At 39.7% G+C, this 144,179-nt stretch overlaps 1 protein-coding gene across 2 annotated transcripts; it reads left to right on the top strand.

The window, feature by feature from the left end:
• The first annotated feature begins 46,916 nt into the window (after positions 1-46,916).
• On the top strand, positions 46,917-116,783 carry Plod2 (procollagen-lysine,2-oxoglutarate 5-dioxygenase 2). 2 transcript variants are annotated; one of them, XM_027410944.2, is made up of 20 exons: positions 46,918-47,269; positions 80,260-80,351; positions 80,666-80,802; positions 86,164-86,327; positions 89,660-89,772; positions 92,216-92,279; positions 93,939-94,036; positions 95,708-95,809; positions 98,423-98,548; positions 100,012-100,133; positions 101,946-102,050; positions 105,155-105,280; positions 107,417-107,558; positions 108,660-108,722; positions 109,638-109,751; positions 111,539-111,604; positions 113,682-113,786; positions 114,879-115,025; positions 115,130-115,255; positions 115,421-116,783. In XM_027410944.2, exons 1-20 carry the CDS (start codon positions 47,146-47,148, stop codon positions 115,574-115,576), a joined length of 2,292 nt encoding a protein of 763 aa, XP_027266745.1. In that variant the 5' UTR covers positions 46,918-47,145; the 3' UTR covers positions 115,577-116,783. The 2 variants fall into 2 exon arrangements, with proteins under 2 accessions (XP_027266746.1, XP_027266745.1); XM_027410945.2 differs by lacking the exon at positions 108,660-108,722 and having other exon boundaries at positions 46,917-47,269.
• Positions 116,784-144,179: the final 27,396 nt, after the last annotated feature.

A 144,179-nucleotide genomic window follows, 5' to 3' on the forward strand; every position in this document is an offset into this window, starting at 1 on the left:
CTGCAACTGGATTTCAGTTTAGTTCAGTGTTTAGCTGTGGGTGTCTGCTTCTACTTCCACCAGCTGCTGGGTGAAGGCTATACAATGGCATATGAATTAGTCATCAATCTCATTATCAGGAGAGGGCATTTAAGGTAGCCTCTACTCTGTTGCTTAGATTGTTAGTTGGTGTCATCTTTGTAGCTCTCCAGACATTTCCCTAGTGCCTGATTTCTCTTTAAACCTATAATGTCTTCTATTATATTATCGCTCATCTTGCTCTCTTCTGTTCTTCCCCCAAGTCAACCTCCCTGCCCCATCATGTCTTCCTCACCCCTCCTCTTCTCCCCTTCTCATTCTCCTAATTTCCTCTTCCCTGCCCCCATGCTCCAGATTTGCTCAGGAGATCTTGAACAGAACTTAAAAAAAAAAAAAGTTGAGTATTTTCTTGTGCCCTTAGGTTTCTTCGACCTATAAATAAATATGTAATGAAACTAATGGTAATTTATTTCCTGAGTTGTGATTGAGTTTGAATGCTTTCCAGAGAGATTTTAAAGTAATTTCTTATTAATTACTAAGCTCTTTTCAGTCTTGTATAGATTTACTAATTAATTCCTCAGGCACTGAACAGTAATAGCTAACATTCTTTTTAAATATCTTTGCCAATTGTTTGCTAATTTAATAAATGTACTTTGTGATACCCACCTCTCCCACTTTCTTCTCTTCCATCCACTCCCACCTCTCTATACCCACTTCAGATCCTTTATTTTTATTATTTTGAGATTTCGTATAGTACTGCGTTATATCTTTTCCACCCCATTTCCATTCCTCTTTAAATTCCTTGTTCCTCCCTCTCCCTCTCAAATTTATTACCTCTTCTTTAGAAAAGACACAGACAAGCTCACACCTACACTTGCAGACAAACAAGCATGCATACCGTCTGATCCGTCCATTTACTATTGCTCATATGTGTATGCATTTATAATTGAATGCTTGGGATTGAAAAACCTGTGAGGGGCTAATACCTGGAGAAGATGGATTATCCCTATTTTAGCTGCCATTAATTGCCTATAACTCTTCATGTATGGATGAAGCCCTTTGAGATTTCCCTCATCCATGTAGGAATGTCAATTAGTATCGTTTATTGGCCAGGTCTTGGCCAATAACCACCATTAGACCACCATGTAGTTATGATGTCTTGAGTGCAGCTTCCCTGTCATATAGAGAAAGCATTATTTCACTTCTAACCTTGCTGTTCTGTGGTTCTTACAATCTCTCTGCCCTTCTTCAGAGATGTTCCCTGACCCACAGGGTTGTGTTGTAGATCTATCAGTTGGGGATTGGTATCCTGTGGTCAGATGTTCTTTTATGTGCATTCTGTTCTCTGAAGAGTTGTAAATCTCTATGATGGTCTCCATTTGCTGCCAAAAGAAGTTTCTTTGGCTAGTGTTTATACTAGTTTATGTTTTTTTTTTTTAAATTCCACCACCATCCCTCATCAAAGAAACTCCTTTTTGCAGCACACAGAGACTGTTACAGAAATCCACAAGTGGTCAAAATACAGAGAACAACTGAGTGTCCTATGATCAGCCCCAACCACTATTTGACTATTATTTTGTCAAAAAGTCCATGTATGAGTACTATATTTGCAACATTTCTACCCTATACTCTCCCCCCTTTAATATCCTTGTCCCTTGCACTCCACGTATACAACACATCTCCAATGCCTATAACTCCAGGAACATCTCAGAAGAGAAGGCAAAAGATACTAAGAGTCAAAGGTCCAAGACATCTTCTGTGATATATTCTATTCCAAAAGAAAAAAAATGGCAAGAACATGTAATGTAGTGGTTAGGGACAAGAGGTAGGATGACTTGATGTAAGAGTGGAAAGTGAATATGATCAGAATATGAACATTATAAAAAAATCTCAAACAATTAATTAAAGCACTATTTTGGAAACACTTCTTTGAGAGCATATATATATATATATATATATATATATATATATATGATGAAAATGGGAATTATACTCATTTAAGAAAGTGTCAGTCAAAAATCCAACACCCTTTCATGATAAAGGTCTTGGAGAAATCAGGGATAACAGGAACATATCTAAAGATAATAAAAACAATATACAGCAAACCAACAGTCAACATCAAACTAAATGGAGAGAAACTCAAAGCTATTCCTCTAAAATCAGGGACAAGACAAGGCTGTCCACTCTCTCCATACCTTTTCAATATTGTCCTTGAAGTTCTAGCTAGAGCAATAAGACAACAAAAGGAGATCGGGGGATACAAATTGGAAAGGAAGAAGTCAAACATTTACTATTTGCAGATGATATGATAGTTTACATAAGAAACCCAAAAAACTCTACCAGAGAGCTCCTACAGCTGATAAACACCTTCAGCAAAGTGGTAGGGTACAAGATTAACTAAAAATCAGTAGCCCTACTATATACAGACAACAAATGGGCTGAGAAAGAAATCAGAGAAACATCACCCTTTACAATAGCCACAAACAACATAAAATACCTTGGGGTAATGCTAACCAAACAAGTGAAATATCTGTATAACAAGAACTTTGAGTCTTTAAAGAAAGAGATTAAAGAAGATACCAGAAAATGGAACGATCTCCCATGTTCTTGGATAGGTAGGATCAACATAGTAAAAATGGCAATCTTGCCAAAAGCAATCTACAGATTCAATGCAATCCCCATCAAAATCCCAACACAATTCTTCACAATAATTGAAAGAACAATGCTCAACTTTATATGAAAAAAAGACCCAGGATAGCCAAAACAACCTTGTACAATAAAGGAATGTCTGGAGGCATCACCATTCTGGACTTCAAGATCTCTTATAGAGCTATAGTTTTGAAAACATCTTGGTATTGGCACAAAAATAGACAGGTAGACCAATGGAATTGAATTGAAACCACTGATATGGACCCATAGACCTACGAACACCTGATTTTTGACAAAGAAGCTAAAGTTATATAATGGAAAAATGAAAGCATCTTCAACAAATGGTTCTTGCATAAATGGATGCTGGCGTGTAGAAGACTGCAGATACTTCCATGTCTAATGTCATGCACAAGATTTAAATCCAAGCAGATAAAAGACCTCAACATAAATTCAGCCACACTGAGCCTCTTAGAAGAGAAGTTAGGTGGTACCCTCAAATGAATTGGTACAGGAGACCACTTCCGGAACAAAACACCAGTAGCACAGACACTGAGATCCACAATTAATAAATGGGACCTCCTGAAACTGAGAAATTTCTGTAAGGCAAAGGACACAGTCAACAAGACAAAATGGCAGCCCACAGAATGGAAAAAGATCTTCACCAACCCCACATCTTACAGAGGGCTGATTTCCAAAATATGAAAAGGACTCAAGAAGCTAGTCACCAAAACACCAAATAATCCAATCAAAAAGTGGGGTACAGAACTAAATAGAGAATTCCAATAGAGGAGTCTACAATAACTGACATGCACTAAGAAAGTACTCAATATCCTTAGCCATCAGTGAAATGCCAATTAAACAACTCTGAGATACCATCTTGCTCCTGTCAGAGTGCTAAAATCAAAAACACCAATGACAGTTTATGCCGGAGAGTATGAGGAGAAAGAGGAACACTTTTCCACTGCTGGTGGGAGTGCCAACTCATACAACCACTTTGAAAATCAGTGTGACAGTTCCTCAGGAAAATGGGGATCAGTCTACCACAAGTTCCAACAATTCCACTCCTAGGCATATACCCAAATGATGCACATTCATGCAACAAGGACATCTGTTCAACTATGTTCATAGCAGCATTATTTGTAATAGCCATAACCTGGAAGCAACCTAGATGCCCCTCAACTGAAGAATGGATAAAAAAAAAATGTGGCGTCCTACTCAGCAGAAAAAAAACAATGGAATTTTGAAATTCCCGGGAAAATGGATGGAACTAGAAGAAACCATCGTGAGTGGGGTAACCCAGTTCACAAAAAGACAAACTTGGTATGTACTCACTCATATATGGATTTGAGACATAGAGCAAAGGATTACCAATCTACAATCCACACCTCCAGAGAATCTAGGATACAAAAAGGACCCTAAGAGAGACATACATGGACCCCCCCCCCCAGAGAAGGGGAAAGGGACAAGAGCTCCTGAGCAAATTGGGAACATGGGGTGGGGGGAGGGAGGGGAGAGTAAATTAGTAGAAAGAGTAGGGGAGAACAGGAAGGGAGAGAAGGACATGAGGGAGCAGGAAGATTGAGTCAGGAGAAATATAGAGGAGAGCAAGAAAAGAGATACCATAATAGAGGGAGCCATTATAGGTTCAAAAGAAATCTGGCACTAGGGAAATGTCCAGAGATCTACAAGGATGACCCCAACTAGCAATCTAAGAAATAATAGTGAGACTCCCTTAAATACCCTTGATGGGGAATGTACTACTGTGTATGTTTATCTTACTGATTATTGAATAAAATACTGTTTGACCAATGAGACAGCAAGTTAGATGGAACTAGGAGTCAAAGAGGATTCTGGGAAATGTAGTAGAGAAGTGCTGATCCAGGCAGGAAGTGATGTAGCAAGGAGACTCATATTTAAGCGAAAGAGAAACAGGAAGGGCCCTCTTTTCCCCTCGGGTCCTGCTCCAGCCGCACGATGTGATCCACAAGCTAGGAGGGACGCCAATAAGGCGTCCGATAAGATAAGTCTTATAAAATATATAGATGTATGATAATTGAGACTGAGCTAACAGATGAGAATCCTAGTCATTGTCCAAGCAGCATTGTAACTAATACAAGTCTCTCTGTGTATTCATTTGGGCCTAACTCGGGCAGGCGGCTGTCGTAAAGCTCACATGTGGCAGTGGGGCTCAGGCGGCTTTTGGCAAAAAGATTTATCGTAACATACCCTACCTGGATAATGAGATTGATGACTATCTTTTATGCCATCCTAGAGCCTTCATCCAGTAGCTAATGGAAGCAGAAGCAGACATCCACAGCTGAACACTGAGTCAAACTCCTGGAATTCAGTTGCAGAGAGGGAGGAGTGATGAGTAAAGGGGTCAAGACCAGGCTGGAGAAACCCACAGAAGCAGCCAACTTGAAAAAGGGGGAGCTCATAGACCCCAGACTAGTAGCTGGGAAACCAGCATGGAACTGACCCAGACTGCCTGAATGTGGGTGTCAGTTAGGAGACCTGAGCAATCTATGGGGCCTCTGGATTGGTGTCTGCCCCTGGTGTACTAATGGACTCTGGGAGCCCATTTCACATAGAGGGATACGCTCTCAACCTAGACACATGGTAGGGCCTAGGCCCTGCTCCAAATGATATGACAGACTTTGAAGATCCCCCATGGAAGGCTTCACCCTCCCTGGGGAGCAGAAAGGGGATGGGATTTGGGGGGTGGTGGGGGGCAGGGTAGAAAGGGAGGGAGAGGGAGCTGGGATTGACATGTGGAACAAGCTTCTTTCTGGTTTAAATTTTTAAAAAGTCAAAAGGAAGGAAAAGGAAAGTGTCAGTCACGGTCCTCCTTTAGAGCCCACAAAATTACCATTCTTGGGTAGTTGACTGTGTTTACAGTACTGGAGCTGAATTTCCTCCTATTAAGCAGGCCTTAAGTTCAATTAGACGGCTATTGGTTACTCCAGGATCATAAATGCCACTTTAGTACCCTTAGGTATATTTTGGTATTCTGATCCTTGTTATGGTTTCTAAATAAGCATTATAGCAGTGTCTTAGGGTTTCTATTGCTGCGAGAAAGCACCACAACTAAAAGCCACTTGGTGAGGAAAGGGTTTATTTCACTTCAACTTCACAGTCCAGGGAAGTCAGGGTAGGAAATAAGAAACTAGAGGCAGGGACTGAAGCAGAGGCCATGAAGGACTGCTGCTTACTGACTTGCTCCTTCTGACTCTCCCAGTCTGCTCTCTTATAGTACCCAGGACCACCAGCCCAGAGGTGGCACTGTTCCAGTGAGACACACCCTCTCACAAAAATCATTAATTAAGAAAATGCCCACAAACATGCTGGCAGGTCTATCTTATGGAGACATTTTCTCATTGAAATTCTACCTAAATGACTCTACCTTTTGTCAAATATCTATCTATCCAGCACATGGTGGGTAGAAACATTGATTACTTTTCTTCCTTGGCAGCTCGCACAGCAGCTTTCAATACTTTGAAAGCTAGTCCTCAGGGTTAGACATCCAGATCAGTTCCAGCTAAATTCCTCCAAGTCTTTTGTCCTAAATGTATGGTATCTTCAGCAATAGGGTTTTACCTGTTTTTTCTCGAAGTTACCCATGGACAACAGTGCCCTTGTTGGTTTTTACTGTCAAGTTGATACAAGCTACATTATCTGAGAAGGAAGCACAACTGTGAAAATGCATCCATAAGATTGCCCTGATGGCAAGCTTCATAATTAATTATTGATGTAGAAGGACCCAGAGCATTTGAGCAGTAGCACCACTGAGCAGGTGGTCACCATCCATTTATCAGCTTAAGGACATTCAGATTTGTCTCCATTTCCTAGCTATTGTAAATAGAAGATCAGCAAATGTGGCTGGGCAAGTATCTGTGAGGTAGGACACTGAGGCCTTTGGGAATATGACAAGGAGTAGTTATGGCATGGTCATATGGTAGATTCACTTCTAGCTTTTTGAGAGGTTTCTGCTTAGATTTCCAGAGGGGCTCTCATGCACCAACAGTGGATGAGAGTTCCCCTTTCCCCACATCTTTACCAGTATTTTCTTGCTAGAATTCATTTCAGGCTGCTCAGAGGTCACAGCCATTCCATGGCCTAGGAGCTTATCTTAATAAGCTCAACAACATGGAGCTCCCTCCATCCAGCAAAGCTTCCTGATCTCTATCTGCTCTTATCTGGAGAATGTCCCTGGGCCTGTCGGACTGACCTTATCCAAAAGCTGTCTCTAAAGCAGATGCCTGATTCATCTTTAGCTTATCCCTGATATAATGACTTGTGCTAGGAGCTCTGCTGTAGGACTGCCATGTACTAAACCTCATGATAGGAGTGTAGCACTTAGTGCAAATTAGGGTTTGTCCCCAGGTCCCCCAATCATATATGTGCCTTATACTCTGGCATAAAATTGAGCTGATTCACCAAAATCTATCTCCCAGAGGTCTCTCTGTTCATTATCATCAGCTGCCAAGGCTTTCTGTCATCCAGTCTGCCTCTTTCCCCTCTTGACCTGACGGCCAACAGGCTGAGGGATAAAGATGATCCCCACATTTACTCTTAGTTGTTTTCTTAATATTAGCCACCCTGAGTGGGTAAGATGAGATTTCAAAGTAGCTTTAATTTCCATTTCATTAATTGCTAAGGAAATATGTTTGTATTCTCTGGAATCCTATAAAAACTCTAAACTGGAAGCCTTATATGCAGAGGACCAGTGCAGACCCTTGTAGGCCTGTGCATCCTACCTCAATCTATGCGAGACCATATGAGCTGTATGATTTTGTTGATTTAGAGGCCATTTTTTTCTTGATGTCCTCCATCCTCCCCAGTTCTTACACTCTTTCTGCCTCCTTTTCCATGGGTTTCCTGAACTCTGAGGGGAAGGATTTGATGTAGATATCCACTTTAGGGCTGAGTGTACCAAGTCTGTCATCCACCACACAGTACCTGGCTGTGGATGTCTGTATATATTTCCATTTGCTGCAGGGTGAAATTTCCCTAATGGTGACTGAACAAGCTACTGACTCATGAGGATAGACAATGTCATTACGAGTAATTTTATTGCTACTTTTAAAAAATAACAGTAGTATTTTGTTTTCCCCTAGGTATCTGTACTATCTAGTCCCAGGCTCTTATCACCCAGGCAGTATCAGGTGTGGGTTCCAACTTGTGCAGTGAGCCTGAAGTCAAATCAGATACTGACTGTTTACTCCCTCAGGTATTGTGCCACCATTGTACTAACTTATCTTGTAGGCAACACACCATTGTGGATCAAAGAATTCATCCTTAGCCAATTTTTAAAAATTTTATTTAAATTAGAAACAATCTCATTTTACATATCAGTCCCAGTTCCCTTTCCCACCCATTCTTCCATGCTCCCGAGTCCCATCTCCCATCCACTCCCCAGGGAAGGTGAGGCCTTCCATGAGGGACCATCAAAAAATCTGTGACGTCATTTGGGCCCTCCCCTGTGTATCTATACTAAGAGAGTATCCCTCCATGGGAAATGGGATCCTGAAGTCTGTTCGTGCACTAGGGATACATCCTGGTTTCAGGTCCAGAGGCCCCATAGACTGCCCGGTGCTCCTAGCTGAAACCCATGTTCAGGGGGCCTGGTTTGGTCCTATGTTGGCTCCCCAGCTGTCAGTCTGGGGTCCATGAGTTCCCACTTGCTCAGGTCAGCTGTTTCTGCGGGTTTTCCCAGTGTGGTCTTGACCTCTTTGTTGGTCACTCCTCCCTTTCTGAAACTGGATTCCCAGAGTTTGGCTCAGTGCTTGGCTCTGGATCTCATCTTTTGCTTCCATCTGGATGAAGGCTCTAGGATGGCATATAAGGTAGTCATCATTCTCATTATAGGGGAAGGGCATTTAAGGTAGTTTCACCACTATTGCTTAGGTTCCTAGTTGGGGTCATCCTTGTGGATCTCTGTACAAGTCCCTAGTGCCAGATTTCTCTTTAAACCTATAGTGGCTCCCTCTATTGATGTGTCTCTTTTCTTGATCTCCCAACTCAAACTTCCTGCTCCCTTATGTTCTCTTCCCCTCTCCTCGTCTCCCCTACTCTTTCTCCTACCTCCCTCCACCTTCCCCCCATGTTCTCAATTTGTTCAGGGGCTCTTGTCCCTTTCTGCTTCACTGAGGGACTGTGTATGTCTCTCTTATGGTCCTTCTTGATTCCTAGCTTCTCTGAAGGTGTGGATTGTAGGCTGGTAATTCTTTTCTCTATGTCTAATATTCATTTATGAGTGAGTACCTACCATGTTTGTCTTTCTGTGACTGGGTTACCTCACTCAGGATGGTTTCTTCTAGTTTCATCCATTTGCCTGTGAATTTCAAGATTCCATTGCCCCCACCACCACTGAGTAGTACTCCATTGTGTAAATGTACCACATTTTCTGTATCCATTCTTTTGTTGAGGGGCATCTAGGTTGCTTCCAGGTTCTGGCTATAACAAATAATGCTGCCTTAGTCAATTTTTTAATTAAGTCATCTGTTTCCTTGACTTTTAAAAAATTCTCTATTACATGCATTATCAGAAAATATTCTCTCCCATTCTGTGGGCTTCTTATTTATTCAACTGATTGTTTTAATTTGGCTTCTCTTCTCAGAGATTTCTGCCTCCCTACCCAATCTCAACTTCATACCCACCTTTCTATTTATTTTTGAAATGACTTACTGTCTATAATTTGTGCTGTCCATGTACTCCTTGGTGTGTGGCCATTCACTAGAGTATAATTGTCCTACTAGAGGCCATACCATTAAAGAAAACTAACTCTCTCTTTCCTGATGATTGATAATTGCCAATAGCAACTCAGGTATTCTTTTGGGGATTTGGAGACACATGAAGTTCTTTCAACTCTAGGTTTGAATGTTAACTGGGCTGATCTTCTGTGGGCCTTGTACAGTCAATCACTAGGGTTGTGAGTTCATCAGTGAGTGTAGTAATCCTGTCATATCCAAAAGACATGGTTTGATTCCATCATCCCTGACCTCCTACTCTTACAGTCTTTCTGATCCTCTTTTATGTGTTCCCTAAACCACAGAGATAGGGGTGTCCCATTTGGTGCTGAGCTCTCCACTGATGCTAATTTTACCTCGAATCTTTACACTTCACTACAATGCATTTCCTGGTGCGTCTAGGTATGCCATTAATGTACATCTCAGAAAAGACAGAAGCAAAATGATACATTCATGAAGACAAAGTGGGAGTGGGTAATATGTTACTTGGCAGTACATTGCATGGCTAAGAAGAACATGTGGTAGACATTCCCTCAGCATTCAAAAAAAGAAGAAAACTACAGTGTGCTTGTGAAATATTATTATAGTAGCCAGTAAGCTTGGGTTAATCTTTTCCCCTTTAATTTTTTTTAAAATTTAAATTAGAAACAAGCTTGTTTTACATGTCAATCCCAGTTTCCTCTCCCTCCCCTCCCCCCCCCCCCTCACTAACCCCCTATCCCCTCCCTATTCTGCACCCTAGGGAGGGTGAGGCCTTCCATGGGTATCTTCAAAGTCTGTCATATCATTTGGAGCAGGGCCTAGGCCCTCCCCCTTGTATCTAGGTGGAGAGAGTATCCCTCTATGTCAAATAGGATCCCAAAGTTCATTCGTACCCCAGGGGCAAACACTGGTCCACTGCCAGAGACCCCATAGATTTCCTAGGCCCCCTAACTGACACCCACATTCAGGGGATCTGGGTTGGCCCTTTGCTTGTTTTCTGAGGTCCATGAGCTCCCCCTTGTTCAGGTCAGCTGTTTCTGTGCTTTCTTCAGCCTGGTCTTGACCCTTTTGCTCGTCATTCCTCCCTCTCTGCAACTGGATTCCAGGAGTTCAGCTCAGTGTTTAGCTGTGGGTGTCTGCCTCTGCTTCCATCAGCTACTGGATGAAGGCTCTAGGATGCCATATAAGGTAGTCATCAATCTCATTATTGAGGAAGGTCATTTAAGGTAGCCTCTCCACTATTGCTTAGATTGTTAGTTGGGGTCAACCTTGTAGATCTCTGGACACTGGGTTAATCTTTCTATTATTTTATTCCTTCAATAATTATTTCATTGAATATCTACTAAAGTTAGGAACTGAACTGGAAAACAAATGAAAACACAGTAATAATAATAATAATAATAATAATAATAATAATAATAATAATGAAACTAGTCCTCATAAAGGCTTGTGATCACACACCTACAATGACTGCTGTGGACATCAACTCTTTGGCGTATTGACTGGTACACTCACAAGCAATGCTAGCACTGTACCATATGAGTTATTGCTCTGCTATCACAATCAAACTATCAAGGCTGACTTGTATAGTTTGGCAGAGAAGCTTCCCAGAAGTTTTGGAGATAAGGTAAATTTTACTGCCATGCCTGCAAAAGTATTCCATTGTGAATACAATTTTAAAAGTCAATCTGGAAATTTTCATGAAGGAAATTAATGGCTAGCTGTTTATTACAGTGGTGCATGAGCCCCAGACATTGTGCAGTCCATTTAATATGGTTCCTTAGGAGGATACTGCTCTTCAACTGAGAGCTCTGCCATCCCTACAGCAGGCTCCTATGATAGGCACTACGAGGTCTTCACTGAAGTGTGGAGGAAACCAAGTTGGGAACTCTGCGCATGCTTACACATGTTAACTGTCCACACATGTTCACACATTACTGTTACTGTCCACAAAAGGATCAAAAGTTACACCTTAACCGTATGCTGTGTTCTCCTAGGTAGTGTTTGGTTATTTTTCATTTTGATGCCATATATATGAAACAGACCAGAATGGCAGCATGTTTTCCTGTAGCCTCTCTTCATAGTCAAGGATTCAGATTGCTTCTCATTTTTAACCTCTACCAAGTTCTTACTCTCCTCAAAGCAAGCTGTACTTTGTCATCAATATCTTTGATTTATACTTCAGTCACACTTACTAGGCTTCCCACAACAAGAGAATTTTTGTGATCGTTTACTTTGTGATCATAACATCAATAGACGGGAAGTATTAAAAATAAACAAACCAGCATGAAGTTTGGTACTAGATAAGTATGGGAAATTCTACAATATACACATAACACAGTTCCATTGTGCTTCTGGATCATTGCAGTATGTTAGGCCTCTGTTTTCTATTTGAAATGACATTGTCTTTCAATAGTCACATTATTAAATTCCAGATTGTCTTTAATTGCTCAATATTCCTAATACTGCCATTAGATAAAAGATTGCTGATGCTAAAACAAAACTCTCACCTCAAATGGAACAAGGAAGAATTTGTTCTGGAGCCAAATATGTGTGACTGCGAACACAGATTTAGTAACCCCAAATCCCATGTTCCATTCAAAAGCAACTTCATGAAGCATTCATGGTAACAGAAAAAGGAAAGTCGTAAACCATGACTCCTTCCAGATACTCTGGTGGGGACAGCAAAGAGGGAGACTACAGCAAAGCAGAGAAACTCAGGCATGGCGTCAGGTGATCTCTGTTGACTCTTAGCTTTGAATTTAGTGGAAACTAGTGTTCTGCTAAGTTGGTGTGTTCCAAAGGCTTTTATTGGTCCCAGAAACATTAGGTCCGACACTGAGGTGGGTTAAAGCTAGCCCCCGATAAATTGTAATTGAGCTATTGAACTGCAACCTGTCAACCTCTCCACAATTATAGACATTCTAATAGACTTGAAGGAAGTTCAGTTTGAAGGCACAGTTTCTCGAAACTTTTGTCCCCACCATATTCATTGTCCCAGACTCAAACAAAGTTCACTTGTCAAATTATATGACTTCACTGAACAACTTTTTAAACAGTTTATCCAAATTGTCTTCACTAACGGTCATTAAGAATAATTAGAGTTTCAATTCTTGCATTATAATGTAGAACAACAGAATTACGATTGTACTATTTCACACTGTTGTTTTTGTAGAAATACATAAATGGGGGGTACCAGAGTGAAGCAATTTGTCTGTTTTTTCAGCCTTCCTGCCAGTAGAGTCAGAAAACTGTAAACGATGGTGTGCGATAGGGGGCAGCATAGGCTTAAGGATTTCATTTGTAAACCACAATTATTTTCACAGCCAGGCAACGTCTGTTTTAGTCTATGAAGTTCATGGATTTGAACCTGGGAGGGACATTTAGGACCACTTGCTCTACCTTCTAGCCTACCAATGAAGGAATTGAAAGAGATAGAGGTCAGACATCAATGTACCCTGGAAACTAACAGCAGAAATGAGTAAAAGCACAGGTGTGTTTTGTGTTTTTTCTTTAAGTTTCCAGTTCCTTGCCACAGAAACAAAGACTTTCACAGAGTTTTGAAAACATTTAATGCAGCATGTTTTGCGACACTGGTATTTTGAATCATTCTTAGTTTTTACGGTTGTTTTCCAGCACTCATGTGGTCAGTCTACATAAATAACCCAGCACCTATAGAGATCATTCTCACTGCTGGGGTGGTCCTGTACAGGGCACACATCATAGACACAGGGAACGTTGTGTTCTTCCTTCATGCCACTTTGGAGGTCAGTGTATCATGGGTGGTGAAAACCCCAGACATCAGAGTTGTCCATCTCAGTCATTTGGTGGCAAACCACACAGTTTTTCCAGTGATTCAGTAGACTGATCCTTTAATGTGGACCCTAAGAGGTTCTAAGGAACACCTTGTTCCTCCTGAGAAAGAAGTCATTGGGTTTGCCTTCTTTTGGCTTCATCCCACTCCTGCTGTAATGAGCCTTGTAATAACGAGCTCTGTGGGTGACACTGAGGACTCAATGCATTGCAGGCAGACCTGCTGCATGACGAAAAAATAAGCATGGTTTTATAAGGAAGTGAACACTTTTACAACTTTGTAATGATTTTTTTTATTATTTTACTTATTTTTGTGTCTATGTGCATGTCAACATCTATGTATAAGGTCCAAGAGAGCATCAGATCTCTTGAAACTGGAATTACAGGTGGCTGTGTGGGTACTGGGTCATCTCTCCAACCCTTGTAAAGATTTTGATAATAAAAATGATCCATCCGTCCCAGGTAAATTTGTTGGGCAAATGATGACTCTCTTGTATAAAAACACAATTTTTTAAAGGTATGTTTCATTTGTGTGTGTGTGTGTGTGTGTGTGTGTGTGTGTGTGTGTGTGTGTGTGTGTGTGTATAGGTAATTTCAAAGCAGGAAAATCTGTGAATGTATTTCATGTAAATAAATATTGATAACTCCTCCATCCCTAGGCATGTCCTCCAGCTGTCTAAAAAAGAAGTATCAGACAAGTGAAAATAAGATTTTGTTTATTTTATATTTTAATGTTTTCATAATAAATTAAAGGGTTGCCCTGAATTTAGTAGATAAAAGAAATAGGACAATGACACCACTAATTCTGCCTCGATATGGTCTGGCCTGTCTGCTGGTCCAGCAAATACCTTGGAACAAGGCAGCATGGCTGGGTTATGAGACTGTTTTATACAAAAGTTTAGCAAGTCAGATTTTAAGACTCATCAGGTATAAAAATGGGTGGCTCTTTGATCTACTTGGTTTCCTTATTATTTTTTTTTCTGTTTCCTCTGCTTCTACTATCTTTTTCATTCCATTTGGCTTTCCTGTGGTTTTCTGTTTAGAAAGTGTTCCTGCTACTTCTCTGAAATATGGACAGAAGAAATCATGTTCAGATGGTGCTGTTTCTTCACTCTATAACATCCAGAGCAAAAATATTTTCATTGTCAGTGTTTTGTGAGCTTCCTGTGTGAATAAAATCATTTGAGACGGGTGCAGGAAGGAATCAAACATCACTTTTATTCTGGTTAGGCTATTTCAAAGAACATGCCATATTCTCTTGTAACAATCAGCCTAATGATGGTACAACAGCATGAGTTCCTTCCCTGTCTCAGGCAACCAGTCTTTTCTATAAAATATATTCCATGGGTGTGCTAAGAATATGTGCTGTCTTAGTAATGCTACCTCCCCAAAAACACTTAAAAAAGGATATATCTGCACATGGCCACTCTCATCTTTTACATTGACAGTCATCTCAGTTAGAAGCAAGTACCTGATGGCTGAGAAGTTGTTAGGTGTCTTCTTCAACACCCTCTCTGTGCATAGGAATGCTGTTGGTTTCCAGTAACTAAGGTGGAAGCTGTGTTCACCCATTATAGCTTGGTCCCCATTTTCTACCCAACACTGCAGTTTCTAACTTGCTATGAAACCTGGGATGCAAAGTGTTTCTGCACAGCTAGATGGAGACCCAGTGACCCAGTCATTCCTGTGCAATGGTAACTGGCTCAGGTCTTCATGCCACTGTTCTTTTCTGTCTTATTTTTTCCCCTGTGGACTCCAGTGCCAATTTCATGGTTAACACAGAGAGTGTCTTATACTATGCACAGATCTCAAGGACAAAAATTTAATGATAGAGCAAGGTAACAGAAATAGGGACTACTACCCAGGGCTTTTTAAACAAAGTAATGCTACCACATAGCTAAAATCCATTGGCAAATTTGCATGTAAAAAAAGTGAAGAATGGAGTTTATGTGTACTGGAGGACTCCTACATTTAAGCACAACAGCAACAAAGATTTACCCCTGAACACACACACACACACACACACACACACACACACACACACACACACACACAAGAAAGAAATATTTGTATGTCTGTGCTGTGTGTGCATGTAGCTACTGCTAAAGGCTAGAAGAGAATGTGGGATTCCCTGGAGCCAGAAGTACAGTCATACTTCAGTTTACTAGAAGCTTCCTTGGAACATGAATAAGCATCCATCCTTAGATATTGACTTTATTGTCTGAAGGTAGATTCTGGACAGTGTTTTAAAGACCACTGTGGGTTTTGTGTTGCTCAGATCAAGAGCCCTTGATCTTCAGTCTCCAGATCCTTGTGATTACACCTAGAAGTTACCTGGAAGTCATGGGAAATCCTACATCCTAACCAAATTCCAGAACAATAGCAGTGGCACCATCATCCCTCAGGAGACGCTATCCTGCCTTCAAATGTGAGAATGTCAGTTTCAAGGAAATTTGCATCCAATTTGCAAATAAGTCAACAATACACTCTCTGGCTTTCATGAATTTTAATGAAATTGCAATATGGAATACAAGATGTCTAGTTCAATGCAAATTTCAAACCAAGTATGGAAGCTCAAGCCTGTAACCTCAGCCCTGTGGAAGGAAGCCAGGAGGATCCAGAGTTCAAGGTCTCCCTGGGTTACATAATGAGACCCTGTATCTAAACAAATACACAGATAAATGTCAATTTCAGCTATCAATATTTTTAAGTATTTATTATTTTCAATCATGTTGGAGGGGGGAGCTGTACAGGGGAGCAGGTATCCTAGGAACCTGGAAGCACATGATCCTGGAGTTGGAACTGCAGATAGTTGTGAACCACCTAAATGGGTGATGGGGAGCTAATTGGGTCCTGTGAAGGAGTAGTACATGCTTTTAACTTCATCCAGCACTCCAGGCCCCAAACACCAGGATTTTTTGTTTTGTTTTGTTTTATAATTTTCATTTTGCATTCCAACCACAGTTCTCCCTCCTACCCCTCCTCCTGCCCCACTCCATTGCCTCCCCCCACCAGCCCACCCTCCTTCAACTCCTCCCACAGGGTAAGAGTTCCCATGGAGGGATTGACAAGCACTGATTTTTTGTTTGTTTGTTTTTGTGGGTTTTTTGTTTGTTGGTTGGTTTGTTTTTTAGGGACCTGGTTTCTCTGTGGCTTTGGATCCTGTCCTGGAACTAGCTCTTGTAGACCAAGCTGGTCTGGAACTCACAGAGATCTACCTGCCTCTGCCTCCTGAATGCAGGGATTAAAGGTGTGTGCCACCACCGCCCAGCTGACAAAGTACCAGTTTTTTAATGCAGACATGTTCTAGGAAATACTTGAGACTTAGTTATACTCACAATAAAATAGTCTGTTTTTTTGAATAACTTTGATGAAAATCTAATCAAATTGGAGAGCATCCTGTAGTATTTCCTTAGGATTTTATCTGTGAAATCTTGCAACCCTACAAACACAACATTACTCTATGTCAGTGAAGAACAATTCTTCTGAAAAGAAGGAGATAGGGGGTGGATTTGGGGGGACAAAGCAAGGGAGAATCTCTTAGCTAGCATTCACTGAAAATGTCCATTCTGTACCCTTCTCAGCAAGCCCTGAACATTGAAACAAGCTTCCTTCACTCAACACAATAGGCAGATGACTCTCAAACCCTGCTCCTTTCCCTTCTACTGGACTTCAGTACTTCCTCCCCTTAACCAACTGATCATGCAAATGTTTCTAAATCAAGACACTACAGGTGGGCTAGCTAGTGTGTTGGTGTGTGTGTGTGTGTGTGTGTGTGTGTGTGTGTGTGTGTGTGTGTAAAACTCAGGTCTCTTTTTCTTGCTATTTATTATTCATGTAAAAAATGAACTTCAGGGGCCGGTATGTTTGCTCAACTAGGAATTCAGGGAAATATATTTCCTGACTGATGATTTCAGTGTCAGTTCTGCTTCTTTGTGTCTAGGCTCAGGGAATAACCCTCCATGTGGGATGGGCTCCAGGCCCAAGGTCAACTCTGCCACCATTGTCTTTGAGCTAACAGAATCACCGCCCCATCTTTGATAATTTTCCAATTTCTTTATGGACACAAGAGTTGTATATCAGTTATCACACAAGGCAGCACATGGAGACACGGTTGCATAAAAGGAACCATTAACTCGGTCCACTGTTGAAAATAAATATCACCAGAAGTAATTCTTACTGTAGTATCTCATATTAAAGTTCTTTAAAGTCTCCTTTGCATTGACAATTTAGGCAATGGTGGAGAGGATAACCTAAATGCCCTTCCCCTATAATGAGAATGATGACTACTTTTTATGCCATGCTAGAGCCCTCATCCAGTGGCTGATGGAAGCAGAGGCAGACACCCACAGACATACACTGAACTAAACTCTGGAAGCAGAGAGGGAGGAATGGAGATCAAAGGGGTCAGTACTAGGCTGGTGAAACCCACAGAAACAGCTGGACTGAACAAGGGGGAGCACATGGACACCAGACTGCTGTCTGGGAGGCCAGCACAGGACTGATCCAGACCCTTGAACATGGATGTCAATGAGGAGGCCTCGGCACTCTAGGGGGCCACTGGTAGTGGATCAGTATTTTTCCCTGGTGTAAGAAGGGACTTTGAGAGCCCATCCCACGTGAAGGGATGCACTCTCCACCTGGACACATGGGGGAGGGCCTAGGCCTGGCCCAGGATGATGTGGTGGACTTTGGGGAGCCATTGATGGCCCTCCCCTGCCTGGGGAGTGGAGGGGGGATGGAGTGGGAGGCAAGTAGGAGGTTGGGAGGGAGGGTTTGGGGGAGGGTTGAGGGGAGGGGAGGGAGAGGGAGAAGGGATGGACATGTGAAGCAAGCTTGTTCCTAATTTGAACTAATAAAAAAATAATTACAAAAATAAGTCTCTTTTGCAATGTTGAAAAGGGACAAAATGGAAACCTCAATATGATTATTTATTGGGGAACAAGAAACCTCTAATGGAGAATTAAAATGAGAATGTGAAGCTTAGAAAGAAAGAAAGAAAGAAAGAAAGAAAGAAAGAAAGAAAGAAAGAGAGAGAGAGAGAAAGAAAGAAAGAAAGAAACTCTGCTTCCCAGAACTTTCCATTAATCACACAACAGGTACATGATGAAAAATAGTAAGTGCTTACACTGCAACTGAATGATATTCAACTGTGAGTGTCATGCATATGCCTCTCAGGTTCTGTGTGTTTTCTAGAGTCACCAGGAGTCATTGCAGGTGTTCACTAAATGCTATGACCTGAATCCTGCAGCTACCCTTGCTAAAATGCCTACATCCTAGGAAAGAAGTTCTGTACTCTCCATGGTTGTGTATAGAGAATTAACTCCACAATGACCTAATTGCTGCCTGATGATGTTATTATTAGAATTTGCAGATAATTGGATTTTTAAACTTTGATGTAGCAATGATGTAAAAATGTAGAAAAAGATTTTTCTTTGCTCTGTGCAAGGTAGGTAAGCCAGGCTTTTATAGAGTCTCAAAGCAAATGGATCCAGAAATATCTGAAGACATAAAAAAAAGTCTGGTAAGCAGGCTAACTGTAAGTACTGATTTTCTAAAGGAAAAGAAAAAAAAAAAGATGAAAGCCAAACCACAAGATTGGCTCCCCCGAGGCTGCAGTTCTCCTAACTGGGGATCATGGGTTGAGTAAATAGTCATGTTCCCCTTCTGGGTAAGTGGAAGCATTAAGTCACTGGAACCTACTGCTGAGTCACAGACAAACTTACGGGAATGTAAGGGAAAACTGAAAATCGTCCTTCCCTTTAAGTCTTGGTTAGCTCCTTTAAACTTTCATTAAGCTTCATATTCCATTCTGTTTTCAGAGCTCAGGGAAACCACATTACTTTGGGGTCCTCTTAAGTGATGTTTAATCATTCCAACCTCAGTAATTGCTTTACAGTATTCAAGAAATAAACAGACTACGACACACCCAACCATTCAAAAAGAAATACGAATATCCATATTGTCTGTCCAGGTATAATTCAGGCGTTCACTTTAGAATCCTAAAATTTTTACAAATATGACCATCTGTGTGTGCACATCTATTTTAAACTAGTTGTTTATTCCCAGTGAGGAATTACGTATTACTCGGTGAGGAAGACTGGTTAGAGGAATATGTAACAGGATATTCAATCACGTGGTGAACCCCAAGTTTGCATTTTGGTTAATTCAATAAAAATCAACCTTGGGTCAGGAGGCCAAGTTAGCAACCAGTTGGCGAAAATAATCCTAGAGAGTCAGAAAGTAATGGCCAATACGCTGATTTGCACAGACAGTTTGGATTTGATGATCACACCTTGACGCTATGTTGTTGAGCAGCTTTGAATGCTTGGGACAAGGTTAAAGAATCAAGAAAGAGGTCTGAGTCCTTTAGTAAAATTATACAAGACTGACTTTATTTGCAAAGATTGACTTCAGATGTAAATAGAATAGTATCAGATCCAGAAGTTAGACAAATATTAATTGAATTGTTGGCTTTTGAAAATGCTAATTCAGAATGCAAAAGAGTGTTTAGGCCTTTAAATGTAAGTTCAGCCCCTATCGATGAATGTATTAGAAATACATATGACAGTGGATCTCACACTTACAATGCTACTTTGATAGAAGTGATTTCTAAACATTTTGAAAAAACAATATGTCAGATGTTTTGTTTGTGGAAGGCAAGGCCATCTGAAAAAATGATTGTAGGCAAGGCACTCCTATAAACAAGGTTTTTCTTTTTTTCTTGAGATAATACAAATAGAAGGCCCCAGCATTCTGGAGTACACAGAAGGTATGACAAAGGCCAGCATTGCACTAATGAATGCAGATCAACAAAGGACAGGCAAGTAACTCTTTACCATTGGAAACACCTTAATCCCAATATCAATATTTTTTAATCATTCTCTGTCAACATTGGAGAAACTGATCCACAGAACAATTAAAATACTTAATGTCTGTTGTTAAAAACCATACTACTCTGAATTTTCTTCAGTAAATAAAACAAAACATTAGGAGACACCATTAAACAAGTGTTTTGGCAAACTTCCATAAATAATCAAAGATCAAAGCAAAGGATAACTAGACTGAAGTCCACAGCTCCAGAGAAGTTAGGTAATAAGGAGGACCCTAAGAGGGACACATGGATCACCCTCGGAAGAGAAATTAGATGATATTTAGAGGGCAAACTGGGGGTAGAGGTTGTAAGGGGGGAGAGGAGGCAGGATGAGAACAGAAGGGAATGAGATAGTCTAGGTGGGGAAGGATGTAGGGCAAGAGCAATGAAAAAGATATCTTAATAGAGACAGCCACGACGGGCTTAGGAAGAAAACTGGTGCTAAGGTAACTCCCAAGAATCCACAAGGAGGACCCCAACTAAGACTCCTAGCAATAGTAGAGAGGAGGCCTGAACTGGCCTATCCCTGTAATCAGACTGATGAAAACCCCAACTATCATCATAGAGTCTTCATCCAGTAACTGATGGAACCAGACAGAGATTCACAACCAAGAACCAGACTGAGCTTCAGGAATCCAGGTAAAGAGAGGGCGCAAGGAACATATGAGCAAGGGAGGTCAAGATCGTAATGGAGAAATCTACAGAGAGAGCTGAACCAAGCTCATGGAAACTCATGGACTCTAGAGCTACAACTGTGGAGACTCCAGGGCACTGAACTAGACCCTCCATAATGGGAGACAGTTGTGACGCTCAGCTGCTGCTCTAGCAGAGGATCAGGTTAGATTCCAAGTGCACACATCAGACAGCTCATAACTACCAATAACTCCAGTCCCAGGATTTCCAGTGTTTTATTTGGCCTCTGAGGGACATTCACACATATTGTGCACATACACACACATTCAGATGCAGGCACACACAGAGATATAAAGTAAATAAATATTTTTTTTAAAAGAAAGACTCCAAGCTCTGAAAACATAAAGGCGTTCCCTGCAATGTTTGCACTGTATCTTCATTGCTCATGTAGTGACTGGTAATAATCAGAAACTAAGGTCAACCTTCTCAGGCTCAGGCAACATGAGGAGAAGGGGATGGAAAGAAAGTATGTGAAAGCCAGAGGATGGAGAAGAGAGCTGTGAAAGGCTGTCTTCTGGATATGAGATGGCCATTGCACCATGACCTCACTGCTGATATGGTTACCCACAGAGAATCAAACCAGCAAGACCAGGCAACATTCCTGCAGCAGTGCTGATTGCCCCAGTGGGTTCCAAAAACATGAAAGAAGGAAAAGGCATGAAGGTGAGAAGGGCATGCGACAGGAAGTGTTGGGAGAGTTGGGAGTGGACACAATCAAGATATATTACACACAAGTATGAAACCATTGAAAATAAATAATTTTAGCTTGTAAAGTAGAAAAAAAGAATCAGAGACTAAACAAGAGTTATTAATGTTGAATAAATGTCCCATTGACAAAAAATGGTATGAGGGTCATTATGAAGACTATTAAAAGGTATAGGCAAGTATGGCATCATTAGAATTATTGTGTTTCTAGACAAGACCAGTGTCTGGGATCATAGCTAGTTATCCAGAAATATTCATTGACCATAAGAAAATGTCTCTAGTTTGTAAAGTGAGGAACATTTATTCTCACTCACATCTCTGCTCTTAAACTCTTGTCAGCTTTTCAACTAGAAGTGGGTCCTGGCCAGAGCTTTGTTCTGGGATTCAAATCTACTAAAAAATTCTTTTTCATTACCTTCCTCTCCAAAACTGCCTTGCTTTGGGAGCTTGCAGTCAAGAATCCTGTAAATGTCTTTGAGGTAGGCACAGAAGCATAGGGAGACACTGGTTGGCATTTTCTTCCCTCTTTCAGAACAATGAGTTCCTGGTAGAAAATGTTGCTGCTTGAGGAAGTAGAAGTCTGTTGTGGTGATTTAGACATTTCTTTCCAGAAGAAAAACCAAAGGAAACCTTAGGTTGCCAAATGGGCAACCTGTCGCCATCACAGTCATTTCTGGAATGACTTAATACTGGTGATCAATAGAGGTTTTCCCTTGTTTTATTTACTCTTGCAGCTGCACGGGGAGCAGTGATTGCTGGAGGACAGTGGGCAGAGTTTGTAGGGAGGAGGCTTGTTTGATAGACAGCAGTAACCAGTGACTTTGTAACTTTCTGAGCTGGGAAGTTTTGAAATTGGTAAAATCTAAAACAAACAAACAAACAAACAAACAGTGACAAATTGCCTGCACTGGACAGACAAACAAACTTAAGCCCAGGGAAGCTCTATCACAAATAAGTTAGTTGGCTTAGCAGAAGGAAAGAAAGCTGAAACTCAAATCTCTTCAGAGTGGAAAGCCAATCACATGTTAAGTCCTTAGAAGAGTCAGCATAAATGTGTTAAGTAATATATGATTCCCAATGCTAATTCAAGTACATGTTCACATAGGCAACACATATAAATTCCTTACAAACCTCAATCATGTGTCCAGACTCAACACTCCAGAAGCAAGTCACCTGTAAACTCTGCTTATATGTGCTCCTTTTCTCTTTTCTTGTTCCACACACTTTCTCATTTTTCTTGCCAGTCTTTCTCACTCAATGTCTTCATACCCCATTTTTTTGTGACCGAAGGACCAATAATCCTTCAATACTCTGATTTTCTGGGCTTTAAAGCCTTTGGTTTCTTACATTGGTTGCTTTGTATCCTTGGCACCCAGCTGATAGGATTAGTCTGTTCTTTAACTTCTAAAGAATCATTTTTGTGCCTGGAGCATAGTCGCAACACTCTGTTTCTGTTATTGAGAGGCAGGGTCTGTGTCCCCCCTCCCTCTTGAATGTATGAGCAGTCTTTCTATTATGTCTGTTTCAGTCAATTTAGGAAAGAAAGAGTGACACTGTGTAGTGTGTGACTCTGAGACATACCAAGCACGGCTGTCTATAGCTGATTTTCTGGAACACACATGCTCAGGGCCCTAAACTGTTGTGTAAAAGCAGACTTACCCCAATACTATAGGAAAACACCTACAATTATTAACAGGGCTTAAAGATGATTTCTTTATCAGCTACATAGTTTCATGGGGCAGCATTTTCTTCATGTAATTCAATCAAAACTCAAAAATGTCACAACAGCATGAATAAAAATGTTAAATACAACTGTTCTTATTAAGCTGATTAGAAACTTGCTAATCATACAATGTTATTGATATTTAAATAACATTGCTATTTTAAGTTCATACACACTATTAAAACGTGTGCATTTTATAGTGTATCTTATTGTGGTGCCAAAATGTGAACCCAAGACCTTAGGCATGGTCGGTATTAAATGTTTTATTTCTGAGCTACATGCCCAGGCCCATATCATGTCTATTTTAACCTTAAAATGATAACTATTGATGAAAATAGCCTACACATATGCAATGTTTTTGGAGTTTTAAATAATTTCAGGTATAGAAGTTATTTCTACCACAAAAACTTGAGAATCTCTGGCCTAGATAGGCAGATCTGCAGCAGCGTTAAGGAAGTGAACATGTACTTTTATAACAATTTACAGTGTCTACAGCATATTCCAGTGTCTGTGAGAAGTACAAGGAGGCAAGGGAATTGAGAAAACAGGAGAGAGGTTACTGCACAAGGAGGAGGCCAACCTGGCAATTCATGATTAGGACATGCACAGAGACCCCCACAGCTGGAACAGTGGGACACACAGGGATGGTGGCTAAGAACTTTCACACAGATGGCATCTAACTTTTTATTATGTATACAACAAGGGCTTTCTTTCTTCCTCCTCCCCCCTCCCTCTGTTCATCCCTCCTTCTCTCTCTACTTCCCTCCCTCCATCACTTTATTTCTTTCTGATAGTTGAATCTCTGGAAGCATATAGTCATGGAACTAAGTGAATTTTTGAACTATCTCATACACAGAACCTCTGTTTTGCTATGGTTGCTAATAAATACATATCATTCATCCATATTTTCTCCATGCAGAGAGGGGAAGAAATGAAGGGAAAGTTTGTCTTAGAAAATGTGACAAATTAGGGCTCAGAGCTTGGTGATAGTATACAATGCCCTGATTTTTAGTCCAAGTATCAATAAACAACAAATAAGTAAATAACTTGAAGTTAGACAGTATGGGTAAATCTTACTCTGAACCGAAAATTAAACCAAAGAGAACTTTTCTTTTTATTCTATGAGAGTCCACATCTTTATTCTTTATATGTACAGTGGGAATGACAGTCTGTCCATTTCTAATCTAGTATGTGACTGAAAGGTACAGAGCTGGAGTTGGACCATTTACAAGCTGGAATCCTACAATTGATCAAAATTCTCTCTTTGTGGAAAACTTCATGTGGCCTCAGCCCTATAGAAAGAACTAATACAAGTAACCAGTGAAGCTGTATGAGAGAGAGGTAGCCCTCCCTAAGGAAGAGCACACCAACTGGTTGTCCAGTCAGCCCTGAAAACATATATGCAAGTAACAGTATGGACTCAACAGGTTATATTGATTGTTAAATAAAATACTGTTTGGCCAATGAGACAGCAAGTTAGACGAACTAGGAGTCAAAGAGGATTCTGGGAAATGTAGTAGAAAAGTACTGATCCAGGCAAGAAGTGACATAGCAAGGAGACTCATATTTAAGCGAAGGAGAAACAGGAAGGGTCCCTTTTTCCCCTTCCTCCTCCAGATCCACCAACAAGGAGGGGCGCCAATAAGGCATCTGATAAGATAAGTCTTATAACATATATAGATTTATGATAGTTAAGACTGAGCTAACAGATGAGGAATCCTAGTCATTGGCCAAGCAGCTGTAAACCTAATACAAGTTTCTGTGTATTTATTTGGGCCTAACTCGGGCAGGTGGCTGGCGTAGAGCGCACATGTGGCGGTGGGCGCGTGGCAGCTTTTGGCAGAAAGATTTATTATTTAGTGTGTGTGTGTGTGTGTGTGTGTGTGTGTGTGTGTGTGTGTGTGTGTATGTAATTACAGTTGATGAAATGAGAGACCATGAGTTTGAAGGAGTATGGCAAGGGGGGGTATGAGAAGATTTGGAGGGAGGAAAGAGAAGGGAGAAATGTTGTAATTAAAATATAATCTCAAAATATAAAGCTGGGCAGTGGTGGCACACACCTTTAATCCCAGAACTCGGGAGGCAGAGGCAAGTGTTTCTCTGTGAGTTCGAGACCAGCCTGGTCTACAAAAGCTAGTTCCAGGACAGCCTTCAAAGCCACAGAGAAACCCTGTCTCAAAAAGCCTATATATATATATATATATATATATATATATATATATATGCACAAATGGGAGACATACATCATCATCATCAAAATAATAATAATAATAATACAGTTTCCCCTTGCAGCTGGCATTCAAAGCAGCTTGGATTACCATAACTGAACTAATGGAACTAGAAAGGCATGTGCTGAGTCCCACTGTGCTTCCATATCTTCCAAAACTATCATGTCCCTTTCAGGCTCTTCTGTGAAAATATTGAACAGTGTTAAACTCATGACTCAAGTCCACTTCAAATATTTGCTCAGGGACAGTTAGGTGGAGAGGCTTTGGTGTGGCTCTGAAAATTCCATGCGTCTGGGGAATGGGAAGTAATAGAAGCCACTGAATGATGAGAATGGGATCCCATCCCTGAGGCAGAGCTCCTTGAAGCACCGCATCTCTGCAGGAGGTGCTGTTGTTGATAAACGTTGCAGTGATTAACGGAAACATCGATGATGGCAAATTGTGTTAGCAGAGCCTGTGAGGAAGACCATACCTCACTCCCCATGGCAGACTCTTCATGCTGTCATTAGCCAAAATGCAACTTTCCCCACACTATACAACAAAAAGTCACTTCGGATTTCTTTTATAAAGTTGTGCTCTTGAAAGCCTCAACAACACTTGGCCTGGAGGAGATCACATGGCCTTCGGTCACTTGCTGGGTGACTCTTCGAGGAGAGGACCTGCATCTCATTATTGTGTTACTCCATCATTTCAAATCAGCCACACAGTAATTTCACACCCGAAACTGATACTTGGATTTATTAGTTAAATTTGGAATTTAGAATGTATTTTTTTCATAATACATTCTAAATATTATAAATGGTACAGTTTCTCAGACCAAGACTAAACAAAGAGGTGCCCAGTGGATGCCCTCTCCCCTCTGAAGTGGGTCAGCACTTCATATATCTGAAGCAATAACATTGATTTCTGTTGATTTTAGCAATACGTTCTGGGAAACTGTCTTTGTTTAAGACAGAAAAAACAAAGTATTGAATTTGAGCCACTTCTGTGGCTATACCTCGTTAAGCATCTTGATAAATACTAAGTAAAATTTATATGTAAAAATTCCAAAGTTTTCTGGTATATGGATGCAGTTATAAGTCATATTCTGTCTAGAAATCTGTTAGTTGTATTGTTTTGTATGACTGGACTCCAGCCTTGGTGGTGTCATACAGCAGGCCACATGTGTGAGTTACTATGCTGCACTGTCACCGCCACAGGATAAACACATGCACAACCAGTTCTGTAGGCAATAGACTGGTAATGCAATCTTATGTTTTCATAGTAGTCATAGTGACTGGAAGAGCCCTTAACAATCAACTGTGAGTGTTGTAGAATATTAGTTTGTTTTTTTATATATTTGAATTACAAACAAGATTGAATTACATGACAATCCCAGTTCCCTCTCCCTCCCTTCCTCCCCACCACCCCCCAACTAAAATCCTACCTTTCTTCTAATCTACACCTGACTCAACCTTTCTGCTCCCTCATGACCTCTGCATCCTTCCTTTCCTTCCCTTCTCATTCTCGTAGCTCCCTCCCCCCTCTTCCCATGCTCTCAATTTGCTCAGGGGGTGGTGACCTTTCCCCTTCTCCAGGGGACAAAGATTGTCTCTTTTAGATTATTATTTTTTATCTTATCATGTTTTACTCTAGTTATATGTTTATGAGGAGTTGAAAATTCAGTTTACATCCCAGCCAATGAGCTCTGATTATAAGGTAGCGCCAATGATCAAACGGTCCCTCTCATTGGTGAACATTGACAGGTTATGGACAGGTTACCAAAATTACTTTATTTTTTTCCTCATTCCAAATACTTTATTTAAACAAATTTTATTTATTATTTTATAGAGTTTTTATTTTTATAATGGTAATTAGACCAATTTTAAATTAGAAACAAGCTTCTTTTACATGTCAATCCCAGTTCCCTCTCCCTCCCCTCGTCCCCTGCCCCCCTACCCTCTATCCCAATCCCTATATGCTCCCCAAAGAGGGTGAGGCCTTCCATGAGATCTTCAGAGTCTGTCATACCATTTGGAGCAGGGCCTAGACCCTTTCCCATGTGTCTAGGCTGAGAGAGTATCCCTCTGTGTGGAGTGGGCTCCAAGAGTCCACTTGTGTACTAGAGATAAATACTGATCCACTACCAGAGGCCCCATAGATTGCCCAGGCCTCCAAACTGACATCCTCGTTCAGGGGATCTGGAACAGTCCTATGCTGGTTTCTCAGCTATCAGTTTGGGGTCTATGAGCAATCCCTTGTTCAGATAAGCTGTTTCTGTGGGTTTCTCTAGCCTGGTCTTGACCCCTTTGTTCATCATTCCTCCCTCTCTGCAACTGGATTCCACAGTTCAGTTCAGTGTTTAGCTCTGGGTATCTGCTTCTGCTTCCATCAGATACTGGATGAAGGCTATAGGATGGCATATAAGGTAGTCATCAATCTCATTATTGAGGATAGTCATTTAAGGTAGCCTCTCCACTATTGCTTAGATTGTTAGTAGGGGACAAACTTGTAGATCTCTGGACATTTCCCTAGTGTCAGAATTGTCTTTACACCTATAATGGCTCCCTCTATTATGGAATCTCTTTTCTTGCTCTCCTCTATTATTTCCCTGACTAAATCTTCCTGTTCTCTCATGTCCTCCTCTCCCCTTTTCTCCCCTTCTCTTTCTTCTAGCTCCCACTGTCCTCCCCATGCTCCCAATTAGCTCAGGAGATCTTGTCCCTTTCCCCTTCTCTGGGGGACCATGTGTGTCTCTCTTAGGGTTCTCCTTGTGCAGAATATTATTTTAAGTGTCTTACATTTCTTTATGCTGTGGAACATTTGTTAAATGATGCAAACATGTGTTATAGTCTTTTATGTTGCACTTGTTTAATTCTGTGAAGCTGTGTTAACTTTGCCTGCCTAAAACACCTGATGGTGTAATAAAAAGCTGAACAGCCAACAGCAAGACAGGAGAAAGGATAGGCAGGTCTGGTAGGCAGAGAGAATAAATAGAAGGAGAAATCTGGGCAGAGAAGATCAAGGAGCAAGAACAAGGGAGGAGGATGCTAGGGACCAGCCACACAGCCACACAGTAAGAGTGAAAGTAAGATATTCAGAAATAAGAAAAGGAAAAAGCCCAGCGGCATATCATAGATGGGATAATTTAAGAAAATCTGGCAAAAACAAGCCAAGCTATCGCCTGGCATTCATAAATAAGAATAAGACTCCATGTGTGTATTTATTTGGTAGCTTGTTGGCAGAATCCCCAGAAGAGTAAAGAGTGAAAAACCATCAACTGCATCAGAGGGTTTGAATAACCTAGGAGTTAAGTTGGAGCTATGGCTCAATGATTTAGAGTACTTACTGCTCTTACAGCAGTAAGTACTGCTGTGCTTACTGGGTTCAGTTCCCAGCACCCACATGGTGACAGAACCACCCTTAACTCCAGTTCCAGAGCTTCTGCTGTCCTTATTTACTCCATAGATATGAAGCATGCATGTGGTGTATATAATAAGGTCCATACACATAAAAATAAATGCAAATAAATTATGTTTAAACAAACCAGAAGCTCCAGGTTACCCTTTAAGGGGAAATTCTTTGAAGAAAGATTTAAACAACCTAATGCTCTAAAAGTATTTAAATTTTGGTACATAAATCATTCATTTAAATCTTATTTAAAACCTTCTGCTCCCTAGTCTAAGATGTTTTTTTTTTCTCACAATGTATGTCCTGTTCTACTTTGTTATCTGCAAATAATCTTGTGTGATGAATGAAAACTATTGTGAATATAAACAGGATTCCATTTCTATGACACACTGTAAGATGTTTTCTTCTTTAGAACCTCAGCTGCCAGGCACTGACCTGGGTCTCCTCCACTGCTGGCAGCATAGCAAATTTTGCTCTCCAGTCTTGGAGACATGTCCATTTAGGACACACTGCCTTAGAAGTACCAGACAGATCATTAACATAAAAGTTCTTTCTTCTGATATTTTTCTGCCAAATTTCATTCAGTATTCTAGACTCATTTAAAGTGTTTCTAGTTTCATGAAAATAACTACAAAAACAATTTCATTTGCGAGTAGGTCTGTTTGTCTGTACAAGGCAAAAACAAGCCAAGTTTAAATATGTTACAGATAACCCAAATCCATTTTTATTAATCACTAGAACCCCACAACTTGTCATTTAAAACGCTCACAACTCAATAGCCTGGATAAATGTCAACTGGTGTCCAATGAGCAGTTTACAGGAGCAAACTCACACAGCATGCTGCTGCTCATCACTCTCATGGGAACTGACTGGCTTTCACAGTTCTGCTATGGCTTCTTACAAGGCCAGGAAGCACACAGCTTTATATAAACTTGACATCATTTCATAGTTTCAAGAGAGCAATTTGTGAGCATCAATCCCTCCCCTTTTCCTACTGATTTCATTATTAGCTTAGGAAGGTGCTCCAATAGGAAACAATTTGGTTCTAATTATATCTTATTTTTAAACTTTACTTTTTCATTTTTTAATTTTAGATAAAAACACAAACCCTGATGTAAAACTACAAAATGACATCATTTTCTCCTTATATTAAGACTTCCAATGTTCCAGGAAACAAAAGTATGGCCCAGCTGAACTCCAGGAGTATAAAAATGCACACTGTACAAAGTACAAAGTTCTCTCTAAAAGTCTATTATCAGTTTATAATACTCGGTTGCTAGATTTGTAATCAAAAAGAAGTGGAGATATAGATCCACACAAAAAGATGTAAAAGAGAATAAAAGAGAAGAACACATGGAAATAATGAGGTACCACTATGACAACATTAAGATATGGATTAGGGTTCAATATCACATGAGATGAATCTTGCTTCATTAGCTACCACATAGAATGTAAACCAGATATGCCTTAATTACTGAAAGCCTGCTCATAAAAGAGAACCAATGAATTGGGTCATTACACATGGCAAAAAAGAGAGAAAAAGTAAATGTATTCCTTCATTCATCAGGTGGTTATTACATGTGTACAGTTTCAAGGCACTGTGCCAGGGCTCAGGGGAATATAAACACAAGTCAAGCATGTCCCTGACTCCAAAGAAAATACAACCCTTGTATGTGGACCTTGGCACACTCCAGAAACATTGCCATACCTCTTTCCTGTTAGAAAATTAAATAAAGTTGGGAATTGCTTAAACATTTGCCTGTTCCCTTACTGTGCAGATAAGTAGATCTTGTGAGCTTCTGGCAATAATCATACATGTGTTAATATAAGCTATTGTGCTCATAGAGATCAAAGAATTTAAAAATGAGAACTGGGTGCAGAGGGATGCCAGACCAGGCAGAGAAGGGATCTTTCTTAGCTGCAGAGATCTGGGAAACTCGTTAATTGATAAAAGTGTTTTCTGCAGTCCTCGTTCTCCTGGAATTTTGATACATCAAATTAATTCTTCAGTGGTTAACCTAATGTTGATAATAAAGTTTTAAAAGAATACATGCTTAGTATGCTGGTCACTTAGAGTTTATTCACAGGTTTCCAAAAACTAATGCTTGGTTAACTCTAAGTTCAAATTCTACCGTTAAACAAGGCAATTTTTGAAAACACGTTTTTTTTTTTTTTTTTTTTTAAAAAAAGAGCTCATAATTAAGGTTGAATTTAGGGGATCAGATTATGCATTTTTCTCACAAGTGAGAAGGTTGCTTTGTCTTCTGTACAGAACATGTGGGTCCAGCTTTGGATCTACACCAGTAAAACAGAAATGTACACAAAAGACAACACATCAATGCCACAGTGTACTGAAAAAGCATTACAACTTTTCTTTCTTATCCTCTTTAGGAGCCACAATATAGCAGCCAGACTTAAAAGCTGTCTGTAATCTAATGCTAGGTTTAACAGCTATGCCACTCCTATTTTCAGACTGGAGGTTCTGTCTGCAGATAAGATACATCAGAAGTAAAGGCGGGCATTGACGCTTGGAGCTATCCCCAACAAAATGATTGACTTCTCATCCCATTATAACTGTCTACCTGCTCTGGACCCGTCTTTGGGACACTCATCTCTCTCTGGTCTGTTGAACATCTTCTTATTGCATAGTGTGGAGATTTGGGGCATTTGAGGTAAATTTCCATATAAATATAGTGTCTACAACAAGCAAAAGAGCCAGAAGATAAAGAAGTGTAGGCATGAAATGGAATATAATGACAGAACAAAAAATTATCCATGTGACACACAAGCAATATATTTGAATAATTAAAAGAAAAAAAACAGTTGTTATTTAATGATGAGCATTCACAAAAAATAGATTCTTAAATTTCAAATTATGACACTAAGATGTTGAGAGTGGTAGATAAATTTACAGTATTTTCTAAGAAGAAAGAGCAAGAAGGCAAAGAAATTCAACAAGGCAGTAGAAGATAAGAAAATCAGAGGAGCAATATAGGACAGAATAGAGCAAGCAGCATGGAACAACTTTAAGACGGTAACTCAGTGAAAACAGGTCAGTGGGTGGCAAACACTTACCTGTGGGACACTGCTCTGTCACTGCTAGTGAACTTTAGAGTGTAGGAGTCACACAAGATTTTAAAGAGGAGAGCAAAGGAAAGATAGAGAAAATGTTCTAAACACAGGCCTGCTCCATGTTACTGTTGACTGGACACGCTATCCAAGATGCCACAGGAAGGAGCAACAAATCTAGAGCTCCGTATTCAAGGAAACATCAATCAGAGCATGAGGGTGGACAGAACATTTTAGAGTGTTGAGTTTCAAAACACTTTCATTCATCTTTTCTTGGGAAGTAACTAGAGAATGAGCATTCCCTAAATACTAGTGTAAACCAGGGATCAGAAATAAGGGGCTATGGGGACTCCAGGGAGAAGGGATTGCATGGGAACGTAGCCCCACTTGTCCAGTGAGGTCTAGAATAAAGGTTCAATCTAGAGCAAGCATTATGTTTAAGAAGAAAGCAAAAACAAATGGATATGATCTGACCATCTTGGTGGACGTTTTACAGTTTATCCTAAAGACTAAAAAATGTTATGATGGCACAGAGAAAATGAAGCAACAGAATAAAATAAAATAAAATAAACTACTGAGAGTTCAACAAACTTTAAGCAAACAAACAAAAAACTATTTATTGATTCCTGGAAAACAAGAAAATGTATAAAGAAGAACATTTAATCATGTAGCAAAACAGTGAATATTTGCATACCTATAACCTTGTTTATATAATTAAAATATTGACACACTTTGAGCCAGTTGGGGGGTATTTACTGAGCCTTTGATTTCTTCTTAGTAGTTGATAGGTATATACTGCATATGTGATCATTTACACACTTTTCCTAATACAATCTACATTTTGCTTAAATTTCCAAAACAAGTGTTCTCCTATGTGATAGAAAGATGAGCTAACCTGAGTGGAAATTGCTTTAGCTTGGTGTGAATGCTTTAGGAATGTTTGGTACTAAATTCTGAACAACAGCAAGTCTTTTGGCAGCTTCTGAAAAGACAGGAATGAAGGCAGTTTTTCTTAATTTTCTGTTGTGGACATAAAAAAAATAGAGACCGAACTCACTATACTTGGGAAAACATTTTCACACCACTGGATATCTTGTATATTCAACATTTCATTTAATATCAACGCAATCAAGAAACTTCAGAAAATAGACTATAGATCACAGATATTAAGTGGCTGAGTCAGGTTTGTATTTCTGGTTGTCTGAAACACACACACACACACACACACACACACACACACACACACACACAAACAATACACTCATATACATGAAATAAGTAAGTCAACAACAGCAACACAGGCTATAAAGTCCATTCCTGAGGGAAGACAGGGCAAGCTCAAGAAGGAGACTGGAAGCAGACACTGAAGCAAAGACCATGGGGATGTAAGACTTACTGGCTTGCTGTGCTCTTTTTCTTACACAGCCAAGACAACCTGCCTACAGAAGGCACTGCTTATAATGGGCTTCACAGACATGCCTATAGGTCAATCTGATTGGGGCAACTCCTCAATTGAAGTTCTCTCTCCCTAGATGTGTCAAGTCAACACATTATTAGCCATCACAAACCTCAAGTAGGCACAGAATCCTATTGTTTTTAATGAATTATTTAGAGAGAAGGAATAAACATAGAAGTGTAAATAGTATATAATAGGAAATAGCATTCTTTGGTTGAAAAGTCTCCCTCAAAATTTATTAATAGCATAGATAGACAAAGAACAGCATGGCAGGGACTGTGAGGAGTGTTCAGGCCCCAGAACCGTAGACAGACATCATGGTGGTGAGTTCTGAAGAAAGAAATCGGGCCCTTGTAGCAGAAGTGGGTCTCTTATAGTTTTGTGAGGATAGGAGTGATTTCACAGCAGGATCCTGCAGCCAGGCTCTGGTTCTCCAACAGGAGGCCAGGAAGGGTATGGGGAGTAGAATCTATGGCCACCTGAGTAAGAAATCTAGGCAATTGAAAGTTTTCTAGCAAAAGATTAAAGACAATGCCCTCAGTAGGGCGGCTGTCAGTGTCTGTGAGAGGGAGGGCTGCTGTAGGTGCTGTGGACCGAGCAGCAATTTGACCTGAACTCTAACTTCATTTTCCCAATTGGATATATGTCCAGGAATGGGATAGGTGGATCATACAAACAGTAATTCTATTTTTAGCTTTTATAAGTCCTTCATATTGATTTCCCTCTTTAACCTGCACTGCTTACACTTCAGTGAACAGGAGTCCCTTTCCCCACATATTGATCAGCATTTGATTGACAGCCATTTTGGGTGCGATGGGATCTCAAAGCAGTTTTCATCTTCCTTTTCTTGATGTCTAAAGGTGACTAGAAATTTGGGGGAAATCTCAACAGAATTGTTACATGTTACCTTGGAAATTGGGGTCTCTTCTCGGGGTTCTTAGTCTCATTAATAAAATAATTTAATAATAGATTGAAAAGAAAGCTTAAGGATAATTTTATTAGCCTTTGAAAGAAAACCCCCAGTGCAGGCAAGCTGTCAATCCTGGCAGCTGCCTGAAGGGGGGAGATGGAACAGAGAAAGACAACCTCACAATTGAGTTAAGCTGATAAGGATGCCGGCCCCAAGGCAGACCAGCAGCATGTGGTGATCATGCAGGTGAGCCTTAGAGAAAGTGGAGCTCCAAGTTTTAAGGACACCATGCTGAGAAAAGAGATAAAAAGAAGAAAATGACCAGTTATGCTTTTCGGACCAATTCAGAAAAGCAGATGGACTTGCAAAGCTGAGTGACTGTCTCTGTGACTACTGTGCTATGGACAGAAAACTATGGGAAGGAAAAGTACATTATCTGTAATCAATCCACCAATTTCTTTAGAATTACTAGTCCTTCATGCAGGGTGGTTCCTTGGCGCTGAAAGACCCCAACTCAAACCCAGCCTGATACCCACCAGCATGTATTTGAAAATCACTCTGGCCACACATACAGCTCTGGAAAAAAGAACACATGAAATGGTTGGTCATGATGACCAGTCTCTAGAAATTGTTATTATTACTAGTTTCCAAGGAATGTTATTATCCTCAACAACTGTCTGGTTTCTAAAAATTGTTACGGGTTACCATGCTCCAGAGAGTCATTCCCACCCATGTTCTGAAAATAATTATAAGTCACTCTGTTCCCAGAAAAGCCACTAGCCGTCCCATGGCCTTGTAGGTGTAAAAATCAAAATAACATTCCAAACCCTTCATGGGCAAAATTGTAAATTCAGTTCCCAACCAATCAGTAAGTGACTCATGTATGTTATAACTAATCAATATGTTGTCACACTCCTGCCTAGTGACCAAAAAGCTTTTGAAGCTTAGCTGGCAATGATTTTTCCCACCCTCTAGGCTGTCTCTTCACTCTGCTGGCTATTTCTATGGCTATGTAGATGCTTTATAATTTCATGTAAGCCCATTTGTCACTTTTTAGTAGGGCTGTCATTTGCACAATACTATTTCTGTGTATCCATGAGCATGGGAGAGCTTTCCATTTCCTAGTGTCTTCATCAATCCCTTTCTTCTGAGATTTAATATTTTCACTGTGAAGTTATTTCATCTCCTTGGTTAAGCTTATTCATATATATATATATATATATATATATATATATATGTATATATATATATGTATATATATGAGAGAGAGAGAGAGAGAGAGAGAGAGAGAGAGAGAGAGAGAGAGAGAGAGAGAGACTGCTTCTACGATTTCTTTCTCAATGTATTGTTAGGGACATATAAGAAAGTTGTGGAACTTTGTAAGCAGATTTTGTATCTTGCCACTTTCCTAAAAGTATTGACCATTTCTAAAGTTTTCTGGTGAAATTTATGGGCTGACTTATACATATTATAGTATGTGCAAATAGACAAAAATGACTCTTTTCCTATTTGTATCTCTTTAGTTTTCTTCTCTTATTGGTCTACCTAGTGCTGCAAGCACTGTGTTGAAAAAGTGGGAATACCATCTTTTTTCCTGATTTTAATAGGATTACTTTGAGTTTTCCTCCATTTAGATGATGTTGGTTCTGGGTTTGCTTATTATATTGAGCTATGTTCCCTGACATCCTATTGCCTCTAGGACTTTTATTGTGAAGGCATATTAGGTTCTGTCAAATCCCTTTTCTGTATTTATTGACACGATCATGTAATTTTTATCTAAATGTCCATGTCATGATTTCAAAGAAAACAGCCCCCAAGGTGGTGTGGTTTCTTGGAGTAGCTGTGACCTTGTAGGAGAAGTGTGTTACTGTACAGGTGTGCCTGGAGGTCTCCTTTGGTCAAGCTATGCTTAGTGTGACACACAGTTCACTTCCTGTTGCCTGAGTATCAAGATACAGAACTCTCAGCTCCTTCTCCAGCACTATGTTTGCCTGCATGCTTCCATGTCGATCATGCTGATAATGGACTAAGCCTCTGAAACTATAAGCCACCCCAATTTAATGGTTGTCCTTATAAGAGTTGCCATGGTCAAGGTGTCTCTTCACAGCAACAGAAACCCTAAGACCGTCTATTATATGATTCGCTAATTTATTGATTTTCATATGTTGAAACATGCCTGTTTTCCAAGATAAAGCCAATTTGATGTGGTAGACGACCTTGTTTATATATGTCTGTATTTGGGTTGCAAGTACTTTATACAGGATTTTTGAATGTATATTCATAAGGGAATTTGGTTTTCTTTTGTTGGTGTTGTTTTGTTTTTACTTGGGTTTTGGTACTAGAGCAATACTGGATTTATAGGAGTTTGAGACCCTTCCTTCTGTTCCCTCCCTCCTCCCTCCTCCCTCCCTCCCCCTCCCTCCCTTCCTCCCTCCCTCCCTTCCTCTTCTTTCTTTCTTTCTTTCTTTCTTTCTTATTTAAGAATTGTATTGTAGATCTTTAAAAGTCTGTTGGAATTCTGCTATGAATCCATGTGGACCTGAGGTTTTTTTTATTTTCAGACTTTTTAATTACCGTTTGATCTCCTTATTTATTAAGAGTTTGTTTAAATTATCAAACTATTGTTAGTATAATGATAGTTGTTTGGATAAATATAGAAACTAGTCCATTTGTTTTAGATTCCCTATCTTAAGAAAATACAGGGTTTTAAAATCTGCCCTTATAATATTCTGAATTTCATTGGCACCTGTTGTAATGTTTTCCTATTCATGTCTGGTTCTGTTGATTTGCTTATCTTTTTTTTTTCTTTTGGTTAATTGTACCATGGGTCAGTCAACCTGGTTTGTTTTCTGAAAAAAACAAACCAACAGTTCTTAGAACTCTTGATTTTTTTTTTTTTGCTTTGTTTTGATCTCAGTAATTTCTGCTTTGATTTTTTATTGTTTCTCCTCTTGGATTTTTTTGTTAGTTTTTACAAAATTATTGACTTGCATCTTTAAGTAAGGTTTTTTGTTGTTCTTTGTGAATCATTTTTTTAAATTTTTTTTTTTAAAAACAGAGGCACTTAGACCTCCAAATTTATCAAGCAGGACTGCTTTAATGTGTTTCTGAGGTTTTTATATGTTGCATTTCTGTTACTTAGTTCCAGAGTTTTAGAAGTTTATTTCTTGGTTTCATCTTTGAACCACTCATCATTCAGTAATGGGTTGGTTAATCTCCACAAGTTTGTGTAATTACTAGAGATAGTTATTTCTAATATCGGAACTTCTTAAGATTTGTTTTGTGTTCCAGCATGTGATTCATTTCAGAGGTGCTTCCATGAGTTGAAAGTAGAATGCACATTTTTGTTGTTTGTGTGGGAGTCTGGTTTTTGTTATAACACTATGGGGAGTTTTTTCTAGATCTGTCTGTTTAGTGTTGTGTATGCTTCATGTATTTAAATTAGAAGATAAGCTCTTTTGGTCAACAGTAAAAACTACAAATAATAAAGACAATAAAGAAATGAATAAAGGAAGGAAAGAAAGAAGAATGAAAAAATTGTATCCTATTGTTTAAGCTTGGCATAAATATTTGGTCATTGTTATTTTTTAAGGTAGTTGAAGTTTGAACATTATGTCTTACCTTGGCTTTTATTACAGTTTTAAAAAAGAGATACACAAACTAATAAACAATATTTTGGCACAAGGGCGACAAGAAGACTCAACAAATGAAGATTTGTTGCTGACCAGCCTGCTGCTGACCAGAGTTCAATCCCTAGGACCCAACTGATGGGAGATGAGAACTAAATTCTACAAGTTGTTCTCTGATCTTCACACATGTGATGTGGCATGGACACATTAAGACACATACACGCACACACCAAATAAAAATGTAAAAATTTCTTTAAATGAAACAATACAAAAGATCATAAATCTCAAAGTGTTTTGTTACATAATGATATAACAATATCAAACACATCTTAAAACTACAAATAAGTTATCTAGATAGTTATTCATTTTTTAAAAATCTTGGATATTGAAATGTCTTTAAAGTATCTACTACCGAATACTCAAATAGAATTATTTTTCTAACTAACTTTTATTGAGACAGATATACTATAGATTTGAAAAAACAGTAGTGTGTAGGTATTTGAAGGGAGAAAGTCTGGTACATCTTGGAATCCAGCAGGGTCTGGAATATAACAGCAATGTGGCCATTGTTAGCTCTAGCCATGCCTCTGGTAAAGATGCTTGCATTTTAGTTAAGCAGTGACAACAGCAACAGCTCTTGCCTTTCCTGCCATGCTGATTCCTGTGACCTTCCAATGATGACTATGTCAACAACTTTTAATAGAATAAAGGAAAAAGGAGGTTTTCCTACTTCTGATTCCTTTTTTGGTATTTTTGCTGCATGGGCATTATAAATTTTATTTGTTTTGAGTTAGGCAAGAAACATTCAGTGCTGAAAAGATGAACAATTCAATTGATCCATTAAAGCAATTAATTTCATAGTGTTTTCCATTTTATGGGTCCAAGGCTTTCATGGAAAAAGCATACTTTAAGTGAGTACATGGCTCTATAGCCTATATCTGTAATTTTTGTATAGATGTTGATTATCCTTTGAACTTAGTAATTTTACCTTGGGATAAAATTCATGTTAATTATCTCAAAATTGTGATTTTTCACAACCATATAAACAGCCAGAAGAAAAAAACTAAGAGTGCCCACATGCTTTAACAAGGCAACATTACAGTTGTTTGGAAAAACACTGTGATTAAGTGAAAGATAAATTAGAGGGCAGCTTCCAAATGGGAGCTTTTTGATACTGGAGTGGTATGATGATAAAGTCAGAGAACCTTATATAACAGGTGTTTGCAAGGAGCTTGAGAGCATTTCTTGTACTGCAGGCAAGAAAGCTGCTTGCTCATTACATGGAGGTTCACAAAGTCTCAAATGGCTCTCAGCTTTGCCATATGTGCCTGTAATATAGAAAATTATACCTGATGTAAAGTACAGCTTTAGAAACCTGTAATGTAATGAAGACTACTCTAAAGGAGACAGCATGGGCTTTCTGAGGTGGTGTGTTCAGACTCAGCATGGAATGGCCACACTACAGTGTTTTCTCATTTGTACCCTTTCGAGTACATGCTCTTCGTCAGTTCCATGGGAAAGACTTTCTTGTTGTGTATGCCCTAGAACCCATTCTCCCAACTAAGCGTGGTGTTAGCGTTTTCATGACATATATCTGAATAATGGTCATTTGTCTAAGACCAAAGCTTTATAACTTCTATTATTTCATATTCTGTTCATAGCATCATGTAGTAACATTATCATATAGTATCATCATCATATAGTATCATTATTTCATATTCTGTTCATAGTATCATGTAGTATCATTATCTACAAATATTTTCATTACTGATGGATCTCTTTTTCTTTTCATCTTAGGTTGTACCTCATTTCAGGGTGACATTCTTGAAGAGCTCACCACAAGGCATCATTATGTAATTATGTAATTCAAACTGCTCTTGTTGGATCACACAATATAATCAATATTGTTAAGCACAGGTCTGCCAGAATCAGCTTTGCAAGAAAAAAAGTTAGTACACCAGCAGCAGTGGCAGGGCATGAAATAAATCACTCAGGAGCTGTAGGTACTATGGTTTGTGCTACCAAGAGGACTGCATGAGGTCCCGAGGCTTAGGGAAGCAGTAAAATTCCATTGTTTGGGACGGCATGTACTGGCAACTTCAGCTTGAGATAGCTCAATGTAAAAACACAGTGCTTATCTCAAATAGGACAAGGTCGCTCTGGAGCCAAACATGAATGACCAGGTGAGCACAGGTTCATGTTTCACAAAATACCATCTCCAACATGGTAGTAGTTTCGATAGTAACAAAACAAAGACCTATGTGAAGGTATTATAAAAATGTATTTGTGGGAACATCAGGCAGGTTATAGAAATCTTCTGTAAGCCTTGGATGCTGTCTGGTGACATTTTTAGATCTCATGCTGGTGGAAGCTAGTGGTCTCCTTTACACTTCCAATAGATTTACTTAATAGTCACAAAGATGACTATTAACGGAAACATTGATAGGCAATGAATGACCATAATTGGGGCTAAAAGTAACTCAAATAACTTGGCTCTTGACCTGCAACGTTCCAGTTCTCCACAATCACAGAGGTTCTATTTGCTCTTTTCACCTTTATGCTTTATGTGGGTTCTGGGAGTCAAACTCATGTGTTCAGTCTTGTGAGGCAAGCACCTTTACCTGCTGAGACATCATATAGGTGCTATAACAGAGGTTGTTTATTTTAATTCTCTCTCTCTCTCTCTTTTTCTTTTTTGTTTTCCGAGACAGGGTTTCTCTGTGTCCTTGACTGTCCTGGAACTCACTCTGTAGACCAGGCTAGCCTGGATCTCAGAGATCCTTCTATCTCTGGCTCCCAAGCACTGGGATTAAAAGCATGTGCCACCACCACAACTCAGTTGCAATCTTATAAAGGAAAACATTTAATTGGGTTCATTTACAGATTTGGAGGTTTAATCCATTATTGTCATAGCAGGATATGGAGGAATGCCGGCAGACATGGTGCTGGAGACAAGGAGCTGAGAATTCTACATATTGATCCACAGGCAGCAGGAGAGACTGTGTACAGGGAATGGCTTGAACATATATGAGACCTCTAAGTCCACCCCCACAATGACACACTTTCTCCTAGATAGGGTAGACCTCCTAATAGTGTCACTCCCAATGGGCAAAGTATTCAAATACAGGAGTCCTTGTGTTTGGTATATAAGTGTTTAGAGTTGCAATATCCTCTCAGTGGATGTTTCCTTTAATGACTATGAAATGTCTTTCCCTATCTCTTTTGATTAGTTTTGGCTTGAAGTTATTTTGGCAGATACCAGAATAGCTACTCAGATGTTTCTCTGTTACATTTGCTTGACATTTTTTCCCCACCCTGTTATCCTAAGGTGTGTCTATCCTACATGGTAAGGTGTGTTTCTTGGAGACAGCAAAAGATGAATTCTGTTTTCTACCCTAATCTTTTAATCTACACACGTCTTCACAAACGACTGCAGCTCATGTCAAGTTGATATCAAAGCAGCCAGGCCAATTTGCTGTCAGGAAAATGGGCCTACTTGCCACACCCTGTAATTCATTTTTGTTCAATAAATCCTGACACAGGTGAAGGACCCAAAGATGTTTGTCTATGTTTCTAACACAGTGTGTTCATGCACGGGTTTTTATTCAAGGGCTTCTCTTCATAGACCTGTGTACTTATTTGGTATAATGAAAAGAATCCTAATACTTCACTGGATAAGTGAAACTGAGGCTCTGGGCCACTGAATTGGCTCAGTGACTTAAACTTAAAGCCTTTTGACTAGTGCCATCCCTGAAACTCACAGGATAAAGAAATGACTCACTTCTACAAAGGTGTTCTTTGACACCCCCACACCTGCTGTAAGCATACATGCATCCCCTGCTAAAAATAAAATGTAAATTTAACCCCAGGCCCCTTTTCCTAAGAGTTCTATGGCAGTGGCTAAGAGATGTTTTCTTAATGATCCTTCTTGATTACAACTGTCACAAATGGTGAAAAACAAGAGAATCTGAAAGAAATCATTAGCAACTACATTTGAACAAGAAAAGCAGACAGTATCCTATGGCCAGTCACAGTTAATAGAGTTTTAGTGTTGTCTGTGCCAATAGCTATGTTGTAGCACTGGTCTTTAGTGAAAGATACTTGGATGGTAAATGCAGACACCACAAATGTCTGCTGCTGGGCTTGTGGGATGACTCATTGCACAGACAGAGCTGTCCCAATCCTTTTGACTAGTCAGAAAACATCTGCTGGAATCATCTTCTCAGGGTACCATGCACGATTTGGCTCTCCTTTTGGTCCTGGCCCACTTCTGTTATTTTAACTTGGATGAGTTAGTTTTATGTCTGACATCATTTTCCAATGTACATGGATTTCACAATTCAGATCTACCTAGGGAAGATTCCATATAAGATGACTAAAGCATGTAACTAAGATTTAAACAATATTTCATGTGAAAGTGTTGGATGGGAGCCAAGATTTCTTATAGGAAACTATATGTTTATTTGCCTCTAATGACACATGAGAAACGATAGTAAGTTTTTTGAAAATCACAATACAAATCAATCAATGCTCCCTGTTATAAGGAACTAGCTTTGTTGGCTGAGAATTTGATATGCTAAGCAGCTCACTGAATTTTCTTCTACTGACTGAAAAGACAGTAAATCATACACACACACACACACACACACACACACACACAATATATATATATATATATATATATATATATTATATATATATATAGTGGAAAACTGGCAAATGGTGACTGGGGCCCCTGGAGCATGTTACAAACCTTTCATACTTTAAGGACAGTGTCAGCTTTGTGGTAACTTAACCATCCCTAAGTGGGGAAGGCTGTACTCTGCTGTGCTCACAGAATGCCTGTTTTAGATGCAGTCACAAAGGAATGCTCTGCTGTTTTCTCCCTTCGTCCACCATGTGGCTTCTCCCACCTTCTGAGGTTAAGATCTTAAACTTGAATCCAGACCACTCTAACCACTCCCCTTTCCCTAAACTTCTCTTTTGTGGGTCCATTTTGTTTGTCTGACTTTATCAGTATCCTCCCTCTCCAGAAGGCCTCTCTCTCTCTCTCTCTCTCTCTCTCTCTCTCTCTCTCTCTCTCTCTCTTCCATTTCTTGGGTCCCTGGTTATTTTCCTTCCAGTTTGCTTCTTATAATGTTCCTCTTTCTGTCCAACCCACTTATAAAGTATATTCCCAGAGCACTACTTCTCATTCACCCAACAAATATTCGCTGAGTAAATATTTCTTGACATTTTTTTCTCTTACACCCACACACAGACCATCAAATTTGTTGGCTGTACTATAAAACTTAGTGAGAAATTGACTTTGATTAACTAGTGCCAATGTGGTTAAAACTATCATGGTCTCTCTGCTAGACATCAGTCTTTATATTGGTCTCTAGTGTTGCTTTTCTCCATCACCTGCCCCTTGGTTCATCTAACATCTGGAATCTCATTCTTTCTTAACCCACCCCAAAGCTCTGCTTAAAACATTCACAGGCCCTTTCTGCTCACCCAGATAAAAGGAGAAATCAGGCAGGCTCCCTATATGCTCAGCTGTTTGCCTCTTCTTTATCAGTTCTTAGGCTTTATCTTACTATCCTTACACAATGTGGTGATCCAGTTTAGCCACTCTTTCTCCCCAACTTCATGGTCTCTGAACTTCTGTTTATTGTGCCCACACTACACAGCCCACATATGTTCATTGTAATGCTGTACCAGGACCCTTTACTTAAAGTTATAGCAAATCTCCACTTTTGTGTTTTTACTTTTCCTGATTTCACTGTATCAGTTATTATATATAAAATTATACACTTAATATTTTTTCTTCACTAGAGAGTGAAATCTTCATAAAGTTTTCACTGTTATTTAAAAAAATCCAATAAAAAAGACTACAAAGGAAACAGGCTTGGACAAGGACGTAGCAAGAACATGAACTCTTTGAATATCCTACCCTATCCAAGTTGTAGTAGGATAAGATATAGAGTCTCTTAGAAGGTGGTCTGTGAGATGGTTAGTTCAATGAAGGAGGAGTGGTTTGTATTTTTGGTAACTTTGTACAGAAAGGTAACATGAATCAAGGAACTTAGGTTTATCCAGCTTTTTCCTCTGACCTTAACATTTCTGAGCATGCCAATCTGAGTTACACAATCTTTGGTGGGTTGCTATATCTCTGAGCATAGCAGGCTGGGATTGTGTGGAAAGCAAGAAGTATTTCACCGCCCTTCAGTCAATGAATGATGCAGCTGAGAATAAAGACAGCCCAGCTATCTTGCACCCTGGCTAGCATATCTATGGGGGGTAAATTACACATCAGGTCTATGGACAAAGGGCCACACCCACTGGGTTAGACTACAAAATGAATCAACTCCTGATTGTCTTTTCTGGGATTTCTTCAACCTCACCTACTCTGTTTCTTCTGACCAACTCATAAAACTCTTCCTGTAATCTTTGGTCAAGGTTGGCCTATGGAGGAACCCAAATGATGTCAGTGATTACTATACAAACTTTGTAGTGTAAAAACAAAACATCTGTCCTGCTTTGGGGGACAAAGTAAGCCAAAACAATCAAGTGTAGGATATAGAATGAGGTGGCTTAATATTTTAATGGAATAATCTGAATCCTAGGCTAACGGTCTAGGATGGCTTCCAGATCTTCTGTGAAACCTTCTGAATTTAGGGATGAAAAAAAATCATGATGATGATGATGATGAATTTAGCCATAACACAGAGTGACACAGTCTGGGACAATAAGTAGCCACAAAATTTGAGCTGTGGCATTAGGAGTATGTTACTTAAGCAGGAAAGAGAGAATGGAAGGAGACAGAAAAACGATAAGGAAAATGGTTAAGAGTTCTCTGGGTTGGTGGTATTGAGAACAGAGATTTCCTTCTTTTCTTCCTTCCTCTTCCTCCTCCTCTTCTATTCTGAAGCGATGTGGGTTAGATCATCATTAGGAAAGTTGAAGAAACTGGGTGTGAGATCTGAATTTGATGAACTAAAGATGCTACATGTTTGTCATAGGAACATCTGAGTAGAGTAACATATCCAGCAGAAGGCAGGGCTGGCAACCTGAGATGGCTAGAAGGATTTGGTTTCACAATGGGGCACTTTCAGTCTGTGACTGAAGCGTCTGGCTATTTTGAAAATCTCTCAAAGACATTTGCTTTATGGAAGCGTTTAAGTTCTGACGTTGGGACATAACAGAAGAGGAGAACGGCATAGTAACCAATAATGATTGGTGGACTCTACAGTTAAACATACATGGAAATTCCAGTTCTAGCCAGGCAAGTCCAGGACTCCAGAGCTCTGTTCAGGAAGCAGGAAGTCAAGTTCAAGGAACTTGGCAGTGAGATGTCTGGAATTCTGGAAACAGTTTTCCAAGAGACTGGCCATTCTTCTGAGGGCTGAATCTGCTTGCTCCTGTCTGGATTCATGATGCCGCACCTGCCACCCACACTGTGAAAGAATCCATCCCTTAGTTGTTCCTTCTTCAGAGCAGCTAAGACTCACTTCAGTTTTTACTTCATTCTTCTCCAGTCACACTTTCCATTTTTTGATTATTACTACACATCTGTGAACTTTCTCCAGTTTTCCTTTATTAAAAAATAGAGGGCATGGTGGGGGGAGGGGGGAAGACAGACACACCAAAGCCTTCAAAATACAGTGATAACTGGCATTGTTCGAGTCTCAGGCTTTATTCTTCTTTCTTTAAATGTCATACTCCAAATATTTACAAATGTTCCTACGTGTTTTTAATATGCTAGCACGATTCCTCTTGATTTTATGCTAATTTTACAAAACCCAAGATTATGAACTTGAGTAATTTTAATTTCAAAAGTTCTGAGTTAGAATGAGTATTTTCTTCCTCCTCGTATTTGAGGGAGATTTAAGTAGAAGATTCTTGAATGTGGTCAATTTGACACTTTCTTCTTTAAGGAAGCATACTATGGAGTGTGTGAGAAGTTGTCAAAATTTTGCCACCGCACAATTCAGTTTAAATCTTAGGCTAATGTGTGAAAAAACAGGAAAAATGACTTTGCAAAGCTGGGGAACCAACCCCTCTGAATGTGGGTGTCAGCTAGGAGGCCAAGACAGACAGACTATGGGACCTCTAACAGTGGAGCCAGTCTTTACCCCTAGAGCACAAATGGACTTTGGGAGCCCATTCCCTATGGAGGGATTCTACTGCAGTCCACACACAGCAAGGAGGTCCTAGGCCCTCCCCTAAATGATGTGACAGACTTTGAAGGTCCCTGGTGGAGGGCCTCACTATCCCTGGGGAGGAGTTGGAGGATGGGTTGGGAGGGTTGGTGGGGAACATGGGAGGATGGGAGGGCGAGGGAATGGGGGTGGGTGGGTATGTAAATATGAGTAGTAATTAAAGAATTTAAATTAAAAAAAAAAAAAAACAACCGAAGTAGTGGAGGCGGCTCCCGGGAGCCCAGGAATGGCTCCCTTACATCCTCAGAAGTAATTTTCCATGTGCCTGGTGGGAAGATCTTGTAAGACACAGCTTCAGGTTGCACAAGCTGGGCTTGGATTCCGCCAGACTTAACAAGCTTCATTACTGGAAAGAGTCTACGGCTCTCCTGGCATCAGCAGCCCGGAGAAATGTTCATCAGACAACGAAAAGTTTCTGTCTTCAGAATAAAATCAAAGCATAGCCTTCACTGGCACGGTGATCAGGCTAAAATCAGAAGCAACAGTGTGCTGGGATGGATCCCCATCACTGTTGCTGGCAGTGTGACAAGAGGCTACTCAGTCCAGCCGACTGAAGCACCCCAGCAGTCACCGCTCACCTCCTAGAGAGCCGGGTTAAGCAGAGGAAGTCTGGGCAGGGCGCGCCGTGGAAGCTTCTGGAACGCGGGGAGAAGGAGAGGGGTGCGCAGCCTGCAAGGGAGCTCCCGGGAGCCCGGGCGTGAGGCGGTGCACGTAGGCGTAGGCGACTCGAGGGGTGGGGGCTCAACTTCGACGGCCCGGGGACACGGGGTCCTGGAGCAGCGCCCCGCCCCAGGCCCCGCCCGCCGCCCGCCGCGGCTGCTCTTAAGCCCGCGCGGCGAGCGCCGCTGGTTCCTGGTCCGCTCGCTGCGCTCGGGCTCCTCCGCCTTAGTCCGTGCGGTCCTCTCCGTCGGCTTCGGTATCCGCGCCGTCCGCGCAGTCCGCTCGCCCGCTGTCGCCCCGGGCCCGGGTCCGGCCCAGCGCTTTCCCGGGTCTCCGCGTCTCGCGAGAAGTCGCCGCCGCAGGCCTCCCTCCGGCTCCCGGGTTCAGGGGCGAATGGGGGGCCGCCGAGTGAGGCCGGGGCGCCTGGGGCTGTTGCTGCTGCTGCGGGGCCTCGCCCTGCTCTCCTGGGCGCCAGGCTTGGGCGCGGCGGAGGAGACGCCCTCGCGCATCCCTGCAGGTGAGCTCCCCAAGTTGGCTTCCACGGGCGGGTGTGGAGGGCACCCTGCATCTTTCCGCCTCGGGGACATACCCGGAGGGCCTCCATGCTTATCTGATGGACCGGGACAGTCTTCCCAGCGCCCCGGGAAGCTCCCGCCATCCCGCGCCCCTGTCCATAAACCGCACGGGGGGACCCCCCTGGGGCGAGGGACCCACTGAGCGTCCACCCACTCCTCTTGGTCCACTTGGGGACGCGGAGTCAGGCTTCGCTGAGCCCCGGCCGTGCCCGGTGTTCGGAAGCTGAGCTAAAACTAGTAGTTGGAGGCGAGTTCGTGTGAACAAAACTTTCTGGGTTCAGTCGGAGGAGAGCCCCGCCGCCCATTTGTCAAAGCAGGATTTACAGCACTTTGACGCGCAGGAGAGTTCTTGGGCCGTTTCCACTTCGGGGCCCTGGACTCAATAACTCGCTGGAACTGAGCCCTGGGTTTAAATGGCCTGATGTACTGTTAGTGGGTGGGTGCGATAAGTTTGCCTTCTCCTATAACTTGGTAGATCCTTTTCTGCAGGAACCTAAGCCCACGAGCAAACATCGGGATTTCAATTCACAGGGTGACATTTGGCACAAGTCCCGCTGGTCTGTGTAGCCATCGTTTTGTCTTCCTCTTTGGGCAATCCATGAAACTTAAGCGCTAACAGCCCCTGGTTCCGTGGAACAGTGCTTGCTTTGTTGGCTGCAGAAATGTATGCCTTTATTCTATGAGTCACAGGGAAATCAGAACTTGTATGACTATTCTGAATTTGAACTAAATTTAATCACGCATCGAAGGTATTTCTTTTAGCATAACACTTGAAAACCACACAAATAAATGCAAATAGAGACAAAAAATGTAAAAACTTACCTGGAAATTTTTTGTTGTTGTTGAAACACCCAAAGAAGCTTTTATTGATAAATAAAAATAACCTCACGGACTTGCTAATTTCAGAGTTCGGGTTCAGAATTTTTTGTGTGTTTTATGCCATTTGGATGGCACCTCTCACTTTTTGTTGGTTTTTCGAGACAGGGTTTTTCTGTGTAGCTTTGGAGCCTATCCTGGCACTCGCTCTGGAGACCAGGCTGGCCTTGAACTCACAGAGATCCGCCTGGCTCTGCCTCCCAAATGCTGGGATTAAAGGCGTGTGCCACCAATGCCCGGCTCACCTCTCTCTTTTTTACAGAGGATATCCATGCCAGTCTGCTCCCTCACTTTAAATTTGTAGTTAAAAATCAACTCCTTCCCTGTGCAAAGTTTTAAGTTTCATGGAATTAGGTTTTAAATTTTTTAATGGATTGTAACATCAAAGGGAGGGAATTTCAGATATGAATGTTTTCCATATAAAATTGAGGGTTGGCATCTGAGACTTGGTTTCTGTGGTGGGTGGGCACAGAGTTGGGTTATGAGCTAAAGCTTGGCAATGTTAGTGTATACTGATGGAGCCAGGAGAGGAGTAGCCAATCTGGTCACATATATAAGTACATACATGGCCTTACATGTTCTGTGATAAGCTAGTAAATGCAGAAGATACATCATCTGGTAATTTAGTCACACTTATTAGCTGTGGTTAATTTTATCCCTGAAATAGTACAATTGTACACAAATATGGAAATACTCTATAAGTGCTGATCACTTCTGACCCCCATTATTTGTCAGTGTTCCCTAGCTAGTCAGTGGAAAGTGTATTCAGAGCTGGGATGATGGGTTGGTGGGTGAAGTACTTGCCCTGAAAGTGTGAGGGTCTGAGTTTGGGTCCCCAGAATCCAAATCTGGGCATAGTGGCTGATGCCTGCAGTCCCATTGATGGTGAGATACTAGGCAGATCCCTGGAACTTAATGGCCAGCTAGTGTTGCCTGCTTGGAGAAGATGCAGGCTGTGTCAAACAGAAGATGGCTGGTACCTGAGGAATGACTCCAGAGCTTGTCTTCATACCTTCACAAGTAACACCCATGAGTGTGTGCTCACCCCCACACAGAAGGAATGGATTCACTCAACATTCCTGGACTCCATTGGTAATTTGAGCCATACCCCTTTGCTCTTGGTGACTGTCTGATGCATTTTAAGTTTAGCAGTGTCCTTGACCTTTACCCATTAGATGCCAGTAACACTCAGCTGTGAATGTGAGAACAAAGTAAGTCTTCAAAATAGCAAAAGGTCAGTCTCTTGATAGGCAAATGTCCAGAATCCCGGTGAAAGATAAGTAGGTGCCCTAGAGGCAACATGACATAATGTTATCGGGAGGATAGTAGCTCCTCCTCTGCCCTTCCATTCAGTTTTGAGAGTTTTTCTGCAACTCCTGGGCTCCTGTGGTCCTCTCACACCAGCTCCTGCATAGCTTCACTCCTTGCCTGGCAGTATTTGTTTTTGGAAAGCAAATTTATCTAGCAATTTCCCACTGTTATAGTGAATGTGCTTTTGGACTATGGTTCCTGTGTGTTCAGCAGTTGGCAATGTCCTACTTGTTACAGCACCTGAAAGGTCTGTTGTGTGCAGCCCTGAGTGACTTTTGGCCACCGCTGTGGTCTGGAGAGAATGTAGAGAACATTTTAATTAAAACCATCATTTGTGAACTCACTTGTCCTCGCAGCATTTGTCAGAGTTATCTTCCTTGGTGCTTTCCCAGGCAGAGATTGTCAGTAAAGTTCATACGCTGATGCTTCTTTCTGATCTCCATGCCTTCTAGACGAGAGGAGGAGAATGTATTCCTGCCAAGTCTTTGCCTTCTGGATGCTAGACCTGGATTCAAACTAGTGTATGCTCTTAAGGGCACCTTGACTATTTTGTGAACTAAATCGGGCAAAGACCAAGTTTGGAGCAAAATTGAAGGAAATGGTTTCAGACATTTCTGCTAAAACTAGTATTTTTCAACGATGTTCATTTATAAGCTCTTTAATTTGCTATGGTGCATTCGAGGAAGACAGAAAAGGCTTGTCCGTATCTGCTGATGTAAACCAGCAATTTATAGGGTGGAGAGGGGGAAAGCGAGTCCCCGGAGAGGCTGTGGGGAGGGAAGGAGGGAAATTCCTCTGTATTTTCTCTGTCTTCCTGTAGTTCTCCCAGTCAGTCTAGCACAGAGGAAATTCCTCCCTTAACTGTCTTTTGTTTTTGCTTTTCTTGTATAACTTTTTAGTATGGTTGGTTTATGCAACTCATACTTTTTTTTGCTTAGTGTTTATGATTTAATGATGTATAGATAATTTGAACTACATTTTTACAGTCTTCAGAATGCATGCCTGGCCCTTATACCACACAGAGATTCTCTATTTTGTTAAGCTTAATGTCTCCTTTAAGAGTTAGGAAAAGTAGTATACAACCATTGAGTTAGTAGCTGCTGCTTTTCCAGGCTTTTAGCTAACTTGGCCCAGTGTTTTTTTTTTTTCTCCCTGGGGTACCCTTGCTACCAAGACTAAACACTGTAATCACCTTATATCAGCCAAGACCTTGTTTCCAAGTCACCATTGGTGGGTTTTTACCACAGTTAGTGTCCCCCCCCCTCCCCCCCCCGATTTCTCTAATAAGGATGGTGTATTCATTGTTCCTTTCAGGTGCTTGTGTGGCATAGTCCATTATAGGGCCAGAGTTGAGATTTGGGATATTTCACACCTCCCCCAAGGCCATTGGGGAGCAATAAGAGCTTGTACCCTTTCTTCAGGCTGTTTCTGATTTCCCTTGCCCTTTCTGCTCTCATTATTGCTCTGTTGGACTTTTGGGGTATGGGAAAGAAATAGCAGCTGGACTTCAGTGACTTAGGGAGAGGGATGTTTAATAGGAAAAACAGGCTGTTCGCATGTTATATACCTAGTGGTCTATGTACAAGACTGAAAGCCAATTTGCCCCTCAGCCAGGGACAGACTACAAACCATAGGCAGAATCCATAAAGGTGAAACCTGGCTGTGTGCTTTTGTATGGCCTTCCAGCAAATAGACTTCATATTTTAGGATGGATGGAAAACATTAGGAGTCAAGTAATGAATGTATCATGGCATGTGAAAACTTTATGAACTAGAAAGTGTATTGGCTGCAGTGACATTCATGTGCCAGCATACTGTCTGTGGTGGCATTCATACCCCCAGGCAGAGTTGAGTAGTTCTGCACAGATGGAATTGACTACACAGTCTAAAATGTTTACTGTCTTGCCCTGTGCTGGTCCTTCCTTGCCGTAGGAGATGACATTCTCACTGAAGCTGTAACACATGTAGATTGTTCTTCTCTTGGAAAGGGCCAGTTTGGGACAGTAGCAGCTGGCTCTGAGCATGCCAGAGGCCTGGTTTTCATTTTAGATGTTGTCAGTGATTTCTGCAATTTTTTGAAACACAACCCTTGAATCTAACTAGATATATGCTTTGGTATACATACTGTTTATGCAGTCAAAAACAAAGTGTCTTTGCTTTGGCTGTATAGGAGGGAGATACATTTTTCTTTAGGTTTATTTATATTCTAGATATTTATTCACAGACCTTGGCGATTAACTTTGGCCTTGTTCTTTGAATGAAGTAATTAGGACATTTGTCATTCAGAACTTTTATCTCCTGTAAACAGTAAATGAAGCTGAACAGTTCAAGTGACTAGAACTCTTTTCTGTGTTTATTTTACTTTTTTTCTTCTGTGAATATGCTGTACAGGAGTGATTTCCAAAGCTATTGAGATTGTAGTTAGCTCCAAATAGTTACTCGGAGGAGTTGAATGTGGGCAGTGTTACTGCCCTAACGCTGCCTGAAAGCTTGGTTTGTTAAGCAATTGCTGACATTCATTGGAGGTCTGTTAAATTATTACCCCACCAACTGGGTCACAGGGATACTTTTTATATTTGGAACACTTCATAATTTCAAAACGCAGCTTCATATAAGTTACCATTTATGTAAAAATGCAGTTTATAATTAAAAATACAGTAACTTCATGTAACTTTATTTTTCATTCAGAACAGCTTCAGTTAGATTAGAGATCTTATTTTCCTGAAGAAGAGTAGATTTCCTTCCTATAACATTATGAATATCCTTATTTTAAATATTAATGCAAGCCAGAGCATTTACACACTTATCTGACTCACTACTTGCATCAGTTCCCTCAAAGTAGAAAAAGTGTTGCATTCCTAGTAACATATGAACTTTCTTTTTTTATTTCTTTATTTTTTATTTAAATTCTTTAATTACTACTCATATTTACATACCCATAACCCCATTCCCTTGCCCTCCCATCCTCCCATGTTCCCCACCCTCCAAACCCATCCCCCAACTCCTCCCTAGGGATAGTGAGGCCCTCCACCAGGGACCTTCAAAGTCTGTCATATTGTTGCTGTATGTGGGCTGCAATAGTATCCCTCCATAGGGAATGGGCTCCCAAAGTCCATTTGTGCTCTAGGGTTAAACACTGACTCCACTGTTAGAGGTCCCATAGACTGTCTTGGCCTGGTAGCTGGCACCCACATTCAGAGGGTTTGGTTCGGTCCAATGCTGTTTCCACAGCTTTATGAGTAGGGTCTCCATGCTCTCACTAGGTCAGGTCAAATGTTTCTGCGGGTTTATGCAGCACCGTCTTGGCTTCTTTGCTCATCCCTCCTCCCTCTCCACAATTGGATTCCAGGTGTATGGTTCAGTGCTTAGCTGTGGGTGCCTGTTTCTGCTTCGAATAGCTACTGGTTGAAGGCTATAGGAATTGTAACCAACCAAGGTAGACACCAATCTCATTATAGGGGAAGGGCATATGAACTTTCTTAGCCTTCTTAAAGGAGGTGTGATCATGTGCAGAGTGACCTATGGTGAGTGTTTGTTAGTCCTGTATAGTATTGCCATACTCCTACCAGAACTTTCACTTACTGTCTAGTCTGTTGCCCAGCCAGTGAGACCTCTACATAAGGAGGCCATGGGCAGTCTTTACTCAATGATTCAAGGGCGGCCAACACTGAAGTCTTTCCTTTCTTTGCTCTTTTTGATTGCCACTTTTCACAGAATATACCAGTGTCTGTGCAAGTTTCCTCGACAGGGACACTCCCTGTATTGCCAGGACAGGGAGATCTCTTGCCTGCCAGTTACCTTCCCTTCTGCCTGTGGATTTCTGTTTCTGACGGACAGCCTACTTAAGAGTCTTCACTCTAGATGAAAACAAACCAACCAACCACCATATTTCAAATTTTTATGCAACTTACACAACACGATTATCATTACAAATAGTACCTACAATGATTTTTAGTTAACATACTAAATGTGGCCTTGTCAGAACGTATTTCCTGAGTAGGCCAGTGTTAAAATTATATCACATTTGTTGTATTGATTATTTATTGATTCTAGTATTATTTAGATTATTGTTGGATGTGTAGGCCATTATGTTAACTTACTTTTTGGCTTACTTGCTTTAGGGTTCCATGTCAAATGTTGCTGAAGATTCCTCCATTTTCAGTTTTCAGGTTTTTTCAAAAAGCAGTGTGAAAGAGGCTTTTCATTTGATTTCACTTTTCTTTTTTCTTCTTTTGTGGAACAAAGGAGTGTTCAAATATATGATTTTGTGTTTTGAAGAGGAGGAGGGCCTGACTATGTAGCTCAGCCTGGCCTCCAATGTGTATTCCTCCTGCCTCAGCCTCTAGGGTTATAGTATGAATCGTCATATCCACCTCAGCACACAGTTCCTACAGTTCCCATTGCTCTCACCATCACTGTCCCAGACACTCAGATACATACAAGAGATATTAGATATCTGCTAGGTCGCAAACCCTCTCACACTAGACCATTGCCACCCCATTTTCTCACCCCTACTCTGGAAGTGCCAGGGAGAGGTGACAGGCAAGTGCTGCTTCTTAGATCACCACAGATGAAGCCCCCACTCCCACTGGTCTCTCTTTCATAATCCCTCTCCTTACCACCTGACATTTACAGGTAACTTGGACTGAAGAGGTTTTGCAGATAACAAAAATGATTCGTGATAGATGACCCTTATCCGGGAATGCCCCTGGATCTTATAAACACTTCCCTCAGCCAGAAATACAAGAAAGGATTTCCCTGAGTTGAATTGGGTGATGTCAGCTGACATTGGGCCCATTTTCTCCGGTAGATCACCCCACCCCCACCCCCACCCCCAGTCTCACCAGGGACCTTAAAATAACTAACTCTGCCCTTTCTGGGCTCAGTGAAACTTCCCCTTCACCCCAGTGTCTATTCCTCTTCTCCAATAAATTTTTCGACTGAAAATTGGTCCTACTTGTTGCCCTGTTGGGTGCCGTTTCTTGCCCACAACCTAACAGTATGAGGCATGGTTGACTCTCCTGTAGGCTTAGCAATAAGTGAAAAAAGTGCATGGATGCAAGTACTTACTAAGCTCCTGATGCTGGAACATCATTTGTTGGTAGCAAACATACCCACAAGCCAGTCTTCTTCCCTCTAGAGCCCAGGGCACATCTTCTGCCCCTGACTTTGATTTAGTTAGCTTGGAGCTATAGTTTATATAGGTTTTAGGGTGCTAATTACTTAATACATATCTCACAGAAGGGAGCCACCAGTTATTAGGCTCTTTTCCTTTTTTTATGGTCCCATCTCATTTATACAGTCTAGGATGGTTGTAAACTGCTGGTCCTCCTCCCTTTGTTTCCTTAATGCTGGGTTGACAGTCCCGTGTCACCATGCATGCCTCCTATTTTTGGTGATCTAGATTGACTCTCTAACAGTTCCTCAAGCATTTAAAACCTCTCCTTCTTGGTTCTCTAATATGATAAACACTAGCAGCAGCTATTTTGTTTTGAAACATTCTGCAAACAGAGAATTTAAATCACATCTTTGAAAACCCAAACAACCTGGCTAACCCACTGTCCCAGGAAGTCTTGCAAGCCCTTGTGCCCAGGGCTGACTGGTTGTTGTTTGGGTTTTTCCAGTCCTTCCCAAGCCAGCTCTGAGGCCACTTGTCTTCAGAGGTCCCAGCTCCCATTCCAGCCATGCTGGTATTTCCTGGCTGCCAGCTGGCACTGTGGCTGTGACCAGAATGGCCTGCTCATTCAGGCCCTACTAATTCCTGCCGGCCACTTCTAGAGGACAGTTCTCTATTTCTTCTTAGTTTAGTTTAGACAAGGTTGGAATTTTTTAAACTGACTTTACTAGGTAACCAAGGGCAAAACAAAACCAAACCCGAATCTGGAAAATCACCAAAGCAAAGAAATGAACAGACCTACACAGCAGACAGAGTTCTCAGTGTTTTCTGACCTCGGCACCATTAGAGCCTCGTGCTCCTGGCACAATCCTGGTTCTGGAAATCCTTGCTTGACTTTTGTTTGGCTAATGCTTTATCTCCTAGTTTCCCCCAGCACAGTGTTTTACAGACAGCTGTTTTCCAAGGTAGAAGAGAGCTGGTGGATGGTCCTATTTGTGACCTCTTGGAGGCATGTTAGCATGACCCTACCCATTTAGCATTCCGTTTTCTTCAGCAGGAGGAAGATTCTGTGTTTGTATTGATTTGCTTACTTGTTTTATGTACATAATTCCTGTTTTCCTTTATTAGTTCTCTGAGAGTTTTCAGGTCTGTACGTGTTTCAAATCTGTACTTTTTGACCTCCTCCACCAATTCTTCCAAGATCAAACCCCTTCCCTACCGACTCTGCTGTGTCCTTTTAAAAACACCTTTCCAGGACAATTTGTGCTGCCCAAATATTCTTCCAGTGGCGCTGGTAAGCTAATTCTTTCGTATTGCTATAATTCTTGGTTTTGAGTGTGATTTGCAATGGCTTTTGTGATTCTATAGTTTACTAAATACTAACTGAATTATGTAAACTAATTTTCCCCTAATAATATTTTCTGTCGGTAGCTAACAGTATCACAGTTCCCACAGTTTAATACTCTAGATATGACAGTATTTCAGGACTCTAATATTTATTGAATGACTTATCTAGATATTTTGTTGCTTTGTGTAGAGGGAAGAAAAAAGTAGTAACACAAGCAAAGGTACCATAGATCCAGTTCTTTTGTACACTGAAACTGTAGGAATCGTGAGAGGGAAGTTATTCATTTGTAAAGCCAAAGAAATCAAAGAACCTCTAGGTTGAATTATGGGAAAGAGTGTAGACAGCTGGTGCCACGAGGCAGGATCCGAGATACCTTCATTCTACAGCCTGCGCCCTCGTGGCCCCCAGCAAACTTAAATTTGCAGTGTATGATCTTACCCTCCCTGATACTTGATACTTCTTGAATTCTAAATGTAGGGTTAGTGGCAGAAAGCAAGTACTGCCAGGATCAGAAGAGAGGCCTTGGGGAACCTACCATTATTTTATTAGGCCCAAGAGTAGAGAGATACCCAGTGGTCTTGTATTTTGAAATTTGTGTTTGCTCTTAGTCATTGTATCTCAAATGGGATTTGACTGAAACTTGATACGGCTTTTTTTCTTAATAAGCTTTTGATTTAGAGGTGAGATAACAACACCAACAATAACTAGAATTAAATTTACATTTTAAAGTATTCCAAATGTTTCAGGGGAGAGGGAAATAATCTAGTGTTTATTTGAAGCTATTTTCTGTTTTCTCAGAGCTTTCAGACAATCCTGTACATTTAAATGTTATAAGGTATTTTTTAAAAGAACTCTTTATTCTGTTGATTGCTTCCTTCCTATTTAAAATGTATAAATTAACAGAGATGATGCTGGTAACTGTGGAATGGTTAAAACTCAACCTATGTAGTGTATGCTATTTAAAAATTGGCCCTCTTCAGTTTGTTACTGAAATAGATTTGTCCTGTAGTTTTAAAATATGACATTTAGTGAGCTAGAACCTTAAGTTCAAAAGAAATCACTTTATAGGAGGAAAATGAATGAATGTTTGTGTGTGTGTGTGTGTGTGTGTGTGTGTGTGTGTGTGTGTGTGTGTGTGTGCTTGTGCACATGTGTGTTTGTGCTCATCCATGTGCCTGCACCCAGGAGTGTATGTGCATGCTTGCGTGTGCTGTTAGCTACAAAGATCAGCCTTAAGCTTTTAGAATGGAGTGACATGTGAGCATGCCTTCTCTGATTCGTTGCTGGACTGCTCTCTCAGCAGTAGTATCTGTTCTTTGTGTTTGCACCTCCAGAATGGAATGTTATCTAGTGAGTGGTAAGGTCTTACTGATAATCCTAGGAGGATTGTTTTTTCTTCTCTATCTGTTTTTGGAACTTTTGTCTACTGTTTCCCAAAGGACTACACCCATCTCCCACAGTTATGGAGCAAACTTAGGGTCTTGCTCTTGCTAGGCAAGCGCTCTACAACTGAGCTAAACTCCTAACTGCAAAATGGCTTTAAGTAACTTAAAGGAAGAAGTTCAGACAGGATGACTAGGAGGAAAGAGTGTAAATTTTGAAAAGGCAAGATTACTTTTTTATGATACTCTCAAATTGCAATAGCATTCATCTTGTGTACTGGGCAATTAACCATGATTTGTTGAGTAAGCAGGTAAACATGAACAATTATTTGTTCCCATATATCAAATATTAAAGAATATCTGGTTTATTAAAGCAATAAACTTTTGTGTATAGGTATGCATGCACATTTGTGTGTGTGTGTGTTTTGTGTGTGTGTGTGTGTGTGTTTTGTGTGTGTGTGTGTGTTTTGTGTGTGTGTGTGTGTGTGTGTGTGTGTGTGTGTGTGTGTGTGTAGGGCAGAGATTGAGACTGTGTATCATGATAGATTCCTCTGCACTTTATTTATTGCGATTTCACCCTGAAGCCACTGCTCCAGCCAGCTTGCTTCTAGGATTTCCCTGTCTTCTTTCAAATCCTGGGATTATTACTGTGCCATACCCACTCAATTTTTAGTATGGATGCTGAGTATCCAAGTTCTGGTCCTCAAGTTTGGGGGCAAGCCCTTTATCTAATGAGCCATGCCACCCCCAAGCCAGTGCTTAACTAATCTTTATATTTCTAAGTATTTCGTATTTGATATGTTTATGTTCTTAAGTGCAAGCATTTTCCCCTATAGGGTGTCAGGTCCTAAATTGCTAAGCCCATCATGTAGATCAGTTAATGGCTCAGTTACCTGACTAAGGTGTTTGTGTGGTTTATGATGATACTGGTGGGATTAGATGCTCCTGGTAGAAGTATGAATGTTTAAAACATGCACATGCTAAGAAAACACCACCACGGATAATGCATTTCATTTCTTATAACTAGGCTTGAATTCTTAGATGCCTGTGTGAGAAGCTCAGAGTGGAGAGTGCTTGACTGTCGTGCTCAAGTACCTGTGTTCAATCCCTAACACTGAAAATGAAAGTAAATAAATTCCTCATAGATGTAAGACATTCTTTTTTTTCTCAATAGTCATAATCACACATATGTGAATTAACTGAAAAGTACATTGGGTTTTAGAAAAATCTTTTGAAAAATACCCATGAAGAGGTCATAGAGGAGCGGCAGAGAAATCAATTTCAAGTGTGGAAGAAAACTGCAAAATAATGTGATCCAAAGCGTACAGACCATTAGAAAAATGCTAATGAGAAGTCATTGATAGGCACTGGCATTGAAGGTGCTGTGATTACATAAGAATAACCTTGAATTCTGTCCAAAATAGAAATACATTTTGGACAGTTTCACTGTAGGAATTTATATAGGTCATGCTAATTGATACCATGGGATTTTATATTGACCATATCGGATATACTGTTCCAGCTGTTCTTGTTAGACCATGTATTCAGCTTTTGGTTTCTTGTACACACACACACACACACACACACACACACACACACACACACACACACTTATTTGCAGGAAATCACTGGCTGCTTCCAGGAGTAGCAGAGATGGAGAAGTGTAGATGTTACCAACTGTACTTGGATGTTCCACGGTGAACAGGGTGCTGATTCACATGTCTCTTGGTACTTGTGATGAATTGAGTCATGAGTCTGCTCTTCTGTGAATGACGGAATATCTGTATTGATTCCACTTTCATTCTGTTTAACGTTACAATGAGTGTAAGGATAGTGTTACTTTATTTTGAAATGCTAAGAGAAATGTAGAGGGAATACGGAAGAGTGTGCTTGCTTTCAGAGTAGCCAGAGTAGGTTAACCATAAAGCACTGATAGACCCCAAACTTAGAATTAAAAGTTCCTATGATGTTATCTCCGATACTGGGATACATGATGTATTTGAAAGCCAGAGGCTTGCACACTGCTCACATAGTAACTGTGAACATAGATGATGTGGAAACCGTGCAGGGCAGTAGTTAAGAGGATAGAGCTTTTGAATGAAAACAGAGACTTAAGGTGTCACACATTAGCAGATTATCCTCTGCACAAACTTCTTAACGTCTCTGAATTGTCATAGTTCTCTAACAGTAATGTTGCTACCTAGGCAACTGTTTGAACATTCAATATGATAATATCTGAGCTGTAAGGACAATATTTTCCTAGGGACTCGAAGGAAATAAATGATAAATTTAACAGTATAGATGCTATCTTTTTGATGATTTTGATTGCTTACTCAGTTTCAAAACTTAAATTTCTCTTCATTCTTCTGATACATTATTTTTTCCTCCTCATTTTTTTTCTTTCTAAGTCCAGAGGTTCTTGGACCCTGTGATCATGAATCTGTGATTCACCTGCCCCCTCCTGAGTCCTACAGGCTCCTCTGATTACTCCAGGCACTCGGATGTGTTGTTTGTGTCAGCCATTAATCCCTGGTCATCCCCACTTTTCTAGTCTTCAGTAGACATATATGCACAAATTATTAAAGGTCTCAGACAGGTAAGGGCTTCAAGTACATAATCTGAAGCTGTGACTGTCTGGACTCACCTTTGCTGCTGTTTCTCAGAAATCCCTTCTCCAGGAGGTCTGCTTGATCAGATAGATCCATTTTCTCTGCTCCTGAACAACCCTCCCAGCCGTCTCCACTGTACTCTAGGAGCCCAGTCAAATCTCTCCTACTTAACGGCATTTCAGAAAATTCAAGTAGTGTTAGGTTTTCAGAATCAGGGAATTTTACCTGAAATCCATTTTTCTCCTGGTGGGGAGAGAGAGGGAAAGAAGGGAGAAGAGAGGAGAAAGGAGAGAAGGGGAGAGGGAGAGAGGGACAGGCAGGCAGACAGACAGACTGACAGAGACACCCCAGAGCTTCCTTCCCATATGACACAGGGCTGCAAGGGGATTTGGGGGAAAGGGTGTGCTGCTCTTCCCTTCCTTCACTCTGTCTTCCTGTATATTCCTCCACACTGGGAGAAGATGTGTCACTGTGATTGGTTTACATTGAGGAAGCAACATAGGCAGTACAGAGTAAACATGACCGAGCCATGTAAAAGAATGTAGAATAAAAGATACGGGTTAACTTAAATTAAAAGAGCTAGTTAGAAACAACCCTAAGCTGTAGGCTGAACCTTCATGATTGTGTGTGTGTGTGTGTGTGTGTGTGTGTGTGTGTGTGTGTGTGTGTATGTGTGTGTGTGTGTGTGTATGAGAGAGAGAGAGAGAGAGAGAGAGAGAGAGAGAGAGAGAGAGAGAGAGAGAGAGAGATGGCAGTGACCCTGCTCTTGCCCCCTGTCAAGCCCAGTGACTCTGGAGTAGGAGACATTCTCCCAGTGGATGTTTGATAATGTATGTAGATGCTCTTTTACAAGTAATAAGTGCTGCTGGAGTCCTGTGGATAGACATTGGTGGGTAGGTGAGTGGATGGGGCTATCCTACAAGCTACAGCATTGTTCTCAAGGAAGGACTACCTGCCCTGAGTGGCAGATCTGCTGAGTTTAAGGAAAGACTAGGTCATCCCTGATTATCCTGCCTGTATCCTGTGCTTCTCCTGATTCCAAGTATATCTGAATTCCCTCAGTATCCACGGTGCACTCTGTAGTCTGCCATACCTACTTTTACCTGTGCCCACTTTGGGTCCCATTTCCAGGGCCTTGACTTTTAACATCCTATTTAGCAATTTTAAGTCCTCTGTTAGTGCATACATGAAACAATTTTTTCATAACATTTTATCACACTATTCTATAAAAAAATCTTACTATAAGTGGAAGCCTTCTTAGAAAAAGAGTATATTACAATATTTTTTTGAGGCCTCCATTGGAGGAGTATGCCATCCAATGTAGGAAACTGAATGTGGATGAGTCTCGTGCCATAGTCTGGGTGTCCTCCAGCTCTCCCTGCTACCCTAACCCCCTGCAGGGTCCTGGGTCTATAGATGATCAGTTATTAGGTATGTAGCAAGTTTTTTTTTTTAATCACTCTTTTTGGTTAAATCAGTGTTTTAGTGTGAGCTAGGCTTAATGGACATGAGGACAGAAACGACCTCCTGGTGTTGGTTCTGATATCTCTGCAGCTCTAGCCTCAGGAAGCCTTTTAACTGCCAGTTCCCCTGGTGGCAGGCATGACATCATGTCATAAATAAGAAAATGGGAGTATGGCTGCCACTGGTCACAGCTCCATTAGGGAGAATTCATTTTATAATTTCTAATTTTATATTTTAATATCTGTTTTCTGTATCTCAAACATAGGGGCTGTAAGAACTCACTAAGGGCGGTGCCCTGGTTAGTTTTGTCAACTTGACAGACCTGGGAAGAGGAGAACTCAAGTTGCAGGATTGCCTACATCAGATTGACCTGGGGGTGATTTGTAGTAGGAAATGGCACCACTATCTGAGGGTAGTGCCATCCCTCAGCAGATGGATCAGGGCTATAGGGAAAAGGGAGCTGAGCAAGCCAGAGGAAGGGAGCCTAGGAACAAGGTTTCTCTTTGGTCTCTACTTCAGTTCTTGCGTCCAGATTTCTGCCCTGGCTTCTTCAATGATGGACTAAAGAAGACACTTCCCCAAGTTGCTATTTGTCAGCGTTTTATCACAGCAACAGAAAGCAAACTAGAACAAGCTTATTGGCAAGACTAGATGAGCAAGCTCTACATCGAGTCTCTAGCAGTTACTCCCAGAGACTAGCTTCTATTCCATTGGGACTTCAGGAGGCTTCCTATCTGTGCCCTTCATGAATCTGGATTCTGCTGCCCGAAATACAACCGAGGCATTAGGAAGCCATTCCCAACTGTACCGGTGAGATTGGTGCTGGTGTCTGGATTCTAGAATACAGGATTAGTTCTTGCCCCTGCCTATGTCTGTTCCATCTTTCTTGCTGACTTCCCCTGCCTCCCTCAGTACTCACTGTGAGAGGCTGGCCTGGGAATTCTGATGGCTGATCCTCTGTGTATGTTTGGCTGCATTAACAAAAAGGAATTGCTGAAGGTAGTGGGAAGGAATCTGTGAGTTTGAGGCCAGCAGCAGCATTGCTGACCTGACAGGCAGCAGCTGCTTTCAGAATGCAAGGGTTTGGTTTTGGATATTTGAATTTTCTGTGAATTTCTTCAGTAATTACACTTTCTTGTAGCATGAAAAGTCATTCTGTGACTTCAGAATCACATAGATGTGTATTTAACGACAGAGATCCAAGTACAGGCAACAGAACGCACCCATCATGGAACTCTGCACAGAACTTTGACAATCAAGTTTATGGTTAAGTTTTTGAGGTGAACAGTTAATGGAGAAAGTCAAGGGAAAAACTAAGTAATGGAGATTTCATGTCCCCTCACTCTTCCCCCTCCCTTTTTTTAATGATCATGGATCATAATTTAGGGCAGGGAGTGTGTAGCAGAGCTTATCTCTAACTGCAGTTATACAATGTTTGATTTTCAGCTTTTTATTTAGTTTTCTCCTGTGTGTCCATTTTACAGAGTAGCTTTTGTTGGATTTTAGTAAATACTTAGCAACTGCAGTTATTTTCCTGAAGAGAAGCCAGGGATTACTCAAGAATTTGAGAAGGGTCAGGAGATAACAGAAAAATTCTGCCTCAGTGAGGAAGGAGGGACTTGACTCAGCCTCCCAAGTGCTCAGGAAACTGAAAATTCTAAAGCAAACAGCCTTTTGAATGCATGTGCCACCATGGCTGGCTCTTTAACTCTTTTATGGATGAGTAGTATTCCATTTGTTCTCTTTAGCCACTCAGAATGAATTAAAGACTTAACTTTAAGGTTTATGTATGTTTAATATGCTGCCGTGGCAGTTGTGACTTGTGTGTGTGTGTGTGTGTGTGTGTGTGTGTGTGTGTGTGTGTATTCGAGTACCTATATGTGTGTGTTTGAAAAGAGAAGAGAGAAGAGAAGAATTGGGTATCCCGTGTAAGAATGATGGGATTGAAAAACAATCATTTTTAGTCTTCTCCAGGCCTGTTCCATACTTCTAGGCAGACTGGGGAATGCATTGTTTTGGGGAGAGGTGACTTGTAACAGCAGAACTTACTTAACAACTTGCTGAATTCTAGGGTGTGTTTGCAGAGTAGCCAGACTAGTGGGTTTGCAGACCAGTGAGTGGGTGGTGCCAAGAATTCAGTCTCCAGGGCTCAGTGATTAAGAGCATTCCAGAGGTCCTGAGTTCAATTTCCCAACAACCATCTATATTGGCCATCTATATTGGGATCTGATGTCTTCTTCTGGCGTGTGGTGTATGTGCAGATAGAGCATCATACATATAAAATAAATAAACCTTAAAAAGAAAAAGAGTTCAGGGATACAGACAGGGAAGGGACACGGTGACAAAGGGTCTGGACTTTCCTGAAAACAAGAGAAAAACTGTTGGACTTTTCTGAGGTGAAAGAGAAGATTTGTGGGACTCGGCAAGCCAGCTCTTCTGATGACAGTGTAAGGAACAGATTGCTGAGTTCTGAGGTGATTGCCATATGGACCTTTAGAATATGGGTGTTCATGATCAAAGGGAGGAGATGATGGCATCAGAGCAGGAGAGGGGGCTACATTACACTGATAAAATTTGCAGGCAGATTGCACATGAACAAGAGAGAAGATAGGATATAAGGCATCTGTGAAGTTTGCACAAAAATGACAGGTTAAATGTTTAAATTTGCTTCAGTTGTCACAGTCAAATTGCACTATGCCTGCTCTAACTTACATTCCAATGTAGAGATAGACCAGAATTTTCTGAGAAGCTTTGGTGACCGTTTTACTTTTAGTAATCACTAAAGTGTATATACACTAAAGCGTGATGTTTTTTTGTCCCTGAGATGTTACCTGAGGGCTTAATTTATTGGTGTGCTAAAAGGTTAAAAACCTGACTGCTGAAACAGAGATTCTGTAGAGGGACTTGGAGTGTAAAACTCCAGGAAGATCTGGAACAGCTGCTGTGGGTCACTGACCCCATGAGGTTGGGACACAGCAGTCTGCAGAACTTTAGTTTTAGTACTGAGAAATTAGATTCCCTGGAAGTTCTTACAGTCACAGCAAGGGAACTGGAAATAAGGGGGAGGCTGGCTTCAAGGCTCTAAGATCACTGCTGAGGTTCCCTTGAGTCAGCTGAGGTCTGCTCCAATGTCATAAGCATATTTGATTTGATGCAGATTAGCACACTTGATGGCTGACGCTCCTCCTGAATACTCTGTTGCAGTACAGTAATTAGAAGCTTTATTTTCAAGTTGTCTTTTTCTTTGTTTTTTTATCTATTACAAATTAAATTTGTTTAAAAGCAGGCATTGCTTTGTATGTTTCAGTTTGTTTTAGGGAGGCTCTGGGCATTTCTGCTCCCTGAAAGTGCTTTCCTCCTATCCCACTGTCCCTTCAGCTCTTGGGGGTGGCTTTTCAGTGCCTGACAATCTTTTCTACTAAGCCTAAAGCTCATGCAAAGTTTAAAGGATGCTTAGAGGCAATGCTGGTAAGTGTTAGTCTTAGTTTTCAGTAAGGGATGAAAGGGGGGAAACATCGAGAAGAAGAGAACGATAGTTTAAGAGGCATCAGTGGAGAACGGATGAGTGCAGCTGGACAATGAACTTGGCACGAGAGAGCTTTGCTAATAAGCAAGGGGATTTATTGCATTACATAATTTTCTACTTAGTGAAGGAGGGAAAGCTCTTTTTCTTCATACCCCTCCCCCTCCATGGCTGGGATTAAATCATCTGGTAAAAGCAGTTTAGGGAGAAAAGGTTTATCCAGTTATAGTTCCTTTGATGGGGATGTCACAGCGTCAATAGCTTGAGGGACTTGGTCACATTGTGTTCACAGCCAGGAAGCAAAGTATGATAAATTCTTGTGCTCAGCCCACTTCCTCCTTTTTGCATACTCCAGGCTCCCAGGCCAGGGAATGGTGCTGCCCATCCACACTGGGTGTGTCTTTCTACCTCAGTTAGCCTGGTCATCTCTGAGGTGATTCTGGAGCACATCTTGACACTTGATAGTGGCCATCAGACTATTCCTAATGATTCAGAAAGTATTTTTCTTGGTGACAGAAATCGGTAGAAAGAGTCAGTTCATGGGTCGAGAGATGGCTCAGCAGTTAGGAGTATATATTGCTCTTGCAGAGGTCCTGAATTCAGTTCCCGAATCAAACCACTCACGTCTGCCTGTAACTCCAACTCTAGGGACAGCTGATGCTCTGACTCTGTGGGCACCTGCACCCACATGCACATACCCCACCCCCAGTTAAAAATAAAAACACATCTTAAAAAGAATTTTTTTAACTAATTAACTAATACCTAGTAATTCTGTTACAGCATGTTTAAAAGTATTTTCAAAGGTATAATATTTTCTTGATAATTCTTGATTAAAAATTCTGAGGGACTGGAGAGATAGCTCAGCAGTTATGAGAACAGTGATTACTCTTACAGAGTCCCCTGGTTTGATTTCCAGCACCCCCACAGTGGATCACAACCATCTGTACCTTCCAGTCCCAGAGGATTAGACTTCCTCCTTGAGTACCAAACAAGCATGGGTTGTGCAATTACATGTATGCAGGCAAAACACATACGTGTAGAATAGAAAACATTTAATTAAAAATTTTAAAAGTAGAAAAATAAAAATTTGTGGGCTGGGGAGATAGCTAAGCAGGTAAAGTGCTTGGTCCTTAAGCAAGTGCTTGGTACTTAAGCAAGAAGACCTGAGTTCAGATCTCCAGCATCTACATAAAAGCCAGGTGTGTGGCACATCTGTAACACTGACTCTGGCAAGCAAAGATAGGTGGATCCCATGCTGCCCGGTAGGCAGCCTAGCTGAAACAGCCAGCCCCAGGTTCAGCAAGAAACACTGTCGCAAAAGATAGGGAGGGAGACAACAGAGGAAGATACTTGAACTGTTGACATCTGGCTTCCACACACATGTTCAACAAACCATTGCACACTTGAGTGCGCACACGCACACACACACACACATGCACACACACGCGCACGCACACACACTTGAGTTGTTAAAACTTAGCTACTACTTTCCTGACAGCAACATTTGATCATTGATATGACAAGGGAAGTTGTTATCAGCCCTCCAAACTCTATAAGAGCAGGAATGACAAAGGAAGTCTGGTCCTGGAACATCGTTTATTGCTGGTTTACATTTAACACCATTTTCCTGCAAATACATTTCTTCACCTGGTAAATTCCTTTCTTTTCTTCAGATCTCACTGTTAGTATAAATTCCTTTAGAACTATTTTCTAACCTTCTAGTTTAATTCTATATTAAAAAGTCTTATATTTAAAAAAATTCCTTTGCTTATTTATCAAGGCAACATGAAACCTTAAGTTTTCTGTAGGCAGTTACTTACTATGTATTGTCTTCACTGTATCTAAGTTTATGGAGTCAGGAACCATGCTTTCAAAGTAAATCTGTGGAGGACATTTCTTTAAACTCAAGAGTTTTTCGGTCGTTAGTTCGTGTTCTTCTAAATTTTAGTAATTCTTGGCTTCCTATTGCATTTCTGGATGAACTGGCAGCTGTTTCAAAGTGGACAATGAAAACTGCTACAAAAAAGGAAATGAAACAAATAATCATAAGTTGTAGGACTCCAAGGTAGCGGGGAGCCTGGGGTTAAGTCTGATGCCTAGGAGCCAGACTTGCTCTAAGTATGAGAGCTCCTTTACCTTAAACATTTCAAGAGTCCTTTGCTATGCGTGAGTTTTTCCTCTGACCATAAAGGAAAAAGAAAAGAAAAGTAACCTTACGATTCTAAGTTACTCATTCATTTAGGACGTATTTTAAGTTTAAAACATTCCTCAGGTGTTCATGTAGGTTTCAAAGTTATACCCCAAAGGAAGATGAACCTGCTGTAGAGTGTTATTTGGAGTGTTCTCTTTTCTTCATTTATTCCTTATTTTCCATTGGCAAGGCAATCTCTAGATAGCCTGTTTGTTTGTGTGTGCTTCTCCAGAAGAAGTTTGGAATTTTTTCCATGCCTTTCACTAGATACCATGGGAGCTTGAGATCGTTTTCACTGTTGCATTCTGGAAGCTTCTTGGGTCAGTCTGGCTTTCTTTTCACGGTGATGGTGATGATGATGAAGCTCCCTATGCTTAAATTCCGTTTTACAGACTCCATAGGAGGTGTATATGCAGTTTGAACAAGTTACAAGGTAAATCTCTAAAGACTTTTCACGTGGGTGATAAGTTTAGTATGGGTGAAAACATGGAACACAAATTTTTTAACAGAGTTTTTAACTCTATTTCCTGGTCATGCCTTAAAATCCAGCTAATATTTATACTGCTTGCAATTAAAAGCTATTTACAGCATGAGCTTTCCATGTCTCAGTATAAAATAAATTTTTAAAATCATGCGAGGATAGCTAGTGGAGAGGCAGGCTGCAAAGCTGGAGGCATCAGGTACCCTGACCATTCAGATATTACGATGGGAACCAAGAAGTTAAAGGCCCAGGGCCAAGAACTGTAACTGAGTGGTAGAGCCGTTGCCTACTATATGCACAGCCCTGAGTTCAGTCCTCATCATCACACACACACAAGAAAATAAAACAAGAAAAAAATAAATTAAAGCCAAAAGTGTGTGAAAAATAGCCTGGCCATCTTCTCATGTGGTAGTCTTCATATGCCTTTTCTAGTTATAGTATGATGGACAGGGAGTTCTGCTAAATAGTGGGAATGTGTTGTAACAAGAAAATGCAGAGTAATTTATGAATTTGTGAAACTTTCTTTTCCTATTTTAAGCCATATTGTATATCCATTGAAAGAAACACACACACACACACACACACACACACACACACACACACACACACACACACACACACACACACACCGTAGTTTAATCTGGATTGTTGTCCCATTTAGTTCTAAATGAAATTATTGCCAGTTTCCTCTGTGAGAAATCTTGGAATCAAGGCATTCCAGGCACACTGGGAGAGAGAGGTCACCAATTCTGAGGTCATAACCAGCGCTAACACTGCTTCTAGGCTGTAGAAGTCAGACATAGATGAAGCTTTACAGCACTGGGCAGGGTGACCCTGTACTGTAAGAGATGTTTGGAGTACTTGCAGTTCTGAGGATGCCTGTTAGAAATTGGTCACGTAGGATATTGGCTGAACTCTCCAACAAGAGTTTGGGATGTTGTCATTTCCTGCCCACAAGAGCCCTACTTGAATTGCTGGCCACTCGGATACTGTGCTATTTAGTTCTAATGTATTGTAGCAAGAAACTAATTGAATATGACTGTAGGGATAGCAGGCAAAGAGTGGAGGGACCAGGGGAAGGTGGCGGGCTAGGCAGATGAATGTTTTACTGGGAAACATTCCTCATCAGTGTTTTTTGCCAACAGGATATTCTTTCCCAGGCAAGTTTCAATGTATGTATTCCAAACCTTGTAAAACTTGTCTTAGTAATGATTTAAAGGGGTGCATTTTTATAGGCATGTGCACAAATGACTTGTTTAGTTCACAGACTAGTTTAAAATGAGAAGTCTCTGCATACTCTCTGCTCAGGTCTGGTGAAATTCGAATTATTGTGAAGTGCAGAAAGCTTTTGGTGTTGGGATGAGCTCAGTCACCACTGTTCATGCAGGGTAGTAAAACCCACAGTAGCACATTTAGATTTCTTGCTAGTTTCTGTTCATCATTCTCCTAGGAACAAACAAATACCAACACAAGAGAAGCTATTCGGTCAACGTTTCATTCCAGAGGGAGAATGTGACATTTAGATTTTTTTGATCTACACTGTCACTGTAAATACTTTTAATTTAAACATTTTCTTCCCATTTTACCCGTGCAGGACACTTGTATTCTGGTCAAGTCATCTTAAATAATTTTGGATTTCTTCTTCCCTCCCTTCCTCACAACCTCAATTTAATACACGAGGTAGCCTGTTGAATTATTCAAAACATACCCAAATTGATTGCTTTTCACATCCTTCACTGCTGCTCATTGGTTCCAGTCATGATCTCTAGCCTAGAGCGTTCTTCCAGACCTGCTCCTAGCCAACAGTGCCTGAATTTATCCTTGCTTCTTTCAGTGAAGCCAAGTTATCCTGTTAAATTTCAGTCAGAGGATGAGAAAACCCCCTAGTATAGCAAACACTAAGAGCATGGTCTCCAGAGCCATATTGTCTGGGCCCAAATGTGGGATTCTGTCACTTCTGATACAGTTTATTTAGGGCAATGTAATTGATGTAAAATAGAGAGAGAATTAGTAGTTGGACTTAATGAGTAGGAAGTAAACATTGTTAATATTGCTATTAGCAGATGCTAATCTTGGCAACTCTTATGATATCCCTTCCCACCAAATTCTGATAGCTTCCCGTGTCAAGGTTAGAATCTGCATTGAGCTGTGAGGCCCTCTGCTCTTCAGGAGCAGTTCGGAATTTTGCATATGTCACATCTTCTCTTGCTTGATGTCTTCTGTGCATGTGCATGCCTGTCTTGTCTTTCCCCAAACTAGACACCACGGCATACCTCATCTTTATCATTTCTTCATACTAGAAAACTTCCCCATATTATCTGCATGGCTCTCCGCCTTAGCATCAGACCTCCCTCTCAATGTGCCATGTGTGTGACTCAGAATTGCAGCAGCCATGACTCCTCGTGTTTCCTCTCCATGTCCCGTAGAGCAGAAAGTTAGCGGAAACACTGTGCTTTGTGTTTGCCCTGTGGCAACAGAGGTTGTTTTCTCTCTTCCTCAGTCTGGAATACTGAGCCTTCAGGACACTGTCTGCCACGTGATGGAACACAACACACGGTAAAGAGGCTGGTGAAATTCTGGCATCTTCAGTATGCATATTCCTCACTTGGAAATCTTTCACAACAGCATTCCCCCACTCCACCACCCCCCATGGGGCCTGGTACTTCTCAGAAGAGCTCTGCATGGTCTTTTTTATCTTGTCTTCCAGGTGCCTTTTCTCTGAGTAAAGCGCTTAACCATTTCTTTTCCTTCTGAATGCAGAAAATGAGATTCTCTTGCCTCTATTTCTTATTATCTAAATCATCCCACCTACAGTTTATTTCTTCTGTGGAAGAGTCCTGAATAGTCTTCAATTCCTCCCCTGTCTTGTTTCATCTCATTGTAGATATTTGCTGGCATTCCTAGGTCAGTAGTTGCATAATGTAATTCCCATTCAGCTTCATCAGTATCTCCTGGCACACAGAACTTTATTCCCTAGCAGTTCCCTGTATACATTAATTGAGGAGCATTGTGACCCAGCCTCTATGTAGGCCTTGGGTAGTTCTGCCTCATGCTGCTGTCTGAGAACCAGTTGTCAAGGACATTATCAACTGATGGAACAGACTGCCCATACCTGACATTGAATTATCAGGGTTCAGTTGTCTCTAGAAATAGAAAAACAAACAAAGTGGAAATGGGGGTCCAGAACTACAATGTTCCAAGAAAGAATAACATGGTCATTTCTCTGAATGTATTAGAAACTGGAAGGTGTCCTGCAGGACAAAGGACAGTCAAGGAGATGAAAATCTGTCAATGTTGTGACATCTGTGGTTTAGACTGTCTTTTGAGCACATTTCAGATAATAGATGGTTAGCTGCCTTACTTCCTGTGGGCTTCCGCAGTGGGCAGATTTTGAGATTGGCAAACCATGCTAAGGCTAAATGTGGCACACATGGCCTCTTGTGGTGGTGGGGTTACCTTAGGTTCTAGCTTCAAGACTGGAATATGACAAAAGGACTGGTGATTAATGGAGAATAGTAAAAGACCAACTTATAGAACTTAAAACCGAAAAGCACATACACTAAGGGTGGTGTACTCTTCAGGATAAAGCTAAACCGGCTCAAGTGTGGTGATTGCTTTTTAGGGATAAGTTACCGGTGTATCACTAAAGTCAACAAAGTGTCTTCTGAGAGCTGCACATCAAATTAGTATTTTACTTGGAGACAGACTATGTATGCTATGTATCCTTGTATCTCTTTGGTACCTGAATAATGGATTGAAATAAAATATTTTGACCTATTGTTTATGACTCATTATTTACTATATATATATATATATATGTATGTATATATATATATATTTACTGAACGATACTAAACACTTTGATTTCCGTGTCAGTTTACAAGAGGGTAAACTATACTTCTTGAACACTGCTGTTGCTTTCTAGCCTGTTGTAAATTGAGACAGGAACTTCTTAAACCATACCATTCCTTCCTTATAGAATGGAGGAAGTATGGCATCCTTTCATTGTCAAGCTGCATATTTTTTGTATATTGTTTTCTCCTTTTGCTTTGCTTTCTCACTATAAACCTGACAAAATGCAACCAGTAGCAATCATGCCACAGACTGAGTGGTATGTTGTCGTGAAATTTACCCTGCCAAATGAATGAGCTCATTGCTTTAGAGTTCAGCCTCATTCAGATTTCCAGGCAGAACATAGTCAGAATATAACCAGAGTGGCCTCCAGCCTAATTTCCTGGAGTCTCTGTCACTGCCTGAAACAGTGACATGAGCGTGGTCTTTACCATGCATGTTTCTGTCAGTGTTCCACAGCACTCTGGGTTTTCTGTGTCTGCACTGGAACATCTCCCACAAAGCTGTTCCAAAGGGCCGTGAACTATGTGTTCAGGTTCATCACACCCTGAAAACCCTGATTCTCTATACCAGTTTTCTGCACTCATTAATTCTCTTGTTTCTGTGGCAACATACCAGTTACATGCAGCTTAAGGGAGGACTGAGTTATTCCAGGTGTGCTTTCAGAGGATTTCTGTCCCTTTTGGTAGGGAAGGGATGGCAGAAGGAGTGACTCCATCTGTGTTTGATCAGGAAGCAGAGCCAAGCTATTACTCTCAAAATGTCACTTCCAGGCTAACCAAATCTCTTAAAAGTTCCCAAATCCATGCCAACAGATAGAGGCCAGCTGCTGTGTATTTTTGTGGAATATTGAAGTTTCAAATCATAATAGGATTGAACTTGGACTTTATTGTACAGATATAATCTATATGCAAAATTATATATAACAAGATCAGTTGAATCCTTTTAAATGTTCTTAAAGGATAGCAGTGTTTTAGAAACAGCTTAACTAAGTCACCAGCGTACTGGCTAAATAAGTTATAGTTTAAGTAAACAATATAATACTGTTGTGTTCCATTTGAAAACAGTGGAAATGCATGCAAAGCCTATAAAAAAGAAAATATGAATTAGCATGTACAGTGTGCTCATGTGTAAGAATACCCACTTGTGTGGCATTGGGATCTAGAAGCAGGCAGCAGAACCATTTTCTTTGCTGAAAAGGTATTTTAATCTCATCATTATTAAAGCTAAATTATAAAGAAGGAAATAGCAGTCATATACACACATATAATATTTATTTTAAATATTTTCAAAACTTATGTGCGTGAATGTTTTGCCTAAACGTGTATCTGTTCACCAATTTGAGCCTGGTACTCACAGACTCTAGAAGAAGGTGTCAGATCTGTTGGAACTGGAGTTATAAGCCTCACCATGTATGTGCTTGGAATCAAATCTGTGCTCTTAAGAGCTGTCCTCTTAACCACTGAACCATTGCTCCAGGTCTATGTATATATATTAAAAATCTTTGACTTGGCATGGTTTATTACCCTTTCTGAAACACTCCAAAGATTGTTAACTTTCTGAGTAAGGTAAGAGTGTGATGCTTGGTACTATAGCATACAGATGATTTTTGTGGCAACTCTAGTAATTCCCTAGAGCCTCAATCTGTAATGGGGGCATTAAGAGTCATATGGGAGCCACCTTTTTAGCCCCAAATTATCATCTAATACACTAGTCCATAGTGTTAGTAATTTCTTTCATGAATCTTTATTCGGCTTCTTCTGAATAATGTGAATTTAAGTAACGGAGATTCTGACTTCCTGGAATTGATGCTGAAAACCTTACAGACAGACTGAGGCTGAGGTGCTGCTTAATTGAATGGACTTGTTTTTACATAAAGGTAGACAGGGTGAGCCTCATCAACTGTTTCTATTTCTTAGGCTTGTTGTGGTAGGAATTGAAGTCAGGCCTTGAGCATGCTAAATAAGCTCTCTAAGAGCCAAGAAACAACATTCCCAGTCTGACAGGTCAGCCCTTTAAAAATGATTCCGTAGTGTTCTCATAGAAACGCAGGACAGAAGAAACAGCTATCCCATTGTAACTGAAGATGGTCAGTGAAGTTTAGGACTTCATTTGTATCAGATTCAGCAGCACATGTTTTTGGATCTTTTTAAATTAGAACATTCTGGTAGAGCATGGTCTCTTAGGTTCAGCACAGCTGAATGCCACCTCTGCTGCAGGGCCGTTCTTACAAGTGTGTAAGCTGGTGGGGATGTGTGTTATCTATATCTGTGGCTCTTTTGTCCTGGTCCCTAAATTGTGTCCCTTGTGCATGAGCATAGGGAATATTTTTGGTGCTTGCATAAAATACAGAATAAACAGAACAGGTCAAATGTGTTTCAGTTTTAGGAAGTCTCTGATGAGGCATTTGGCCTGCAGATGGGTCACTCCGCTCTGCTAGAAGGAAGTTCTCTTCTCTAGTACATCTTTCTTTCTTGGAGACCGTTTATGCCTCTGAAGCTTTGGAATTGAATAATGTCTCGTGTTTCTTTTGGACTGGTGGTTGGCAGCTCCTTGTTTCATGGACATTAGAATTACATCTAGTGTTCACATTTTATGATGTTTGGAGGTATCAAATATGCTGTCATAAATTCTGAAAAATTGCATTGTGTTTCTTGTATCTAAGGGATAGAACACACAGTTTTCTTATGTAGCTCATTTATCTTGGGATATCTCTTATTGTTCTTGGTATTGACAGATCTTCCTCAATTAATTACTCCCCTTCCACTGCAGCCAGATCTCTAAAATTATACTGAAAAAAGGTCCCTTTCCCCCCCTTTTAAGTGAAATGAGTTGCCACAAACAGTGCTTGTTTCTTTTTTTCTCTTCTACAAGTAGAAAGAATTCAGTCCCTCAACTGTTATTGTTTGGCATGACTTACAGATCTCTTGGCACCCTGGTCAAACTTCACACAGTCAACGCTTAACTTCTGTAGCTTACTAGTGTCTTGTAATTTTCACACCCCGGAAGCAGCTGACAAATGCCACCTGCCTTGTGAACATGGCTGTTTTCTTTGCCTCCTTTGGCATGTATTGGCTATTTTTGAGCCTGTGTTCAAGTTCCTGAGGTTTTGTGTTTTGCTTGTTTCTTTGTTTGTTTTCATTTAAAATATTAACTCGGGTTTTGCTTGCTTGAATTACAGCCTCCTTTAGCATGATCATTCCTTGGTGTCTGAGTTTGGTTTCACATTGTAAACTCCAGAAGGAATTTATTTGGATCTCTGTAACTAGTTTTTGGCTGCTTTCTAATTCTTGTGTGATGTTTATTTTCATGTTTCTGGGAAGGGATTACTATGGATGTGGGGGTGTAGATTGCCTTCCCTGTTCTTGATCACATTGAGTGAGTTTGGGCCCTTTTAACATTCAAGTCTGAGTAATTGAAGAAAAGCAGAAGTGTGGGCCTAGAGGAATGGCGAGGGAGTATCAGATGCTGGCAAGGGGTGCTTAAAAGTAATTCTTAATGAAGTGCATTTTGTACAGATTAAATAAGCTATGTGCCTCAAGTTTTATGAATCTTTTTCTTAGGCATGTGAATATTGTTGGAACAAGGGCATGGATTAACCTAAACTTGTCCCTGTATTATGATCAGTTTTTCTCATTTTAATTTCTGTGATCAGTGGGTTTTTTTTATCATTGATATAAAGTATGTGGCCAACAATATTTTATGTAAAAATTACATGTCATAGTAGGATAGTTTTATAGTTTCAATCTTTACCTATAATCATTTTTACTATAAAATATACTAATTTTGATTTTATTTGCAGTGTAACAAATCTACCAGGATACTTGAAAATCTCTTTAAGCTTTCATAGGTTTCTGAAAGTTAGTCTTCCAGTAATTGTATGGCTACCTACAATGGGTATATGTATGTATATATATATTCAGAAAAATGGTATATCAGGGGAAACAGTACATATATAATACATGTTTTTAAGTTTTTAGTTCTAGGATGTGTTCAGTTTTATGTGAAATAAGTCTATAGAAGTGTGTTATGGTTTGAAGTGTTTGTGAAGAACCCTCATAATGACCTCAGGGATGTCTGTCACTTCTTGAAACTTTCGTCAGGTAGCCTCTTCTGGTACCTGAAGAGTTTATCTGGCAGAAAGAACTTACTGCCTTCTGCCTAAAATAAATTATCATATAGTGTGCACATTGCTGTGTCAATCAGCTTCTCCTGGTTAGTCTGTGAATTTCCCATGCTTGTAATAAGCAGGGTGCTGAGAAAGATAAGTGGGTGACAGCTGACTCATACCCGACTACTAGCACATCCCTCTACACACTACTTGTCTTTGCATCATGCCGCTGAGTGTGAAAGTACAGATGAAAATGTCCCCTTGTCTCCTATTGTCCTTTTGAACTTATTCAAAGAATTGCTCTTGAAGCCCTTTTGTCCTGAGTTTCACAATTTCACAAAATAAAAGTTACTCCCTAGCCGCCTACACTGCAAAGCCTTTAGTTTGTTAGATTGCTTATGTGGCTCAGTACTTAGCAACAAAGTGGTACTGTAAGACCTAGGAAAAGATGTTTCTAAGGTTTTTTTTTTTTTTTTTTTTATTTCTACGTATTGTTTCTGTGAATGTACACCATGTGTGCAAGTGCTCTCTGGGACCAGAGAGGGCTTCACATCACTCGGAGCTGGAGCTGGAGGTGTCAACAGTTGTGCTCTTCTTAACCATTGGGTCATGTCTCCAGCCCCCTACCCCCCAAAAAAAACCAAAACCTTATGTTTCTGTAATTTGTATCCTAAATTTACTCTTGAATTGGTTACTGTCTAGCTGCAGGATTCTTGGAAAGTCTTTTTTTTCTCTTTACAATACCTTGTTTTTTCCTTTGGAAGAAGTGGAGTGTAAGAAGTGGACAGTGTTATTCTGTCCCTGAGATAATAATGATTATACTGAGAGTAATAATTATACTGAGAGTAAGTGGCTGTCAATGGGTGACTAGGGAATGCTTGCCTTTGCATTAATTCTGATTCTGGCATCTATTAGCAGTCTTCCCTGGATTCTGAGTCTTGAAATGATGGACAGTCATATCACATAACTAGCCAGTTGGCTTTGTTGAGTGTATCAGGACTTCCTACACCTAGCTCTCAGGGATGCACCAGGAAGACTGGGGATTCAGCTCTAGTTATCCTCACATCTCTGAATGGATCAGGGTGGCACAAAGCAGATGCAGCACTCGTGGAGGACCATGGGGGTCATCCAGCCTTTCCTGGTGAAGTCAGACAATCTGGGGTTCAGTTTCCCAGCAGCCTGCATGCATGAGATGTTGATAACCTGGTTAGCCTGGCAGTGACTCAGTGCCCCGCTGTCACTGAGGCACATGACATACCCAGGCTTCTTACCACAATTACAAAATCCAGCAGAAAATCAGCTAGTCAGCAAAGAACACATTGGACAGATTAGGTTGATCAATTCTTCAGAATAGGGTGGTCCCCTTGGAAATGTTGTAGACAATATCTGGGATCCAAATTTCCAAACACCACTGAGATCAGCCCTCCAAGCAGGCCTTTCTGAAGAAGGAAGTCTCAGGGTTGCCCTTCCTTTTCTGCTCACATGACATTCCAGAGTTTGCTTTCTGCTCTTTGAGCCTTTGCCAAGTGAGACCACCCAAAACACTGGAAGCAAATGAACTTTACAGATTAACTTTAACATTGTCCTCCTTGCTCCTCGAATAACTTATTTGGTGGTATTAGCTAAGTCACTTATCCTATTTAAATTTATTCTCTTTATCAGTGATTGCCAGATAATGCTATGTATTTTGTTGAAAATGATTATGTACATGTATACATGTAATATATTATAATTTGTCCCTGAATCCACTTAGTCAAAAATGTTTATACATGATATATATATATATATATATATATACATATATATATATATGAAAAATTTTCTTGTACTCCATTATATGTACAATTTTATAATTTTATGCTTTAATGTGTCAATTGAAAATAAAGTTAATGTTTATTAATCCATGGGCTACTCAATACCACTAAAAACTTGGTGACCTACTTAATGGTTGAAGGCATCATGACTTTTTGGAATACAGTCTAGTTGGAGAGAATTTGATCGTAAATTTTAACTGTTCTAATGAGTTTGTAATTGCAGTTTCTGGAGAGTGTTGGGAGAGAACTGGAGAGTGTAAAAACAATATGTACTCTCAACAGCTGAGTCATCTCTCCTGCACTTAAATTGAGGTCTTGATTTGGTTTTTGAAAGTTTTTGAGTGGTTCACATCAGCACTTTAATTAATAAGGTCCATTTCTCTTAATAGCGATGTTGAGCTCCAGGTGAGAAGGCATCTGTCTGTGGGTAATAATAAGACACACCTGCCTTTTAGAAAGTTGTGTACATTGTGTGTTCGTTATTAGCAACAGTACAGAAGCAATAAGGGTCTCCGTTTGTCATATTGTTGATAGACGATGTCACTTGTAATTTTTTTATGGAGTTCACTAACATCTTTATTTTCCTAATGATCTCACGGAATTATGAGTCCTATCAAGGATGATAAAATTCTTGTTATTAATGTATACTAGTGATGGTAGATGTAACAATCAGTCCAGTCAAATCTCTGAACTTGTATCAGTTTTTGATGTATGTAGGAAAAATAGTTTAAAATCATTATAGAAAAGGGTCCCTTATAAAGTATTTTCTTTGACTCCATAATACCTGGTCCTCTGTTTTAACATGAACTATGAATAGTGGCTTGCCAAATGGTTAATCAGTGAAGCCATGTTTGAAATATTAAAAGTGAAGCTGATTTGTTTCTATTTAGCTTTTGTGTTTATATGTATGAGTATATTGTTTATGTTTGTGTTCATGTGTGTATGCATGTGAGGGCATAGTCATGCCACAGCATTCTTGTATAGAGGCCAGAGGACAAACTTGGGGTGTTGGTCCTCCTCCTCCCACTTTGATTCAGTTTGTGTCTTGGGCTAGAGAGATGATGGTTCAGAAGTTAAGAGCATTGGCTGCTCTTACAGAGAACTTAGGTTCCATTTCCAGCATCCACACATAAGCTCACAACTCTCTGTAACTCCAGTTCCTGGGGATCTGACACCTTCTTCAGGCCTTCACAGGTACCAGGCACACATGTGGTAGATATACACATATGCAGACAAAAGCACCCATGCACAGAAAATAAAAAATAAATAAATCTTGAACATAAACAAAGTCTGGGTGCTGTCACTACTGCATATGGCCTGCTGGCCAAGAGCTTCTGCAGTTTCTCCTGCCTGGGTCTTGTGTCTCCCCTGTGGGCATGCTGGGATTACAGACCCATGTGTTGCTGCTGTACCCATCCTTCCTTGGGTTTTAGACATCCAGCTCAGGTACTCAGGCTTGGCCATCTCTCCAGCCCTGGAAAACTTTGTTCTCTAAAAATAGTAATTAAAAAAAAATAAATATCTTTAAGATATCTTTATTCAGTATCTTAGTACTGTTCTATTGCAGTGAAGAAACATGATCAAGGCAAATCTTACAAAAGAAAGTGTTTAATTAGGGATTTGCCTACAGTTTTAGGTAGTCTGTAAGAGTCATGGTGGGATGCAGAAAGGTATGGATGGAGCTGGAGCAGTAGTGGAGAGCTTTACAACTTGGTAGTTGTAAAGTGGAGCAGCAGGGGTGAGACAGGAGACAGACACTCCCTCTGTCAAGGCCACAACTCTTAGTCCTTCCTCAGCTGTTCCATGTCCTGGTGACTAAGCCTTCAAATATACATGAGCCAATGATGGCCATTGTCATTCAAACTACCACACTCAGATGGTCACACCCTTAATAAATGGTTTTATTTTATTTGCAACATTTATTTATTAAACCAAAAATTTTGTAAGATACACTTCTTTTTAATCAGAATCTAAAATTGCATTATTTATTTTGAGGGAAATGGTTTTCCTTTTGGTTTGAATTGATGAAATGTTTATTTTATCTCTATTACACTGATTTTCTTTAGTAAGTCATTTTTAGAACTTGAGATGCAGCATTACCTTAGTTTATTAACTGATTCCTATGTTCCATAAATTCTGTGACTAAAGATGTGTATGATTTAGGGTTCATGCAGGACGTTTTCGGGTTTCTTGTAGCTCTATGCCTTGCAGAATTAAGTGGGATAGCTTTGTGCTTACAATGTTGAGATGTTAGTTTGTCTGTTTTAGCCTGTGACTAAATTAATTAAATGCTATCACTCCATAATTCACTATAGTGATTACAAACTTCATTATCTCCCAGGAATGCCTTTGATTAGTTAATTTAGATAACACTAAATAAAGAATTACTGAAAAATAGACATTTCAGGTGGGTTATTCAATGATGAAGCCATGTAGCAAGAAATTATTTTAATGGTAAATAAAGTTCATTAGTGGCTCATGGAGAATGGATTCTGAAGAGATACTTCAAACACAGAAGAAAAGTTTTCACAAATGTCTATTTCGCCTGTAAGGGTTAAACTTCTGTAGCTCCAACTTTATCCCCCAGGTACACTATTACCTACAAACCATCTCAGCCTTGAGGCATAATTTCATGTCACTTCCTAGCAAGCCCTCGGCAGTGACACTGGTTGACCTAACTGCAAATCTAATCCTTTTCCTCTAAAATAAACTTAACAAATTGAAAGCAGATTGTAGAAAAAGTCTTACTTCTACTCCTCCTCATAAAATCTTATACTAGAGTCGTAAAAGTCATCACATTTGTATCACTTATTTATTGCTTAGTTTCTTAAGCCTTCTTGTTTATGTTTTTACAGATAAATTATTAGTCATAACAGTAGCAACAAAAGAAAATGATGGATTCCACCGATTTATGAACTCAGCCAAGTATTTCAATTATACTGTGAAGGTATGATTTATCTTTCAATCTTGAGACTTGTTAGGTTAGAAGTTTTCTTCATTTAAATCTGAAAAGCAAGAATAAGATAATATGAGCCCACTTCTATGGGTTAGAGTCCGCTTTTGAAATGTTTGGAATGGCATGTTAGTGGTGGGTGGCACTGAAAAATTATGACCTGCCCATGAATTGGTTTTCTTTTTTTCTCTAGCATTGTGTTTTAATTATGAATATATAGTGGGTTACTGTACACATTTCTTTTGATGTTTTTATGCTGTTACTACCATTAACATTTTCTCAGGATGAATTCTTGATTTCATTTATAGGTTCTTGGTCAAGGGCAAGAGTGGAGAGGTGGTGATGGAATTAACAGTATTGGAGGGGGCCAGAAGGTGAGGTTAATGAAAGAAGCCATGGCACAATACGCCAGTCAGGAGGATCTGGTTATCTTGTTTACTGAATGGTAAGAGAAATAGTCTGTGGGTTTTCCCATCTACATTATATTATTTTTAAAGATTGAAATTTGTGACTAAGGTTTAATTGTTGAGTTATTTTACTGCAAAGTGTCATTATTGTAATAATTGCATTTTCCTCAGTTAATAACTGGTTTCTCCAATAAGCAACCTCTGTTTCTAAGCCCCAACTTAAAAGCTAGATTGTTTTGTATTCAATTTTTCATTAACAGAAACTTTTCTTCTATGTAAAATAAATTTATTATGCATGAAAAATCACAATCTGGGCCAATCTTGTAACATATTAGAGATGATGAATTATAATAAAAACTAATGAGAAAAAAAGGGCCTAGTTTAACATTTTTGTGAAATAGTTATAGGTGCAGCAGAGATCACACTTGAGTACAAAATTGAGGGAGACAACCAAATGGGTTCTGTTTAACTATGAACAAAAATATCTAGTTATAAATACAAGGTAGACACGAGACTCTGTGCTGTGAAGAACAAAGAACCTTTCAGGCATACATTTATTTGAGTATATTTATTTTTGAGCTAGAGCTGAAATCCAAAGGGTTACACACCCAGAGCATTCAATCTGCCATTGAGCCATCCCCCTAATCTACAAATGCCATTTTGTATACTGCCATATTCTCCTAATTTGTTTGAAATATCTAAAATCTTTCCTTAACTTTAAGAACACCAAGTCGAGCCAGGTGTTGGTGGCGCACGCCTTTAATCCCAGTACTCTGGAGGCAGAGGCAGGCAGATCTCTGTGAGTTCAAGGCCAGCCTGGTCTCCAGAGCGAGTGCCAGGATAGGCTCCAAAGCTACACAGAGAAACCCTGTCTCAAAAAACAAAAAAAGAACACCAAGTAGCACCGTATACAGTTCCTTGTGTCTTCCTTTTTCATTTTTATAGTGTGGCTACTGATGATTCATTTTAAATTCTATTGAATTCACCTCATTGGTGTAGGAAAGTCATCTTAAATCTTTTTTTTTTTTTTTCTCATTTCAAATGCAGAGACACATTATTTGTAGATGACAATAAATGTGGTAGTGCTTTGGAAACACAATGTGTGAGGATGGCCTAAGCTTTGCCATAGAATTATAAATAGTGATGTCTCAGTGCTGTCAACACTTAACATTTTCATGCCAGGACTTTGATTATCTTCCAAACTAAAACTTTGTTTTCCTATATGTACCTTTTATTGCAAGATGAATTGTGATACGACCGATACGATATAGCTTACAGTATAGCTTGTGTACCGTGACATTTTCTGCACATGCATATTGAGCACAGAGCACAGATTTCTTGTACTCACGTCACCGAGCTTGAACCTGACACAAGCAAATTCGGACGTTGATTAGAGGCAGATAATCTTTGAACAAGCAACCTCTTAGAAGCTAGCAATGATTTGTAGGTTCCTGAGCCCCTGAGTTTGGGTAACCTTGGGTTTCCTCTATGCTTCCCTTCCCAGCCTCCTTTCTTCCCTTGCTTGTAAGACTTACTCTTGAAGAGTTGGCAGTGTGAGGAGCCCAGCTGTTTCTGACACACAGGAGAGGGGCATTATAAGACACCCATAGCCTGGGGCAAGTCAGTGTGGTTCAGTTGCATTGTATTTAAGACTACGCTTGCTGGAAAAGACCAGAGTATTTAAGGAAGGTGTGGTTCTCCACAAACTGTCAGGGACCAGCTGGGTATTCCTGAGAGCACAGCTTTAAAAGCAATCCCTGTGGTTTTACCTAGAAAAGCAGATTTCTTTGATGACACCTCCTCCCTGGCAGCAGTGACAACCTAAGTGTGTAGACGTGAAGCAGCTTGTCATTAGTGATGGGCAGTGTTTCATTTTATCAGTAGGGAAGAAGCAAAACACGCCGCAGTTCCTTGTTTCTTTTTTCTAGGAATGATGGAGATTGCTAGCTGTCTCTTTAAACTTAGTTCACTGTGGTCAATTCATTGGTGTAAATGTGCTAAAAAATTAAGTAGGAAATGGGTACGTTTTCATTTTTCACACTGTATGTTCTTGACAGTACTCACTGGCTTTAGTGAGTATAATCATGGGAATGCAGCTGTGGGGGAGAAGCACATGATCTACAAAGGCTTTGTCAGCATGTGATAGCTGTGGCTGGTGTTTGTGTGTGTGTCTCCGTGTCTGTGTGTCTTTGCGTATGTCTCTGTGTGGTGTGTGACTGTGTCTGTGTGTGTTGCAGGTACTAAAGGTTCCATACAGTTGCATCAGGGTCTGTCTCTGGAAATACCAAAATACATCTGAGGGGGAGACGTGAGACACGTAGTTTTCAGGTGTGGCCTGCATCTGTTTCGTTTTGTTAGACTTTATTTCAGACTGTATCTTATAGCTAATCATTCAGGTGATTATAATTTTGTTTAATTCTATGCATGTAATGATCAGTAAAATTTTGGATTAGGGAGAAATGACAGAGTTACAAGAGACATCTGTGGCTTTTCTCCTAGGCTACCCAATAGCCTTTACTTCTTGTTTAGATGTGATGCAGTTCATTTATTTCTTGAGTCACTCATTTGTTCAACAGACATTTACTGAGTATCTTTGAGATTCTAAGGGCCTGTGCAGATTATAAAGTCATGAATTCAGCTGATACAGGAGAATGTGAAGCCTGGCTTAAGAGAGGCATTTTTTGTAGGTGCATGAAATAGAATGGATATTTGGGTGGGTAAGGAGACAGAAAGGCTAATGAGGTGACTGGAAATAAATGGTGTTTTTCTGTCCTGTTTGTGTCTGGAGGAGTTGACATTGGAAATGGGCCTGGAAGGCCAATGGCTTTGATCCAGTTAGAAAATACATGTTAAGTAGATGTTCATTATGAAGACACACTTGAGAGTAGGTTCTGAATAGGATAGTACCTGGAGACTATTTGTGTGAGTGTGATTCACTTAGATACTATTTTAAAGAACAGGTTCACATTAATTGGTCTTGTGTGGCCAAATATTGTTCTGTAACTCGGGGATCTATATTTGCTTAGATCTTGTTTGTGATTTCTTTTGTACCAGCCTGACAGAAAGAAATTTCTTTTGACAGTTTATATGGCCTTCAGAGTCCAGTGTCTTATGCAGGCTAATATAAATATTTAGTGACTCTTATTTCAGGCATAGCAATTGACTCTGGGGTGTGGCACCTTCAAGAAAGCTTTAGACTTTCTGAACAAGGAGTGTGTATGGCGGGGGTGGCAGATCTCTGGGAGGATGCACGTGTAGCCTGTAGAGTCTGTAATTCAATCTGGGTCATTGTCTTCTGGGAGAGGAATTGAACAGTAGATGTAAAGTGGAATCAGTAAGACAAGGCAAACACCATTTTGATGGAAGCAGTAAAGAAAAGGAATGAGTCCAGGATGAATGACGTAATTTCATCTAGTCTGGGTAACTATGTGGTTGAAGGTACCACAAAAATAACTCATAAAAGAACAAACACTCGTAAAAGTCACAAAGACCTGTTAGAGATAGAACTGTGGCATGTCTGGGTCCAACCTTATGGGTTTTGCAGGACTTAGGGCTATTTACCATGCCTAAATGTGGATGGAAAGTTTTATTTTATTCTTCATATTTAAATGCACTGAGTTCCTGTGAGAATTATTTTTATGACCTCTGTGCATTCGTTTTTTTTTGATTTTTTTTTTTTTTTTACATTTTTGTGGTTCAAATAATTTTAAGTAGAAAAACTTTCTTCTTTTTGAGAAGTTTTAAAATAGGCGCAAAGTCATTTTTGGAGGAATTTAAACAGAAATGACACCTGCTAGAATGAAAAAGGAAAAATTTCACCGTACCTTTTTAGCTGTGTGCGGTGGCACCTGCTAGTAATGCCAGCACTTGGGAGGTGGAGGCAGTGGGATCATGAGTTCAGGGCTGCCCTGAACTTCATAGCGTGCTCTTGGCTTGCCTGGGCTACATAAGACCTTTTTTCAAAACAAAACAAAACAAAACAAAACAAAACAAAACAAAAAGGAAATACTTTACAGTTTTAACCAAAGTGATATTCTTACTTGAATTGTATGAAAATACTTTTTATGTACATTAAAATAATTGCATTTTAAAAGTAATGTTTATAAAGTGATAAATTATCAAATTAAACATCATACTTTCTCCTTTTATAAACTATTGACTTCATTAATAGTCTGAGATATAGTTATATCTTTCTCCTTCACTAGAGTTTCTAAGATGAAAGACATTCACTTTCCAAATGGTAACTTTTGGGCACCATACTGGGGCTCAAACTCAGGCTCCCTTTGCCTTAGCCTAATGCTGTACCTGGAGTTACATGTCCGCCCTCATTTGTAACCTTTGAGTAAGGGGACAGGTACTGTCTCTGCTAAGAGCCTAATGGAGAACGTAAACTTCAGATATTTTTGGCTTTTAAAAAATATATCATAGAGATAAGCAATAATGTGCTATATTTTGATAAAATAATACAAACACATTAGATTATAAATTACTAAATCTTATATATACATATCTAGTAAATACAGAGAGCATCCATAGATGGAGCAGCTATGTGTTTCTTGACAAGTCCTCACCGTGCATCTGAAGTGTTAGCTACTAAGGAGCCCTTTGCAGAACTCAAGGTCATGAGCTTGCCCTCATGTTGCTGCCTAAGATAACCATTATCTTAGTGTCCTTCAGGCATTTGGCTTTCAGGTTCACTGATGTAAAAGCGAATACAGGTAAATTTGAGGTTGCGTAAGCTGGGATTTTTCTGCGGAGAGTTTACATTCCTCATAGTAGTTTTTACAGTTAATTTTCTGTTATGTTGTGATTCAATAAGTTAGCTCCGAACAAATAAAGTCCAGGAAAAAAAATGGTAAAACATTAGACCTTAAAATATACTATTAATTTTTACTTTGACTCAAATCTGTGGAGATTTAAAAAGATGAACTTGTCCGGGTTAAGAGTCCATATTAGATAGTATAACAGTTATAAAATGCATACTATATCAATGTGAGACATTTGTCAAAACCAGTTTCTCAGAGATAATACTGGATTGGTACACATGTCACTGAAATATATGACTGTTAAGGTGGAAACTTTTATAAGTGTTTATGTCTGTGCCTACAAAACATTTGCACCTTGACTTACAATTTTTCTTTTGGAGATAAGCTATTATCTACTATAATGAAAACTATCAGATATTTGTATTTCATTTGTAAATGTAGAGTAAACCCGTAATCAGATGCGGTCCATATGATGTGAATTGGGAGGAGGTTATTTGGCATGTTCTCTAAACAGATGTGTTAATCCTATACAGATTCTAGATTCTCATTTTTTAGGGATTTCTTTTTCTTGGTTCTCTGTTTAAATTCTGAACATTGAATTGTAAAGCTTGTTTGTTTTGTTTTTTAAAACAGTTTTGATGTTGTATTTGCTGGTGGGCCTGAAGAAGTCCTTAAAAAGTTCCAAAAGACAAATCACAAAATTGTCTTCGCTGCTGATGGGATTCTGTGGCCGGATAAGCGACTCGCGGAGAAGTACCCTGTAGTGCACATTGGTAAACGCTACCTGAATTCTGGAGGTATGAACAATGCTGCTATAGACAGGAGGTGTGAACAATGCTGCTATAGACAGGAGGTGTGAACAATGCTGCTATAGACTGGAGGTGTGAACAATGCTGCTATAGACAGGAGGTGTGAACAATGCTGCTATAGACTGGAGGTGTGAACAATGCTGCTATAGACAGGAGGTGTGAACAATGCTGCTATAGACAGGAGGTGTGAACAATGCTGCTATAGACAGGAGGTATCCCAGCCTCACCATGATCATGCTGTGAAACATTCTGAAAGCTCATGCACAGCTTAGAGCTGAAAAAGCATTCTCTGTGTCCTATCCATGTATCTCAGCCTTGTGGATGGCTGAACTTCCATGTTGCAAGTGAGAATTCAAGTCTTCTGATTACCATTTATTGAGAGGTTTTGAGAGGATACTAAGTTTAGTAAGTTTACTTTGAAAATTTTCATGTGCATGATTAAAAACAGCCACTTGCTGGTGTGATCTGTTTTAATATATTGTGTTGAATTACTTACTTTGGCTTTTGTAGCCAACGTTTAAGTAGTGTCTGCGTGTATGGAAGTGTTGCAATCTCTAGCAAGTCACCACAGATTAAATAACAGATAAATAAATGATTGCACATACTCCCTTAATGATAAATGAAAATTTGACCTTGGGCGTGTTGTGACTACAGAATTTGTTTTTCTTGAACGGAGATTAATGTAAGCACATAGACAGAAGACATAACCATGTAGGGCAGAGGACATGTGTTCTGTGTAAGAATGCCCTGTGAAAACCCTACTTTTGGTTTCAAATGAGTGAGTTGAGTTAGTGTGTAAAAGCAAAAATGAAACAGGAAGTTTCAGATAGAAACATCAAACATCAAATTAGCCATTTACAGTATGCAGAAGTAGCCTTACTAAGAGTGCAAACAAGGCTTAACACCATTATCAAATCAAGACTCACAACATCCATCAGAAATTGACTGAGGAAGAAGCAGCCGTGGGGTTCCTGAAAATCCTCCATCAGTGAGCTTTGGGTTTCCTGTTGTATTATGGGATAAACAATATAACCAATGCTGGAAACAGTTCCCCTTCAAGCTGTTCAATTCAAGAGGGTGTTTACTACCTTAGCTATTATCTGTTTTTCCCATTTCAGAGCCAGGGCTCAGGACAAGGCTTTGGATACAGTTGACATAAACATGCTTGACTCTGACACAAGAGAGGGCTCTTAGCTGCTCAACAAGTGTAGATACAACATATAAATTTACCAATATAGTGTCCATTATAGCATGGCAGAGAGCTAAGTTAGGTTTAGTTGCAAGCCATGTTAGGAAATGGGTATTCGGAATGGTCTTTGAATCCATGATAGCTCCATAAATGCTGTTTGAGGTAAGAATGTGTGGGTTGCAGACATTGCTTGGTCACTATGGTGATGTAGCTGTTAGCAAGCTAGTCATTTCTCTGTGGGGACTCAACCTCATCGTTTACATCTATATGTCATTTTAGCAATCCACCCCACAGTTATAATTTAGAACCTTTAGTCTGTGTGGAATCACGGACCTCTGAGACCTCAAGCTTCAGCCTGTGCGTTTTAGATCCCCTTTTCCTCTATTGCAACACATAATTGTCTGTGCTTTTGGGACCTCTTGACTCTTGTATATCATACCAGACTGTTTGCCATCTCTGAGGGGCATTATTGTATTCAAGTCAGTATCTAGGATTGGGCCTGTTAGTCTGCTACTGAGCTGGCTGCTCACCCTTCTTTCTCCTTTGGAGCCATTGCCCCTGGGTATGGTATTGCTCCTCTGCCCTGGCTACTGAACTATCAAGCCCTCAGTTATAGTACATATCTCGTTTTATAATTTAGCCTACATTAGAGACTTTTAAAACATAAATTTTAGAGGAGATGCATAGCTTTGAATTAGGGTATATTTTGTATCCAATTATTTTTTTCTTGGAAATAGCATGTGCATGATATCCTGTGGTAGCCATTCATCTGGATGGTAATGTAGCCACTGAGGGCAATTTCAGAGGGAGGCTCAGTGCTGTGGAAATGACAGACATTAGCAGGTGAGTGCTCTTGTCAGCAACCTACTACAGGGAAAGTCCTCGGAGGGAGGGAAAGCACCAAGCTTCTACCTACAGTCGGGGAATTGTTAGTGAGAAGGGAGGGAGCATGAGTATGTGCAGTCAGAGTGTGTGATTTCACAGACAGTCTGTGAGAGACATTTACAGGACATGAGTTATGACTTAGTAAAAATGTACCATTTAGCTTTAAGACATGTTAATAGAAAAAATAATAAATTATGAGTGTATATGAATGGAATTTTATTTCACTTATGGATATTTGGCCATAGAAGAAGGGTAAGGAGACAGCTTTTTAATAAGACAATAATACAAGCCATTGGAAAATCTTCTATCAGTATTTTTTATTACTAAAGATCATTCATAGTAGTTAAAATGCATAATTACGGGTGGAGAGATGCTCTGTAGTTGAATGCTCACTGCTTGTCCAGCTCCTGGTGTCCACATCACATCAGCTAGCTCACAAGTCTCTAATTCAAGGGGATCTGACATTGTCTTCTGACCTCTGTGAGCACCTGCACACACATGGCTCATATACAAACAACCAGGCAAAATAAAATAAATCTTTTTTTTTTAAAGTACAGTCTGTGTGTGGTGAGTGTTTTCTGTCAATGAAGCAGAGCAGTTGGCTGCATGTCTGAAACTCAAAGGGAGACTTAGAAAATGATCCTGTTGTCTCTGTCTTCATAGATACATGCCATTGGCAGATTCATCACATAGGCTCGAAGGCCAAGGGGAACACTCCAATTTTAGACTTCCTTTTTCCAGACAATGACATATAATTCCTATCCAGAAAAACGGTCTACCAGGCACAGGAAGACTGGTTTCAAGTGATGGAAAACATTCCCCAGATTCCCTAGATAGAAAATTTCTTCAGGACTTATGTAGTTGGTGACAACCCGCATTCTTTGCCTACAATGGAATCTTGGCACAGCAGGAGACATTTCCTTCATTGAGAAGCAGTGGTTCCTTGTCAGTGGGTTCAAGAAGAGCAATTTGCAAGGTTGAGTGGAATTCCATCTTGCTCCACTCCGTCCCTATTTAGCCTTCCCTTAGTAACCTTGCAAAGTAAGTTCTTATTATTTATCAGTTAACTTCAGGAATGCATATATTTAAAAGCATCTTTGAGTGTATTGCTTTGTATTATAATTAGTATTTTCTCTTCATGTAGCATATACATATAAGTAACTTTGTCAGCTGTTCAATAGGATCTAACATTGACACACATTTTGGTCTTTGGATCTGAGCTCTCTGCTGTGTTTGTGTGTTGCAGGCTTTATTGGCTATGCTCCATACATCAGTCATCTGGTCCAAGAGTGGAATCTGCAGGATAATGATGATGATCAGCTCTTTTACACTAAAGTTTACATCGATCCAGTGAAGAGGGTGAGGAATAGCTTGCAATTCCTCTTATGCTGTTTTGGTTGCTTTGATTTTTTTTATATTTTCCTCAGTGAAGGGGTCAGAAACGAAAGGATTTTGGGAATCTGAATTCCAAATTGTTTTTGTTAATATCACACCTGAAACAGTGCAAGTATGTGGAACAAGCAGTGAGTATGTGACTTCTGTCTCCCTCCCTTCTTTGGGTATAAGAACTCTCTGTCTCTGTGTCTTTCAGTGGCTGAGTCAAAAATCTTGCCCAATTTAGGTTCATTAGAGTGGGAAAAAGTAGATTTAAGACCCTGTTACTTGCCATAATTTTGGAAACACAAATGAAATGACTAGAAAATTCAAGGCCAGCCTCTGTCAATGTGCAGCCTCAGCTGCTGTATACCCAGGGCCAGTTCCTTCAATATCAGAATGAGTAGTCAGTAAGTTTCTGAGCCTAGAGACTAAAACCAATACCAGACAAATGATGTCAAATTTGGAGCAGACATCTATCATTGAGACATGATATCCTAGTATTAACACTTTAAAAAAAAATTTTTTTTCATCTATCACTCTGCTTGGCAGTACTTTGTTTGATACTTTGAAATGGCATATGGATAAGCCCACTCAAAAAGAGTTTGTCACACTGGAAAACTTGTCCCTTGAAGTTTCAGGGTGCCTCACCATTGTCCATGTGGCTGGTGTTACAGATACAGTGTGGGATGTGATGCTGTGCATATACATCTCTTTGGGTTTTATAGCCAGCTGGAGGACTGAGAAGGTTTGTAAAGGGGCTGAGCAGATGGCTCAGTGGATAAAACATTTGCCTTGTCAGCTTGAAGACCAAGTTGGGATCCTTAGTACCACATAAATGCCAAGCAGGCTCACCCGTACTCTCAATTCTGAGAAACGGAGGCTGTAGGTCACTGGAGAAAGCTGGCTGGCTAGATTAGCTGAATGGGTGAGTTCCAGATTCAAATGAGAGACCTTGCCTCCATATAAGGTGGAGAGCAATTCAGAGAGGTATTTAGTCTACTTCTGGCTTCTACAGACATTTGTACTCACACTAAGTCAAACACACACACGTGCACACACATACACCACACACTTGTACACAGTGACCAAAAAAGGGGGAGCAGAAAAAACAGTGTTTAAGAGTGTAGATCATGAAATGAATAGATAGTGAAATCCCAGAGGTTGTGGCCTGAGTTTCTAGGGGCCAGAGACAGAGCCTTATTTCCTAATAAAAACACTATAATTATTACAAATAGAATAACTAAAATTAGTAGTATGCTAAGTAAGGTAGATGTTTGTCTATATGTTTTTTTCCAACTTTTTTTTATTTGAATTAGGAACAGGATTGTTTTACATGACAATCCCATTTCCCTTCTCCCACCCGTCCTCCCCTACCCGCCCCCAATAAAACCTTATCTGTCACATATCTTCTCTGCTCCCCTTGGATGGTGAGGTCTTCCATAGGGTGACAACACATATTGTGCAACTGCATGAAACACATGAAAAAATTTCATGTTTTTTCAAATACATAGGCTATACTGAAAAGTCTGGGTACTGCTAGAACTGATCTGCCACAGACTTTATAGGGAAAGTTCATAAAATTGATTTAATCTTTAATTCAGAGGGAAAAACCCAAACTGTAATTTGAAAAAAAAAAGATTTGTATTTAAATAATATGAAGTAACAGTTTATGTGTTTTCACCACAGTTGCAATTGTAATGTTTCTTGAACTGTGAGTTCTACACACTGTCACCAGGTGAGCAAGGCCTGTGTGTGTGTGTGTGTGTGTGTGTGTGTGTGTGTGTGTGTGTGTGTGTGTGTGTTTGTGTGTGTGCCCCAGTGCTTGTACCTACTGTAGTGTCTGTCTTAGACCTGAATATACACTAAACAAGTATTTTGATCTGTAAATTCCTCCAATGATACATATATCAATAAGACTGTGTTGTGGACTGTTTCTGTTGCAGTTTTCTTTTTTGTTTCTTCTTTTTTATTTAAATTAAAAACAAGCTTGTTTTACATGTCAATCTCAGTTTCCTCTCCCTCCCCTCCTTTCCTGCCCCCCAACAACCCCCTATCCCATTCCCTTTCTGCGTGCCAGGGAGGCTGAGGCCTTCCACTGGGGATCTTCAAAGTCTGTCATTATTTGGAGCAGGGCCTAGACCCTCTCCCGTGTGTCTAGGCTGAGAGGGTATCCCTCTATGTGGAGTGGGCTCCCAAAGTCCATTCGTGTACTAGAGACAAATATTGATCCACTACCAGATGCCCTATAGATTGCCCAGCCCTCCTAACTGACACCCACGTTCAGGGGGTCTGTATTGGTCCTATGCTGGTTTCCCAGATATCAGTCTGGGGTCCATGAGCTCCTTCTTGTTCAGGTCAGCTGTTTTTGTGGGTTTCTCCAGCCTGTTAACCTATCTTTGTTTTTGTTTTTGTTTTTGTTTTTTAGGAAGCTTTTAACATCACATTGGATCACAAATGCAAAATTTTCCAGGCCTTGAATGGAGCTACAGGTACAGATGCCCACCCTGCTGTTTATAGATGTGAATGCCTGTTTCCAGCATTCTCTCCTGTATGAGACCGTTTGGGGCTATGACCAAAGTGGCAACCTTTAAAATGTTAAAAAAAAAAAAAATCAAATACTGAACTTTATTTGATGTTTACATATACTCCACAAAAATCCTTTCCTAATATGGGTCCACTCTGTCCTGCAGAGTATGTGCCTCCACCCACACACTTATGCCTATCTGCACAGTGTGTGCACACTTGTGAGAACACCGTGGGCTCATAGATGCACACATATGAATCCACCCCTACAGAGCGCATGTGCACCCCAGCACCTGTGAGTGTGCTCCTCCAGAGCATGCTCACTCGCCTGTGCACTTAGGAGTACATACAAAGAGCGTGTACACACCAATACATTTGTGAGTACATGTAAAAGGTATGTGTACACACATGGACTTGTTTGTGTGAGCATACTCAGAGCATGTGTGCACACTGACACACAATGAGTACATTCTAACAGTATGCACTCACACCTACATGTGTTAGTGAACTCCCAGTGTGTGCACATAACAGCTGCACACTTACGAGTATATGCACAAAGTATGTATGCACCTGTATATGTGATTACCATCACAAAGCCTGTATACATACCAGTACATATGTGAGTACACTCTTACAGAGCATATGGGCACACATGTAATATACTTGTGAATACACAAACAAACATGTTTGCATAGTTGTAAGTATACATTTAGAGTGTGTGTGCACATGAGTACACACATAGCACATATGTACATGTGTACACTTTTAAGTACTGGCTCACAGAACATGTGAATACACGTGCATACTTAAGAGTAAACATTCAGTGTGTGCACACAACTGCACACTTGTGTTTACTCAAACAGAACTTAAACGCACACACTTACATGCTTGTGAGTCCACACACAGAACATGTGTACCCCTGCATATTTGAGTACATCTGCATAGAGATTGCCCATGTACAAACTTGTGAGTATCCTTGAGGTTATTATTAGAGATACATATACCCTAGTAAGACACATCAATGCATTATCTATATAGTAGATGTCGATATTTTTATCTATTAATGCATATTATTTTTAAAATTAAGAATATGTTATAATTCTGTCCAGTTCATGGTGCTGTCCATAGAGTGACTAGACGGTATGTAATGTTTAAAACTGTGAAGAAAGGAAGCTGATAAATAAACACAACACCTCTCATGGACCTCTCTGTCTTTGTGAACCTTCACAGAAGTGTTGGACATCTATCAGATGGCCAGTCAGCTGTGAAAGTCTTGCTTATGCCAGGCAATGTGCCCTCACCATATACACACTGCTGTTTCTAGAGTAAGCCTTCAAGACCAGTCTTGGTCCACGTCAGGTGGATAAGTTGTGATGGTACATCCAGCTGGCATCACTCTGCTAGGAAACGTGTCAGGGACCAGCCAAGCACTTGACAACCTGACTTAGTGCCCTGCGAATTTGGTTAGAAGTCAGCCTGTGTTTGTTCACACTGTCCTTCAATTTTTCCAATTCCTGTCATGGGGAAGATAGTTTTTTATATTGAAAAATGTGATTGTGTGTCTTGGAAATCCATAGACCTACAAATTTTTGAAGTTAACAAAAATATTTCTCTTTTTAACCCAGATGAAGTAGTTTTAAAATTTGAAAATGGTAAAAGCAGAGTGAAGAATACATTTTATGAAACGCTGCCAGTGGCAATTAACGGAAACGGGCCCACCAAAGTGAGTACCTGTGTCCTTTAGTTCATTATCTGGTTCTCAGAGTTGGACTATGGAGCAATATGGGGAGGATCATCATCTCCTTAAAAATATTATTTGAAAAACTTGAGTGTGAACAGTTCATTTACATTGACTTTTATTCAGTGTAGCATCTGATTTAAAATAAACAGGATTTTCTCTTGGCAAGAGTATGACCTTTTATTCTATAGATGGATACTTGACTTTAGTGTCTCCTTTTTTAGGAACAGTCAAGGCCAGAGGACTGGAGAGCAAAGCCTTATTCCCCTAATTGTTCAGAGTTCTTAGAATAATCATCTGTATTGCACACGAAATGAAGTAATTTCTTTAACTAATTTGATTTATAATAAAAGCAGTGACCTTAAACTATGCCCCAAATCAGAGTGCATAGCAGCCTCGACCTTCATTGATGGCTAGACAGGGGTGGGAGTAGGCTCTCTGTTAGTGCACATGACATCATATTTGGAAGTGCTTGGAAAAAGACTCAGGAAAATGCTAGTACCGGGTGCTCTGAGCCCAAGGCAGCCTCACCCCGTAAGCTGCTTTCCACACCTTCCACAGAGGCCAGCAAAAATGTCTACAGTTGTTATGGGGAAAACAGATGCCCTGGTGTATGGGAACTGGGAGGAGATGGATAATCTCTGCCGTGGATGACAAATACAAGGACACTGCCATCAAAAGTACTGTTTCCCAATATCTTAATTACTCTGGAAACATAGGACAGAAGGTGGAAAGTTACAAAATCGAATTTTATCTCACAAAACTGGAAGTTAGCCCTTTTGTGCTTTACGCCTTAGGACTATTGACCATTTTCACACTCATACTGGGAATGTAGTAGACTAGTTGATGGCATAAATATTGAATTTTCTTGTTATTCCTTAGTAGGAAAGTTATCATTCCATATGTGTTGTGAGGTTTTTAATGTGGCCAATAATTTCAGGGACTTTTACGTCCTTTAAAAATTATTTTGAAGGACATTCTAATGAAGATTATATATTTCATGATTTGCATTTTCATGTCCTTTCAAAGTAACTTGTATTAAGGGGCACATTTTTATATAACTATCTTATTTTAATTTTTTTTCGTTTTTCGAGACAGAGTTTCTCTGTGTAGCTTTGGACCCTATCCTGGCACTCACTAAGTAGACCAGGCTGGCCTCAAACACACAGATCCGCCTGCCTCTGGCTCCTTAGTGCTGGGATTTAAGGCGAGTGCCACCACCGCCCGGCCCATGTCTTATTTTAGTACCCACTTTTGTTATCTGGCAATCAGAAGTACTTCCTGTGTCTGTTTTTGTTATGCACACAGGATTCATGGTGGTTTGTCTAAATGTCTTATTTGTTCCTTTAAAAGTTTGTTTGGCCTATTTCTTTTTATAAAGTGGTAATTTCTAGTGTTATTCCATATATCAAATTATATCAAATTGTATGACCTGCATCTTTTATAACTACTTGGACATTTCTAGACTTAGTTTGTAGCACTTAATGATTATCAATCTGAAGAATTTGTTTAATGTGTATATGTCGGTGATAAATTTTAGTGTGGTTAGAGGATTGTACCAGGTAGAGACAGAATTCTGGGAAGCTGTTGTTTGTATAGTGAGAACTGGGTGGATGTGGACTGCTTCTGTTCATCTGTTTTTCCTACATTTATTAGATTCTCCTGAATTACTTTGGAAACTATGTTCCCAATTCATGGACACAGGAACACGGCTGTGCTCTTTGTGACTTTGACACAATTGATTTGTCTGCAGTCGATGTAAGTGGAATTTATGTGTATGAACTTGTATCAAAAATCTATATTGCTATGAAATACAGTGAAAACGGCAAATGGTTTTATAGCTTCCACTGTATATTTGACAACGGATTTATAATGTAAAACTACAGTGACTTGGAAAATCTGGAGGCCTGTACTTTCGGGTTGTTTTGAAAGCACTAACAGCTGAAAGTTGACCTCATTTGCCGTAAGTGGGCTGAGCACCTACAGCATGCCAGGGAAGGCAGAGCAGCACTAGTAAAAAGCAAAGTCCCCGGAGACATGTGTGACTGTAGCACCTGTGGAGTGGCAGGGTCCCACAGCCCAGAGCACTGGTACCCTGAAACCAATGCTTGATTTCTCATCACTGTCTGAAGGGAGAACACAAAGTAGATTGTCTACAATTGGTAACTTCTGAAGAGAGTTCTATGAGACTTGAAAGTAAGGGATTTTCTTGGCCAGACTTTGAAGCAACAAACTAAATGTTTCCTATCTGGAAAGAGAGCCAGAGTAAGTTCTGAATGAATGCGCACCATGGAGATGGTTAAACACTTGTCTTGATGCTTTTTGCAGAAAATGGTGTTGTCCTCTGGAAGGAGAATCCAATCCTTCTGGTTGGATTTTCCCTTCTAATTTAAACTTTCTGGTTCAAGGATAAAATATTAGTGTTGAAGTTTTTATTCAGCATAAAATAATGGTTTTTTTGCATATAAATAATTTGGTGTAACTGTGTTTGGCTTACTACTTACTAACTTGTGCTAGAAAGGGAAAGTAACTTATTCCTAAATGTAATAAAAATCTGTAGTTTCCAAAACATAGTGGTCATGCAACAGGAATACAGAGTTGAAATATTTGTGGGAGTTAAGATCCCAGATGCAACATATGTTTAGACTTGGGTGACAGCAGTTTCTTATTGGGTAGAATTAACTTTTCATTACATTTTTATCCATTTATGCTATGTGTGTGCATATGTGTGTGTGCATGTGAGTGTGCACATCCTGTCTGCATGTGTGGAGTCAGAGGACAGCTTGCAAGAGTTGCTTCTTTTCTTTTACTGTGTGAGTCCTGGGGGTCAGATTGACAGGCTGGGTGGCAAATACCACACTGCTTGAGTCATCTTGCTGGCCCTGTATGTACGAATTTTAGAAACATTTTTAATTTAGTAGATAAATTAGTTTAATAAGTACTTAACTCTTGTCCTCACTATTATTTTAAAGAACTAAAATAGAAGCATGTAATGGCTCTGAGTTGAGTTCTTTCTTGCTTGTGTATAAATGTGAGATGGTTAAATTCTAAGGCAATTAGGCTATTTGAATTAAATACATAAGAGAAGATTGTGATCTACTCTTGACTCTTTTCCATTAAACTGAAAGCTCCTAGAAGGTAGGTGTACTGTTTCCAGTTCTTTGCATTGATTGACTCATCCAGCAGTCAGTGTGTGGGCCAGTGAAATGATAGAGCAAGTGGCCAGGTGCACTTCCTTGCAAACAGATGTTCACTTACCCAGATAATGAAGGAATATGTGTGAAGAGATGGGAAGAAATAGCCAATTCAATGCTTAAAATGTGTGGGATTAAAACACATCTGAATTTCTGGGTCTGAGTTTCTTGTTCAGTGATAATGAGCTTGCTAATCATGTTTGGGCCCCATGAAGACTTCATGCAGCTCTGGCTTTAGTCCCATTGCATAGGAACTCACTGGCATGTCTTTTTACCTCCTTAATTGTAACCTTTTCCAACCAGGAGCTTCTATTCCCTTTGATAAAACACCACCCATCCCAAAGACTGCCGTGGCCAATGTGCATTCCAGATATTTATATAAAAAAAAATAAAAGGACATTACACCTAAAACATGCATAAAGTGGATTTAAGAAAATGTATACAAAATTTGCATTAAGATAGTATGTTAGTGAGAGAAAGTAGTTTTTCCTACATAAAATAATATGCCAAAAAAGTAAAAACAACAAAGCCTAATTAATAAGATTAGGTCATTCCTCTCCCTCCTTCTTCCTCTCCATCCTTCTCCTTTATTTTTTTCCTTTCTCCCCATCTCTCTTCTTTCTCCATGCCCAGAGATAGGCACTCTACCGTAAGCAATATCCCTGACCTAGACCTCTGGTGTTTTTTTATAGAAATTTTCAAAATAGCATTTGGCTTCTTTGAGAGGAGCCCTGAAGGAAGTGGATCATTTATGTAGCCTGTGTGCTGTGTCGTTCGTGTGGTGAATAGGATAATAACTTTCTTTAAGTTATAAATTCAAGTTACAGGAACAAGAGGTGATTCAATAAAATCACTTTGATTGGATTCATAGAAATTGACCTTCAGTGTCAGTGGACTATCGGTGGTTGATGCAAGTTTTGTGATTATGCTGTTGTGAAAGTCTTGTGTTTTTTGATTTTGTTTTGCTGTTGTTGTTGTTGTTGTTGTTGTTGTTGTGAAAGTCTTGTGTTTTTTGATTTTGTTTTGCTGTTGTTGTTGTTGTTGTTGTTGTTGTTGTTGTTGTTGTTGGTGGTGGTGGTGGTGGTGGTGGTGGTGGTGTGTGTGCGTGTATGTGAGTGTGTGTGTGTTTAAAATTATACTGATCATATTTTGCTTTTGTGTTTGCTATAAAACATAGGTTCATCCAAAGGTAACAATAGGTGTTTTTATTGAACAACCAACCCCTTTTCTACCTCGATTCTTGAACTTACTGTTATCACTGGATTATCCCAAAGAAGCACTTAAACTCTTCATTCATAACAAAGTAAGTTTTTGGTCTTGAGGGTTGCATGTGAGGACTTTTTTGAAGTGATTCTTTTTGCACAAAAAAAAAAAACAAAAAAAAAAAAACAAGTGGAATGTTTTACTTCTATTATGAGTTAAGAATTGAAAATTTAATCTAATGTCAGGCTGAGCCACTTGAAATTGACAGTTTTTGTAGATCAGAATGGCATAGTTTTGTCAACAGAATTAATGAGGATGTGCCAAAGAGCCTGTTCCTATGCAGTGGGTGATTTGGGGCTTTCTTTGATAGACTGGCCATTGATGATTTTTGTAGCAAGAATACCATAGCATCAGAAGGCTTCTAGAGCACTGCTCTCATCAATCTCCAAGTGGCATGCTCCTCACCACAGAAACTGGATACTGTTATTTCTTGCAGGACATTCAGATCCCCCCAAACATAAAATTTAAACATAGTCAGTTCTGTCAGTATTTGTTTTATTTGTTTCTAAGTGGACAGCTGCAAAGCATAGTTTTCTGCTTTTGTGGTAATAGGCTTGTGTCTAACTACTATTTTTAGTATGTCTTAAAATCATTCATTTTTTTCCAGAGATTTTTTCAGATTTCAGAAACCCACTTTTCATAAGTTCAAAGAGTATACATCAGATATTTTCTGTCCAAAATTAATCATAATATACTTAACACAGCCACTTATTATATTCGCAGTATTGTTCTTTCTGTTACCCTCTTACCTGCTTTCAAATGGCCTTCAATTCCTTACCATCAGTTTTTTATCATTCTTATTAAGGCTGTGTCACACAGTCTTATGTGATAGCTGACCTTACCATGCTGTGACAGCACTTTTGAGAGACAGAGTGAGAGACATGATGCATATAAAATTCCTCACACACTGGTGCTGGGGAGAGAATCCGCCTGAACTTCAATACAGCTGAATTACAAATCATCTTAACTCGATGGTTTTACACTGCTAGCTGGCTATCTGTCAATATGAATTTATTAAATAGTCTTTTTGTCTAAAGACAGTTTTGTATGTGGTCATTAATTGCACCCTTTGGCTTCAAAGATTATTGTTAAATTTTATTTTGCACAATGAGGCTGTTTGTATACATAACAGATTAATGTCAATTACATTTAGTTAACCTCTTTTCTGGGTTTTTATGGCAAATATCTTAAGATTCTTAGGCAGCAAGATTCTCCCCCCCTTCAGTTAGAATTCTGTTTAATGACTAGGACTTAAGTATTATTGCAGGTCTTCTTGACCTATGAGCAGATACTGAAATAATTTTGAAGCAGCTCCTCTTTAGGTATTGATATAAATCTATTTTATGATTTTTTGTGTAATTTTTCAAGTGATAATTAGGTGTGTTTTCTGTAATTCAGTAACTGAATTATATAATTTATACTTTGAGTATGAAGCATTGTTTTTATGAGCAATTCAGAATGTCTGTTTTCTCTCTAATTTTTTATATTTAAAATTTATTGTAGGAAGTTTATCATGAAAAGGACATCAAGGTATTTTTTGATAAAGCCAAGCATGAAATCAGTACCATCAAAATAGTAGGACCAGAAGAAAATCTAAGTCAAGCAGAAGCCAGAAACATGGGAATGTATGTCTGAATAATATATATCGAATTGTTATTCTAGTAGATGAACTTTAAGAAAAAATTTCTCCCAAATTACTCTATTAAAGTTGCAAGGCACCTTTTTTGCATGTGTATGTCATAGATGCAGATGCCCAAGTTAGTTCTGTGTGGTATAATTACACAGTAATTGTAAGTAATGTAAAAGTAATGTAAATGTCACTTACATTTTTCTTTAACCCCAGTCAAAATATTTAATCAGGTTATGAATTGAACTTTAGATAAAGATGGAAACAAAACACATAAATAATTTTATGACTGTCATAGTGAATGACTTACATTTAAATTCATCCTCCAAAGGTTGTGTAGTAAAGCTCCTTCAGGGAATATGTGTGTTCCGAAAAGCTGGTTTTGGTCTGTAATATTTCCAATAGAGTGCTTACAAAACTCTGCTCACTGAACGCTTGTGTCTTCAGTGATTGTGTCTTCAGTGAACGCCAAGTTCATGCTCCAGACCACATGTTGATAGCTGCTTGTGAAAAGGCGAGAATACTGTGCCTTCTTACAGGGAGACTTTCTTGGCTGTTGCTGACTCTCATACCTTGTATTATGTCAGTCCAGCTCACCGCTAGAGTCTCTTCTTGGGAAGGACTTTCACATAGTCAAAAATGTCCATAGCCCTAACTCATTCATTGGGCAGTCCATTCAGGATTTACTCTCTCTGATGAATTGTATAACTGCTGTAAAATTTCCCATCAACTGTCCTGAATGGTAGCTAGTTTGAAAAAGTGCGGGCCAGCTGTGAGGCTGGAAAGACGAAGCAGGCAAGAGAATGTTAAATGCAGAAGCCATAGCATATGGGGGATTTCATAGCTCATCATGGTATCTTTAGTGGCTTAGTCCTTGGTATCTTGTTGAAAACACTGCAGTCTTCCCTGGAAAAACATGTGAGCCAGCATTTTCCAATGAGCAGGCAGGACATAACTGTCTTAAAAGTCACTCTATGCAATCAAGTGTAAAATACTAATACTTAAGGAACCTTTATCTCCATATTTCCTTTCAAATATAGTTGTTGGTGTCTTAGTATGTGTAAGGCTGGCATTAATCTCCATCACCACACACACAAACACCAAAAAAGGAGCCCTAACTCCTAAAAATCTCAATTATTGGTGATAGAGTATTTCATTTTATGTATCTGTGTGCTTGCATGTAAAAAGTAATTTAAAATATAAATTGGGGTAAGTTATTTCTTCTTTCAGAAAACATAAGTTTCACAAACTTCCATTGTTACCAGATGCTTTGTATGTGTGGTGTATGTTTGTGCATAAATTGTACACCTATCATGTGTGCAGAAGCCAAAACAGGGCACAAGATGCCGTTACCTATCAATATTCATCTTATTCCCTTGAGACAGCGTCTTTCACTTCCCTGGAACCAGGCTGACGGCCAGCCAGTCCCAACCACCCCCCTCAGTCTGTGTCCCTGTAGACAGGGTGACAGGCCTGTGTGTTAGGCCAGCTTAAGCTTTTTGTATGGATCTGGGTCATAAGTCCTCAGGCTTGCACAGGAGTCACTATCATACACTGAGCCAACCCCGTGCTTCCTAAATGTTTCAATGCCTTAAAGTCGATAGTGACTTAAAATATATATCTCACTCGGCCTAAAATTGTAGTGATGTCTACTGTGGATATATATGTTAATGAATTAGTCATTTTCAGTATCAAGGCAATTTTGATTGGAAAATACATCAGAACTTTTCTATTTATGTTTGCTTTATGCTAATATTTCCAAACAGGGAATTTTATCTAATGCTTATTTTATTTTCCTTCTCAACACCAGGGATTTCTGCCGTCAGGATGAAAAGTGTGATTACTACTTTAGTGTGGATGCAGATGTTGTTTTGACAAACCCCAGAACTTTAAAAAATTTGATTGAGCAAAACAGGTACTACAATTTAGCATGAATTCATTAGTAATATGATAATTTCTCACGTCTGTGTGGGCATCCTACTTAACTGTGTAGTAAATTGAAGTAAGTCACATTTAACTATCTTCTACACCTTGTATGTTCCCAGGACTAAGTGTTCTACTAGCAATCTTAGAAATGAAAGCATTCAGAAATACTCACAGTCAAACAGTGGCAGTTAATGGTATTTGGTCTATTTTTCTACTTAAAGCTAAGTTTAGTTATGTTATTAATATTTCTGGTACTGGTAAATTTTCAATGATTTTATAATCCATAGGTATTTTAAGTATAGGCTTTCATGAAACTATCAGTTATTTTTATAGAGTTACAGTTCTATAATCAGATATTTCAGATATACTGACCATGTCACAGCCAGTAATTGCATTTACTGTTGTACTGAATGTCACTGAGCCCCTGTTCTCACTACTCAAACTGAAATGGAATAAAGACATTATGGATAAGGCTCTCAATCCTACTTGTTATATTAAAGCTACTGCTGATTCTCTTGCTATTCACTGCTCCTCATAGCTCACATGTACTATTTATCTACATTAACACAGTTGTTTCTCGTACAAAGAGAAGATGTAGGAGCTAAAATGTTAGTATGCCTTCACTATGTTAAGTAACATGTATTGGAAGTTTGTAATTCTACCTCAAGAGACACTGACATTATAAATTATAATTTGATGTCAGTTGTGGACATTGAACCATCATCTCCTGAATACCATAAAGCTAATTTATACCTTTATTTCTAATGCTATAGATATTCTACAATACAAATCCATGTGCTTCTGGCCAATGTTTGGTAAAGTAAAAAAAAAAAAATCTTGGTGGGCATGCTATATATAGATTTTTTCAAGACAGAGTTTCTCTTTGTAGCTTTGGAGCCTATCCTGGCACTCACTCAGTAGACCAGGCTGGCCTTGAACTCAAAGAGATCCTCCTGCCTCTGCCTTCCGAGTGCTGGGATTAAAGGCATGTGCCACCACCACCTGGCAATATATATTTATTTTTAAATTAATTTTTTGAGTGTATGCATGGTTGGCCATCATGTATGTCTGGGTACCATGTTTGTGTGTATCTGTTGCCTAGAGGCTATAAGAGAATGTCAGCTTCCTTGTAACTAAAGTTACTGAGGGATATGAGCTAGTGCGTGCTGGGAACTGGACCTGGGTCCTGGATAAGGAGCCAGTGCTCTTTTTTTTTTTTTTTCCCCTTTTTTTTTTCCTTTTTTTTTTTCTTTTTTTTTCTTTTTATTAGTTCAAGTTAGGGAACAAGCTTGTTTCACATGTAAGTCCTTTCTCCCTCTCCCTCCCCTTACCCCCATCTCTCCTCCCCCACCCCAACCTACCCACCACTCCCCAGGCAGGGTAGGGACCTCAATACCAGAGGCTCCCTGGAGTGCAGAGGCCTCCTTATTGACATCCATGTTCAGGGGTCTGGATCAGTCTTGTACGGACCTCCCAGACAGCATCTTGGGTCTATGTGCTCCCCCTTGTTCAGGCCAACTGTTTCTGTGGGTTTCTCCAACCTGGTACAGACCCCTTCGATCTTCATTCCTCCCTCTCTTCAACTAAATTCCCGATTTCAGTTCAGTGTATGTCTTTGGATGTCTGTCTCTGCTTCCATCAGCCACTGCATGAGGGCTCTAGGATGGCATAAAGAGAAGTCATCAATCTCAGTTTAAGGGAAGGACTTTTAGGTTATCCTCTCCACCATGGAGCCAGTGCTCTTAATCCCTGAGAGCAATCTCTTTAGCTTTGATATTTAATACTTTATGTATTTATCTTACTTTTATATATGTACAAGGAAGAGGCCAGCTCATCTTCACAAGTGTTGGGCATTTTGAATTAGGATTCTTTGTGGAGAACGTTCATTCCATAAGCATCTCGGAAGAATCATGAGCTTTTCTTGTATGGTGCCACTGCAATATAAAAGTGATTGTAGAGGAACGTCAGACTTTTCACCCATTTGGAAAAACATTGATATTATAAATAAGATTTCCCAAGGGAAAACCTGACATATTTCAAACTTGTACTGTGTTAGTCTAAATGGGACCACTTTCTAAATAGTTATTAGAACTGCATATTGTCACAGTCTCTTACTCAGTTTGCTATGGCTGTAACAAAAAGCCACCAATTGGGTGAGTTCTAAACATTACAAGTTCATTTGACTCAGAGCCTTGGATCCTGGGTGGCTTGTATCACATGCAGCGGCTGCTGCAGGGCTGCCTGGCTGCTGTGTAACGTTCCCGGATCATCATGAGGAAAGCAGGGACAAGATGAGGCAGTAGGAACAGGAAGTGGGGAGTGAGGGAAGAAATGAGTTGGAGGTCCCTACTCTTCCATAACCTTCTCCAAAGTTAAGGACAGAGATGCATCAGTGACCTCCCAAAGTCCTGTCTCTCGGCACCATCAGGTTAGCAAGTAATTTTAAACTTATTTTCCTGGGGACTTTCAGTTCCAGACAAGCGGCTCTGTTTTGTTTTGTGAAGTAAAGGCTGACGTAGCCATTGCTACAAGGCCAGCTTACAACTACAACCCAGTTTGAAAAGTCATAAAATACTGGAGACAGATGGTAAAGTGATTAAGATTTGTTTTAGGAAGAAATGTCTTCAGTGTCTTGGCCCATCTGCATGTGTTGTTTTTCATTCAACAAAAATTCACTTGCTACCTTAATACAGCAGAGAATGTGCAGTTTGCCTGTTTCACTTGAAAAATAATTGAAATACGGTGAATATTTGTATTTAATGAACGTAGTTTGGCTCTCTTAGGATGTAACTAACATATTGTTAAAAAGTTAAGTCAGTATTTTGTTAGTATTTTTCAATAACAAATTTTCCCCTTTTTTGCTCCTTTTAATTAGCATAATTGAAAAATTTCTGTGAAGAAAAGATGTTGGGATTTTTTAAAAATTTTGTGTCATGTAACACATGCATGCATACATATATACATATATATATATATATATATATACATACACATACACAAGTAATATATTAAATGAACTTCACTGTGTTATGTGTCTTATAGAATATATAATCCTGCTAAAGATTAATGATGCTGTGTGTTTCCCTTTCGTAGGAAGATCATTGCTCCTCTTGTAACACGTCATGGAAAGCTGTGGTCCAACTTTTGGGGAGCACTGAGTCCTGATGGATACTATGCTCGCTCTGAAGATTATGTAGATATCGTTCAGGGGAAGAGAGTGTGAGTTACCTGATAATCTTTCCATGGACAGTTTCGTAACGATCGGATCTTATTAGTATTACTTGATGATCATCTCTAGCTTATTTCATTTTGCTTAGTGTGAATTTAAGAACTTGGAGCTCACTTAGGATACTGAAATAGTACATAAAAACAGTGTATGTATACACACACACACACACACACACACACACACACACACACACACACGTATGTTATATATATACATACATATGTGTGTGTAAATAGCATTCTATATCATTAATGGGACAACCTCATTACTGTGTTTTAATGCTTGGTTGCCACAAGTGCCCATCTAGTGGTAGAGAGGAATAGAGCTCTTTCCTAAAAGTTGGGAAAGACAGTTTAGTTTACCTAATTCATTTAATAGCTCCAATTAAATTGTCTAGATTGCCTTTAAAATTCATAAATACAGAAATAATAATGCAGAACACCAGAACTTTCCAACAGTCCCAATTGCATGCAGTGATTTTGTTCGTGGTGGTGTAGCTGTTTGTTTTGTCATTTCTGTGTGTAGTAGCCAATTGTATACATAAAACGATAGGAAACATCTTGGTATTTGATTGCCATCTTTTAGATGTTTTTAAAAATGCATATGCTACAAAGTATGTGTATAAGCAATATTTACTTCCTAGGTGATAGTTGATGTTTTCTAAATTAAAAAAATCAAATATCAAAAGAGTTTTGTTAAGGAAATACTAGGCAAGAATGTGTCCCTCTTTTTTTTTTCCAGATAGTAGGCTAGAGTGCTTTGTTTTAATTATTCAACTCATCGGCTCAGTTAAAAAGTAGAATATTTTGTGGCCTCTAGAAAGAGGTGTCCTTAGGTTAAATACCTTGTATTTTCCTTGAAGTGGTGGATGGTGGGGAGGTGTTTTCCTCCAGAAAATAATGATTGTATACAAGCGTTAGATCGGCAGCTGTGATAAAGTGTTTTTTGTTGTTGTTGTTGTTATTGTTAGCTGCTTGCACGATAGGTAAGAAATTAGTATTAAGACAATTCTTTATTATTTCAGCTACTTCTGTTGACTCTGAAATGACTTACATAGGCTGTAAATGTGAAACTGTCCTGAATTGGATGGAAATGAAGGCTGGTCATGTACAGGGCAATGCATTCACATGTATTGTTGTTTTGCACACAGTGCTTTCCTGCCTGACTTAGCCACAGAATAAAGAGGGTGGTAGGGACCTCCACCAGTTAGTGAGCAGGAAAGAGTGACAGCTGATGACATGTGCATGTGCACCTATATTTATGCCCTTGGAAACATCGTGCATTCCTTCGTGAATAATATTTGGATTTACCTGACAAATATTATCGGTCTAAATGCCTTTTGACTTTTTTTTTTTATATTTTCTCATCTAAGTAATACAAAATGATGTCTTTCTACATTTCCTTGGTCAAGATTTTCCCTATATATTTTCCAAAGTGACAGACACAGGCCTTTAGTCTGGTACCTCCCAGAAAGAAGGAATTCTCTCAGAATGGGGGTGGGAATGGTAAAGAAAGAGAACTGTCTGCCAAGACTTACACTTCCAGCTAAATTTCCTCGTCTTCCCCTTTCTCTACTCAGATTTCAATAGGTCAATAAATTTAATGGTTGAAGAATACCCTCAATTTTAGTGCTTACAAAGTTGTGTAGCATAAACACTTCTTCTATGGCCGATTTAAGTTTCTAGTAAAGTCTTGGTGCTAGTGTCTACTCTAGGGAGCTCTGTCAGCTAGGGCCAGAACATCTCTGGTTCAGTGTATTAGTGCTTTAGCCATCAGATGTTTGCTATTAAACTGAAAATATTCTGTACAGTAGACTACCATGACCTAACTGTAACAACGGTGGCAAGAGAACTCCCACAGCTAGATACAATTTAAATTAAAGTCTATCTAGAGATAATAACTTCTCCTAAACCTCATTAGGATATATATAATATATATATATATATATATATATATATATATATATATCAAAACATTTCATATTTGTCAAATGTCGTATGTTTTACCGGACTGAACAATTTATATATACAAAACTTGAATGTGTACAAAGCATTTATTTTAAAATGTAAGCATGAAACACATTGTATGTATTTGTGGTATTTTTGGAATGTGTCTTTTGCTTTCAGAGGAATTTGGAATGTCCCATACATGGCTAATGTGTACTTAATTCAAGGAAAGACACTCCGATCAGAGATGAGTGAAAGGAACTATTTTGTTCGTGATAAATTGGATCCTGATATGGCTCTTTGCCGAAATGCTAGAGAAATGGTAAGATGCAGAGCTATGGCTTGCTTGAACTTTCTGACAAGATGGCTTGCTTTTCCAGTCCGTGTGTCAATGTATTGGGATGCTGTTTTTCCGTCCTTATTTGTAAATACTAGCCAATTTTTTTGGTTCTGTATTTTTTTAGACTGATTTGTGAACATTTGAAGCATGGTTTTTAAATGTTACCATACGCCTGACTCACAAGTTACACGACAAGATTTTTAATAAAGAAAGATTAAGAATAAACTTTGTTACTTGAAAAATATATTTTTATTCGCATCTGAAATTCTGTACTAAAATGTCAAGTTTAGTTAATATTGGTTTGAGCGAAATGTTCTTCACACATTTAATAACTCTATAATTTTGTTTTAAAGCCAGTGACTCTTTTTTCTAGATTTACTCTACAATACTACTGATAGTATACTCTCACAAAGCAGACTCCCAAATCTAGGGAAATAGTATATTTAATCTTCATGAAAAATTGATGGAACATTAGGGTTTTAGAAATGTACCTTTATAATGAAATGCAAATGCTTATAGAAAATAATTTTTTCAAAATACCCAAATATGTTTTAATTCAGAAAACATACTTATAAGATTTTCTGTTTCTGGTATTATTTTATTTCCCAATTTATATAAGCAGCCATAGCCTTCGGAATATCAGAAAAGTTGGCAAGTATTTTTTCTTGGTTTAACAAGGCATGTGTTGTTTCAGTATGTTTATTGCCTGTGTATCTGTGTGCACCCTCGTTGAACACCCTCAGTACCTTCGATTGTATTTGTGCTCATGTTTGGCTGATTTCACTCAACAGCGCATCCGGAATGGCCTCTGTTACTCATTTTTTCCCTTTGTCTTAATTATGTATCTAATGAAGTTTTGCTAAGGAATGAGCTTGGATATGTGTTTCACCAAACAAGTTACAATAAAACAGTGGGGGGGCTGGAAGTTCTCTGTGTGTGCTGCAAGCTTTGCTTGTTTTGCATGCTGTCTAGGAAGGACGTTTCACAATGTCAGCTTTTTATCAGAGCTGCTATATTTATTTACCCCGATGCCTGAAAAGTAGGTGTGCTGATCAACTGACCCAATGCTTCTCTTCATTTTAGACCTTACAAAGGGAAAAAGACTCCCCTACTCCGGAAACAATCCAAATGCTCAGGCCCCCAAAGGTGTCATTTTTATTTATTTTTATTCATTTTTTCTTTATGTAATTATGATAGATGTGCAGTGTTGAATGGCAGGAAAGTATCCTTAACAGCTGCCTTTGCATTGATCGGTAGAGTGTTGGTACTCTTTATCTGCCCGTATGTGTGTTGTGGGATTTTGCAGGAGTGTTGCTTGATGGTCATTTCTTGGATCATTGAAGTCATTTACATTTTGTAATTAGCAGGTGAGAGAAATAATCTCAAATACTTTTACCCAGTATTGTGGGGCTTGGGGGTGCTGAGGAGAGTAGACATAAAGTACATCTATCTCCATTAGAGATGAGTTTGGACACTTGCTGATGTGTTTGCTTGCCACTAATCCTTTTACCAACAAAACAGGTACAAAGAGACATCCTTGGCCTGGTGGTGTCTGCCGTATTTGTTTGGTTTAGGGAAGAACCAGAAACTTACCCCTTAACTGCCTTAAGACGCCTGGAGAATTGTGTTGGGTCTGAAACAATACAACAGAACAATGTAAAGCACTGAGGGTGTATTTCTGACATCTTGGGTTCTCATAAAACACATATATTTCTTTGAAAGGAAAAGAAGCCGAAGAGAACATGCACATCATTGGCCGTGCATTTCTGAAAAATATTTCTGCTTTCAAACAGGGATTTCTTTTTTCCTGTCTGTCTCCAGGATCCCTAAGAAAGTGACAAAGCAGCCTAATTCCCCCTCTTCTCAGTTGATCGTTAGTGCTGTTAGTTTTATGTTTTCCGAGTTTTTAACAATTTTTATTTATTTTAAATAGTACACATTTTATGAAAAATGAAAATGCATGTTTATCAATTAAATATAAAAGTTAATGCATTCTATGTATTTTCCCTGTGATGAAATGTCCTGTACTTTGAGAGTAATACTGCTGTTTTTGGTACATAGGGTATGTTTATGTACATTTCTAACAGACATGAATTTGGACGGCTGTTGTCAACTGCCAATTACAATACCTCCCATCTCAACAATGACCTGTGGCAGATTTTTGAAAACCCTGTGGTATGTCCATGTTCAACTCCGTTGTTGCTTATCACCTTGTCACTCTAAATGGATGTAAATCAAGTAATAATATTAACACATAAATGTTTTTTAAATGAGTACAAACAATTGTATTTGATGGTCTGCAACAGTTCTAAACTTGACCAAGAACATTTTAAAGTTAAGACACACATTACCTTAAAGAAAAGGAAAAATCAGTGTCTCTGCTCTCTCCCAAAATTTCTGCTTTCTACATTCAAAAGTACCATCCAGTTCTTAACCATAGTTTTAGAAAATACTGTGAATTACATACATATTTTCAAAGTGTGTGTTGGGGGAAGACCTCAGTTACTAAAGATATGGTTTGGGGATAAAACTCTCACCTACCATGCAAAATGCATTAGGTTCATCCCTGCTGCCCTGACTCTGCCCCCCCCCCCATTCCCACATATATCAAGATACATCAAGAATTTAGTTTGGAAAAATACCCATTATTTTTCAACTTAGGAAAGTGCTACGACAATTTTGTAAATACATACTGAAGATAGTCATAGCACAATACAAAGTAAAGCTTTCTCCCGTATAAGTAAGCACATTCTTAAGTTGAAGAAATGTGAGTCAGATAGCTCTTGGAACTGAATTATGAAAAATGAAAATGCAAAGTAAAGTAAAGCTTTACATCCTCTTTTACATCCTCTTTCTTCAGGATGGTAGGCACATTTATTCCTTGAGAAAGATTTCCTGAATGGTCATTTTGGTTTCCTTTCTAAGATCTCTTCCCCTGGCCAACAGTGATTTTTAAATTACAAAGATGCAGGCCCACCTGATGGAAGTAGTCTTTGATTTTACAGAAATAGCAGAATTCCAGAAAGAACAACTTTCTGTTGAATAGAAAAACAGAATGTCTTTAGGTATTTTAAAAGTGCCTTTGTCCCATTTTACCTGCCTATCTTCATTTTTATTGAGGGAAAACTGGAAAGGTTTTCTTTTTATGGAGAGTGTAGAATCTACACGTTTAACTTGAGCTAGGAATTTTTTGAATCTTCTGAGGGGTAGAATTACTTGGTTATGAGCTTCCGGGTGAGCATTGTGTATGTTCCTGTAGGAACTCTACGCTCTTGAGGTTATTGGGAAAGTACTGAGCTAATTCACTGTTTACCTTCCTGTGGTTTGCTCATGTTTTCATACTTACTTTAGTTTAAAGATGTTCTGTGGCAGAATACTTAACGATTTCCCCATTTTTAGAGTGTTTAAAAGATAAATGAGATCATATTTGACTGGATGACTAGAAAGATGTTTTCAAGTGAAGAGTTAATGTCAGTGCTAATGTTAGTGTTAGTTTCATATCGATAAAACATTAGGGACTTTAACATCAATAAATTTAAAATAATGACCAAACCTAATTGGAATGTGAGGTCTATCTCTAAGCAGGGAGTTTTTGTTTTTGTTTTTGTTTTTTCTACCCTTAACACTCTGAGATACATTCCCACTTCTAACTTTTATGTTTAAACACCACAATTTCTCTTGTATATATTCTTAAATATTACAAATGAATCTATCCTTTGTAATATCATTCAATTTTAATAACCAAAGCCATCAAACTTTAAAGATAAAAGGTTTCTTTTAAAAGTTGGAATATAGAATGGCTTCTGAAAAGTACTGTTTTGTCCAGTACACAGCTATTTATTAATTATCTGAATAACACACACACACACACACACACACACATATATATATATATATATATACACACATATATATATTTATGGAAAATTTATTTGTTTAAATGTGCTTTTATTTTTTTGTAGGACTGGAAGGAAAAATATATAAATCGTGATTATTCAAAGATTTTCACTGAGAGCATAGTGGAGCAGGTTTGTACTGATAATTGTAACATTTAGAATGGTTTTCCTATAATTTTCACAAAATCTGATTGGAGTAATAGTACTGCAGGGATTTCAAATATGGAGAAATTGTTGTTTAGGTACAATTTATGAGGTTTACTTACAACTTTCAAGTTTAAGTTAGCCTTAAGACCTCACTCTTTTGGAAAAGGCAGACAAGAAGCTAAGTACCAGCATTCCCTCTAGCTGCTAAGGCTGGGGGTCTATTGATAGACAGTGGACAGAGGAAGCTTATCTTTGGAAAACACTGGATTCTCTTTTATGAACACTCTTTACTTAGAAAGACCTACTAAAATGTACTCTATTTCTTTTTTTCTTTTTTTTTAATTTAGAAACAATCATTTTACATATCAATCCCCCCTTATTCCCTCTCCCTCTCATGCCCCCTACCAACCTACTCCCCACCCACTCCCCAAGGACAGTGAAGCCTTCCATGGGGGAAATCATCAAAGTCTGTCACATCATTTGGGGGGTGGGCCTAGGCCCTCCTCCATGCATCTGGGCTGCAATAGTATCCCTCCTAGGGAATGGGCTCCCAATGTCCATTTGTGCCCTAGGGATAAATACTGGTTCCACTGTTAGAGGGCCCATAGACTGACTGCCCAGGCATCCAAACTGGAACCCACATTCAGAGGGTTTGGTTCAATCCAATTCTGGTTCCCCAGCTTTACGACCGGGGGCCTTGTGCTCTCACTAGGTCAGGTCATCTGGTTTGTAGGTTTCTCCAGCACGGTCTTTACTCCTTTGCTCATCCTTCCTCCCTCTATACAACTGGATTCCAAGAGTATGGCTCAGTGCTTAGCTGTGGGTGCCTGCTTCTGCTTCCATCAGCTACTAGATGAAGGTTCTAGGATGGCATATAAGGGCCATCTCATTTTAGGGGGAGGGCATCAAAGGCAGCATCTCCACTACTGCCTAGATTCTTAGTTGGGGTATCTTTGTGATCTCTCAACATTTCCCTAGTGCCAGATATCTCTTTAAACCTATACTGGCTCCCTCTATTAAGTTATCTCTTTTCTTGCTCTCTTCTATTCCTCCCCTGCCTCAGTCTTCCTGATCCCTCATGTTCTCCTCCCGCTCTTCTCCCCTTCTCTTTTTTCTACATCCCTCCCCTCTCTCCCATGCTCCCAATTGGCTCAGGAGCTTTTGTCTCTTTCCCCATCTTGAGGGAATTATATATTTTTCCCTTAGGTCCTCCTTGTTTCCTAGTTTCTCTGGTGGTGTGGATTGTAGGCTGGTAGTCCTTTGCTCTATGTCTAATATCCATATATGAGTGAGTATTTCCATGACTGGGTTACCTCCTGATGGTTTCTTCCAGTTCCATCTTTCCATCCATTTGCCTGAGAATTTCAAGATTCCATTGTTTTTTTCCCCCGCCAAGTAGTACTCCATTGTGTAAATGAACCACATTTTCTCCATCCATTCTTCAGTTGAGGGGCATCTAGGTTGCTTCCAGGTTCTGGCTACTAAAACAACGCTGCCATGAACATAGTTGAACATATGTCCTTGTTGAATAAATGTGGATCCTTTGGGTATAGGCTCAAAAGTGGAATTGCTGAATCATGAGGTAGACTGATTCTCATTTTCCTGAAAAATTCCATACTGATTTCCAAACTGGCCACAGGTTTATTATAAGCTGAGCAGACCCAGGAAGTTCCAGGAAGGAGATGGGGGGAGTTGGGCCTGGGTGTAACCCAGATTCACCTCAAGCAGAGGGCGTAGGGGGGTGGGGCAAAACTGCAATGAGGGCAGACGCTGGATAGTCTGGTCTGCCAGGGAGGGCCCATTTAATGCACTCTATTTCTACATGTTCAAAACTGTCCCTCAGATTCATTTCTGAGAAAGTAAAGTTTTATCTGGTCTGTGATACACCATTGTTTTATCTGCCAAGAGGAAAGAAAAGAGAAAAAAACACTACCAATTAAGTTGTGATAAAAATTTTTCTAGACAATTTGAAGTTGTGCAATTTGAAGATTTTAAAAATGTATCTCTATCAAGAGCTGTTACTGATGTTGCTCTGTCTTCTTGCGGCGGCACTGTATTACAGCCTTGTCCAGATGTCTTTTGGTTTCCTATATTTTCTGAAAGAGCCTGTGATGAGTTGGTCGAAGAAATGGAGCATTATGGCAAGTGGTCTGGGGGAAAGCATCACGTGAGTTGTGATTTTACAGAAAGGAGTAATGTGGGGAGAGGAGGGGCAGAAATTCAGAGATTTCAGAGGACATGTGCCTGTTTTGTTACATGTCTATGAGACTGTGATCTAAATGAATTGGCAGTTTGTTTGTTGATCTAAATGAATTGGCAGTTAAGAAAACTTTTTAGTCTAATTTTACTGGTTGCTAATTGTTTTAAATTACTCTGTTCCTGGGTTCCTTTCTCATTTATGAGAGTAATTACACCATTTTGCCATGAGGGATCAGTGCCCCTAGACTGGAATTGATTAGGAAATTCATGTCTTCACTGATCACTGTTCTTTTCCAAGGACAGTTTTTACTCCCTGTGCTCATTTTCCTGGTGCACTGTTGTGGAAAGGCTAGGACGAGCATCCAATGTCAACATGGTTTTGTGTATGTATATAAAAGAGTACGGTGGAATCTGTAAGTCTGCTCTGTATTTACATTCAGTTACAAAACTTGGCAGGAAATAATACAAGTATTGATTCCATGTGTCTCTTTAAGAAGACTCTGGGACAGACAGCCTGTTCCTTAGCCTCTTACGATGGAATTTTAGGGGGGATATTTTGACTCTTACTGCATTTGCACAGCATGGCTCACAGCTGTGTAGCTGACCAGGAAGAGAGGTGCTTTCCCAAATACGAGGAAGAACTCAAAGTCTAGAGATGGTGTGCTGGTCAGTAATTGCTCAAAGACTTGGGCCTCACCAGATTAAAGCAAGGATGTGCTGTGATTTAAAGAGCACATCCTTGGAATCTACCCCGAGGGTGATTATAAAACAGTAATTTCAGGAATGTGTGTGTTGGGGTTAGGGTGTCCATTTTATCACCTTTTTATGATATTGAAAAGTGTTTTCTAGCTGAAGCTCGATTCACCACTGATACTGTCAGTGTCATGCATAGGGCTCCATTGTCTGTTGTCTAAATGGTCTTGATCTTGTCACTAAAACAGATGGCATACCGTAATCAAACAATTGCCCATTTTATTGTGCATTATGATTTTTGACTGAAAAAAAAATGCCAGGATAATATCAATATGAAGCCTCTTGATGTGTTAATGTTTATTTCTAGGATAGCCGAATATCTGGTGGTTATGAAAATGTCCCAACCGATGATATTCATATGAAGCAAATTGGTCTGGAGAATGTTTGGCTTCACTTTATCCGAGAGTTCATTGCTCCAGTTACACTGAAGGTCTTTGCAGGCTATTACACAAAGGTAGTTGTCCTGTTCCTCCTGCCTACTCCCTACCAGTTCCCACATGAATATGCTCTTGTGCCTCCTTTGTGTTGTTCAGCAAATCTACTGGGTTGCTTTCCTAGGGATTTGCACTGCTGAATTTTGTAGTAAAGTACTCACCTGAAAGACAGCGCTCGCTCCGTCCCCATCATGATGCCTCAACCTTTACCATCAACATTGCTCTCAATAATGTAGGAGAGGATTTTCAGGTAATTATGACAAGCATACTGAAAATTTCCAGGAACTGTGGCATTATGGGGAACACTCTGTTGAAATTTGTTTCTCACTTGCTATTTAGATGGCATGGTTTGAATATTGCTCCTGACTAAAAATGTAAAATATTAAGTTGATATCTTTGTGTTTAACTTTTTTAGGGAGGTGGATGCAAATTTCTAAGGTATAATTGCTCCATTGAATCCCCACGAAAAGGCTGGAGCTTCATGCATCCTGGAAGACTTACACATTTGCATGAAGGACTTCCTGTTAAAAACGGAACAAGATACATTGCAGTGTCATTTATAGATCCCTAAATTATTTACTTAACTTGAACTGAATCGGTCTTTGAGATGGATGACTGGCATGAACATGTCTTTGAAGTTGTGCTTAAGAAGATGAGAGAAATATTTAAATAGTATCAACAGAACAACTTCACTTTGGGTCAAACATTTGAAAACTTTTTACATAAAATTGTTTGTTGTTTCTTAATGTCTGCTCTGAGCCTTAAAACACAGGTTGAAGAAGGAAAGAAAGAAAAAAGAAAATGAAAGTCGGTATTTATTTCTATGCTTTAACTGTCTCTGAAAATAATGACAGTTTATATAATGTTAAGGTACAAAGGAAGGCATGGATGATAATAAGCCTGGTAATATTTTCTTATTTAAAAAACCCTGAGATTTTATTTATCATTGTGGAGAAGTATAGAATATAGTTATAAATGAAAATCAGCAAGTCTGGAAACTTGGAATTCTGATGATTACTGAATTTATATGTAATTATTAAGCCATGTTGACCTCTGTGTAGGTCTGTTTTTCAATAATTAGGAAGGAAACCCAAAGAAAATATTGCACAAAGGATTTCCTCAAGAAGCCTAGTACAAACAGCCAATGGGAGCATATCCATGAGAAATATACTTAGCGTGTGAGGTGGATATTCCTTTCTGTTGGAAATTGGACCCCTATGCTCCTCCAGGGCAAGCTCTCAGGGGAAGTTCACATGTCTTTCTGCTTTGCAGAGTACTTAAGTCCAAGTGTCCTTATGGCAAGCAGGAATTTTGTTTCCTTCTGTTCTCCCCCATCCAATTCTAGAAAATAGTGAGCAAAAAGAACAAATTCATTGAGATTAGTAGTACATTTTACAATGTTTTTTCAAAACTTCTTAAGTACTTGAATTTTATATCAGGAAAATGGTTTTTGAGCCTTGTTTCTTAACCTTTTACCCTTAGTTGTTCTCTTTATTTTTTTTCCCCTGGGGGTTGCCTTTCTTTACTTCACCATAATCTATTTTACCATTCCTTAGTCTTTTTATTGCTTGTCCTCTACCCACATTTTAAAAATCTCAGCAAAATTCTTATTTCAATTTTTGATATTTCTCTGAAAGAGGTTTAAATGTCTTTTGCTATAGCTATTGTTTTGGATTTAAAGGTTACACTTGAACAAAGTTCTTCTTCCTGGTGCCAAAATTCATTTTTCTAACTCTCTGTGTTAGAAAAATGATGAAAATAAAATAATTTAAAATAAACATTGTGCTTTTCTGTATTATTGATGGTTTTTTAGAAATTAACTAGTCCGAGAGCATATCTGGATATAAGAGCTGTAGTTATTTCATTCAGCTTGATGGTTTAGTATTATATCAAAATTACTACCTAAATTTTAAACTCAATTACACCTCTCTAATCTTACATTGACCAAGGAGTTAATATTGCTTATTGTACATGAGTGGAAATGAAAGCTACTGATTTAATCACCATATACATTTTTGTCTAGTGGTTTTTGAGTCTGTGATGATCCAGGCTCTGTCCCAGGCAGTAAGTTCATAGTGATTCAGCTGCAGTCATCAGTAGGAAACCAATTTGAGAAGGAACTTAGGTTCTCTTCTTTGTAGCACACTTTCTTGCAGGACTATCTTTGGACTGCCACCCTGCAAATAATGTCCCAGATGTAATATGAAAAATAAAGACCCCAGAGACAGATCTTGGAGTTCAAGCTGAAGATCAGAGAAGCAAAGCAGTAGGCCACTGCTCTGCCTCAGACTGAAAGGATGATTCTGTGTCCACATGCTCTCACCAAGCCTCATACTACTGCCTCTCCTCAGTGTGGCTGGAGACTAATTCTGTCATGAGACCCTTTGGTTCTTCCATTTAAACCTTCCTAGTCCTGGGATTGTTATCCAAGTGCTAGTTATCCAAGTGCTGAGATCACCTTTGTGTGAGCTGTTTCTCTTTAGGACTGGATTAATTTTGTATAGCTCAGTGTGGCCTTGAACAAACAGAGACCTTTCTGCTTGTCTCTTGAGTCCTGGATTAAAGGTGTGTGCTACCACTGCCTGACTCTATGGCTAACTAGTATGGCTGCTGGGATTAAAGGTATGTATCACCTTTGCCTGACCTCTATGGCTTGTGGCTGACTTTGCATTCTGAACCCCCAGGAAAGCTTTAATAAATCATAAATAATATGTCATCACACCCAGAGACTTATTATTAAGTATAGAGACTTGGTTTTAGCTTAAGCTTTTTTCCAACTAGCTCTTATAACTTAATTAAGCCATATTTTTTAGTCTATATTCTGCCACATAGCTCAGTTACCTCTTCTTAGTATGGCATATGGCATATCCAACTTGCTTAGTTTGTTGATAAAAATCACAGTCTACTGGGGGTGGGGGAGGAGGGATGGAGTGAGGGGAGGGAGAGGGGGAAGGGACTTACATGTGAAACAAACTTGTTCCCTAACTATAACTAATAAATAAATTTTAAAAAATCACAGTCTAGATTCCTCCTCCCAGTCTCTCTCTCTCTGCCAAGAAGTCCCACCTATTCTGTCCTGCCTAGCTATTGGCCGTTTGGCTCTTTATTAAAGCTATATGAAGGCCCCTTAGGCAGAGACACATCTTTACAGTGTAAACAAATACTCTGTAATACTTCTTTGTGGTCCTAAATATTCAAAGTAGATAAACTAGATTGAGGAAGTGTTTTAGTAATGATTTGTGAATTTAATTACACTTCAGGCAGAGTGTTCACAGTATGTAGATCCTGTCGGCATTGGTGCTATCCAGTTATACCAAACTGTAAAGCAAGTGGAGTTCTTTCGGCAAGGTAATCTCACACCCAGTGTCACATTGTTCTAGAGGAGGCCAGATGCCAAGCATCTGGCTCCTATGTGATGAAATACATAGACTGCCACCTAGTGTAATGAACATTATGTCATGGTTCCAGAAAATGAATAAAGACAACCAACTTAGCAAATTTTCTGTTTTTTCATCTCATTTAATGAAATATTATGTGTATTGTAGAATCATAAGTAGTTAGAGGAAATAAGTAGACCTCCCATAAATAGATCATACAGTATAAAAGATGGGAAAATGTACAGTTGGGTAGATGGAGAAAACTCACTATTGAGACACTGATAGATAAGAGTTCCCAAAGCCACTTCTAAAGCATGATCTCCGTATTCTTTTTTTGGGAATAGCAAAATGTGACAGATATCTCTAGAAGAGAGGTCTATCAGGGAAAAACACTCTATTAGAGTTCAATGTCACCTGTCTTAGTGTTTCAAGTGCTGGGACAAAACACCATGACCAAAAAGCAAGTTGGAGAGGAAAAAGTTTATCTGCCTTACACTTCCACATCACTGTTCATCAGTGAAGGAAGTCAAGACGGGAACTCAAACAGGGCAGGAACCTAGAGGCAGGAGCGTATGCCGAGACCATGGAGGGGTGTTGCTTATTGGCTTGCTTGATATGGCTTGCTCAGCCTGCTCTCTTTTGAGCCCAGGGCCACGAGGCCAATGATGACACCACCCACAATAGTACTTCCCAACTGATCACTAATTGAGAAACTGTCTTACAGATAGATGTATCGCATGGAGGCACTTCCTCTTTAATGACTCCAGCTTGTTAAATTGACACACAAACCAGTCAATACACCAGCTATATTAAAAACAGGCCCATCTCTGTGTCTGTCTGTCTGTTGACAGAAGGGTTCCACATTCCTGCTTTCCTATCTGAACATAACACTGGTTAATTTGCCTGCTTGCTAAGCACTAGAGAGCACCTTATGTGTTAGTGTTTAGACATGTCATTCATTTGGAGTGTGGATCCTGTTTGGACAACGGATCTCTTTAAATTGCAGACAAATCTAATAGAATTTAAAATTGCTGTTCACAGTGGAGAGCCAGTTTGTGTAAATAACTTCCTTTCACTAGGTGATGTTTTAGAAAGTTAAATTATTTGAGACACCATGAAAGCAGGCTTGTCGGCACTGTTTTTCTGTGGCCTTTTAGAAAACAAGTATAGACTTGGAGCTGCTAGAAAGAAAAAGACATTGAAGGAGAAAAAGTATTGGGAAATCCATAAAGGCCTTTTGTGTGTGTGTTTATAGAAGAAATGAGCTTTGATTTAAGATTTTAAAAAGTAGTAACGAGAGTAGGAAAGAACATGGCAGCATGCTTTCAAAATTCAAACTGAAGCTGGGCATGGTGGTACACACCTTTAATCCCAGCACCCAGGAGGCAGAGTCAGGTGGATCTTGAGTTTGAGGCCAGCCTGGTCTATAGAGTGAGTGCCAGTACAGGCTCCAAAGCTATAGAGAAATCCTGAGTTTGTGGACTGGGCTTGGAGCCCTGTGGAAGGGCTCTTGCCTCAAAAGATCCTTCATTTAGTTGTGAGAGTGGTTTTCTTGCTAACAAATTTATGGTGTTCATATTTGTTCATTTAGGATATTAAGAAACCAATTAGCATGTTCTGTTTTCACTGAAAAATAGGCGACTATTTTTGAATATTGATAGCCTTTGTAACAGGAATTTCTGCCTATATAATGATACAAAAGTCATTAATTTAAAATTAAAATAGCATTCCATAAAGAAAGGTTACCATCCTGAAAACTCATTCTACAGTAGATGCTACTTTGTCACTTAGAATCAAGGTGTGGAGAAGTTTTTCTGTAGATTTGAGGTATATAACAAATACTTCTGTTCATAGTTGCACAATAACCTTTAAAGTAATTTAAAGACGTTCCTTACAGTGTTGCTCAGTGAACTTCAAGACACACCAGGATCTCTTAGAAGAGAAAAGGGAATCAAATTCCATGGTGGTTGTATCTGGCCGAGCTCAATAACAGTCCAAGCAGCACAGAGCAAACAGAGGCATATTTCCTACTGAGCATTGGTGGGGCATAATTGATTAATTGGAAATAGTGTGTAGTTGCAAAATTAAGTTATCCTCTTACATTGTGTCTTAGTAAATTATTTTCATGTTTATAAGTATTTCCAAACTGTGACATCACAGCTCCACCTTGTGGTTACAATCCACACATGGTAAGAGTAATCTCAGCAGGATGAAAAAACTTGCATTTTCTTTTAGTTGTTGCAGCATGCTTTTTTTCCTTCAAAGCTAGTACAAACGAAAATGACAGAGATGATTGTGTTTAATAGTTCTTTTGAAATGTTTGCTATGATATATATCAATGTTTTAAAGGAGGAATTGCAACACCTTATTCTCAAAGAATGGGCACACTTCCAGTGATGAAATGGTTGTCCTCTGTTGCTGACTACTTTGTAGGCTTCTGATCTATGTTCAATAGGGACTGCTAGCATGTGTGACTAATGAAACATGAGCAGAAAATGTCAGATGCAGGGATAATTGGTAAGCATTGGAGCACTCAGAAAACATCTCTACTGCCACAGGAACAGGTTCACAGGACTCTGCTGTGCAAAGGAACATCTTTTGAATTGCTGTGTATGAAAAAGAAATTAATTATTGTGAATGACCATCAAAGGGCTGATGATTGTAAAATTAAGGACAAGATAACTGTGGTTAAAAGATTAGAAACTAGGTGATTGAGACTCTGAAAGCTATAAAGTCTGCGTTTCTGACATGAATGATACTTGTTCTTGTTGGTGTACATGGAGGGAGGGAGGTAAGCCAAGTGGTTCACAGCTTTGCCTGCTTTGTATATCACGCCTTCACAAGCACCCTTTCCTTGTGCCTTGGCTGTTGCACTGAAGCAAAGGGACCCAGCTTACTCTAGAGTGGCCAATCTCGAGGACAAGGAATGGGAAGTATTGGATGCTTGTGGAGGTGAGCATGCAGAACTAGTAGTGACATGAGCTCTTTTGAAGTCATTTGTCTCCACCTCAAATTGATGTGGACACTCTGGAGGGAAAGGAATCCATCGGGAGTGGTAGCTAGCCTAGCTCCCAAGTGAAATTGCAGAAGAACTTCCAGTTTTAGTTCTTTGGAGAGTGACTCTCAGGGAACTCTTTCCTGACTCCCGGTGTTGTGTTCTTTAAAAGCTTTGCCAGCAAAGCTGAGCCCGACTTCAAGCCAAGTCAGACATTAAGAGGCAAGGTCCAGCCTCCAGGGTAGAATGGTTAACACTTGTAAACCACTAAGGTTCCATGAGAAGCAGACTAGTGTCCTCCCACCAGTGTCTCCTCTGAGCACCTGATGATTTGCATTTCCCTCTCAAGGCCCTGAATATCCCAAGAGCAGAAATGAAGGCTCCTACTTCCACAGCCTTTCCAGTTCTGGAGCCTCTCATGCAGTCTGGCCATCCATTCTGCCACCTTCTAAGCGTTTGACTGTAATTGGGAGGTGCTTTTATTTCTGAAATTTTATTGTGTTTGAGCCAGTATTCTCTAGGGGATTTGATGGGGAAAGAGGCCTTGAACTTTGAAGGTAAACATTTTTGAAAATGCATGGATTTTTATCTGTGTATGAGATGAAGGTATACAGTCTGTCTTGGGAAAGAGCGAGTACACACAGTCCAAGTTGGAAAGAGTGATGCATTAAAACACTTAACAAGAACTTGCTGTCCCTGCTATCCTCATTACTTACTCAATTTATGAATAACCTGCTCACTGGTGGCATGTGGTGAACTTCCAATAGGCCTTTTATATCAAATGAATTGGTGTTGCATATCTTAGAATAGTGTATTTATGTGTGCTGCAAAAAGTGCTATGTCTATAAACTATCTAAAAATCACCCAATTAATCCTCTAACTCTAAGTAAAATATATTTCTAAAATAGCAACTTGTGAAGAGAGTGGATTCAGATGCTGAGGAAGAAAGTGGCCTTGAGGTGTTTACTGGAAGCACATAGTTACCATGGTTACTGATGGCATTGCTCAGTGTGCTTGGCTGACTGGTTGGATCAAACATTTAAGTGTATTTTCAGATTGGTCTGAGAAATGGGATAAATATTTAGGAAAGTTAAAACTAGAGTAATGACTAAAGAAAATAAAAGGCTAGAATTTAGAGATTCTTGGCTGAAAGGTAGATAATAGTGTGAATCACACAAACTTGGAAAATAGTTATTTCTTTATAAAGAGGTTATTTTAACTTTAAAATTGCTATAAGTGAATTGATCACGTGTAAAGGGAACTGGCAATGAATTCAGGGGTAAAGAAAGGATAGTAGATAGTAGGCAGGTTTCAGCAGGAATAATGTGATTATTTATTTTTATTTTCTCATTTGGTCCTTTGGAGACAGGGTCTCTCTATGTAGTCCTGACTGCCCTGGAACTCCATCTGCAGACCAGGCTAGCCTTGAACTCACAGAGATCTACCTGCCTTTGCCTTCTGAGTTCTGGGATTAAAGGTGTGCACCACTATGTCTAGCAAATATTCTGATTTTTGTTACTCAACAGATGTGGGGAAAGGGACATGAACTCATAGGTAGCTTGTTGCTAGTGGAGTATACTTCCTCTACTAATCTGGGACATTTGTCTTAGTAAACATACTGTTCACAATACATTTTAGACAGTTTTATCCTCCAACAGACCACTACTTGTGGTCTAAAACGAGGACACAACTAATTTCAAAATATGTGCTTATCTCTGTGACATAGTTGATCCCTCTCAGGTGCTGTAGCCCTGAATGATGGGTGATGGTTGACTTCTAATAGTCAAAGGTACCCACCAACTACACGTGTGCTTCCAGAGTCCCTGCCTTCTCACAGGTTGGTCATGTGACTCTGTGGATCACTCACAAGATGAGCACTTAGCAACCTTTTGAGACGCCCTTTCAGGATGTATGCTGAGAAGCCTGATCTTAGAAACAAGTAAATTTCAGAGCTGCAAGACCCAGCACATTTGCATGAGAAATAGTTGATAACTTTAATGAAGTAACAGACTTTACAGTTAGCCAGGCAGTTTATTTCCATGCAACTGATGGTGTGAATGAGATACCCTCCATATTCTCAGGCATTTGATACAGTATCAGTAGGTGATACTGTCTGTGGAGGTGTGGCCATGCTGGGTGAAATGTGTCACTGGGGCCAGGCTTTGAGAGTTGAAAGCCCTCCACCATCTCCAGTTCTCTGTCTCTGCCTGCTGCTTGCAGTTCCATATGTGATTCCTCTCAAATCCTAAACCCCAAATAAACCTTTCTCTCTATAAGCTGCCATGGTCATGATGTTTTATGACATCAGCAAAAAAAAAATGGGAACACAACAGTCAACTGGAAGAGGAAAAGATCAGTGGCTTACCAAGTTATGTTTTTTTTTTTTTTTTTTTTTTTTGGTGATTCAAAAGCAAATTACGTGCAGTATAGACTGTACTTCAAATTTTGAGTTTTCCTTTTTTCTCAGGTTATTGATGTACATAGTACTGTCTCTATGTTGCAGTGCAAGCATTCTGAATTTCCCAGGAAGCTCTGTCCTGCTGGGTTGGGATGTCAGCCTGGTACTTAGCATTTTCAATTTACTATTGCCTGTTGGGTTATTATTCCACTTTATCCAAGAAGCATCTGGGTTTCATAATGTGTTGAATTTTCAATAATGAAATGGTAGCATCATCTGAAGACTTAGTGATTTAACTTGTGCCATCTAAGAGGAGACTATGGTTGTTGGTCTACAAGGCTATTATGCAGTTCAAGCCCTGTGAACTGTTGAAATCTAACATGTGTAAGTTATAATGAGACTATGGTTGTTGGTCTACAAGGCTATGCAGTACAAGCTCTGTGAACTATTGAAATCTAACGTGTAGGTTCTACTAATAATATGCTTGTGTATCTAGAAACAATACAAAAGAGTATGCATACTAATAAAGTTTCAAATATTTAATATTTGTCATAATTAGCACGCTAGTTAAAATGATTTAAAGAATAATTCTAGCTTGGACTGAATTTTCTGAACAGGTCGTACATCAGAGATGTGACTTGCTCATATTTAGGGGACATGTTATGTTAAAAAAATCACCTTTCTCAAATATCACAGTAACCTAAAACTATAACCTAAAACCATAAAGTTTAATTGAATTCAATAACTTTCTATGCATTGCTTTAAAAAAACAAGAAAATAAGTAACTATAAATTTATTGGATTGATTGTTAGGAGAATAAAACTTTATCTCACCACAAATCATTTGTAAATAACATACAGTTTGGGTGTACAACAGTCAATGTAGTTGGAGTCGCCCAGAGTTTCTGAACTCTATGAGGTTGTGTTTTCAAAAGAAGTCAGCACAAGTTTGAGATGAAAAGCACGAACTCAAGAATATCTCTCTGGTATTTTGCAGTACAGGAGGTGGCTGGAACTATTGCTATGATCTTTCCCTCTAGGCTGTGAGATCCTTGGCTATAGTCTCTATTTTCCAGTAGATCAAAGTAGCTGCTTTTAGCCCAGGTTCCTTTAATTACTAATGTCTGGGAACTCTCAGTGGAAAGATTGTGTAATCAATTCTGAATTTTTAGTTATCAGGGTTAAAGTTTCCTTGTAATAGTGTACCATGGCTCCCTTTAGCAGAAATGACTCAGACATTCTTTTGACCATATTTTTACAGAATGCTTAGCACTTAACTTTATAAAGACATAATGGATATTTCCTACCAGGTGCAGATCTTAGATGTGGAAGACCTAATGGGGGCATCTCTGACCCAGGAAGGCAAAATCTGTAGTCACATTTAGCAATTAAAGTCTCTTGTTCATTTATATACCAATGTAGAGATATGATAATCTTAGGGATAAATACATTTTTGTACAGTAAGCCAAATTTTACAAATTAATTTAAACATTTTTTAATTACAGTAAGTGTCATGGTTACCATATAATTTAGCAATTATGACTCAAATAGGAATAATTTTATTCTTTGAAAAATTTCTTCACTTACATTTTAATTTTATTTTTGAATATATGTGTGAGTACCATGTGGAGGCTGAAAGAGGTCCTGGGATCTCATGAACCAGTTGTTACAAGGGTTGTAAGCCACCTGGTGTGGGTGCTCGGAACTGAACTCAAGCATTCTTAACCACTGAGCCATCTCTCTAATTCCTGAAAAATTATTTTCAATAGAATTTTTTCTTCCATTAAGGCAGTGGATACCTGGTATGTTGAGACTTCATGGGAAAAAGTATGAGCAGTATTTAATAAGATTTAATTACTGGGTTTTAAAAGGTCCATTCAGTGAAAGAATTAGACTTTAAATCCATTTTCTCTAAGCTTTTACTTTTCCTTCTGTAAATGTTGCTAATGTAACTATCCTAGTGGAAGTTAAGATCTTCTAGAGAGAGAAAGAGAGGCATGGTGTCCCTCTCTTCAGCTCTCAAGTTATTAGGACAGTGGGCCCGAAGTAATCCAGATTCTTCCAGAGATCACAGGAGTTCTGGGCAAGGGCTCAGCCCTTCCTTGTACCAGCCAGAGGGGCAGTTAGTCTCCCTGGAAGATATTTCACAGTTTTGACAACTCCTTGCAGGAAAGGTTAGAGTTGAGACAATGATGAAATCTTGAAAGGCCTAAGCACACCCTGACAAGCAGTGTTTAGCTGTGCTCAGGGCATCCCCTATTGATACCAAACCTCAAGTCCAGACCCTGAAGATGGCCTTTGGGTGGGAGAAGAAGGTTATTCCCCTCTCTTTTCCTCTTCCCAGTTAGGACATGTCAGAAAGAACCTCATTTCTCTATCTGTTTTTTGTTTGTTTGTTTGCTTGTTTCCATGTCTCTATGCTTGACCAGCTGAGGATGTGTGGCTGATCTTGGCTTCTCAGCCCTATTGGAGCCCTAACAATTCCAGTAACACTAAAAGCAGAACAATATTTTAAGAAAACTGTGTTCTCAGAAGAAATTCTTCCACTAAATCTGTATTAAGGTATTGAATTTTGACCTAGGGAATTTCAGCTTCTATTTATAGCCAATTTAGTTATGTCACACCATCTTTATTTAAATTTTAACTTTTATAGCATTTTTATGATTTACTTTAACTTTCTAGTTTTGTCTTCATCTTGTATTTTCTATTTTGGAACAGTCCTAAACAGTTCAGAATGTATCTAATTTATGATCTTAAATCCTTTCTCATTGAAACAGTTTTCTTTTTTCTATAACCTGCTTTCATTTTTTTCCTTTATCACAAATACTGAAACAACTTTTACTTTTGTTTTTCTCATGTATGACTTCATTTTTTTTCTTACTATTATAACATTTAGGAAATGTGGGCTGGTGACATGGCTCAGCAAATAAAGATGGTTACCACCAAGCCCTAAAACCTGAATTTGATCCTTGAGACCCACACGGAGGAAGGAAAGAACCAGCTAGAACCCTTGTTACAACAAAATAACTGTTTCATGAAATCACAAGAATTTCATCCTTACTAAAATATGGATATCATTCTGAATTCACTGGATTTCCAAGGAATTCCATCCTGTAAGTGGAAAGGAATGAAGAAAAGATGTGCATTGATTGACCGGGAATCAATGTTTAAAGATACCATACATTTAGCACATTCTAGTTTAGTTCTGACTGTAGCTCACACCACCACAGTGGCCTCCAGTGCTTCAGGCCATGCCACATGGACAGTTTTAGGGTTTTCTCTCCATAAATCTGAGAATGCATGAGAACACAATACCATTTCTTGCAAATTTATGACCCTAGGTTAAATACAGGACCAAGGCCAGTAATTCTGCTTACCCACAAGAACAGCAAGGTCATGTTTGTGTCAAGTCTGGATATATCTAGCCCTGACCAGCATCTATTGGGGGTGGTTAAGAGATCAAGTGTACTTTCTGGAGAACATCTGATGGACACTCTGGGCACTCTGCAGACACCACAGTTTACTTTTATTTAAATTGTTTACATAGTTGACTTTTGGTAGGGGCCAAAGCAATGAAAACTAGCATTATAGCAGACTAATACTGTCAATAATTTCATTTGTATATAACAATCTTGTTCTTTGTTTTACCATCTACTCCTACAAATATCAGAGTGTAGGGACGTGGGTGCTGGAATTTCTCATGTAGTGAAGATGGGAGTGGAAAGTTCCATTCCCGGCCTTACCAGGCTAGGATATCACTGTAGGTGAAAAGCCTGTGCTTCTAGAAAACAGAATTTTAAATAACTTTGATGACACCCTAGAGTTTTGACCTCTGTGTACCATGCACTGTGGAGAAAAGACAAAGTTTTAGATTACCAAGATTAAAGCAAGCTAGGATTTTAGTACAGAAATTTCGTGAAATAAAATCATTCCACATTTTTTTTTGTTAAATCTCAAACAATTTTAGTTTGAGACTATTATTCTGAAAGTCATTCTCTGGGATAAAGGATCCCCAGCTAGTTCAGAAAGTGCCTGCATCGGGAAGCAAACTATTGAGAATTGCAGGTTGTCCGGTGCAGTTATAGGGCAGCAACAGAACTCAGTACTGCAATTTAAATGTTCCTTTCAGAAGTTTCTCAACAGAACTGAGGCACGTGGGTCTGTGCTCTGTTTAGGAAGTAGTCACCAAATCTCCAGGAAATCTCGATGGGAGAAAGTTCTCTTGTGGATTTTGGTTCTTTATGTTTGTGTATTGGTCCTAATCTCTCCTGCCAGCCTCTGCCAGTGAGGAGTAGGATGGGGGCTGGGAGTGAGAAGTGCATGGAGAAAGAATGTCTGTGCTTGGCAGAAACATCACACCCCTTGTTTCACATCAAGACCTCCCAGCCTTCTAGGTTCCAGTAACACTTGGACTTGTTGGAGTTTGTATTTTCACTCAACTGAGATGCTCAAAGTGAAACTTCACTAAAATAATGATCTAACAGAAGTTCTCTGACATATATTAATATAAACTATGGGCTGGAATGTGATTAGAATTACCATTAGGTTTCATTAATAAAAGAATGTAAGAGTGGACTCAAATGGAAGCTTGAGGAAACTTTACTAGTGTTTGAAATGGAGACCTGAGGGTAGGTAAGCTGTAAATCTCCCAGGCATGGAGAGGAGAGTGGAAGAGAAAAGGAAGCCAAGAAGGACAGCCACTGGGTAAGCCACAGACAGCACTGAGGTAGAAGGGGAAGCTTTACCAAAAGAGTGAGGGCGCTGAAAGCAATGGAGACTTTAAAAGCATACTTAACATACTACTGAGAAGAAAAAAGCAATGGAATCTTGAAATTCGCAGGCAAATGGATGGAACTAGAAGAAACCATCCTGAGTGAGGTAACCCAGTCACAAAAAGACAAACATGGTATGTACTCACTCATATATGCATTTTAAACATAGAGCAAAGGATTACCAGCCTGCAATCCTCTTCACCAAAGAAACTAGGAAACATGAAGGACTCTAAGGGATAAATGAACCCCAGGAATGGGAAGTGGCATGAACTCCTAAGCTAATTTGGGAGCATGAGGGTAGGGGAGAGGGAGCTGCCACAATAAGAGCAGGAAAAGAGGAGTAGAGGAGAGGAAATGGAGGAGCAGAAATATTGAGTCGGGAAGAATAGAGGAGAGAGAGCAGGATGAGAGATACCATATTAGAGGGAGCCGCTATAGGTCCGAGAGGAGATCTGGAACTAGGGAGATCTCCAGAGACCTACAAGGATGACACGATCTGACAATCCAGGCAATGGTGGAGAGGATAACCTAAAAGCCCTTCCTCTAAAATGAGATTGGTGACTTTTCTTTATGCCATCCTAGAGCCCTCATCCAGTGGCTGATGGAAGCAGAGACAGACATCCACAGATATACACTGAGCTGAAATCGGGAATTTAGTTGAAGAGAGGGAGGAATGAAGATCGAAGGGGTCTGTACCAGGTTGGAGAAACCCACAGAAACAGTTGGCCTGAACAAGGGGGAGCACATCGACCCCAGATGCTGTCTGGGAGGCCAGTACAAGACTGATCCAGACCCCTGAACATGGATGTCAATAAGAGGCCTCTGCACTCCAGGGAGCCTCTGGTAGTGGATTAGTATTTTTCCCTGGTGCAAGAAGGGACTTTGAGAGCCCATTCCACATGAAGGGATACACTCTGGCCCTGAACACATGGGGAAGGGCCCAGGCCCAGCACAGGAAGATTTGGTGGACTTTGCAGAGCCCCCATTGAGGGCCCTACCCTGCCTGGGGAGTGGAGGGTGGATGGGGTGGGGGTAGGTTGGGGTGGGGGAGGTGGGATGGGGTGAGGGGAGGGAGAGGGAGAAGGGACTTACATGTGAAACAAGCTTGTTCCCTAACTGGAACTAATAAAAAAAATTAAAAAAAGCATACTTACCTTCTGGCCAGCATCTGAAAGAAAAAGATAGAAAAGAAGAAAAAGACATCGTTAGTTATACCTTTCTGTATGAGCACTTCTAGGTCCTTCAAAAGGGGGTGGGAATTCTGAGAAGGAAAAGACTATCATTTGTTTTATTTTATTTTATTGGTTTTATGTGTTTGTATTTTGTTGTTTGTCTTTGTTTGCTGGTTGGTTTGTTTTATTAGACAGGGTTTCTGTCTGTAGAACTGACTGTTCTGGAACTTACTCTGTAGTCTAGACTGGTCTTGAGCTTAAAGAGATCCACCTGCCTCTGCCCCCTGATTAAAGGTGTCTGCCATCACTGCTCAGCTAAAGTCCATTACCATAAGGTAAACCTGCCATCCTGGGCTTGTCCTCAGCAAGGTCCCTGTCTTGCTTCACTGTGTTTCCCTATAAGAGAAAAAATAAGGCAGGCCCTACCTAGAGGTGAAGTTGTTATTTAACAAGGATGTCAACTGCTCCACACCCTTGTCAGCACTGTGCATCAGCAATTTTTATTTTAGTTATTCTAGTGAATATGAAAGGGTATCACACTGTCACTTTAAAGGTGTTGAAAACCCCTGCACTTATAGTTCTTTAGTATTTTTGTCATTCTTAAGTCTTAGCCAACTCTGTTATTTTTCTTCCTACTGTTAAGCTGTTGGGGTATTTACTGCACATTTAGTAAATATACTAAATATTTTATCCAAGTCCAGAACTTGCCTAATTAACTTTCCAACAGCATCTTTTCATGAACAGAAATTTTAAATTTTGATTTTTAAATAATTGTGTAGATACAAGTCTGTGTCTTTCTGGGGTTGGTGCATCTGAATGCAGTGTCCATAGAGTTAGAAGCGAGTGTCAGATACCATAGACTTAAGAGTTGAGGTGGTTTTGAATTTTCCAGTGTTGCTGGGAACTGAACCTGGGTCCACTATGAGGTAAGTCAGTATAGGCTGTTCTCTACCATGCCGTCTGATCCAGCCAAATTTTGATTGTTGATAAATGTATTCATTGCATACATTTTTAAAAGCTTAATAGTTGGTAGCTTTGAAAACATTTTATCTTTAATTTAGAATTTCAAAGTCCGTCAGTAGGGGAAAAGAAGCTTAAACTGTTACCTTGAGAGCAATGGGTGTGTGAACACATAAACATTGTCAGCATTGTATATATATATTTCCTTTTAATCTTTTCTGTGTGTATGTTGTATAAATGGATGCATGCATGGAGGCACTAGCTTATGTCTACTTTGAAGGCCAGAGGTTAACTTCGGGTGTTGCCCTCTCTTGCTTACTTCTGTTCACATTATTTTTCCAGACAGGGGCTCTTAATGAATAGAGAACTCAGTGTTTGAGCTAGACTGTTCGGTGTGTAAGCTCTGGGGATCTTCCTCTTGTCACCCACTCCCCTAACTCGGGCTCTTTTACTTACACAGCAGACACTTTACCTCTTGAACTATATCCCAGGCCCGGCATTTCATTTCTTTATAAGTCCATAGAGAAATCAAATAATCTCAGTTGAAAATATAGAATGTGTTCAGTAGGGAAGGTGCAGTGCTAAATGATGACAGGTGAGTGTGAAGAAAACGTGGCAAAGTAGGCAACTGTGATGGCTGCGGAAACTGATGCCCACTTGATGTGAGATACACAGAAGAGAGAGAGACGGCAGCCAACACACACAGCCAGGTTCCTGCTGGAGAAACTGAGTTCATCGGGAGTTCCTTCTATTGTGAAGGAAGCACTCTTTCATTCAGGAAAGGAGGCAGTCTTGATTTTTGTATGATGAATTCTGCTCGTTGAAGGATGAACCAGTTTCAGGAGTGTGCTTTGCCTATAAAAAGATAGGTGTGGGCATCTGTGATACAAAGGTGGTTATTTACCAACCCGCAATTGGACGAAGACCTCACCCACTGAAGGAGCATAAGGAAGCTTTCTGTAAAGGTTTGTGCTAATGACAGAGCAAGGGAGTTAGGGGATGATAAAGCTCCCTTTTCGATGATGTGGCAGGAGGAGGGCCTCAACACCCATCAGTTATCCCGGGAGGTCCATTCTTCTGGAAACCCCAGTCTCCCCCATGAGGAAGGATTTGGAAAGGTATTTGTACATTTTCTTCTGTGGTAGTGAAATTTCTAACATTAGAATTTACTATTGCAAAGCAGAATTTGGAATGATGGTTAAGAAAAATCGAACTAAAACTCCATTTCATTGTCACTTTGACCTATCTCCCTCTCTTCACTTTTAGTAGTAAATAGTAAATGTTACACATACATCTTGTTCCACTGTGGTTTTTTGTTGTTGTTGCTGTTGTGTGTTTTGAGTAGGGACTTGTTAGCTAATGCTGTCAATAACAGCAGACGATTATAAAGGTTTGGTTTAAAGTACAAGATATGTGGACCCTGTTTAATTAAATTCTGTGGCTAAGACATTATAAAAGAATTTTGTCTGTGTATGTAGCTCCTTAGAGAGCTTTCTGAAATCTCTGCTGGACACAATAGCCATACCAGTTGCGAAGAGTGAGCATTGCTGCAGGACTCAAGGGGTTCAAAGCTCTCCAGCATCAGCAGGTATCTCTTCTCTCTCAGTCCAAATGGGAGGCCATCTTTGATTAAAAACAGATGTAGATACTATTTACAACCCACATCAATCATGATAACTACTCGTGACTGTGAAATTTCTCTAAACAACAAACTGACTGCAGTGCAGCAACAACTGTTTCTTGAACATCTGCAGACAGCTGCAGAGCAAGGGACTGAGCTTTCACTTTGATGTAGCTGAAGGTCATGTGTGCGTCCCCGAGATATTCAATATTCTTCATTTCCTATTTTGCTGTTAAGTATTTAACTACTATTAATAGACTATTACTCCTGTCAAGCAATCTTTTTATCTATCATCTATCCACCTGTCTGTCTTTCTGTCTATCTATCTGTGGTCAGTTCCTGTCTTCTTGTTAACTCTCACACAGTTACTTGTCTTCTGGGTTGCTGAAGCAATCAATCAGGCATCACTTGTCACAACAATGTCAGTCAAAGCAGCTGACAATGAAAACTCATTGACTGAAATCATAGAAAGACACTCTTCACAGTGGTGACTAATTTTACCTTTTTCACATGCCTTATATCATTTCAGGACAGTCATCTTGTCCTTTCTCTTCTGATCTTCTTCTTGGGGGTGGTGTAAGACTTCTTGTTTTGCATTGCACCACCATGAGATCTCAGTAGAAGATGAAGGGTGGACTTCTTTTGAATACTGTAGTCAGTCAGGGTCCATCCGTCTTCCAGTTGTCACTGGCACTATCAGCCTTTGTCAAACTAGAGCAATTTCTTCCTCATCCTGGATCTGAGCCTTGCATTTTCTATAGTGTCTTCACAAATTGGCATTTTGGTGGCTATTCCACTGAGCTCTAAGTTTCCCAGTATATTTAGTCTCCTTCTAAAACTCTAAAGTACTTAACACACTTTTGTTTTAGGATTGATGCTCAGCACCAGTGCTTTGGAACATTATTTAACAGGAAGAAGTGGGCACAAAGATTGTACAGCTTTAGGCAGGTGTAGACCAAAGACTTAATCCTGTTCATATAACACTGCAGATTACCATAAAGTGTGTAGCTTTTTAACCTACCCCTCCAATTTGTCTCCCAACTTGTGGGAGGTCACTGCAGACTTTACAGCTGGCAGGGAAAATGACCTGGGTGAGGAAATAATGAAACTCAGTTCAGTCCAGTTTAGGTAACTGGTGCTGATCCAAGACTTCTTGAGAGTCTGACATCAGCTCCTATATTTTTGCCATATTTAAGCAAGCACAATTTGGGGTAGGGGAGTTTTCAAATAGCAATTAACTCAGCTTTATGAATACAACCAAACTTAAAGTATATTTACAGTGAAGTTCTTTATAAAGCACACAAGGCTTCTTCCATAAAAGGGTTCTTGTTGACTTAGAAACAATGCTCAAGGTAATGTTCTAGGAAGAAAGACTGAGTTAAATAAACATAATCACTGTGGGGATTGGTATTTGGCTTGGCCCTGAACTAAGTCAATCATACTGTTGTAAAGTAGAAAAGACATCTCTCACAAGGGTGAGTGTTCTGGTCTCTAAGTAATGCTCAAGGATTTAGAGGGGAAAGTCTGGAATAAACAAGCACAATATCTGGGAGGTATGGGTGGAGCCGGACCCAACAGGTAGCAAAGGATTACCATGGTGTAAACTACATTTTTCCCCCAGAATTCCTGGAGAACAGCCAATTATCTTCTCTTTCCAGAGATAAGTGGTGTGTTTAACTTTTTCAGGCTTCTCTGGTGCTTTTCTGTGTGCACAAGGACCCCTTTGCCCCTTATATCAAATCAGGAGAAAATGTATTTGATAGGCCACAGCAAAGTTGGCTGTGGAGCAGCAGTAGTGTGCTGGCCTCTCAGCTGAACTGCAAAGACAAGACACACAAGCTGGTCTCTTGCCAAGCTCAAAAAGCTTTCAGAATGGATTTCCAGAAGGATTTGAATCTGCAGAAACTGGAAGGCTCTGAGCTGGTAATAAGAGTCTTCATTGTAAATGTTGGCCCTGCCGTTAGCCAATCTGTGACCATGGCCAAAGTCTGTTCCCGTCCTTGGGCCAAACTCCTCATCTGAAATATATGTGCAAGCATAGGACTCTGGAAATCTGTTCACAGAAGTCTCTCACCCTCCTGTCTTTCTCCATTTCTTATAGTTAAAGAAACTTGAACACTTAATAACTAAGTAGTTTTTCTTTAGGATATACAGAAGTCTGCTGTGAAATAGTCCCTCCAAGAAATGGCTGCATAAACAACACAATGGCAATATCAATTGACTCATTAACTTAGAAGGGGAGATTTTTGCAGGTCCCACCCCTAGATAAAGAACTATAGGCAATATGACTGCTGCAAAGACACTTAACCTCTCTCAGTGATGTGCCACCATATTGGTTGCCCAAGGTTGAGTTGCCAGTCCTGAAACCATATACACACAAATAACCTAAATGGACCTGATAGCTTTTATCTATATGTACATTTTTGCATACACATATTTACATACTCATGAATGTATATGTATGTAACAATGATAAACCAAAAGAGGTTATCAAGAGTAAGAGGGCAAAGTAGGGATTTGAGGGAGGGGCTGGAAGGGGAAAAGGGAGGAGAGAAAGTGATGTAATTCTATTTCAATTGAAATGTATAAAAATAAATAATAATGTAAAAAACTTAAGTTTACACATAATCTGTGTTTCCAGTTTCTGGGAACAATTGAAAAGCTTTGTCCATGTGGAGTCCAGGTGGTCACAGGGCAAGGACAGAACTCTAGAAGCCACAATGATGCCAGCCCTTTACACGGTGTTCCGACTCTATTGCCACAGTGTCTGCAGCCCCTCTCAGCATTCTCCCTGACCTCAGTAGGCTCTTTGGTTTGTGACCTATGGGAATTTAGACCTATGATTTTCCTGCTGCTCTCCTTTCATCACAGCAGGACTATAATTCTCAATGGGCAGACTAGTAATTACATCTTATTTATATTGCCATTTCAGCAGCCTGGCACACAAGCTGGAAAACCTTAGTACAAGACCAGATTAAATTAGCATAACGAATTCTTTACTTCTGCAGATTTTCCTTGTAGGTGGCAGACTTCCTACACCGCATGTCTTTTCCACATCTGAGGTGCCGACTTCCTCTTTTAGACTGTATATCCTCGAAATCAGATGACATACATTTAAAAGAACATAGAGCATTTTGTCCTTTTTTTCCCCAAACTGGATCATCTTTTGAACAAATCAGGTCTGCAGCTCCAAACCTCACAATGCCATAATTTATATTATTTAGCCAACTGTAGCTCTAAGGACTCCTACCATAATGTCCCACTCCTGGAGGAAGTCCTGAAACCTGTCTCTCTTGATGTTTATTCATCATCATGCCTCTGGTCTCTGTGCGCCAACACTGTCCTATCAATTTGCCTTCTCGTCTTTTTAAATGACAGGAAGAATGAAGAGAAATACAGAAGTGGTTACAAAGTGCATACTTCACTCATTTTCCATTTGTTGTTAAGTAACTATGATTATACTATATCCCCACCCCTTCCCATCTTTGCTGGCTTTTCTGTATTATATTTATGAATGGTCATTCTGTGAAAAATCAAATCATTTCTCTTTTTGAGATAATGCCTGATTCCCTGTGTCCCCTTAGCCAGTAGGCAGGATTTATGGGTTGGAAAGAGGACCATTTTGGTCTAACAAAGAAAAACATGACATTAGGCATGCCCTGGCTTAACCCAGGAAAATGTGAGGGTGCTATCCCCCTCACTCTAGGTACTTAATGCTTATGCAGGTGCTGCCATTGGTTACCTCTTGCTAGGACTAGGCACAGACAGATCTCTGTATGTCTCAGAGATGAAGGAAGGCAGCTTGGCCTAGAGCAGCATTTACTCAGCAATAATGTAACACCATCCCTCACAGCCTTGCCGGATAACTCAGAATCAGCTGACTCCCCTGCTGATTCATGCAGATACCAGAAACAATGCTAGGGTAAAGTTTCCCAGTTGGCCTAGCTAGAGTTGGTGAGGATACTAGGTGATACAAGAATATGTAGGAAATGGCGGGACTCTGCAGATCATCAATCACGACAGCACAGGGAATCCCAACTTTCAATGTATTTTGACAATATTTGTTATCATTTCCTGAAATTACATATCTTTTGAAATGAAGAAAAATTAAGATGTATTTTAAGTGAATACAGCAAGACCTACCTATTAAATGTATAGTTGATTCAGTGCTGTTAAAATTTATACATGTCTTTAAATGCTGATGATGAGAAGTTAAAAATGATTAAAAACAATGACAAATAGTACAGGAAAAGTTGTAGGGAGAAAGAAATAATAAGCAGTAAAAAACAGTTAACTACCTGACAGAAAAAAGGAATGGAGAAAATAAGTGAAATGAAAAGCTGATCATCTAAAAGATTGATAAAATTCATTAAAGTAAGCATAAAAGCTCACAAGTTCTAGGAATGATAAAGAGATTATTATTATTACATAACTTGAAAACACAGCTGCAAAAATGTTATACCACAAAAACAGCAACATAGATTGGAACTACTTGTAGATGAAAACTGTAAAAGTGTGCTTAGATAGAAAACTTGTTATCTTCGTCTTTTAAAGGAGAATTAAATTTAGCACACACACACTCACACATACATATACACTCACATGCACAAACTACTAACACGTTAGGTTCATATGTACTGCACATGCACTTTCTGCTACACACGCATGCACACCACTCACACACACATACACACACTCATACATTCAAACACACACACAGACACTCAACTGGCTTTACTGCTGAATGCAATAAAATGTTTAAGAAAGCTGTAATATGAATGCTAATGAAGCTTTTAGAAAAAGAATAAGGAAATGATGCAAACACTTCATACCAACAGCTCACAATGATTTTAAAGGAAAAGTCGAGTCCTGTGTATTACAAACACAGATCCCCAATCTTAGTATATCAATTCAGCAATATATGAAAAGAACAATGACTTTGGTCAGATGATTTTCTTTCAGGAATGCCAAGTTGATTTAACATTCAAGAAAATACCGATAGAATTTTTTCAAGTTTTACATAGAAGTCTTTGGTGCATTTGGTGTTGATTTTTGTGGAGGTGATAGGTAGAGGTCTAATTTCATTCTATTACAGGTGGACAGCCAGGGTATTTTAATTGGGATTGCATTGGATCTATATCTTGCTTTTGATAGGATAGTCACTTCCACAACACTAATTCTACCAAATACCTGAGCATGGACTGTCTTACCTTTTAACATCTTTCTTAATTTCATTTCCAGAGACTTAATGATTCAATTGTACAGATCTTTTACCTCCATTTGTCTGCCTAGTTCCTAAGGATACCAGAAAAGGGCATTGGATCCCCTGGAGTTGCAATGAAAGGTAGTTGTTAGCTGCCATGTTGGTTCTAGCAATCTTACTGGAGTCCTCTGGAAAGGCAGCAAGTGCTCTTAGCCACTGAGCATCTCTGTGACCCCTTATTTTACAATTCTTCAAGTACCATACTGAAAAGGAGTTGTAGAATGGGAAGCCCTTTTTCCTTCCTCATTTGAATGAGATAGATTCTAATTTCTCTCCATTTTTGATGAAGTTGACTGTGTGTTTGTTTTATATATAGCCCTTTTTATGTTGAGGTATGTTCCTTCCAGAAGGACAGTGATATTCTTGAATGTCTTTAAAACATCGGTTTCCAATGCCTTCACCTTTTCATTTGTGTAGCTTGATCTTTGTCATCCAGTGTGTGGCCCATCTTCAGTTTCTGAACTGCACACCTAGAAGTCCAGGTGGATCATTAGCAGAGTATGGCTTATTTCTTTCTGGAACTCTTGACTGACTCTTACACGACTTTACTCTTTTCTTACTCTGTGTAAAGTTTATCTTATGTCTAAGCTTGACACAGTTCACAGAAAGTGCCCAGTAAATAAAACCACCTTCAATGACCTGTGAAGCAGCTGTTTACTTGCTGAGAGGCTAATCACTTTTGTACATTGATTGCCTACACGGACTGGAGGGAGTCTGAAGAGGGAAGTCTTTAGTCCCACTGATCCATAAGACTTATGAGCATGCTGGGATGCTGGAGACAGGTGTGTGTTTGATATTCAGGAATCCAAAGGCTAATTGCTTCTTTTAATAACTGTGCTATAGGAGAATAATTTTCCTATTTGTTTTTAAACATCAGAGATTTCATATTATGTCTTTTAGTCCATAGGAGGGCAATGTTGAGCTATGGGAAAACCTTTCCAGGTTTTTGCAAAAGAGCATATAGAACTGGTTAATTTAAAACTTAATGAATTGAAACAGATTAACTAATTTAAACATACTACAAAAAACACTTGTTTAACAATATGCAAGGCATGTATTGATGGTCCATCCACATGTTTGCCATGTAGTAAATTGTTGACTGATGCCAACAATCCTTATCATCCAAAGCTAGACCATACCTGTCCCTTGGGAGAAACTAGATTCTCTGTGTAATTCTTTACTGTAGACAGGCAATGACAGAACTTGCATTTCTTAGATATAGTATATTATTTATCTTTTTATATGGCCTGCTGCAGACATCTGATTAAGCAGATGATAACACTAGTACTTATGATTCCCATGTTCTGTGAAAGTACTGCTGGGAGCAGAGTTTTTGGTTGCCTTATCCAAATGCTGTCCTAGAACTTTGAGAGCCAAAAGCCAATGAAATGTTATGTCTTAAATGAGTCATAAATTTTTAAATTTATGTGTACATATACTCTTATTATTATTATTATTATTATTATTATTATTATTATTATTATGTGTGTGTGTGTGTGTGTGTGTGTGTGTGTGTGTGTGTGTGTGTGTTTGCATGTGGAGGGCAAGGACAACTTTCAAAAGTCAGTACTTCTCTCTTTCCACCTTGATGAACCACAGTCTTGGATTTGAGCTATCCTTTGCAATGTGGGTTAGCTTTCTTACAAGCTTCTGGGTGATTCTCCTTTCTCCACCTCCCCATTTCACTGGAGGAGTGCTAGGATTACAAATGCAGGCTATGCATTAGCTTTCTTATGTCAGTTCCAGGATCTGAGCTCAGGTTCAGGCTTCCTGTTGGCAAGTACTTTTACTCACTGAGCTATCCTTGTTGCTGTGTCATGAGCACAAGACAAAACCGAATTTCAGCTAAATCTTAACATGTGAAAGTTGCCATTATTTTAGTAGTAATATTGTAAAAAGAGTCACAGACTGACATACAACCCCACCAATTTTGATCTGTATCTAAAGAAAGTCAAATTTTAGTTGCAATTAAATATAATTATGTGTCCCGTGGGAAAATAACAAATGTAAACTATGTGAACAGTGACAGTCTCCATTAGCACAAAGAAGTGTCTCTTCCTCTGAACTGTGTGTCCCTCCCACTTTGCTGCAGTTCTGTGTGTCATTGCCCTAAGGCACAATCTGGGTAGTGAAAAATTACCATTTCCCCCACTTTCCTGAATATAAAGAAGCAGGCAGCCATGGAATAACTGCAGCCTGCCTGTGTTTATTAGCTGCTGAATGTATGATTAAACAATGTAATAATATATTGCTGCTAATTCAATTTAATCTCTACAATAGCCTATATTTGTTATTAATATAATTTACTAAGTAAGGAAACAGAGCTTTACTGTGAGTAAATAACTTATTTAACATCACAAATTTTTCTGAGAGACAAAGCCCAGTGTACAGGGGATTTATCTTCATTGATACTTCTAGTTTAAAAGTGAAGTGAAACAGAGACAAGGGTAGGTAATATTACTGTTGTTACATAGAAAAGGGAAAAATGTTAGCAGGGCTGATTCCTCACCAGCCTTTACTGAAGACTTTTCATTCTGTATGAGGAGTTAGAGGTAAGCAAGGTATCAAGAGAGAACACCATGGTAGGATCTTTGATCTGCTAGTGTGCCATAATACTTTTTACAGTGCTGCTTTCTCATTCAATATTACAATGTCCTGATGAGTAGAAATTGAATCTTTAAGGTCTTACAATCCAGTACAGCAGTGTGTGCAGTAGTCATGCTGATAGATCATTTCCAGCATTTCTGGGCACACACATACACTGTGGCGGTGATGTTTCTCATCATCAGACTTTCCAGTGTAGCTTCTGGAAATAAAGATGTGTTGGCTCACAGTGTCCAATCCTAACCAGCATCCGGCAGGCTAATTTCCTAGGAAAATTTTATCTCAGAATTCTCCAGGTAGGAAAAGAGACCATGATTTTGGGAAAAAAAAGAGGGTGGTAAAAACAAAGAAAACACAGAAGAAGAAAGAACAGATTGCGGGCATTGTTGTAAAGTTATTAGCTTGAAATCTGAATGTACTTCATGAGAATGGCAAGGGATTAAAATTATGCAAAAATCCTAACCTCATAATATAAAGTAATTCCATCATGCTCTCAGAACAGTGTTTATACAAATGAGTTAATATGCTTTAAGTGGAGTCACTTACACTCTCTGACTTATTCTCAGAAGCTTGAGCTGAAACTTGTTGGTAGAGATGAGCCAATCTATCATCTCAATTAGATCAGGTCCAGAACCATTTAAAGTGAAGAGGTCAGTTCAAAGGAAGTAGTGAGGGTATAAGCAGTTTAAAATGGTGACCTTTTAGTGGTTTTAGTATAATTCCTAAAAAAGATCACAATGACTTTTGGATCTAACTAGAACAATAACAGGAATCAAAATGAGTACCTGGAAAAATTTTAGAGAACTGGTTTCTATCCTAGTTGAGGTATCTGTCCTCTGTCCTGAAGAGGTTTTCCAGGAAGTGCAAGTTAGAATTCTTGGCTTGACTTTCTTGCAGTTAAGGAAGTTTCAAGGTAATAAAATATTTTGCTTTGTATATAAATAAAATATTTAATTTGAAGTGGCTCGGCTGGGCGTTGGTAGCGTATGCCTTTAATCCCAGCACTTGGGAGGCAGAGGATCTCTGTGAGTTCGAGAACAGCCTGGTCTACAAGAGCTAGTTCCAGGACAGCCTCCAAAGCCACAGAGAAATCCTGTCTCGAAAAACCAAAATAATAATAATAATTTGAAGTAGCTTTAGACTTATTGAAAGTTTTCTAAGATGCTACAATGAGTTCCCATATATATTATATATAGTTTCTCTGTAAATATCCATTATCACTATGGGACACAGTTTATGAGCCAGTTTTATTATACTATTATTAACTGAACTCCATACTTTAGGTTTTTTTCTAATGCTCATTTTTCAGTTATCTGTCACTACCAACCCCCCCCACTGCCGTGTGTGCGTGTGCGTGTGCGTGTGCGTGTGCGTGTGCGTGTGTGTGTGTGTGTGTGTGTGTGTGTGTGTGTGTGTGTGTTGTGCCTGCCACAGTGTGTATGGAATTCAGAGGATAACCTCAGCTGTTGATCCTCATCTTTCACCTCTATATAGATAGCTTCTTCCTTGCTGCTGTGTAAGCCAGGCTGGCTGACACTCAGGTCCCAAGGGGTCTCTTGTTTCTGCCTCTTATCTTGCTGCGTGGGTACTGGGGTTACAAAGAAGTGATGCCCATTGAGGGAAGATTTGTTTGTGTTGTTGCTCTGTGACTAAAATTGGAGTCGGACCTCAGTTTGGAGAGCAGAATCCACAGTCAGTTGGCCAGAAATGACCATAGAGATTTCTGGCCAAACTCAGATGAAGATAGAGGGATACACAGAGGGAATAAGGATGGGCTTAATGAGATGTGCCACCTTTTCCATCTAGGAAGATAGAGAAGAAGGTGAGGTGATCCTTTCCCTATCACTCTGTGGGTCTCTCAGGTTTATTTCCTAATATTTAGCACCTGAACTTTATTTTTTAAATGAAACAATAAAAAAGAAGTCACAATCGATACCACATCCTTTAATGTTTCTTGAATACTCCCACACCTTAATTGACATACCACATTCAATTCAGGTATGTCTTCTTACTTAGCCTTTTAAGGCTTTGTCATGACTTAATGGACATTTGTAGATCAGTTCTCAACTTGTTACCATGTTTTGGTCAGCTTAGTTATTTTGGTGGAGACCACATAGATGAGCTGCCACGAAGTTACTATAAGCTGTGAAAGTTTTATAGCTTTGTTCCCTTGTAACACCATTGGTGAATTTGCCTTTGGTTTTGTTTCGTCCCCTGTATGTCACCCCTACTTAAACCTAAATAGTAGAGACTGTTAGTAGGTACAAGTCAAGACTTTCAGAAGAAAGTCATCGCATATGTCTTCATTTTTGTTCATTTGCCTGTTTGCCTTGTTCATGCTTTATTTTGTCTGTAGCTAGGTATTCTTATTCCCCCTTTCTGTATGGTATTGCTGTATATTGAGGGACCATGGGGCTTCCCAGCAATGTGATGATTTAACCTGATTTTATGATGTGTAAACCACTGGTATTAAAGTGAGGGGATTGCTATGTACTAGCATCTAGTACATAGCCTATGAGTAGTGAGTTGTAGCTTGGAGACCTGAGGTTGTGCTTATGTGCTCAATAACTGTGTAAAGTGCAGTAGCTCTCCATTGTCATGACCTCCTCTTTTTATCTTACATTTTTCAGAATGTGTAAATCTGCCTGATTTGTTTTATTTGAGATACACTGTTCATAAAGGCACACACACACACACACACACTTTAAAGAAAATGTAAGGTTCTAAAATGATGCAGGTCACATATAAAGAATATAAATACTTACTCTGAAGATAGATAACACTATTTCTGAAAGACCTATTAACTCTCCATGCTCACAATTTGCACTGCCAGTGCAACTGCTGACCTTTCTCAGGAAACTCCCAAAGAAAAGCTTCCCAGAAAAAGTCTTTATCTTTGGGCTTTGGCTAAAATTCCACTGGGTCTACTGTTTGTCCAGTATCCTCTTATTAACTGTACTCCTCAGGTCTTCTTTGTGTAAGGTTTATTTAGCAGGATGCTGAGCTGACTTTGAGCTGTAATTGTAAACAACTATAACCTGAGAAAAAGAATTCGATTTGGGGTGATGATGCACTTGTCCAGAGGCAGGGGTGTAGCTTTGTGGGATCTCAGCTGCTATGCAGTTTTGCAGTCATCACACACTTTATACAGGCTGTTTAAATGATGGAGCATAGCAGGAATGGATTTGGAGATTGGAGGGTTTCAGGGAGTCACAGAGCTGTTTTAAAAGTTTGTGGACTCCAGAATGGTTGACCAAACTTGTCTCCCCTGACTCCATGTAACTTGCTTATCATTTCCCTCTGTTGAAGTGGAGCTTTCTGGCACTTCAGCTGGCTCTGACCCTGTTTTCCTACACATGGTCAGCAATTTGAATGAAACCTTTACAAAGTGAATCTACTCTTCAGACTTGCTTCTTGGAGGGTCTATGGGTGATACATTGACTTGGAATCACTTGGTATTTTGACTTCTGAATGAACACATTTTTGCGGCACTCCAGGGAGGTGGGGCAGTGTGAAGGGGAGCCCTGCAGGGTGCTGGTAGAATTGACTGGTACAAAGCTTTGGAGCCTGAACTGGACAAGAAGAGCATTTTCATCGTAGTACAGGAAGACTGCAGCAGCTCAAAGTCAGCAAAGGAAACAAGGGAAGAAAGATGTAGTAACAATGGGGGACTCATTGTACTCTGCAGGAACTGAACCAAAAAGGCAGCTTAAAGATAATTGGAGCCATGTTTCACCCTGTTGGAGACAGGAGGTAAAATGTGTAAATGGACAATCTTGTATAAACCTGTGATGTTAGATTTTGCCCATACAAACTGTCAGCTCTTGGGTATGGATGTATAGTTCTGGGTGCCCATGCTAGAACAACACCATCCCAAGAAAAATGAACATGCATACCATGTAGAATCTTATCCTTAATTTCTTTTGAAGAAGTGGGCTTCTCTTTTGACCTTTCTTCGTGTGTGTGTGTGTGTGTGTGTGTGTGTGTGTGTGTGTGTGTGTGTGGTGTGGTAT

This window comes from Cricetulus griseus, chromosome 4 (assembly GCF_003668045.3).
Source record: "Cricetulus griseus strain 17A/GY chromosome 4, alternate assembly CriGri-PICRH-1.0, whole genome shotgun sequence".
Taxonomy (NCBI): domain Eukaryota; kingdom Metazoa; phylum Chordata; class Mammalia; order Rodentia; family Cricetidae; genus Cricetulus; species Cricetulus griseus.

Bases quoted from the DNA above. Each gene is read 5' to 3' on its own strand.
- Plod2 (XM_027410944.2), top strand. From the start codon at position 47,146: ATGGGGGGCCGCCGAGTGAGGCCGGGGCGCCTGGGGCTGTTGCTGCTG. The intron at 98,549-100,011 runs GTAAGTTTTTGG...AATTTATTGTAG, and splicing joins AACTCTTCATTCATAACAAA to GAAGTTTATCATGAAAAGGA. The intron at 108,723-109,637 runs GTGTCATTTTTA...TTTGGTACATAG, and splicing joins AAATGCTCAGGCCCCCAAAG to GGTATGTTTATGTACATTTC.